The sequence below is a fragment of the Patiria miniata genome, unplaced genomic scaffold, assembly GCF_015706575.1.
Source record: "Patiria miniata isolate m_02_andy unplaced genomic scaffold, ASM1570657v1 HiC_scaffold_20, whole genome shotgun sequence".
Taxonomy (NCBI): domain Eukaryota; kingdom Metazoa; phylum Echinodermata; class Asteroidea; order Valvatida; family Asterinidae; genus Patiria; species Patiria miniata.
In genome coordinates, this window is record NW_024037059.1 from 27,457,750 (window position 1) to 27,563,335 (window position 105,586).

Sequence of the window (105,586 nt, forward strand, 5' to 3'; positions counted from 1 at the left end):
CGTCTCTTTTATAAAACAAAATATCAAATTCCACATACATATTCTGGAATTGTCTGTGTTTATCAGATACATGGGCGTGCCATGATGGCGCTAATGGTGTGGAGTACAGAAACTGGAGGGATGGTGAGCCCAACAATGCTCCGCGATATGGGAGTGAAGATTGCGCAACAGTCGAGGCATCAGGCCAATGGAATGATATACCGTGCAGTCTGCTTGCTTATTTTATCTGCAAACGACCGGCACCAGAGTTGCACCTTTAAAGCAGTCGGCATACTATGTTGCTAAATAAAACTTGTATCCTTTCCTTTACACGCTTTCCACTTGTAAGGCAGTAGAAATAGTGCAACGAGTAAAGTTATTGCTTTACGAATATTCAGTTTATTATTTCAAGTCAAATAACACTCTCTCATATTAAAATTACTTCGTCACTGCCGAACAGATATTCATGAAACATGCACGTTTGGCAAAGTTTGAAAAATGCAACTATGTACACCTGCAGCAAAATAACAATGTCAAATCAAAGTCTTGCATTGATTGATTTCCAACATCTGAGTTTGCCTAATTTCAAACAAATTTTGAACGGACCAAAACTGCCAGTTAAAAAACAGTTGGCATATCCCATCCAGAAAGGGACAAATTTATCTAAACATTTCTAAAAATATATAGTCTTTGCTCGATGGAAGAATACCGAAAAATGATATAAGATTGTGGTCTAGTAATAGAAGAAAGCATGACTAAAGATATATTACCGTTATTTCTTTATTTATTTCGTTTGATTTATTTCAAGCGTTTATGTCACCAAAATAGAAGTATAACGAAACAAAGAGTCAAAAGAACTTCCAGAAAAAAAGACTTACGGAATAGTTTTATGCAAATAGTGGGTGGCTCTGTTAATAGATTTCCTTTCTGGCAATCTGAGGAATCTTGCAAAGAATTCTTTAAAATTTATTGTCGACCGCCACCTGCAGCATTTACATGTACAACGGAAATTAAAGCAATGTTACATTACATTTACGCTAGACATAATTTTAGACGTTTGGTTGGATCATACATCGTTAGTTTCGAGATTAAATTACATATCAACTTGATTATTTTGATGTGATTTTCAATGGTAAAAAGAGTGTATTAGTTTTAAACATTTTTTTGAATACGTAGCCATTCGTAACGTAAAGTTCCGACTTCGTAACGTAAAATAATAACAAGATTATAAATTTGTATTGTTATTAAATTTAGTTATAAATATAGGGGTTTGAAATAATGTCAACTGCAGAATTCATTATATTAATAACAAAAGAAGAGTAATGTTCAAGTTCAGCATAATTGTGTCTTCTACAAAATATCACATCACCGACAAAGGTGTTAACTTTATGAAAAGGATTTATAACATATCATGGGCTGAAATACATTTAAAGGAGATTACAAAGAACCGGCTTTAGATGTACGTATGAACATGCAGCAATTTGGCCTTCAGGAAACACGTTAAAACTTAATTAAAAACTGGAATTTGTGTTGAGTTCAACATACTAAAGAAAAGACCGTAATAAATCAAACGTTATTTCAATACATCTTGTAAAAGAATATAGCCATCTAACAGTTTTACGGAACTGTTTTCAGTGTGCTACCTATAACCTAAGTCTGAGGTTGACAGACCGAATAATAATTAGCTGTTTCGGGCTTAAGTCAGATCTTAAGTCAGGTAGACCGCCAATTTCGCTTAACCAAACCGAGACGTCTGGGGATCGTCAGATCATGGGACCAGACTAAATTGCAACAACCAGCAAATGTGGGTGCCGTTGCGAACGAAGGTGCAAACAAAAGGCGATAGCAAGTTGACTAGCAAATTGACTATAGGTCTACACAATACCTATATTTTAAGTTGATATTTTGTTTGTAAACCAGTACTTTCATCTCGGGTTAACAATGCTATTACTATTTAAAAAAAAAACTGCAGTAGACAGAGCACAGCAAGACACAAAGCCACATTTTACGTTCACATTTTGTTCAACCGATAATGCTTTAGAGTTGATTATAAAGACCTTACTTTTGTTACATTTACGCCATTTTATATGGGCTGCCGCAAGCGCATAAATTGAAGCCATGGTTGACAACATAGTTTTCTTTTAAAAGTCCTCCAAACGCCCTCAATACATAGTAAAAAGGCATGTGTAGGAATTGTGTTGTAGCTTTGTTGACAATGTTATATTTCCAACAATCAAATAATATTTTGGTCATCTGTAATAACTCTTCTTCATTTTTGCAGTGTTGGACCTTCCATAGTTTTGCAACCCTTCGTTGACAAAAGTGCAGTTTGCTAAACAAGCGTGGTGCTTGAAAATGTCCTCACCCTATGGCTAAGGCCTAGACTCCTTTGCCTATCAGTTTTAATTAGTTGTAGCCACATCCTTAACCATTGATTGTGAGTCTGAAAGTTTGCTGCCACCAAGCAGTAAAAAAACTAATTAATATCCTATACACAAGCACCATTCGCTGATTCACTGTGTACATTTACATCAGTATTCTCTCGTATCGTCGTCGTGGCATCAATTCCTTTGTCCATGAGATATGACTTGATGTCGTCGGCCATTATTGTGTAATCGTCCTTGTCGTGAAACCAGATGTGGGCTGTGGCTAGGTAACTGGTACCCGTCTTCTGAGAGAAACCAATCAGCATAGAATTTTCATCATGTTTACATAACAAAGTTTCAAGTACTAGGGCCTAGGGGAAACATAAAATAAGCATACTAATTTATCCTTGGTTGTAATTTGTTTCAACACTTGTTATTTTTTAAGCGTTTATATTGATTCCTTTTTACTTTTTACTCATTTTTAGTGGTAAAACTTACATCTCTTTGAAGCTTTTCCGTGCTATCTTCTTCATTCATTTCTGATGGAAGCGATTGTAAGAGGAGTTTGCTTGACTGCCGGACTGAAACAGAACAATATAGCAAACTTATATGAACACAAGAAATTAGCATTGAATTTCGGTCGAAGGTACCGATCATGAGCTGAATACATGTACAGCAGATCCACGATTAAAAATTATCCTCCATACCAAAAGCGTGCATGCGAAATATTTTGTCCCCAAAAAGGCAAGTTTACCCTCGTTTATTAACGTCTTTTGCCTGACTTCATCTAGTGTACTCTTTACAACATTTTGAGAGGTGCTGGCCAGCGGACGTGATTCAACGACCGATATGAAATCGCACACAAACAGCCGTCGTAATAAGCTGTGATCATCCTCGTCCAAGATTCTCAAAGTATTAAAACTGTTGCGAAGCTACGTCGTGTTTCGAAATCATTAGCAGGTATATAGGGCTATAGCGTTTCACAGATCCGCAATAAATATTGTTGTGAAATTACACAGACTTTATTGCTCATCGATTATTGATTAATTACTTATTGGTTATTGGTAAAATATCCTCTGAATTACTTACGCAGCGATGACTTGTGCGTGCGCGCTTAGAGCGCAGAGCACCTGCACCGACGATGCATTCCTGCTGCGCGTAAATCAAAGACGCATGTAAGGGTGCACACCGGTAAATCGATCCGCCAAGCTCATGAATAAAAGTTATACCCTCAAAATATTCTATATTAGAGAGTTCTGAGCGCCGTAAAATTGGGGAATTGAAGAGATATGGTAATGAACCTCTGGCCCGGACTTGGGGCTTCCAATTCTGAGCATTTGCATGCTATTGGGCTCGAAAGTGGCGCTATTTTGCCATGTTGTGGAGGGATCGTTTTTCAAGATGGCTACTTTTCCACTTATGGGGAAATAGGGGTCGTCTTCTTTGGGTGAAAATATCTCGAAAAGTCAATGGTCAACCCACCAAAAATTGAAAAGAAAACGAAAGATGACATGTTGATTATCATTTTTCTGTGTAGCTTGAATACCTGTGAGAGTTTTGAGTATTTTTAAAAGAATTTTGAAGTATGGGCATTTAGCACTAGTGTCTATGGGAGTTTATTTGCAGGTATGCACCCTATAAAGAATAACAAAGATGGCCGTTTCGCGCATGCGCTGTGCCCCGGCAGTGGTCTTTTCAGTGGGCGGAACCTACGGGGAGGGGGAAAAAGTGTTTTAAAGGTATCAACAAGGGTTTTTTCCGTAACGGATTCTCCCAAATCGTAAGGGAGCAGTAGGCTATCACCCGATTACAACAATTGCTAGTTGAAAAGGGGGGGGGGGGCATTTTGAGCTGAAAAGTAGCTGAAACTCAATTTATTGTCGCTGGGGGCGCTCTACAGCTTAGCAGGGGCAAAAAACACCCACTATTTTCGGGCTTAATATCGACCTCGGATAATATTTTTCTTTCATTTTTTTCTTCAAAATATTGACTTTGGTGATATTCTGCTTGTCCTGAATGTGGTTTTGTGTTAAAATCTAAAAGTTGCCTGCTATTAAAGGGTGCACACCGGTAAATCGATCCGCCAAGCTCAAGAATAAAAGTTATACCCTCAAAATATTCTATATTAGAGAGTTCTGAGCGCCGTAAAATTGGGGAATTGAAGAGATATGGTAATGAACCTCTGGCCCGGACTTGGGGCTTCCAATTCTGAGCATTTTGGATGCTATTGGGCTCGAAAGTGGCGCTATTTTGCCATGTTGTGGAGGGATCGTTTTTCAAGATGGCAACTTTTCCGCTTATGGGAAAATAGGGGTCGTCTTCTTTGGGTGAAAATATCTCGAAAAGTCAATGGTCAACCCACCAAAAATTGAAAAGAAAACGAAAGATGACATGTTGATTATCATTTTTTTCTGTGCAGCTTGAATACCTGTGAGAGTTTTGAGTATTTTTAAAAGAATTTTGAAGTATGGGCATTTAGCACTAGTGTCTATGGGAGTTTATTTGCAGGTATGCACCCGTAAGCAGCGCGAACTTGTTTTGGTCGCGCTAGCGCCCTCTTTTGACGGAGTGCGTAAAGTTGTTTTGCCACGCTACACGCTACCTGAAGTATAGAATTATATCGTAAATATTATTATTAGAATGTTTGGTTCTTTATTCCATTGTAAACACTTTGTTGAATAAGTGCAGTTTACAAGACAGGAATTAGTTAGTTGTTGTTCTGATTTCGAACTGGTCGGACCTGTGTCCGAGCGACAGTGATTAAAATAGTTGAATCGTATATAATTCCGAGTGATTGTTTCTCTAATTGTCTCCGCGTTTCTCACGGAAGAACTCACCACAATATGTTACGCTTGCCGTAAAGTTACGAACTGTTTGGGCAATTGGTGGCTAAACACTTTACTCTTCAACTCACATAAGGGGACGGTTGTAACTGTGATAATAGCAACGATGATCAGACTCATAGCTGGATCGACGTAGTATCTCCACTCAAAGTCCGTCAACCAGATGAACAGTGCACTGATGATGACCACTACAGAACCTAACGCGTCCCCTAACACGTGTAGGAACACGCCTCTCATGTTCAAATGGGCGTGAGAGGGCGCTGCGCCTATAAGATCAAAGGAAACGAAAATCATTCTTTAATGCCAAGATCGGGAACTCATGAAATACAAATGTCTGAGGGCAATTCCTTTCTTACAAAATTGAAATTAGGAAGCCTCGATGACTATTAAAATAGCAAAACACCATACACTACAATAACTTTGTACCGTACCCACTGTTTTCGTTTCATCACTCAGTTCCTTCGTTCCTTTGACCGTGGAAGATGGTTCGTCAAGTGCCGTTTCTTCTTCTTCGGCAGATAAGGGTTCCAAGTCTAATTTCTGCCATTTGGAGTTTCGCTCATGGGCGTGGCTTTCCACGCCCCCATGGGAGTGACCATGCGGCATACCTAAGGAAGATTAAAGTGGGGCGTGTCAGGCAGCTAAAAAGGAGTGGTGTGGTACAACGCTTAATACATGACGTTAAAAAAGGGGGGAAACCGATAGTCCCAATAATGTATTAATATGTACTGAAATATGACCAGATTTTCGTTATTACCTCGAAGTGACCTAGCATTAATGATATCGAAGTAAGTGTCTGAGCCTCCTTTTGCCAAGAGGGGCCTGACTCGGTGCCTGAGCTGTGCAACAGGGGTGCAGACATGCTGTGTGTTTGGGTGCATAAAATGGCACACCCATATATAACGTGAATAAAATTGGACTTGTTTTGAAGTTGTCTTGACTTGTGTTCAGCTTGTGATTGACTCATGATGGACTTGAGTTTAACTTGTGATTGACCAGAGATTGACACTGAATTACTTTTGTGATCGATGGTCTTGAGATGTGTCTTGTTCTTTGATCGTCTTGCGATGTCTTGTGATTGACCACTCAATTAAGAACTCTCTCAATCAAAAACCCAAAGTCCAGTTACCATGTGAGCCGAAGAGGCACAGGCCAACTCCATTAATAACCAGCCCCACGCAGCCCACGATGAGAACCAGTACAGGGTTCTCTATGGCCTCCACTACAATCAGTCTCTGGACGGCATCCACGAAGATTGTGAAGCACAGCGCTATCAGGAGGACGGAGTTGATGAGAGCTCCCAACACCTCGGCACGCTTCCAGCTCCCCGTGGGAGAACTTCTCTTGGATATCTAGGCCGAGTTGAGAGACACAAATCACCACTAGACATTTTGAAATAGGTTCCCAGACCAACATTACAAAAGGAGTCATTCACAACAGTTTGGGAGTCAGGTTAGCGCTATCCAAATTATATTTTGTAAAATAAAACAATGGGGAGGTGAATTTCATTGATTTTTAAAAATTAGAATTTTATTTAATATCACTGCAAATGCGTGGTGGCCCTGAAAAGGACCGATTGGGTTTTCAGTTAGACAGTGCAATTGTCTATTCTCTTTTGTGAAAATGTGTGGCCCTGTGTGATTACCCGTCACACTATTCCCAAATTCTTCCCAACCATGCCAACCCAATCCTCGAAACCACTCCTAAAACGGCCCGCGTACGAGTTGGTTCGCGTACGAGTTGGTTCGCGTACGAGTTGGCTCGCGTACGAGTTGGCTCGCGTACGAGTTGGCACGCGTACGAGTTGGCTCGCGTACGAGTTGTCTCGCGTACGAGTTGACCAATCCGCGTACGAGTTGACTCGCGTACGAGTTGGTTCGCGTACGAGTTGACCTGTTTCCTTAGCGCTGTGGTTTATTTCCTTGCCTTTTACATCCATGGCCCAGGTTCGATTCCTGCCCTGGTCCACATGTGGCCATTTCCCAGTCCTGATTCAGTAGGTTTTCCTCCCACCTCCAAAAATTGAAATATTTTTTTTATTGCGCCATATGGTGCAACACGTAAAAGTAAATGCTGATTTGTGTGTGCGTCACATGTCGAGAGATTATGCGTGTTATTGAACAAAACATGGAAACTTGATACGCTTGAGTGGAAAAACAAACAAAGGGAACATCTGACCTGAGCTTCAGTAAGTACCGAAAATAGGCCAACATTTATTGTTGTACGTGTTCTCAATACAGGGTTGAATTCTTGACGTCTTTTCATACTCACCCGTAATGCTAGAAAGCCTATCACCAAAGCTATGATGTCTGACAGCATGTGGAAAGAGTCCGAGACGAGAGCCAGTGAGTTGGTAGCGTAGCCTGTCACTAGCTCCACCAGGAAGAACACGGTGGTCAGGGAAATCATGGCCAGAAACCGGCAACTCTTGCCCGTAAAACGTCCCATTATGGTAACTCCAGGCACCTCACTGAATCAGGCCGTGAATGCAGTTACACTACAGGTCAACTAAAATCACTGGGTCTGTACAGTTCGATGCGTTTTCCAAATAAAGCTGTACAAAGTTTTCAAAATAAGCTGGTTAGGTCGCTCATGCGCTATGCATGGACTATCGCGTGATGGACCGTGCTCTGCCAAACTAAGTGTGCACAACATCTTCCATCACACAGTCTGCAACGTAAAAAGCACACTGAATAAATATCCACTGTTGTCTTTTACAATTGCGAACACAGTAGGAAACTTAACCTAAGACCTACTCCACTTGCTCCACGGAAAAAGTACAGAGACGGACGGTGACTACACGCTGGTTCCTCACATGACAAGAATGATTTGGGTAAAGTTGCTGCAAGCGAATTTTGTGGTTTCTTCAGAGAAAGTCGGAGTATATCTCCACCGACGTGGTCAACTTCGTCCACCTGCTTCGTGTGTCCATGTCATTGCAGTTATACGTATAGTCAACAGAAAGACATGTACATGTATTCTACCCGCCACGTAACAATAGCGGCGTTATCTCCACTATCATCCAACTTCAGAATGCGATCGGTAGACACTGACCTGGATTTTATTACCTGGCCGAGACTATACTGTTCAAAATATTGCACAATCTAGCTGATGCAAAGGATAGGAGGCCTACGTGGGGCTAATTTGGCAAAGCCGGGTGATTTTTAGAGCACGACATGACGCCCGTAAGGCATAGGCCTATGCAGTGCTGTAGTCGAGGCCATGATGGTTCAGAAGTAGGCCTACATCACAAGTCTGACCGCAAGTAAACTAGCATGCCCAGCCAAAAGTAAGAACATTGAACAGGCTAGACAGCTTACTAAAGAGCTGGTGGTTGACTTACAATAGGCATGTTGATTCATGATCGTCACAATAGCTCAAATGCACTAACACTAGGACTATGCCACTTATAAATAAACAGTGAGGTCAATTACATTGTCAAAAGGACAATGTTCCCCTACAGACAAAAAAATCCACCTACAATTCGTTAGTGAATGAATTTACCTCAGCAACGTGTACTTTGAACACAAACACAGCTACCAACGGAGGCCGACCTGGCATTGTGATCGATAAGAATATCGATTGTTGTTCGTGAGCTATTATTGTCGCCACTGGGATGACGACAATCGGGAGATGACAAAGTGCTTATATTCCCATCTTATTTTCCATCAGAAAAAAGGCACATCAACGCAACCGCAGTATAATGGTTCAGTCTGATAAGAGCCGATACCATTTTATGCGTAATGCTATGCGACAGCTTTACCAACACTGAGCCTGCCAATAATTGGTACATGTATTGTGAAAGGAAATTAAAACCTTAAAACAAATTGCCAAAAGGTATGAAGCCCGGGAAGGGACAGGGTGGATTTTTTGGGGGGTAATTTGCTCATTCGTTCGCACGAATTGCTAACTCGTATAAAGCCCGGGAAGGGACAGGGTGGACATTTTTGGGGGGAATTTCCTAATTCGTTCGCACGAATTACTAATTCGTTCAAACGTATTACTAATTCGTGCGAACGAATTACTAATTCGTGCGAACGAATTAGCAAACTCCAAAAAAAGAAATTCCACCCTGTCCCTTCCCGGGCTTCATATCATGTGATGTTCTGATATCAGATCTTGGGTTTGTAAATAGATCGTACTTTGATCAGGACAATGGCTGCTCGGGTTGATATTATCTTTATACAACACCTGAATAAATCCCCGTCATCTGATTGGTGAATTGTAGATCACGTGACATATTATTATTCGGTATAATGCACGGTGCGACCATGCGTTATACCCATGCGTTATACCATTTCACTTTGCGCTAGTTCCATGACGCGGTATTTGCGTGCAAAATGCATACTGGTGTGCGCGTTCAGCGTAGCGCGTATTGTTCCAAAGATCCAGCGCTACAGCGTTGGGTTCAAACATTTTCGTGAAGGGGTAGTTCAACATCTTTAAAATTAAAATAAATTGTAGTTTATAATTTACCAATCAAATGACGAGAATTTATTCAGGTGTTGTATAAAACAAATAACGAATGTTTTACGTTCGTGCGATGGAAAGAATAATTTCATGAGGTGACAGATTGAATGTTCTATTCCACTCGGCTTCGCCTCGTGGAATAGAACATTCAATCTGTCACCTCATGAAATTATTCTTACCATCGCACTCACAAACATTCGTTATTTGTATACTAATCTCAAGGATAGTACATTGTACATTTCATGCTTGCGTATACAATTCCCGGAACGCCTGATAATGCCTAATAATGCCTTAAAAACTGGGATCTTTTGGAAGACATATTCAATACTGATGTTACTACGTCATGCCATTTCATTGGTTGTTTTTCGAGATCTAAATTGCACAATGCACATGATGTGATGGGTTATTATATACAGTCAAGTCTCGTTAATACAAACTTGTTCGGACCTAGCCAAATTGTTTGTTATATCAGAATTTTGTACTGAGAGGAACGTCAGTCCCATTCATTGTGCACATAAATGCACATTCGGGACTAAGGCTTTATGTTTGTTATAACCAGAATTTTGTATTAACAGAGTTTGTACTAACGAGACTCGACTGTACTATTCAAATTTTGAAAATCGGAATCTTTTGAAATCAGGAAGATTTCTTGCTTTAATTAAAAAAAAAAGGGAAAAAAGTGTAAAAAATCAGCTAGCTATTGGTTTGGTTCATTTCAAGATAGCTGCATACTTGATGCAGTCGAGTATCAACGTTACCCACGGAGTCCAGTCTCCTTTCTAACGTCTGATATATCTAAGCATGCGTGACGTCATTTCATACCGAAATCAGGACTAAGATTGTGATTGGTCAATTTCGATGCCGCGTTTTTGTAATACCTGTGTACAAAAATGCTACTCATCGTGGGCGTGATGTTTACGCACGTGGAGCTCGATTTACGCGCGTATAGAAGGCACCTGCATGCTGATTGGTCAGTTTCTTGAGGTCATACGCAATCTGGATCCATAATTAATCGAAATTGTTTACGTATAATAGACCATGGTCGGCTTGACCAGGGCCTGTATAGTATACACTACATAGACTATACTTGATGGCGCTCTAGTAGCAATCGTAGATGTCACTTTCTTGTGAGTTTGCTCTTCTTAGCTTCTAATAAATTCTATGTATTTACTAAAAGGCGGAATTAGCGAACAGTAGTATTTTATGCCTTAGATAGGTAGGAGTAAACAATTTGTGCATTTGTGGCAGGGCCCAGTTTTAGTTGTATGTTTTCATAATGTATAGTGTATTAAATAGGAGTACCTCCCCTTAGAAAACAAAGAAATCATTTTAGTTACTCAAGATTCCTCCCCTCCTTTTCAGTAGTGTGACCCCCGTTTGTTTACTTAAGCCCACATGTCCCCCCTATATAAGCTGCCACATGGTCAAGTCAGTTTAGTTCACCCAGCAGATCAGCAGATATAATTCACATGCATATATTTTCCTCCTAACTGGAGTGCCTGTCCTGCTTAGTTTTGTCTGCTTGTTGGAGTCATTGGTGAGTTTTGATATGTTTTTCTGTGTATTTTCTCATTAAGTGTATTATTAAGTTTTTAGAAGTTTTGAAAGGTCTTAGCATTGTTCAGAGTTTTGACAATTAAGTTTTATAAAGTTCATGAGCAGCCTGTTGTGATTGTAAGTTACCAGTTGAGTTTAGTGACATGGAGAATTTTTGCTTCTTTTTAATATGATGGATCCTGATAGTTGGAGTTTTGGGATTTTGTAGGAAAATTGTGTTGTCACAAGAAGGTTGAATTGTTGACTTGGTTTTCTGTGTTTTATTTCTCCATGGATTTCTTGACTTAGTTTACTTCAGTGGTTGATACATGTAGATGCACTGCATTGCCTTTTGATTATTAGGTTAATTGTTGATTTGATACTTTTTCTTTTGACATCTGATTTCAGTATTTTGGATGGTGTTTTCTTCATTACCTTTATTGTTTTATTGTACATGTAATAAGCCAAGAGGAGTGGTTTTCCCATAGACTTCTTACTGATTAGTTTGCCATGTTTATTCATTAGTTAGACTTGTCCAAGCTGTTCGTTTACTGTAGACCTGCATTTCCTTTATTTTGTATTTAGCCACCTGTTAATTACATTTAGTTATTTTTATCTGCTTTGGACCTTTGCAAGTTTACTGTTCAGGAATGTTGAATTACTCCCTTGGTGATTAGTCCCACCTGGCATTCAGAAGACAAGGACCACTGTTTATCTTGCTCATTAGGTATTCACAAGAAATTTTGGTGTTCTTGGCAAGACTGTATAGCAGGTCCACATGGCATTGTTTATATTACTTTAGACCTAGTGTAGCTTGAGTTGTTTGCATTGTTTACTTGTTTCTTATTACATGTATGTTCTTTACTCTCTTATCTTGTTAACAGATTTCTGCCAGAAGTGTCTTTAAGGTCCACTTTATACAACACTGTGTTGGTTAACTACTTTTGGTTTTTAACTCGGTTTAGGTCTTTGGTTTAAGTTGGTTTTTTAGGTTTAAGTTTTGGTTTTTAGTCTTTGCTCTTACTTGATTTTCGTGGTCTTGGTTTTATAATTATCTGGCCATTTTGAAAGTTCTTGTAAATAAATTCTTTTTCTTTTTTTTGTTCGAAATCTAGAATTGTGTCCCTTGTCCCTATTATAATTCAATCTCCTCGCGACTTTTCTCTTCAAAGATCCTGAGTTTAGTTTAGTTGTAGTAGTTTTAGTGCGAGTTCCCCATAGTGTGTCATTTTTCCAGGTTACATTTTTTTACTATTTTTGGTGGAGAATCCGGGTAGGGAATATGTTTTTTAGAACTTAGCCAGGAATTGATTTAATAGGGACTATAGGCATTTTTAAAAGGTTTTTTGGTCTGTCTTTGGTGGTCAGTATTTTAGAGTCAAAACCAACACAGTGTTGTTATTGGTGGGTCTGAGGAGTACACAATGACTGGAATCCTGACTCCACAGTTACACATCCTGGAGCTGCTGCAACACCAAGCTCAGATGCAGCAAGTCATTCTCCAGCAGTTTCGGCAAATCAACATGCTGACAGAGGTCATCTCACAAGTTATCAAAGATCCTGAGTTTAGTTTAGTTGTAATAGTTTTAGTGCGAGTTTCCCATAGTGTGTCATTTTTCCAGGTTACACATTCAAATCCTCTGAAGTGAAATACAAACATGTAAACAACAAAGAACTATATGTAACCGGTGAAATATTTGAAGCATATTTCAATCATATCTTTTTGGCACCTTTGCTTTTCCTATCTCTTTTGAAAGTTTTATTAATATTTTATATCCCAATAGTCGGTACGCGGGATTGCTTTTTCACAAGTTTTGGATTGTTTTCATGTTTTCAAAGTATTGAAATTATTATTATCTTCATTGTTTTATGTGCATGTTATATTTTTTGTTCACCACTGTGAGCATGAGTGAGAAAATCTGTCCTTTAGCCCTGGGTGGGTCAACCACACATTCCAGGTTTCTGGGAAAGTAATTAACTCCAGGCAGGAGGCTGACTACATGTACCTCATTATTATTCATTAGATAGACTCTGGTTTTTTTTACACTAGTTACTCTGTTTAATCACCCCCTTAATAGCTCTGTTTATTCATAATCCCTATGTGGTTTGCCCAGGAATGTGAGGCACTGGCCAACATCCTGTGGTTCAGATAACCAACGAGAGCACACCCATGTTATAAAAGTCGTTTAATTTAAAGAAGATTTTACAGCGCTGGCTGCGCTTTGCTGCCATGCGGCCACTGAGGAATAAAAACAGTAATATTTCCACATCTCAACTTGAAGATCCTGTGTTCCCCTGGTCACATATATATTGTCGGTGATACGCATGTTTGCTTTTACGATATGGGATGTCATGTTTACTTGCTTTATTGCTCTCTGTTTGCATGTATGTAAGTTTTGTCACTCATTGATGTGCTGACGTCACTGCGTGACCTTTTCTTGTACCTTGTTTTTTTTTCAATAACAAATGAATCAATACACAAAACGTAATTTTAAACAGACTTAATGAGAAAACAAACGCAGAGCTGCTGTGTATTCTACTCCATACATTTAATACTTTGGGATAATATATATTGTATTTACATTACAAATGGTATTTGATTATACATTATTTGCCATCATATCTTTTCTTCAACACAATCACTACAGCAGTTAGTTTTCTTCCTAAATATTCAAACTAATCCGTGAAAAAAAACACTTTCCTAACAGTTATCTAAACTTTAAATGCTAAAAATTATTCCACACTGTGGAACAGATATAAATCTAACTTTCAACAGAATTTAACAAGCGGATTTAAAAAAAAACAAAAACCTAATGGTTACCATTCATGTATATTATAACGATAAATTTCAGGTCAATATTGTTTTCTCTGAAAAATTCATTTTCACCGAAGGGAATTGTCTCTTTTTTTGTTGTTGTTTATACTAAATTCAAACTAACATTACAATACATATTAAACACAACATGGTATGTTTTTTTTTCAGTTTCTGAGTGCTCAAATATCATACACAGTAAAAGGTTGTGTGCGTTAGTGAAAAAAATAAATAAAAGCAAAAACATCCACGAACAAAAATGAAACAGTTTTTGAATTTGATAACAAACATTTCAAATTAAATCACAGGCTATTCCACCATCGAGTTCACACCAGATTACCTCCTCTTCTAACAATGCCCATATTTGCTTCGTCAATAAGAATCACAAATTAAAAAATTACATTTCTTTGGATAAGAATGTTCTACGAAAAGTATTATACATGTACACGTAAATTCAGTTCTAACTAAGAAATCACGACCATCCAATGACGCATTAATAAAAAAAATCACACAATTTTGATTTTAAGTTATCAATGATTTCAGACATTTTCATTGATCATAATCAAAATTTTCAAAACACACATTCAATGAATATATCGACAAATCCCCAGTAGCAATGCATTCACACAGGAATTTTCTGAAAGGCACTTGGTCATGGTAGATATTTTATCCCCACAAAAAAAATGCCAAACTCCCATTTCCTACAGAACATGTCTCTGTAAAGAATGGAGCATCAATCTTTTTGGATAAATGGTGCTTTTAAGTAATAATTTGCTTCAAAAATGTTCATTACATTTCGAGCTTGATTCCACTAAATGAAGCTTTAAAAAAAACTGTAGTTATTCACATACATGAAGGAATACATTCTGTACAGAGAGCAACAAGAATAAGCAGCGTTAAATTAGAGTTATTGTTATTGGGCATTTTGCGTGCCCTGTCACAATATTGCAACAAGTCCTTAATCAGCACTGACTGGACGGTATGGCCAAGCATTAAAATGAACTAATAAGCCATTTGCGAGTAACCTATACCCTTTGGGATTTACATTTGAAAAACATCTGGTACACTGACTTGCTCAGAATGCTTGGCACATTTTAACTTTGAATTCTCCAGACCTATATCACATGATTCGGGGCAAGCTCTTGCATAGTTACGTAAGGGATGCTCAGCACCAATACATCGTTCACAATGGGAGAGAATGGCACAAAGACACCAGACCATGCCGGAGCTGAGGGTTGCTAGCATAAGGCTTGCCCCGAATCACGTGATATAGTAACAGTCTCTTTGGTCGGGAGAATGCTAGGTTAGAACGTGCAAAGCATTGTATTAAGTCAGCGTTCCAGATTTTATTCAAATTTAACTCGCAAATGGCTTATTACTTGTCTCCACCCACTTCCTTTTTTTCTGCCGCATTTTTTGGTAATTCAAACATTTACAATAGATTTTACAATTATATAGTATATTGCCTAAGAATCAATTTTGTAACAGCAAAAGAGTTGAGAAAAAGGAAGAATCCATTGCCATCTTGGAAAAACCGCCACCTTTGGGAAGATAAAAAAGTGCCCGCCTCCTTTATTTAAAAAAAAACAGACAAGAAACTATTTTTTTACCGGGCCTTAACATTATGTCCTGAGCATTATGACCGAACACTGTGGTTTGTGAATGTGCACGTATTCATGTAAAATAAATGTAGAACACCAATATAAGTAGCATGATGAAATCCTTTGCATGTTTGGTATAATTGTCACGACCAAAGAAATGAAGGAATTCTATGCAACGTCAGTGTGGAATCGCAATATTTGGTTCAAAATTGAAAGACAATCTTCACTCAACCTTTGGTGTATACAACAAAAGGAAATTAAAAAACTAGTAATAGCCATATATTTTCAAGGAAAAAATATAATAATGGAGCCAAGTCATATATACAATTTCAAAAAAATGTTAAAATGAAAGTCGTGTAGCTCAGACTCCATTAAAAAATGACATTGTTCGGTACAGTAAAAAGTCCAGTTTTAGTTTAGCAATTAAAATTACAAGAACTTTGGCCTTCAAAGAACACATGCATGTCAATATACATTTATTTGATTTTTTCCTGTACTCGAATGTTTTCAGATTTTTCCACAAAGGTAAATAGCACTATTTCATGACCTAAAACCAACAATTAAAAACAGTAAAGACTTTTTGGCAAGAAACTAACAAAGTTTTCGAGACATTCTGTGATCAGGTATTTCATAAATTATTGAACCATCATCTCCACAAACAGTCTGTAAAATTTCTATTTGACAATAGAAAAAATACATTTGGTCGTGAATCTTATATGTAAATTAGACTACAGAATTGCAGTTTTATTTCTTAGATAAGTTGCTGGGCTCATAAATTCTTTGAACAAAAAATATCCTTTAAGATATTTTTAAAATAAGTATCATACACAAAAACAAGGCTGCACATGACACTGCACATGTGTAAGCTCGGTGGTATTATAGTGGGTTTGCCACTTATGCATAGGAAGAGTCGGGTTCAATTCCTACCAGAGTCATACAGAAATATGCATATAATGTAGCGTGTATAATTTTCTTAATTTCTAATACCAAGGATTTTGTCCACTCATAAAATGGCACCAATGTGTTGTACAAATTGACGATGTCGTGTTTTTAATGCTGAAATTTTGTCCATTATAGGAGAGGACACTGATATGATAGAAAAACCTGTCTTTGTTGTCAGTTGTCAAATGGCAGGTCAGTAGAGGTCAAAGGTTACAGACACTGAGGTCACACAAAGACATCCTGATCGATAGGGTCGGAACCAAAGTTGGCCGTGGTCTGTAAAAGAACGACAACAGAAATCAAGAATCAGTGAAAGAAGTACATGTATCAAGATCAACCTATACCAAAAAACTGTGCCTAATTTTTTTTTAAAAAGGTGAGATGTTCCCATTTTGGGAGCCAGGTTGGCACAGCGATGCTTTCCTCGCCTTCCACCGCTGTGACCTGGGTTCGAATCTTGCCTGGGCCATCATGTGGATTGGGTTTTCAGTCCCTTCCTGATTCCCTGGGTTTTCTCCAGAGTATTCAGTAGTTTTCCTCCCACCTCTAAAACTGTCATTTCTTCTCATTGTCTCCTCTCTACAGGTTTCTTCAGGCTTGCGAACTACAGTGCCTATCTTCGATTTCATTACCAGAAAGAAATAATTATAATGATATTAATTAGCAGATTCCATAAAAAAAAAACACAACATTTCTACATCAGATATTTTGCTGACTGCTGCCCAAGATGCTCTGTGGTTAAATGTCTTTGTTGCAATGTATTGTAAATTGTTCCTTTTGTATGAAATGTACCGTTTCTGGCGTGGTGCTTGCAGGAGTGTCCACAGACTTGCGTTTGGATGACTTCCTCTCACCGCAGCATTTCTGTGCATCGCATATCGTGTTGGGCTTACAGAGAATCTTGCATTCCTTGTCATCTAAGACACCATTATCTGGATAGTCCTAGAAGAAGAAGAAAAATCAGAGATTTAAGGAACACTGCATACAAAGATTATTTCTATAACAGTCTGGTTCTCAGAGTTGTACTCGATTTTAAATCATACATCAATCACAAGTTAACCACATGTCCATCACATGCCAATCACATGTCCATCACATGCCAATCACATGTTCATCACATGTCCATCACATGTCCATCACATGTCCATCACATGTCCATCACATGTCAATCACAAGTCATGTCACAAGTAACAAGGGAAAATCAATACCCTTGTTGCGACTTATTTGAATAACTAGTCGCTTGAATTCAGACTGTATGACTTGTGATGACTCGATCCGAACTCTAACAGTTCAATCGTGGGGATCGGGGTTAGGGGTGGGGTGGATAGGGGGTGAGGGTGGATGGGGGGGTGTTACAAGAAATTATTGCGTGGACTTACTCCAATGAATTCCGGCTGTATAGTCGTAGAATGGATGCCTTGATCATGTAGGTATGATTTGATCTGCTGGGCGAGATTGGTGTAGTCTTGCATGTTGTGAAACAGCACATGAGCTGTGGCGATGTACTTGTTACCAGACAGCTGCCAAACGTGTAGTTCATGCACGTTGGCTATGCCTTGAACCTGTAAAAATAAACAAGAGTATGCCATATTAAAATATGCACCAACTACACTATTCGTACCATATCCGATAATTTGATGTAAATACATTTCCATCGAAATACAATATGCATACTTCCACATATTTTTGTGGCTACTGCTTTATATGCACTATACACTCTTGCGCAAGACACATTACAGTCAAACTTACGTCTTGTACTAGTTCTCTTTCGATCTGTTCCAGATCGATATCCGTGGGTATGGATTGCAACAAGATCATGCTTGACTGCCGCACTGAAATGAAGAAAACAATCACCAAAAACAATTAACCCTATTGGACAAAAAGGAAAGACACACAAAACTAGACCTATATCAATTTGATAATTTGCACTTGTATTACATTGTATTACATTGTATTACATTGTATTACATTGTATTACAGTGTATTACATTGTATGACATTGTATTGTTCCAGAATGATTCAATAAAACCACACAGCTTGATCGGTTTGGGGCAGTAAATGGAGTAACAGGCAGGACTGTTCATGGCAGTACATGGGTTATGCATCACTCAGTCAATGCACAGAGAGGAACAGGAATATTTTCAGAACTCACGCAGTGGAAGGGTGGTTATGGTGATGATAGCTACGATGATCAGACTCATAGCTGGATCGACATAGTGTCTCCACTCGAAGTCGGTCAACCAGATGAACAGTGCACTGATGATGACCACTACAGAACCTAACGCATCCCCCAACACGTGTAGAAACACGCCTCTCATGTTCAGCTGAGCACCCGATGGGCCTGCAAGACAATTAGGAACAAAACAAGACGGTTAGGAGACCAAAGTGCCCTCTACCGATAACGCACAGAGCCGGTACTCTTGGCAAGTCCGTCTCAAAAGTACAAGGAGAACACCTACCACCTCCGGCTGCCTCTGTAGCTGTGCTGGGCAGAGCCTCCTCCCTTTCTGGCATTGCAACCGTCACATCAGTCAGCTGATTAGAGCATTCACTCTGCAGCCGTTGGTCTGAGTCCGATAGCCGCTCGTCAAGCTGCTGAAATTCTGGCTTGTCAGATTTCTTGGATTTGTGGCTGTGGCCATGCCCTTTGCCTCCACCATGACTGTGGCCATGGGACATACCTTTGGGGAGAAACAAAAATTCAGCAAGAAAAGTTTTTAACGGGGAAGCTTATCCTTCACCGGTACATAGGCTGCTTCTTAAAGCTACAGTCCATCATTTGTAATTTGTGCATTTTGTTCGTTTGAAGCAACAAAAGAGTTCAAAATCTAATGAAGGATACTGAGCAACTAACCTGATGAAGTTTCAGCTAAGCTTCAGCTGTACATTCCGAGAAAAACAGCATTCTAAGATCTCAATTTCAAATCAAAAGTTACTGAATCGTGCTTTGAATTGTTTTGAATTGCAGCTATATGCGACGTCGCGCACTGATCCAACGAATTATAACAACCGCGCGCGCGTGTGTGTCGTTCCAATACTTGTGCGCGCTGCGCTGAATAACAAAACGAACTACTAATTTAAATTTTCCTACGGTGCTTCTTAAGAATCACCGTTGGAAATGCCTTCTTTCGTTGATTACTTCAAAATGACAGCTTCCCAGAAAGAATAATTTCACAGGGAGTTTAGTTCCCTTACTCTCTTTCAACCAAGTTTGTTTTTCAACAATAATTACGCCAATTACTTTTCGGATAGCTGCAAATGATGGACTCTAGCTTTAAAGTGTACAGCACAGACATTTGTGAGAGCATTGTGACATCTTGGTACTTTTTGAACATTGATTCAGCAAGTTCATCAACTTGTGAGGACTTGCGAGAACTTGTAAGGACTAGTGACTACTTTTAATGGAGTTGGGGTTACTTGTGAGGGCTTGTTAGGAATTGCGAGGACTTGTAAAGGCTCATGAGGAATTCTAACAACTTGTGATGACTTGTGAGGACTTGTATGGATTTGTGAGGCCTTGTAAGGATTTGTGAGGACTTGTAAAGGCTTGTGAGCTGTGAGGATTTGTAAAGGCTTGTGTGGAGTTGTGTGGAGTTGTGAGGACTTGTAAAGCCTTGTGAGGACTTGTGAGGATTTGTGAGGACTTGTAAAGGCTTGTGAGGAATTCCAAGGACTTGTGAGGATTTGTGAGAACTTGTTAGGAGTTGTGAGGACTGTGAGGTCTGTGAGGATTTGTGAGGACTTGTTAGAACTTGTGAGGATTTGTAAAGGCTTGTGAGGACTTGTAAAGGCTTGTGAGGAATTCCAAGGACTTGTGAGGACTTGCCCTGGACTTGAAGACCATGACCTGCTCCTTACCATGCGTGCTGAACAGACACAGCCCGATTCCATTCACCACCAGCCCGATCACACCAACAATCAGCACCAGCATTGGATTCTTAATAGTCTCCTTAGAAATAAAGCGTTGGATGGCCTCCACAAAGATAGTAAAGCAGAGAGCCATGAGAAAGACTGCATTGACCAAGGCTCCCAGGACCTCTGAACGTTGCCAGCCATAGGTGTTCTTGGGCGTGGTCTTCTTGGACACCTGATGATTTGGAAAAACAATAAGGGCGTTTTAAAGTCCATTTCAGATTTTCCAGGTTGGTGAGTAAACTAAGGACAAATTTGTGGATACACATTTGACGTGTGGAGCACTGGTCCAATGGTGACGGTGTCTGACTTACATGTATGTGCAATGGTACATTAGTTTAAACCCCAACGGGGATCATGGTTGTTGTGTTCTTGGGCAAGACACTTTACTTCCATTGCCTCGCTACACTCAGGAGTATAAATGGGTACCTGTGAGGGTAGAGACCTGATTCCACTGATCTCAGGTTGCTACAGTAAACGGGTCTCGTGGCCTGATGAACAGGGATAATAGTTGTGAAGCGCTTTGAGACTTTCTTATCAAGTGCCTTATCAGCACTACATTATTAAGAGAATGCATAAAACAGAGGTGGCTTGAGAAGGATCAAATAAAGTCTCAAGATCTTCATGATTCTTTTGAGGGCTCTGATGGTTGGGTTTATACTCACTCTCATAGCAAAGAAGCCAATGATCAATGCTATAATGTCGGACATCATATGGAAGGAGTCAGAAACCAGTGCCAAGGAATTGGTGACGTAACCAGTGATGAGTTCCACTAGGAAGAAACCAGAAGTCAGCAAGATCATCACCGTAAAACGGCAACTTTTTCCCGTGTAGCGTCCCATGGTTGTACAGGCTAGTTTGATCCTTGAATATTTCAGTCAAGAACTAAAGCAAGAAAAAAAGAAGACAAAGTTTAAAAGTATTCAATTAATGTATTCATGCACGCCCACCAAATTTACAATGTAGCCATAAATTTCTGCACAATGTTCCACAAAAGCTTGTTGTAAAATTTTTTTTTTTCTTTAGAAAGGTTATTAACTCATATAAGTTACAACCTTTACAAAGGTACTTTGCCCGAGTGTACCAAGAGTCACCGGAATTTATCACACTAACAACGCTGGACCTAGATCAAACACAGTCTGAACTTTCATTTTGCTTAAGTGTTGCTACTTTATGCATTCAAAACTGTTGTAGTGAGTTTTATTATCTTATCTAGACATCAGTGGGAAATAGTCATATTTACTCAACAGATTACTACCCAGTTGAAATATATAAAAATAAGGGAAGTTTTGTACAAACATCTCTCTGTAGCATTTTTCAAAATTTATCCAATAAAAATGTTATGCCAAATCCATATGATTCATATTAATCCAGACAATACAGAGGCTGAAACTTAGTAAAAGAGAGAAAGTTCTTCGTAGTTGTTTGTACATGGCACCAACAATTTTAAACAGTGATGATTCTCACTTGGAACAATGGAACTAGGAGGTTCAGTGGTTTGAAGCTTTTTGACAATGTTACATAAAAAAATTACTCACACAATTGCGACGTTATTTTCAGTGGTTTCTGTCGAATTTCTTGGCGCAATGGGGTACAAAATAAGGTCCAAAATCCACACTTAACGAGTCCCACTTCCGTTGAAATGAAACAGAAGCCTTTTTCGGGCGGTTTTTGGGGTGATTTTGCAGACCGCACGGGACGTAAGCTGATGCCGGTTTACGATGTTTTCAGCACGGCACTTCGCTCTTTTGCGCACTGCCCGAAAATAATGCACACATCCCCGTCAAATAACTTGCTGAATCACGCTAGGTAATAACTTTTAATTCCATTTCCCTTTTAAGAAATAAACCTCATAAAGATGTATCACTCTTCTGATTTAACAGTTTTCCGTTCTTGAATACCGGTATGATTTGGAATGCGAGCAATAAAACAGAAATTATTTTACAAATGTTCTTGTCGATCTTTCCGGTGCAGCGATCGTGTGCACGTACGTAGATACGACGCGATTATTCAATCATTTTCAATGTCAATGAGTCAACAACCTAGTCGGTATACTGCTATCCATTAACCATAAAATTCATATATGAACACAGGGCATAAGACTTGTGGGATCATCTTTGAGACAGACGGCTGTTTGATGTCGTAACCTACTTTTAAGAATTAAGAAAATATAAAACAGCCGTAGAGAATTTTAACCCCTGCAATTTAGCTGACTGAGCTGGCCCAAATAACACTTAATATTAATGTCATTGCTAAGATGAAATAGAATTTAGATAGAAAAAGATAATAAACAATTTTCCCCTCAAATTTAAAGCTCAACCCACACCAAACATACACACAACTCTAAAAATGTTAAGTAGTTTCGATAGAGGGGGCACTTCATCATTAATGGTCACTTTCTGAGCTTTCTAAGCCTCGGAATTATTCATAGTTCGACTTGTTCTCTTGATTTGACTCCTTGGTCAGTTTTAGATGATTACAACCAAATTAATATGCCTTAAAGCTTTTAATTTGTTTTATACAAATCTTTATATTGAGGAATGTACATATTTCTAATGAATTTGGAGTAAGTTTCATCAAATCAGTCAGTGAAGACGATACTGAAACGAAGCCGAAATTTTGTCGCCTTCGTCGTCATCAGTCTGGTAACCATCTCCCAACGATATTTTTAATGAAGCTTTGATAGCGGGATCAGACTGTAATCAGGTAAATGATTGTATGCGAACGTCATGCATGCATTGTGCTATTTATTTACTTGAGCACGCAGCAGACCTGCAGCAGGACTGACTGTGTTCACAGCGAAAAAGCAGGAATCTTTCGTTCTGTAAAATGTAATCCTGGAAACTTTCTGTGTCGCTGCAGTGGATTCTCTGTAGATCCCTGTAGGCTAGCAACTGTTTGAAGAACACAATGAGAATCAACCCTGGGCCGTTGGGATAAGTTGCATGCATCGGCGATGCGCGGTGTTTATCGATGTTGTGATGTATTCTGATCTGAGCTGAGCATTGATCATGTTGATGTCTGATGATGATGCGGCAATGATCATAATGATGTGCAGCCAGACCTGATTTGAAGACGTCAATCTATAAGTTGAGCTACATTTTTAAATTAGGTGAGTATATCCATTCCTTCTTATTCCTCCATGTAATATTAAAATATTTCTTCGGCACGAATTAAATAGTATTCTCATGCCACTTCTTTTGGTCAAGATTCAAGGTCACAAGGAAGCTTTTTGTCATGACTTGTTTGTTGATGACCAGTCCTGCCATGCCAGTACTCCAGTAGTGTAGATGTTTCAAAATTAAAAACAAAAACCAGTTTATAAATATAAATATAAACGCAGTGGCTATCGTTACGGCAGCCGTAACACATTTCCCATTTTCTATCGTTAATCGTTATGGTACCTACTGCAACTTTTATAAAAACATGAGAAGAAAATATAAAATTAGAAGGAAAAAAGTGAATTTGAACGTTGTGAAATTCGGACTTTATTTCCCTTTTAAAAAAAATCCTCCAAAGCCTCGGGTTAGAAAAGGGAAAAAATTCGAGTGCAAAACTGAGATGCGAACCCGCAACCTCGTGGTGCAAAATCCTACCCTCTATCGACTGAGCTGTCGCACTGCTCGCTAAAACATGGGGAAACAAATAATTATATACCTGCATGCGTATCAAAAAAGTATCGTAGAGGGCGCTAAACAACGGCTGCCGTAACGATAGCCACTTCGAAATATAAAGGTTTATGGTAGCACCATGTGAAAAATCTCTTTATAAGTTTGTGAGGTTTTAAAAAAAAACCAGGGGAAAATCAACGTTTCAAACAGTATGCTCTGCCTGTTTTGGTGTTTGGACTGAGAAACATTTCCAAGTTTGTAGTAAATGTCTGAAAATATTCATAGCACTAGCCTTGTACCGGTACCAGTGTAACTTGTAAGCACTGAATATTGCCTAACATTTGTGTATTAGATGTGTGTCTATTTAAAACTGTCCGGACTGGGTGCATATTTTGCAAACTTTTGAAACGGGGGATAAATTTGGATTTCGTCAGAGTGCAAGTTGGTAATTTAAATATTACTGTATTGCTGTTCATTCATCTTTTCTCCAAACAAAATAAGGTATTAAACCTACATGTGCACGTATGGAATGTATGACAAAAACACACTGTGTACATTTTACATGTAGTGATACTTTATGTACCTTAAAATATTGAGATCTCATCAAAAACAAGGATGTATGCGTACATTAAGTGCTCAATGGATAGAGACTCTTTGCCTGTCCAAGTTGTCATAACAATTTTCGGACACATTTAATGCCCCATTGAGAGTTTTATAGACCCTATAAAACACATCTTTTGAAGCTGTGTGACAGGGTTGGCTTTCAGTTTAGTCCATGTTAGCTAGGATGATCCTAGCGTTATGTTTATGCATGACATCCATTAAGCACTTATTCACTGACGGCCAATAAACAAAGTTGTCTGACATTCTTAGTGCCTGTCTTTTTGACAACTGTCAAATGTACATAAATGTACTGGTAGGCTAAGTATGCTGAAAACCTAAAAAGAAAATATTTCAAATAAACATCATGTCTACAAAGGAGGTTATCATTTATTTCACCCTAAATGTGCTTTTGTTTAGCAATCCCTATTCCTCCTCAATCCAGCGTTTTTGGAGGATTTTGTAGGATTGAGGCTTAATGACAAAGGAATTGGTTGATTTTGGAGGATGCACTGTGTCAAGTTCATAGGCTGTACTCAGCATTGTTTATGTTCAGCCATGCATAAATGAGCCCTGAATTATGCTCGATATCATCCGCACTGCTTCTTAATGTCATCAGCACTGCTTCAACCCAGTAGTGATTGTTGGAGGATTTGAAGGATTGAAGCAATGGTCACCCCTCCACTGAACAAATTCAAGAAATAACAGATGATTTAGGAGGATTGAGGCTGAATCCAATTTTAAATGGTGGTAATTGGAGGATTTTGCAGGGCCAAGGACATTTCCTAGCCAAAAGGGCCTAGGGGATGGGGTTTTAAGATAAATCTACACCATTTGCTCCCCCCCCCCAAAAAAAAAAAAAATGAAAAAATTCAAGGAACAGTACAATAAATTTGATGCAGGCCATTCAAAAGCTAACCTGTCCAACTGTTCAGCTCAGTACATATTTGAAAAAATGTGAAAATGCATAAATCATTTTTCTTGTTGCAAAGCATCCATTGATAGCAAGATGGTTTGGCCCCAACCATCAGACTATCACAAAGAAAATGGCAGTACCGTAATTCCTCTTTTCTCGAAAATGACAGCATACCAGGTGCATCATTGCATCTGGCGCAATGAATTCAAAGGATGCATGATTCTATTATTTACTTACAATCAAATTAGAAATTTGCAAATGTGTCCATTACCTTAACCCTTGTAGGACCATTACAAAGAGTCTGGGTACCAGATGTGATTGTATTGTAAACACACTAATTAATTAGGACGGTGTCAGGTCATCTGGATGACACGATTAGTGACTGTCAGATAAACTGACCTGACATGTTGTTTATTTACATTGTCAGGTCACAGAAAAGTTCACCAAACGGGATTGAAGTTAGATGCTGTCTTGGGCCTTTCTCTTGTTGTTTTGTGATATTTTATTCTCATGCTGCCTCATTTTGGGGGTTTTTAGCCAAAAAAAAAGAATCGTACGTGACATAGTATTGCATTCACCCATGGACGTACTGTTTAAGGATGTGACATTTACACGTTTAAACATTTAAACGTTTAAACATTTAAACGTTTAAACAAAAAAAATCTAAATCAGTTTTCCAAAATGTTTAAACCAAAGCCGAATTATAAAAAAGGGCCCACGTTCACGCGATCTTCATTTGAGTTACATGTACATAGCACAAATAATTAATGATGTTTTCAAACCTAAAACCACAGAAGCACTTCAGTACTTGATTAAATTCGGGGCACACGCAGTTCAGTTTTTACTTTTTCAATGACTGACCTATCATTGTTGTTTTTTTCTGTCAATCACACCGGTCTACAGACATACCGGGGGGTACATGTAATGGCAGGCATCAGCTAAGTTGTGAAATTGTTAGAAACGTTTAAACGGTTCTTAAAATATTTGATAAATGTTTGAAAAATTAAATGCAAAGTCACATCCTTAAAGGGAATATACATCATTTGCTTTTGCTGTAATTTTCAGAAATGGATGGGATTGGGGGGTTGGAAATATATAGCAAATATAGTTACACTGACCTTTTGGAGGTTTTGGGTTCGAAAATGCTATAAAAACCAAGAAAAACGATCATTTTCCTGTAGTCTGGTTCCCTGACTCCATATAAGAAGAAACAGAGCAGTTTAGAGCAGTTTACATACATTGGGGAATTGTAAGGTCAGGGAACCAGTCTAGCTGGCTCGTACCCGTTCATAGGTTTGTAATCGATTGCAAACAAGTGCGATGGTCAATTGGGGCCAGTATTTGAAAAAAAGCCAGTTGTTTCCAACGCTGATCGGCCGATCAGCGTTGGAAATTGATACAAAAATACCACTTTTCTTGAAAATGACAGTATACCAGGTGCCATAATTTTACAGGATGCTTTAGACTGTCATTTACCAACATCCTATTAAGGTATTTCGCAAAAACTTGGTAGTTTTATTTTTCGATGTTTGCAAATGTTGTATATTCCCTTTAATATTATTACACATGTACTGAACATGTAGATGAACATTTACGCAGTAAAACTTGTTAACACGTAAACAAGTATGGACACGTATGTATAATCATGGAGGAAGGATGTAGGCCCTACTTGTTTGTTTATATTCCCAGGGAGGAGTTTGAATTTGTGTTTGGAGAGTTTTAGATTATTTTGGATGACAAAATCTTTTCTGAAACCGTGTGCACCATGCCATTTGACTACACTCTTTGTTCAGTATGCATTCAGTGCTACTACCTTTTGTGAATTTTGCATCAGTCGAATGAGCATTCCACATAGATGAAAAGAACTGATGAACCCAAGGCCTGGTAAGGACATGGAGAAATGGTCTGTAATCGGACACGCCACGGATGTGCTCTTTGTAGGGCCTGGGCATGGGACGCAAGCTGGCTGCATACTATGCCAACAGGCCTGCATTATGTGTACATGTAGTGTGAGGCACATAGATTTATGATATATTCATGTGGATTGTGTTATTGTGTGCTGCTGAAATGCCTCACATACAGCCAGCAGACCGTGTCATATTATACGCTTTAACTCCAAATATAGCTTTGTCACCTTGTGATAGTTTCTGGGCTGAACTTTCAGGAAAAATTAATATTGCTATTGCCAAGGTTTTTTTTCAGACTTTCATTTGTGTGCAGCTTTGTGTGGAAGTGATATTGTTGGTTTGTTTACATTCGTCATTTACATTTTTATTTCCAAAATTCTTATTTGACTTGCCTGGCGGGGAAAAAAGGAATTTTTTTGAGAATAAACCATTCAAATTATGTGCAAAGATATTTATGCCTCACTTTGTATTTTCAGTGTCTTTGTGCAGAAAAGTACAACTTTATAGGACAAATGAATCTGTGCAAAAAATACACAGTGCACTGCAGTAATCTAAGATCACACTTGTGCAAATATTTTTCAGCTCCCATGCTCAATGCTTCTAGTGTACATGTACATGTACTGTGTGTTGCGGTTTTGTTTTGTTTTTGTTTGGCATAAAATTTGGGAAAATTGGAAAGCATGAATACAAAATGTAATGTAAAAGTGCACTCGGTCATTCTGTGATGAACAGTTTTAAGCTTGTTAGAAACCAATCTCCCACGTTCATAAAAAATGCACATCTTATTGGATGTTCCATCTGGACTATTCCTTTGTTCAATCGCTGTTCACTACAACGTAATGAGCCTTAATAATCTCTAATTTGGATATTATGCCCCCCCCCCCCTGCTGAATGTGTAGACAGATGTTTCAATCACTCAAAATCTGCGTGTGAAATTATCAGGCATTCGGCCAAGCGAAATTAGTTAATTCTGATTCCTCATGGGAATTGTTAAAAGCTTTCCAGTTTTCTTGTTTCCTTTGATTCGCAGGTGGCCCTTTGTACTTTCCCGGCCGTGTTTTCTTTGTCCAAGTTAAAATCTTGTGCTTTTTGGTGTACAACCCAAAACTGTATAAAAAAAAGTACATGTACCGGTATCTTGAAGCTTGTTGTTCAATGCCTTTCTATTTTTGTGATATTACATAAAAAGGTTCACACAGAAATTAAATGACATCACTTTCAGAATTTGACCAATATTTGATTCACATTGTTTTCCCCCGTTTTATTTTTGTTTTTTTAGAAATCCCTTCTCGGCAATTTTGGGACAGATGGAAAATTTCCCAACCAACTTTTGGGTTGTTAATTGACATGGAACTAATGCTTGCCCTTGGCCCATTGCCTTTTTTTATTGGATATTAATATTGTCTTAAAATTTGAAACATCTGTGGAAATTTTTGCAGAAAGTTGTGACCTTTTGTTATTCATCTCTGACATTGAGTTGTACTTAGAGAATTCGTAGTTGCTTTTGTTTGCTACAAATATTCTTCTTTATGAGGCTACATGTAACATTTAACTATCTTTTCACTTTAAATTTTTGTCTTCAACTCTACTTTGGAATTTGCTTATTCAAAAATCTTCAAATAGTCTGTGATTGTTTTGAAAGTTTCCAATGTACGTTACTCTTGATTAAGCACAAACACCAAAATAGGCCTACCCCTCATTATATTATAAGAATTACCTGTTTCATAATTGTACAAATTACCATACATAGATTGCTTCTCATCATGGTACAGTAAATTCAAAATTAAATACATGAGAATAATTATATGGTCTGCTGCAATTTAAATTACATAAAAAGAACACCCAGATTGCAAGTAGTGCCATTGGCAAGCCATATTAGGCTATGAATGCCAACCGGGACCTCATTCTGGTCTGCCCGAGAAAGACGGAGAAAAAAAAATTGCCTCATCACTAGATTAGGGCTCCTAAGACCTGTCTCAAGGGGAAAGATGTCATCTGAAGATGAATTGTGTCTCGGGACATCTGTCTGGCTCAGAGTTTGCAGGGTACCAGGATCGGAGGACCAGGGAAGTTGTGTTTTGGTTGGTGAAACGTCTCCAGGATAAACGCTGATGATGTATGTGATATTGAGACGATACAACGTTGATAGGTGTAACATACAAGTGCTTTTGCAATTTTACGATGTACTTGCACAAGTCGGAATGTGTCCCCCTTCAGGTTCGTTGTCGTGTTTATTTTCGCCGAGTCATTTATCTTGGAGTGTAATAATATTTAATCTGATAAGAGAGTTGACGATGGACGAATATAAATATTTCTGGATATTAACATATTTGCATACAGTGTGTGTATGCTTGTTTAAAGGAAAAATGCTGTGATTAAAATTTTAAGGGAAACATTCTGAAATACAGGTCATTATTTACATGCGTTTTTTGTTAAAAATGTAGTACACGTATGAATGTTGTAAAAATGCACTGGTCACGATGTGATTTATCGCTTATTTACTTTGTGCACTTGATACTTCACTTCCTGGTACAACCAACAAAATGACATGGGTGTGACAAAAACAAGTGTGCAGGTGTGGCAACGGAACAAGCTCAACCCTCCCCCCCCCAAAAAAAATAATCAAACAAACAAACAACTGCAAAATCTATATGTCAAAAAACAAAAAAAAGAAACGGACAAATGCATGCAGACCCCACAAATGATTAACCAAATTCCATCTAAATTCTGCACTGGATGTTCCCACTGCATCAATCCTTCAAATCATCGTCAGACAGTCCTGCCTCTCAAAATGCATTCATCCTCAATCCTCCAAAATCCTCCTCTTCAAACACCATTCATCCTCAATCCTCCAAAATCCTCACGTTTCTCAAACACCACTCATCCTCAATCCTCCCAAATCATCCAAAACAACGAGGACAATTTTGGAGGATTGAGGTGGGTTAAAGTCAAATTTTTTGTGAAAAAAGGGTGGAAGTTTTAGAATTATTTCAGCTACAGTACTACCGCACTTGTAAAATAGGCCCTAATTGTTCACCAAAAAGGTGGGTTTTTTTGGAGAGGAATATATGAATTTATAATGTGATCAATGTTGAAATATATTTAATGTATTACATCTAAGGCACAGTTGAAACATGTACACAGGACATAGGCCTACCGGTACATGCATGAAGGAAAACAGGCAAATAAGGCGGCTCATAAATCATCAATCTTTGTGGGCGGAATCTGAAATGTGAGAATTCCTTTACAAATCAAAGGCCAAGTTGTTTTTCTGCATCACTGGTTCTTTTTTTATTGGGTTTGCGTCAGACTTTTGTCCATGCACAGTGTGTTTACATGCAGGCTGTTTTTACAGAAGTTCTTTTGTTCAGAATTCTCTGGTAAAATTGCAACATATACTTTGACAGGAATTGGAAAATTTCTGTTTCTGTCCTTTGTTGTTTGCTAGCCCAACCTAAAGATTTGCCCCCAAAAAGTTCAGTGACAGAAATGTTGAGTACTCTTATGTAGCAAGGAAATCCTGACAATTAATTTCTTTCCTTAATTAAAGAAATGTTTAGGCCTATAAGGATATTTTAAATGGTTTGTTTTTTAAAACGTCTTTCACTTTACATTGCATATTTACTTTACCGTGGCTGTTTAGTTGTTTCACTTTGCTAATTTGCTAAGTGTTTATTAATTAAAGGGCTTTAATGTCTTTCAGGAAACTCGCAAAGTTTCAGGAGCACTTTCTGTACGTCACATGACTGATGTTGAGTGAAGCTTTTTGTGGTCAGTTACTGGACTGTTGGTCAGTTAATCGGTCTGCTTGTCAGTTTGCTTGTCTGTTTGTTGACCATTTTTGTTTTGCTCATATTTTGGCTGTATGTCTTTTATTTGTGAATCACAAGTACTATTTTGTTTGGTTTCATACATAATCTTAATCACCCATGAAATGTCAAGAAACAACGCCTAGATTTTTTTTTCCTTTGTGCAAATGTTCTGTTCTGTGTGTACATTGCAGATAGTTCCCTGGAACTTAATTTGAGAACCAGAATGATTCAATTTCATTTGATGTCTCGGAATTTATTGCATTAGGCACGGGGCTATTTTGTGTTCTGCCATAATGACTAGCAGGGTAGGAATTCATTCATTCCAGGCGTGCTGGGACCTGGGGGGGGGGGGGGGAGTCAGGGACACAGGGCCTAATGGTTGAACGGTGGAGCTAGGACCCTACTCCATGGTCGAACTCAGACTCGGCAAGATGGATTTAAAGGGGTCATGACGGGAATTTTTCACAGGATCAAAGTTTCTTGTTATCATTTTGTAAGATGTTTACAAAGTGATGGCAAGAAAGTGTTTAGATTTGTGTTTACTCGCTTAACATTGTTGGCCAGGCAATTGTCCGCACAGAGACAGTTAGGCTCCCTTGTCCCAATGCCTAAAATTGAAAACTTTGTCCCATGGTCAATTTGTCCTCTCTTGGAAAATTACTCATAACTCTGTCAAAAATTATCAGATTTGGACGTTTACGTTTGATGCCTCATTTTAAAGTAGAAAGGTGTATCTTTCAAACCATTGTATCGGTACCTATAGTCCTATTACCGGTATCTACATGTATGTTGGTGACACATTCTCCCATACATGTACGGTACGTCTGGCATTCCGTTATTGCTTGCATTTTTTTAAGACACACTGTATACATGTAGTGCTCAAATTTTGCTAATAATCAGCCAATGAGAGATCACGATAGATACATTTTTGTAATACTTGTTTCTTGAAAAAAAAATATTTTTTTTTAAATATTTTGTAGCAGTGAGGCATCTTTCATGTATGAAAGTTTTGTTGAATTGTCTTTTGGCTATCTGGATCCTTAAATTATAAAGCCTGCAGATTTCAAAGGAATTTACTTAAAAAGTTATTTATTGGCTAAACTGAAAACTTTTTAAAGGTTAAAAACCTGCATTTACCCCAAGCGAGATCAAATCTGAAATTTTATTTCAACAAGTTCATGGACAGGAGTCTGCAAGAATGAAAAGCATATTATTCCATCATTTAATAGCCCCGGCCACTATCCAAGCCGACATGCCTAGGCCAGACATGTAGTATTCCTCCAAGCTTCAGTCTGGCCGGAGACAACTTCCCTCGCCATTCCGACGCCGGACGTCTCAACTGTCCATCCCGAAACTCATCTCCACGGAGAAAAACACCTCCGATAATAAAGTCATTGCCCCCTCCTTCAACAATCGACAATTCACTTAGTGCGTGGGTTATAGGAACAGCACGCATACACGTATACCCCATGGCCGGACTCCGGAGCCAGGACAAGATACTGTGATATCCACCGACGCCACAACGCAGTGGGGAGTGCGGGATTAGACACTCCAGGGGTCTACCCCGAGGGGTTATTTGAGCGTTACCGGACACAGTCGCGTCTTCTGTGTTTGCTACAACTCTATATCCTGGCTACATGCGAGGCGCCGAGGTATAAGGTGTTTGTGTTATTTTTGTGCACCCTGGAGAAACGTTGAAGCCAAGCGTGGTCAGCTAGCTGATTTGCCTTAACCAATCTGACACGTCCTTATCAAAGACAGAGAATATCAGCCTCATTTGGCCATAGGAATCCAACTTTTTTTTTGCAAACATCCAGTAGTATGTGACAATTTAGAAACTTAACTTTGATAAATTAAGGTACTTGCCCTGGTGTGGTGGACCACAAAAAAAACAAATGCACAATTTTTAATTTTGCACCAAACAATTTGGGGACACTGGAAAGCTTCCATTTATTCTGATTTCCGTCTGTCTGGAAATAAAAAAACTGAAACGCACAAAAAAGCTAAATTCCCTGAAACTGAAATTAAGTACATGAATATATATTTCTGCTCATTAAGCAGTAAAAAAAGGCCCCCCCCCCCCAACATGGATCATTCACACATAATTTGTTTTGATTTGTAATGCATGGTACTTAACAACTGATACACTGTGCCCTCTGGAGACATGCACACAACAGGGAACTCAAAATTACACGTCTCCACAGGGCAACTTCTATAGATGAATATGTCTCCACAAGGTTTTCACGAAATAGATATGGATTTTACTCAAAAACTAGGAATTTCCAAGGTACCGGTATGTTGATATGTCGCAAATGGTAGAGTTTTAGAAAAGGGATTTTAAGTCCGAATTTCAACCAAGGAAATCAATTCTGGTTAAAATAAGAGCATTTTGAAACTGTACTTTCAAACTCGAAAACTTTAGTACACGAGAACAAAGAAATGTCTCCACAAGGATACAAATTTCAGTATTGTAGTGTATACATGTACATCAAGTGCATTGTAGCCTATTTCACAATTTTTAAAATTATTGTTTTCAAATTTGTTGTCTAAAATTAATCCTTTTAATTTACACAATGTCTTGTTCCTGATGCTCTCAACGCAAGCTTCGCAGACAAAGAAACTCTGAGATCTTAGCATTGCCAAGTGCACTCATCGTGTGTCACACATGCCAGCTAATCTACTTTATGCGTGTATGCTAGCTGCACGTGTCATGCAGATCCTTTTGTGTTGCCAGCATGCACGTAATTGTTCAAAACAGCGTGAAATTGCAGCCTGTAGATTATACTCCATGTCTCTCTGTGTTGTCATTGCAGGATGATTTGTGGTCTCTGTATGAACAGTTTTTCTCATATATTGGATCATAGGCCTACAGCGTACACGATGTTTGTTCATAGTTTACATGGGTCAAACTCTATTAATTTGAGATCATTTTTTTCCTGTCCCTGTTATATCTGACATCTATGATTTTATAATTCTGATGCACTCCTTACCCTAACTACCTTAAATCCCCCAAATTCCTCTTTGCAAAATGGTTTTGGAGGATGCACTGTATCAAGGTCTTGGGCTGGACCTTGTGTTGTTTATGCTCAGTGCATAAATTTGGGCCACAATTGTAATTGAAATCCTCTGCACTGCTCCAGGATGTCACTGGCTCTGCCTCAACATGTTGATAGTGATTGCTGGAGGATTTTGCAGGATTGAGGCAGTGGTCACCCCTCCAAGGACCACATCCAAGAAATAACGGAGGATTTTGCCGGATTGAGGCTGTATGCCATTTTTACATGGAGGCAGTTTGAGGATTTTGCAGGATTGAGGTTGCTTCAAGCTAAAATGCCTAGCGAGTTAAAATTAATGTATTCTTCGTCCAAGAGTGATTGTGAAGCGAGCTTACCTAATATTATAAGCATTTGTTTGAAGTCATTTTTTAGGACAGGTGAATGGTAAATTACAAAGTACCAAGGTAACAGGGACAGAAAAAATGTCAAACTTTGGACCCTAACCAAATGCTAGCCTCTAGAGTTATCCAGTAACACAGTACAGACATTTATGCTGCCCTGGGAATTGTGTGGCATCTTAAATATTTTTTGTCTTGATTTTGTTTTTTTCTTAAATTTGTTTGTTTTTTTTCCTTGAAGAATATTTGTCAGCGTATACATTGTAGGTACCTTTACACAGATGGAACTTCACACATACCGTATGTAAACAACTCATTGTTGCTGTGCCCGTATTATTAGACAACCATGCACTCGTGACACAGACCATGTATGACATCATGATCTACATGTGGAAAATGACACAAGGGTCTGACCATGCCAGCAATCACAGTGACTCATCCTGACGGATGTAAACACGCAGTTGGAGCAGCAGCAGACATTAGCTCACAGATCTTAAGTTTTACCTGGCTGTGCTCCAGATCAATCATAATAATTAATGATCGTTCTATGCTTGTGTGCATGCGTTGCCTTTAGTAATTGTGAATGTATTATACTTGTCATACAAAATGCACCTGTTCACGGACATGTACCGTACATGTACATGTACATGTATGTATGGTTACTTCCAAGACTAATGGTGGATGTTATGTATGTTTTGTGCATCTAGGTTTTATACCTGCCTTCAATCAGCATAACAATTTGTTCAGTGCATAGAAGATAGTGTTACGGGCTAGCAGCGTTTTACGTTGTGAGTACGTACCTTTCATGTTTCAGCCTAACAAACTGAGGCTTGCATAAATGTAAACATTAATGTATGCTGCATGTACTAGAAATTGTATCCTTGGACTTTTACTATAGTCGTGCTGCTGGTGCTGGGGTTAATTTTATTCATAATTTATCCCAGAAACTTACAAATATCCAGAAATTTATCTTTCTTTCATTTACACTTCATGATGTGAATCTTGTCCTACATTCATCCCGCAATGTTATCCAGTCATTTGGTGCAATCATGCACAGTGTTCAGAGGGAATTCTGAAAGCGTGTGACCTTTTAATATTTCACATTGAATTTCTGATGTCAATAGCTCTGTACATGTAGCAGCTGAGGGCTAAAACAGGTGTAAACAAAACAATTACATACATGCACACAATTCTTTTCTGTAAAACTCATTTAGTGAACCATGTAATATGTACTTTAATGTCAAACTAAAATTAAAACGTGGCAAAGTTTTAAGTGCATTTTTACATGTACAGTTTTGCTTATGCATGACAAAAGAGGACCCTTAATAAGGCATTGGACAGACAGCAAGTTTGGCTGACTATGTCAACAGATGGACCAATGTACAAAGAACAAAACACAGATTAAAAACCCAACCATTCAAGCACCATCCTACAGCTCAGTTCAGTATCCTGGAGTGTTTATTCTAAATATTTTTAGATACATGTGTTTCAATCCTTTCATCAAAAGTGCTGTATCCTTGGGCCCAGCTCTTCCCTACTGTTTGTTTAATGACTACTCCCTGAGCACAAGTAGCGTCAAGTGTTTGTTATGAAAGCTCGTAAGTAAAACGCAATGACCTTGTAGGTACATGTAGTATGTGTGCATGTAAATGTACATCTACATGTACATGTTCTAGTATATTTGTACATGTACATGTATGCACAACTGACAGTTTTCTTGCATAAACAAATAGATAGGGCCTATGTACCGGTATAGCTATCATATTCACGTATGTGTTGCCGCAATGCATAATTTTATGTTTTGCACTGCGTGTGCAGTCTGCTGATCATGCAGTGGGACCGGGAGTGGCACACATTAAAGAATCATGCTGTGATTAGACTGGTAGACTGTCCTCACTGACATGAGGATGGTTTATTACAGAGCTGTATTTTCTTTACCTGTTGTCTGATTGGCCAATTAGCAAGACCATGTGACACACACAACCCATAGATGTGCAAGCGTGTCAAGGTCGTTGCATAAAAGAAACTGGTCAGGACAGGCTATATATAGCCTGTCCTGACCAGTTTTTTGTATATAACGGGGCTGGAGACAATTAACCTATGTGCATGGACCGTTTCAGGGATACCGCTAATTGTGACTGTGTTAATCTGTAGGGACAATTTGTTGAATTTATAGTGTAATTTGCCAAACAAAATTAGAAGCCATTTTGTGGTGGTGCGACGCCCACGTACTATTGGTCAAAGGAGCCCAGAGTGCGTACATTATCTGAGCGTGACTCTGGCTGTCACCAAACTAGTCGTAAAGATACATCCTATCATGCTGCGTATACCAAGGCATGGCGGGACGTGGTGTCAATGAAATGCTCCCAAAGATTACTACCTATGTGCTCACAAAGATCGTGGTATCTCTCAAACAGTACATGCCATACTTTTTGAATGAGAAATATTCATTTGTTCCATTTCCTTTATGTTGTATTACAGGTTCGTCTAGTGCTTAACCATGGGTTGCTGTCACAGTTGCCGTTGTCGCAAGTCCAAGTCGGCCAGCGAGCCAGAGCCGGCCAGTCACTATATCTACTCCAACAACCCCATACCGGAGAAGAATCACATCCCCTTCACCGATATGCAGATGCAGCTGACTGGTTCGCAAGACCTTCACATCATCCCTCCTGCTAACGGGAACATCAAGGACGGTCAGAGCACCATTGGTTCGACTAAACCACGGGGATCCAACGTCTCTCTGGCTAAGAGGAGCAGTGCCTTCTATCGCCTGAGCAAACTCGGGAGTGACTTCAGCATCGGGGAGAGCATCCGAACCGATGGGAGCACGTGGACAGTGGCATCCTCAATCAACGATCAGAAGGAGGTGGATGATCCCAATTATGCCGCGGATGTCCTCACCAAGCTCAATCGCTTCCGACACGCCAACAAATACACAGACTTCACAATCTATGTGGGCAACCTGACCTTCCGTTGCCACAAGGTTGTCCTCTCAGCCACCAGTCGCTTTTTTGCGCTCAATATCTGTGATGAGGTCACGGAAGAAGGGGAGGTGATCATCAAGCATGACATGACCCTGAACGATATCAGGCCTGACGTCGTGGGTCTGCTCCTGGACTACATTTATACAGCCAGGCTCATGATCAGTGGTGAGAACGTCGTGGACCTACTGACAGCAGCTCAGTGCTTCTACCTTCACTCTGCTGAACAGGCCTGCCAGGAATTCTTGGAGAGACAGGACAACAGAAGCCGCAACTCAATCACTGATTCATCCAAAATCATGGCTGAGTACACCTTCGAGCAACCGTACCATGTGAACGAAATTCTCCTGGGTCTGAATGATCAGCGATTTGACAATAGGTTTGTGGATGTCACGCTATGTGCTGGAGAGGAAGAGCTTCCCTGTCACAGAGTTGTCCTGGCAACAGTTGACTCTGCGATGGAAGAGAGACTACAAACAGCCGATGAAACTGGTCGTGTGAAGATAACAGATGTGAGTGCACCAGTTATGAGAATGATTGTGAACTATACTTACACCTCCAAGCTTGAGGTCTGTGAGGAGAATGCAAAGGAAGCCCTTGTGTTGGCCAGTACCCTCCGACATGAGTCCGCCGTTCGCAAATGCAGTGAGTTTTTGAAGACAATGCTAGATCCTGCTAACTGTCTTAGCATCCAGCGATCTGCCAGTGGCCCAAGCTGTGAGCTACTGCACAAGGTAGCGACAAAGTTTGCCCTGAAGAACTTTCGGGAGGTCATCAAGTATGAAGAGTTCCTCGATTTGTCACCGCAAGAACTTGTTGATTATCTGGGAGATGATAATTTGAATCTCTTTAGTGAAGAGGAGGCTTACAAAGCCCTCATCAGATGGATCAAGCATGACTTTGAGGCAAGAAAGGAACACCTGCCATTTGCCCTGAAGAGCATCCGTCTTCCTTATGCCTCACCGAAAGTCTTAGATGCAGTTGCAGAGGACCCATTAGTGAAGGAGTGCGAAGGATGCCAGGATCTAATCCTGGAATCACGAGCCATTCACATTTTGATCAGAGATGGCAAGCAGAAGAGCGACCCACGAATGAGACCTCGCAAATCCTTCGCTGATGTGACCTTTGTCATTGGTGGCCGAAATAAGAACCAGCAGTGGATACCAGATACCAGTTACTATGACAACATCCGCAGAAAGTGGTTCCCCCTGGAACCGTTTCCGGGGAGCAACACCGAGTACAAGGTTGTGGCATTGAGCAATGACGTGTACGTCATCAGTGGACGCTTCAGAGAGGGACAGTTGTGTGGGAATGTTTGGAGGTACAACTCCCTCTTTGATGAGTGGACTGAAGTTGCTTCAATTCACCTTCCACGTGTCTCCCACGGTGTCGGGGTCCTCCAGGACCTCATCTACGTGGTGGGAGGCCGGGTGGACAAATCTAACGAACCTCTCCAGGAGGTTGAGAGATACTGCCGCCAAACCAACCAGTGGAAGAAGAGTGAATCCATGACCTATGGGGTGCTTGACCCTGTTGTCACATCCCACAGCCGGCGTCTCTACGTCGTGGGAGGGCTCAGCGAGGAGGGTCAGGTTCTTGTCCAGTGCTTCCACCTTGACAAGAACGCCTGGACTGTCATCAAGGATGTCAGTCTGCCCTTCGAGCCACGATTCGGAGCAACCGTGAAGAGCAAGATCTATCTAGTGGGAGGCAAGACGGAGTACCAGGTTCAAGTGTATAACCCCAACAAGGGCGAGGACAAGATGATTGGTGAGATGCAGCATGCGGAGGGTCACGCGAGGGAGCTCTACTCAGCGACAGTCACCAACCGCAAGATTGACGTCACAGGCGGGCAGTGGACAGTCGGCACGATAGAAGATGCTCTGACCATCGCCACAAACAGCGTTGAGCAGTATGACCCACTGACCAATGAGTGGACGGTGCTTGGACCGATGCCGAGGGCGTTGACCTTCCACGGCTGTGTGACCATCAAGATGTACATCGGCTTACCTAAGGGAACAGACAGCTGGTCGAGCAACAAAAAGTCGTACCAGATAAGCCGCAAATAAAGGCAAAGAGAGTACTTGTTTCAACGTTATGAAGCTGACAGTTGATTGATTTCACTTCATTGAGGCTATGTTCTTTCAGTTATTCATTCATATTTCTCTATCAGGTTTTCTTTTTTGAATTGTGACACTATATTCACACTACCTTGACCTACCGTCAGAACTAGATTCAAGGATATAAATTTTACTTTAATTTCTACAAATCTGTGCTCAACTTTCACGCAATTTATTGTATTTATTTGAATGAGATTTCCTTTTCTTTTCTATTCAGAGTGCATTGAGAGTAATGATTAAGTTCTTTCATTGTTTTAACTCATCGGCAGCTTGAGTTAAAGTTAACTTATGGACCTCTCTAATGCCACGTTGTATGTTGGACGTTGCATGTCTGACATAGGTGCAAGCATGTCTGACATAGGTGCAAGCAGGTGCAAGCATGTCGGACAAAGGTGCAAGCATGTCTGACATAGGTGCAAGCATGTCCGACATAGGTGCATGCATGTCCGACATAGGTGCAAGCATGTCTGACATAGGTGCAAGCATGTCCGACATAGGTGCAAGCATGTCTGACATAGGTGCAAGCATGTCCGACATAGGTGCAAGCATGTCCGACATAGGTGCAAGCATGTCTGACATAGGTGCAAGCATGTCCGACATAGGTGCAAGCATGTCTGACATAGGTGCAAGCATGTCTGACATACCGGTAGGTGCAAGCATGTCTGACATAGGTGCACACATGTTGGACATAGGTGCACACATGTCGGACATTTGTGCATGCATGTCGGACAATAATCATAGCTGTAATTGATTGAAGTATCATGTAGCAGGGCTAATTATGTGGAGTGGCCAGTGTCATTTTTGTTGAATCAATTAGTAACTGCTGAATCCTACATACCCCAGCAGCTTCATGCACATACATTGTGTACTTGTACGAGACCAAAGAGTTTGCTGGATTTTGTAGGATTCAACAGGGTTGAGGTGTTAATTAATGTACATAATCGTGTAGTTTAGCATTGCACACTAACCTGGTGATCAAATGTACGTACACGTAATGGATACATGTGCCACTAAGTTTTCACATTCGATTTGAAATTGCAGCATTGTCCATGTGATGATGGACCAATCAGATGCCTTGTTTACTTGACTCTCTGTGTTGCTAAGGTCCTATGTAATCTGGCTCGCCAGTGGCTGATATATTACTGCTCTCATTTTTGCAGAGCTTCAACTATATGTACTGTTTTAATTGTTGTGATGTTCATGAAATCATGTTACTTGTAAGCACATGCAATTAAATTAATTAATCATAAGATGAGTTTGCGTCTGGGTGATGTAAATCAAAATTAGATTTTGCCCTTTACCGATGTATAAACACTGTATAGTGTGTTACCTCCCGAGTGATGATTGGAAAAAAAATCACTTGGTTGGACTCGAACCAACGAGCTTCTTCTTTCTAGTGCAGTCGTCTGACCACTTGACCACCGAGCTTTCGGGATCAGTTGGCTGTTCGAATCTGCTGCACATGTGGCATGCATTTAAAAGTAAATTAGTACTGCGATTGTGTTCCAAATTAAACTTCATAGGTAAGTGTACAGGTTAAATGAAGTACGGTACTTTATTAAGCCAAAAATTACTATGTGTAGTTTAAACCAAATTCCTCCGAACTAATTGTAACAGAAATTTCAGTACTTAAACCTAGATAACTTAAAGTTTTAGGAATTATGCTGTTTTGTAAAAGTCTTGAATATGCATGCATTAAATTAGTCTGGTGCTGTTTGTAAGTACATGTAGATACATTAATATGCATAACATAATTAACAGGTACCGGTACATGTTCATGACATTCAGCATTTTTTGTTGCAAAGTTAATATGATAAAAACTTTCAAACACCGGTATTTGCTTATTATAATACGAAATTCCCATTTCCCTGACCACCGTTTGCACAAAATCAGTTTATTTTGCAGTTGAAGGTGCAAAACGAGAAAAAGGTGTCAAAAAGTGGGAATTTACATACGTAAGAATTATATGCCAATTGAAAGGCAGCAAAACATTAAATCAAAGACCCTGTGTACAAAATTGGGAATTGTTTCCCCCAAATTCATCTTATTTTCACCTAAAAACGTTCTTCTCTGTGCCTTTGATTTTGTGTGATGGTACATGAACATGTACCGGTACATCTACCTAGTTTTGGGAAAAGTTACAAAAATACTTATTGAACAACTTAGGCAACAAAAATGTTGACATGTTTTTGTTAATCAGTTTAACAGTACTTTTGACATTTGTTGACATGCAGCTTGTTTTTGTGAAATACAGTAAATCCCTTTGCAGTACTTTCTTGCTTATGTATTCACTACACACGACAGTACTATTGTTTTGCTTGAAGCGTACTCTATTGATTTTGTCAGCAAATACATGTACGTGCAATGTTAACATCAACACTACATTCAGCTTTCTTTGCAACTAAATATTGATTTTATGCATTTTTCATAGTACAGTGACAGTGCAGCCGCCATCATGGCCATGTTGACCATGATTTAAGTTGCTTTCAATTTCAAACATAGACTGGCATCTAGTCCCACCAGTATCCTGTCTTTTATGTAACGGGGGGCAAGAATTGTGTAGTGTGACTAGTACAGATGTCACCCGATTTTTGTAAAAAATACTAAACTTGTAAGTAAACAAAATACTAAATTATTTGTACTAATCCTGGCTGTGGAATATTTGTATGTAAATATAATAGCATGTGTGTGTGAACTGTTTCCTAGAGTATTTGCGACAGCCTCATGTTGACTCGATCTTGTTTCCATCTATGAAAGATGTAAATTTTCTGCAGAATGGTCAGAGCCCTTGAACCATTGTGAAGCTTTTCCTTCAATCCTGTTAGGGAACCAGACAAATGCCTGTTTGCATACTCCAGAATTACAGCAAATTAAAGTATTCTGAGTATACATGTACATGTACACTCTCCTCTCCTTAGCACAAACACTGTTGATACAAATTCAGGTTGTAGCAAACATAGAGCCTTTGTCCCAACTGTGCTGCATTTATGTAAACAATGAATAGAACCAATATTCCTCCTACGTGGATTAAGTTTGTATGAAAAAGAGCATTCGTGTACAGCTATTGTACTTAAATGCTGGAAAGTTCATTAGTCTAGAACCAAATTTATTTGGGTCCACGGGAGTCACTCTAAGAACATTTGCCACTGTGTTTGAAGCATAAAGATGGCAGTTGATGCAGTCTTAGGTCTGTTGCCATGGTGATGTCATCCTTCAGTCTATCATGAAAGTGAATCATGTTGTTTTAAGAAAGATATCTATTTGTCTTCCTTTGCTTTAACTTAAGTGTCATGTAGAATATTTTGTTTAATGTTTTTCTTCCAAAGATCAAACAATTGTGAATTATGGATAATCAAACAACCGTGTTATTATATTTACTTGGGCCATTTTAGGACGGGGGATTCAGTTAACTATTTTGGTATTTAGGAGTGGTTTAAACGTCATGGCCTTCAATCATGATAAGGACTATTAACTTTATAAAAAAGTAAGATCAAGAATATTATGTGATTGAAATTTTGTGCTGGAATGAAGCAGGACCCTTAACGACTAAACAAAGCAGAATTTTATGGGAATTAACAACATTATGAAGCCATCAGAAGTAAATATTACAGGTAAGTTTGATCATTTAGTGTAAACATTTGTGTACCCTTGTTGCATCTAATGCTAATAATTGAACTTAAAATTCTTGCAAGAGGTACTGGCCTTTATTTATCATATGATTGATTTTAGCAAATAACATTTATGTATTGATGCGTTATTATTTTACTTTGTTTGTTTGTTCTGAATTGCCTTCATAAGGGATTCAGTTTTTGTTGAGAAATTGTTTGAAGTTTTCTAATTTATTTTTTGATAATACGTGTTTGCTTGATGAAACCGCTTTGCGTTGCATGTTTGTAAGAAATCAAAGATTTGTTTTACCAAAGATGTATTGTTTCGGTTTGTAATCTGTTTGAGATTGAATTTCAATCATTGTTTTAGTTGCTAATTAAGCCTAACAAATGGAGTAAAATGTTTGTAAATTGTTTATATTGGATGTGTGTAACAAAAAACAAGTATGTTTGTTTCGACAGTTGTCAAGTATTTATTTACTGTAGTTTCTAACGATTGTTTTTGGAATTTTGTTCTAATTATGTGTTGTGTGATTAACAATGTTTTCATTTTCGTAATTCAAAAATACTATTTATTAATTTTTATGGCTGATAATGTTTAAGACTTCGGTGTGTATTTGCAGTAACAATGCCTTAATTAATATCTTTGCTTCATTTCTTGAAAAGATTGTGTGATTCTTCAAAACAAAAATCTGGCCCCTTCTCAGGAAATAAATTCCCAAGAGAAGTGCCTTTTAAGGTGAAGGGAACTTAATTGAACAGCCTTCTATTGTTTCACGACATTTTTCATCTTTGATTGAAAATATCAAAGTTTGCAGTAGTTGGCCGTCATTATTTGTATTCAATTTACGCAGCTTTTGAGATCAGATTTTCTGGAAAACATTACTGTATCGTAGGTGGTGTCTCAAACCAATTATTATCCGAATTAATAAGAAGTCAACTTGGAAAATACTGACAGTTTCATGAGAATCATTGTTTCCAAAAAAAAAAAACAATTAAGTGTTGCTTTGTACAACAGCACAATTTCAGCATTGTATAAAATGTGTGGCATAATTTAAGAAATAAAAAAAAGGTTATGTGAGAATTATTATGTTCCTTTCCTTTTCATTTTAAAGTTGATCATCGGGTGCATGTTAATGCCTGCTTTTTAGAAGAGCTTCCCTGCCGATTTCTGGACATATTTATTTACAAATGAAATCTTTTTACATAAAGGCCATGCAATATTTCAAGCACTGCGTAACACATACCAATACCCCAATAATTGGTACATACAAGCAAATACTAAGTGTGGAAATTACATTGTGCAGGTCGAAAAATACATAGCCTTACCAAATCAATGATATCTCTGGTTTGCATACTTGGATTTTCTTGATTTTTTTCACCAATTATAAACAAGACCATAGGCTTGAAGATGCTATCAAATCTGATTAGCTAGTCTGACCAACTTTTGAGAAAATCAGCGATTTCTTCATGCACAGTGTTTATTGGGACACGTTGTATTTGCACATTCTAAGCAATATTGTCTTGGGAATATCATTCAAAACTATAATTTGTCTGAAAATTCTCCCCTTTTTTGGCCAAATATGGACAAGATTGGTTTTATGAGTATTGAATTATGTTTTTCTTGCATCAGAAGGCATTTCTGAGTCGTTAAGAAAAAATTGGCAAAATTTGATGAAAATTTTAATTTTTTTCAATATAGTAAAAAAAAATGAAATTATTTGAATCTTGCTAGGGACACGTTTAAGGGGTCCTAATTCCCATCCGATCTTGGGACATAGTAAATAATCGTCACTAGATGGCGCTGTTGAAAAGCATAAGGAAGTCCGGGGAGGATCCAGGATTTGTTTTGCAGGGGTGCGAAGTTCTTTTCCCAGGTGGGTTGCTCCAAACTAAGTCATGAATAATTCAATGGTTTCGATCGGGCCGTGTGTTTATTCATGAAACAGAACAATGATATCAAGAGATTTTGTTGTGATTTACATGGGCGTCACCAGGATTTTTTCTAGGGGGAGGCAAAGCACATTTTTTCCCTCGAAATCCCTGCACTTTCCCAGCGTATACGTATTCGCGATCTTTCATTTTTTCGGGGGGGGGGGGGACAGGGAAATTTCACACACGCATTAAATTAACAGCAATACTCCACGCCTCTTTTTCTTATTTTTTCTTCTTCTTTTTCCCCCCCCCCCTCTTTTTTCTCCTTTTTTGGGGCTTTTTCAGAGGGGGCAAGCGTCCCCCTTGCCCCCGCCCTCCTCCCCTGCGACGCCCATGGTTATTTAGTCAACCAATCATTTTAAAGTACGGATTTTGTCGAGCTACCACAGTAGCCTAGTGGATAGCGTGATAACCTATGGATACACAGATACCTACTCCACGTCGTCGCTGCTCATTTTCAACGACTACTTTTCGACTGGGTTGTTCGTTTATTTCATTTGGTTAACAATTTCTCTTGACTTTCAACAGATTTGTGTGAGAATAATGTCAAATCACCAGAGGTTACTACAAAAAGTGTTTGAGTAAAATGCCCTTGTAAAAAAAGTGGTCAAAGGCACTTTTTTTAAAATTTCTTGGATTATCAACCACCGAGCATACGGAATTGGTTGGCTGGTTCGAATCTAATGTACATAGCAACGGGAACCGTGAATTATGCCTAGAGTATGTTGTTTTTGTGCCGTGAAAGTTTTCGTTCAGACTATTTTTATTTTTCGCACTTTACACACTGGGTTGTTCGGGCTATATTATTTCAATTGTTTGACAATTTCTCTTGGCATTCAACACATTTGTGCTTTTATTTCACGACAAATCACTAGACGTTATTTCAGTTCGATACATGAAGTATTTCTAGAGTTATTGTTTGGAAAACGAGTACCCTGTATGTTGTTTTTGTTACTTGAAAGTTGACTTTCGTTCAGACTAGCGTATTTTGCGCACTGAACACGCTGGGTTGTTCGGGCTATATTATTTCAATTATTTCACAATTTCTCTTGACATTCAACAGATTTGTGTTAATATATCATGCCAAATCACCAGATGTTATTTCAGTTCCATACGTTGGGTATTTTGAGACATATCATGTGGAAAACGAGTACGTTGTTTTTTTACATGAAAGTTGACTTTCGTTTCGAATATTGTATTTTTCGCACTGAACACACTGGGTTGTTCGGGCTACATTATTTCATTTGATTGACAATTTCTCATGCCATTCAACAGATTTGTGTTATTATATCATGTCAAATCACCAGATGTTGTTTCAGTTCGATACATTGGGTATTTTTTTAGTTATCGTCTGGAAATGGAAGTACATGTAGGCAGCGGCGTAGCTGGGGGGGGGGGGGCATAGTTCGCCCCCCCCCCACTGGAAATTTGGCATCCGTGAGGCAAAATTTCTTTTTAGAGGCAGGTCTGTCATCAAAACGCCCTAGAATGTCTTCTATGGTCCATTTAACATCTTCCCTACAAGTTTTACGGAAATTCATTTTTGGCAAAAATTGAAAAAAAATTCAAGGGGTTAGCCTTACATTTTTATTAAAATTTGGCCAAAATTTGACTTTTCTCCAAACAACGCAGAAAATCCTTCAGAGGCAAGAGGAACATCATTCACTATTCAATTACCCAAATTTTGAAGATTTGGCCCAATTCGTTGATATTTTTAAGGAAAATAGTTCAAATTTTCGACCTATTTTTCCCCAAATTTTAGGCGAAATTTTCTTTTCAGAAAAGCGTCTGGCATCAAATCGAATTGGAATGTCGATAGAAACGCGCGTACCGCTGGGGGCGACCTTTATTAACGCTCGTACCGCTGGGGCGACCTTTATTGTCGCCCCGAGCGATATAACGCTCGTACCGCTGGGGGCGACCATTATTAACGCTCGTACCGCTGGGGGCGACCATTATTGTCGCCCCTAGCGGTATATATTTAAGGGTTCGAATTAATGCCGCTTTGGCTTTCCATAGTATTTGAGCGTGACAAGACCGTAAGACATCAAACAAACCTGTTATAAAAACTGTGCCCGATTGAAAAAGCATATTGCGACAATAAAGCGAAAATGTACATAGAGCTGGGGTGGCGGCCCCGCCCCTCCGCCCTTTTCGCACCGCTCTTTAGTCCGACCTAAATCAATCTTAAGTTATATTTTCATGTTTCACAAGTGCCAAAGCATCGATAAAAACTGGTTTCATTATCTCCTTTACCGTTAATAGTTGCGTTATATATCAGCGAAGTGGAAAAGGAGGGGTTGATGCCCACGCCCCCTCCGCGATTTTTTCGCTGCTCTTTAGTCTGATCTAAAATCACTCTTAAGTTAAATTTCTATTAATATCTAAAAGTGCCTAGCTATCAAACAAAACAGCTTTCATTCTTGTTCTGAACATTATGAAACATTTTGTGGCGTGTTTTGTACCAATGTTTATAATGCTTTCATCGGCCCAAATGTGTCCACATTTTTTGAATCTGAATCTTTAAGAGAAAACTGGCGGGGGGGGGGGGGGGGGGCAAGTAACTTTGGGGGAAATGCTCGGCCATGCCCCTCCCCACCGTAGCGCCGCCACTGGTTTGTTCACTCGGAAATCAGCACTTGATGTGCTTCTTGGATGTCGCGGATTCGGTGTCGGTTTTTGAAGTTATTGCGAATGATCTATCTAGTTTCCCGGAAAACTCAAACTGGGCTATGTTGCCGGGTTTAGTAAGTTCTATTGCCTCTAGCTTGTTCCTTAGATCCTTTAAGACAGTGTCATCTTGGGACTTCGAAATGTCCCTGAATTTCAAATCGAAATAACCTTTAAATTTCTCGAGCAGAGATGCGGGATCAAACTTGGTTTAATCTGATTTCGACTTAGGCACGTAAAGGTGGATATTGACAAGGCAAATAATGGACAATCGTCAGTGACACTGAGCGTGCGCAGCGACCTGAAGTGGCGGTAGACACGTGATGGCATGGGACTTCACACCTGAGTGATTAGGAATATCATCGGAGCATCTTTGGATTGTCACGAGAGTTGAGGGGTACTATGTTACACCTGAATGATTAGTACTAATGATGTCATCTGAGAATCTTAGGAATGTCAGGAGAGGTGTGAAGTACCGTGTCGAACAAGGGGCTATTGTATGCCAAGGGGGGCGCTCTAGCCAGAGAGGTTTAAAGGAGCAAACTAGTCCCGCAGCCAACAAAACTGCAACACAAACATGCATCCTTTCAATAGAGGTACTAAAGACAACAAGATACATCCCTCTAAGGGCAACCATAGGATATGAAAGCCCAATTCATAAGCTTTCTTTTAGTGCAAGAATCATTCAAATTACCCATGTACTTTTCAAGTTACAGAATTTCAAACACAACCACCGTTTTAAAGTTCCGTCCACTGATCACAAAAAGTAAGTGTTCTTTCAGCAAAATTAAAACAAATCACACAGTTATATGTATGTGAATTGTTTTCGTTTTGCTGAAAGAACGAACACCTTTTTTTGATCCGTGAAAAGAACTTTAAAACAGTGGTTACGTTTAAAATTCTGTAACTTGAAAAGTACACGAGTGATTTGAATGATTCCTGTACTAATTGAAAGATTATGAATTGGGCTTTCATATCCTAGATTTTTGAAAGTGCAGAACTTCACTAAAACAATAGTCCCGACATTTGGGTTTCGTGTTTTTTTGACTCACCCTGTATAGGATCAAAAAGAAAGAAAGTGACGGAATCATAGACAAACATTTTTTTTTCCGGAGCTTCTACGTCGGCCCCCGAAAAAAATGACAAAAAACGTACCCCTAAAATGTCCCATTAAAAAAAGGAACTACCACATTTTAACCGTCCAAAAATAGCAAACAAAAGATATTAAATACTTGACAAAAAAACTTTGTAACTGTTTCCAAAAATGTTTATAACAAAAATTTTGAATGGAGGCAAAATAATGCGGAGATGTTATAGTGACGTGGTATGCACGCGCTATAAACTTGAGGGACTAGTGGGTTTCTTTGTTGGTTCAGTAACAGATCTTGAAAAGCTGAGCAGGGAGGTATGGGGAAGGGGGATTGACAAAAAGAATGGTTCAAAAAGCAGGAGGTCGAGGGTTCGAGTCCCACCTGAGTGATTTTTTCCCATCTTTCACTCGGGAGCAAACACACTGAGTATACAGTGTTTAAATGTCGGTGAAGGGCAAAACCTAATTTGATTTATATCACCCCGACGCAAAATTCCATCTTATAATAAGTATGGTGTTCCATATATGCCATTGACGTTACACAATCTCATTTTGTGCGAAATATGAAAGTACTCTTTCTTAATTTCAGAGAGTTGTAGACGCTTAGCATTGTAATACAGTTGATTCTTTCGCTTAAATATAAGAGACCAATAGTGAGCATTCGTTTTGAGAAAAAAATATATAGATTGTTTTGACGATCGATCACGGAGCCGGGCTTGCACTTAGTCTCCATCTCAAAACATGGTATTGGTATATGAACTAAGACAAAATCCTGCCTTTGCTTTGTTTGCTAACCACCCAGTGTGATTATTCATTGGTTCATAGGGAAATCGCCAAGCCCTGAGGTGCCCGGCGAAAATCGTCATAAAGGAGGTGATTCGTTTTGTCGAATATCAGGTGAGTTTTATCACATTGCATAATACACTTTCAACCTCGTCCTCATGGCTTACTTTTTTCAACCTCGTTTCCAATGCATAACTATAGCAACCCCTGGTGGGAAACTTTCCTGACTCGGCACAGAAATAGCGAATATGCATTTACATCGTGTACTTGGTGATTTTATTTCGAACGTGAATTTGGTGCTTATATTTCCAGCGTGTACAAGGCCAGCGCCGCGAACGATGGCCGTAAAAAGGGCTTCAGAAAGTTCGCAATTTTCATGCCAATCACAACTGATCCACACAAACGAAGTTGTTTGAGGTAGTTAAATACTTACTTAACACATCCGTCAGGTATTTTGTTCTTCTTCTTCAAAACAACGGACAAATGGACTAAAAATTACGTGATGAAATTTCCATCTTAATTCGACAACGACGAAAGTCCCCGGATGTTGAGGTTATCAAAGGAAAGAATGAACCTTCATCTACAAAAAAATCTCTTCAACGTGCTGTCGTTAATATCTTAAGAATTCGACGTAAACCTAATGTTTCCAACAACTTCCATTTTTCACAACGCGAAAAGATCGTCGCCATTGCAAAAGCATAGAGCGAGGAATCCAGGCAAGACATTACCTTGTGACCCCATATGCCCACTGATTGGTCGAGCTCGAGATGGCCTGCTTAATATGCATAAGTCATTCATTGCACGTTCGCGGGTGCTATTTACAATTTTCAGGCCTATACGTTTACACACGTACACTTGTGATTGCAAATAATAAAATCTAGCAAAAGTCTTCATTTTTCAACCGGCGATTTGGACCAAAATAAATAAAAGTCTCCTGCACGTGTTTCACATGAAAATGAAGCGTAAATTATCATTTATGTAATGAATCTTGCCATTTCTTTTGGCATTTTTTAAAAATCGATTGTACACCTAAAAACTATCGGCCCTCACTTTTGTTGCTATTAAGTATGTTTTGGTTTGACTTGTCGTAACAACACTTTATTTTTGTCAAAAGCAGTTATATTTGGTATCAAAATAAAGCACACGATTTCAACCTTTTACTATCAACCTAGCCATCTTGGCCAAACAGTGCATGTATCCAGGTACTTTTCGTGTTTTTCTGTAGTCTCGGATACAGTCTCGTAAAATCTCGCGTAGGTTTTTGGGCCATGCGTGCGTGATGACCTCGGGACAAGAAATTAAGGTAAAACGGGGCCGGCTGTGTGCGTGACGCGGCCACTGATGACTGGTTTGGCGCAGCGTGATTTTCGCCTCACGGTGGGACGGCGTGCGGCAGCCGGCCCGGGCTTGTATGCACAATCTCCGGTCAACGTGACTTTCATGCAAGACGACCAGAGCTTATTGTGCACTCGCACTTGTTTTTATCTGTCTCATTATGGTAAAAGGTTGACCCCAGAGCCCGAAGACGGGAATACAGCCAACGCCACGTCAGCCTGGACGTAAGGTCAACCATGGGAAAGGGGGTGCTCCCCAGATGGGATCGACGCTATTGCAACGAGGAGCACAACCATGGCAACTGAGTACAGGTACTCTTGATTAAACTGTCCTGAACATGTCATTTAAAGTTAGCGTAGTCTTGGCCCAAGACGCTAGAGATCGACAGTGAATCATACACATAACGGCATGATTAGACTAGCACGCCTGTGAGCACTAACGTCTTGGGAATTCTGAATGCTTTTGAAAATGTTATTCAGGCAAAGGTAATGTCAGTAGTTTCCCAAAAATATACTTTTCAAAATATATGTATATATAAATATACCCAAATATAGGCAAAACATAATCCGGCAGGTGTTTACGATTTATGCAAATTAAGCACCGTTCCAAATTGAATTTCATGGTCATCCCTTAAATATCTTCTCTAGGACCATAAGAATCTTTCTGCCATTGCTTTGGACCAGTCTTGTAAAAAAGAATTGGATCTATAAGCAACCTGACTAATCTAATGTTGTCAGACCGGACGTCACAATTTTGAGGATGACCACAATGACAATATCGATTGGATAGTCTGGTTTGGGTTGTTTACATTCTCTTACTAATAGGGCCCGTGAACTTGGGTATGAAAAACACAAAATGTCAAAACGGCAAAGTTTACTACAAAAAACTTTAGCTTTTTTGCTGAATTACACAATTTATGAATGGGAATCAATACGTGGTTGGCCGGTTTTAAACAAGTAGGCTACGTTTGAAACCGGCTGGGGGCTGATAATGGCCCAAGCCGAAGGCATGATAGACATTAAAAACATTCTAAGCAGAAAAAGTAAATTTTGTTAATTAATTTTTGTTCTTTCTAAAACCACAGGTGACTGATGAAAGGCGAGCTTCATTGCCAGATTTAATTTGTTAGCTACATCTTACCTCAGAGAAAGGACACAGGAGTAGGATCCGTGCCTATATGCTGCATATTAAGTCATGTCACGTTGTTTCCTTCCTTTTTTTTTTTACCTATTTACGGCAAGATAGGTTTAAACATATGCGCAGTTGTTAGATGTGAGTTATAAATTCACATAATCGATGTGCAGTTGTTGGTCCTTGAAAGCGCTATAATGTTCTTGTTATTGGAAGATAAATTGATTTTTTCCCCTGATAGGTTATCATGTCTTTTCGAAAATTTTAATTAGCAAACCAGCAATTATGAAATATGATATTGTGGGAAATTTCCTAAGTTTTCTCGCTGTAGGTAAAGAGCATTTTATTCGTCATAAAAATTCGATTATGTTGACCACATTAGCCAACTCCAAACAAACACTTTCAAAATCATTCATTTTTGGTGATGTATGACAACTGTGCATGCTTATTACCATGGTGCTATCCATAAATCAATGCAAGCTTTTTCTTCTGGTGAGCGCAGATATCTATTTTAGAAATTAGCTGAGGGAGCAACTGAGTAAGATGGCCGCGCGGCCGCCAGATGCTTCTATTGTTGCTTTCGAGCGCGGCGATGATCCTACTACACTTTGAAGTACTAGAGTTGACTCCTGTGTCCTTTCTCTATGGTTAGACAATCCCAAATTCAGTTAAAGGGAACATTTCATAGGATTTTTATGACTTAAATACATTTAAAACAGCTTTCCTGACATGTAACTATGAATTTCCAACTCCTTTGTAGCTGTAAAAGGGAGAAATTTCAACATGTTAATTTTTATGCCAACGAGAATTTCCACATTAATGAGCCAATGTTTGATGTCATTCAAGGCAGAACAGTAGTATCTTCCATAGCTTTGTGTATAAATATAAAAATTGTCTTCATTTTCTTGGAGTAAGTTCCAATTTTTACTTGTTTATCATATTAAACAATTTGTTTGGTATAGGCCAATATTTCTTCAAAACTTTTTTTGTTGGTAATTTTGAGTGACGAATCTTTGTAGTGTTCATATGCACTTTTGACAAGGAGTACCTCGTGACAAAAGCAAAATAGCGCCCTCTATTGTGTTGATGAAAGCTAGGATTTACTAATAATTGGAAAAAAATACCAATTTCTTGTCACTTCCAATGAAAACGAGTATTAAGATCTTGAATGTATATTGTTGCAACACATAGTAATGTGCATGAAAACAAGATGAGCTGAATTTCCACTGCATGTTTCCTTTCAAAGAAAAATTCAAACAATTCCATAAGACTTAAAATGCTCAAGCACACACCAGCTAATTGTCTTCACATAGGCCGAGGTTTTCTAAGGTGCATGACTCGTATCAGATTTTTTTTTTATATCTGAATGTTGCCATTCAGCAACAGCTTAAAGGGAATATACAACATTTGTAAACATAAAAAAAAACCAAAATACCAAATTATTATGAAATACCTTATTGGACTGTTAGTGAAAGAAAATCATTCTGTAACATCATGACATCTGCTGTGCTGACATTTTTAGGGAAAGTGCTATTTTTGTATCAATTTACGCAATTGGAAAAAAAAGCGTTGGAAGAAAACTGCCCCGAATTTACCCTATTTAGTTAGTTCGCATTTTGTTTGCAATCGACACATCTATGAACAGGTACAAGCAATCTAGACTGGTTCCCTGACCTTGTAATTCCCCGATGCAACATGTTTTAAAATACCCCGGGAAAATCTAGAAACATCTTCATTTGTAAAATTCATTTTAAGCGTTCCTATCGCTGTTAATTAAAATCTTTCTCCGCTGTCGATCTTTGATTTTAACATTTTGTAATGACCTACAATGTGCGTTGATGTGACCGAATTAAAAGGAAAATAATACGCTGCTCGCTCTATTTCATAAAATGGCACAGGGATAAAGTACATGTTATTAACTAGTAACTGTGAAAATTTTGCGTAATTTATTCTATTCTCAAGTTATGTCTATTTACTTCTGTATTGTAAATATTGTAATATATTTCTGATTATATGTATTCGTAAATACCATAAATTATTTAATTCTATAAATATTTCTGTACACAAATGATGTAGTTCCTATGTCAACACAGCGTTGGCTGTTATTAAAATGTCAGAATGTTTTGACGTTTTGTGTGGTTCAACTTAATTGCGTACCCCCCCCCCCCCACCCTTTGTAAATAGCGTGCACTATAAAACCTGGTTGATATTCCCCCTTCCGTACCTTAATAAGCTTGATGTTGATATCAATCTGAAAATCACCCAATTTGAATTATCATTAATATGAATACATTTAAAGTCATTATTTGGTCGAAACTCTTCAGTCTTGTATGATTCCATAGAATTGTTTTTCAGATAAAAAAAATCACACGAAAAGAACATGAATGTTAAAGAAAACCGATCCAAACCTGAATTAAAACAAAAATAACAAAATATATCATCATGCATCGGCCGGGAATCGAACCAGGGTCCCGCGTGGCAGGCGAGGCGAGAATTCTACCACCACCGAAGCTTCATATAAAGAACTAATAATATTCTAAGATATACATGATGTCGTAAAAACTTAGGTACAGATGACGATTCCAACACGCATACCTCTAGGGGTGACCATTAATAGTCGCCCCTTGACTATACTGATGACAATTCATTATGTGTACCTGTAGGGGCGACTATTATAGTCTAGGGGCGACCATTAACAGTCGTCCGTAGAGGTACTGATGGGGATTCCAGCCTTAGGGGCGATCATTAATAGTCGCCTATAGCAGTACAGAAAACATATAGGGGCGACCATTAATTTTCTCTGCTGATAACCCATTTGAGCCGGTGACATCGGCTGAGTCACTACAAGAGAACCCGACCCAAAATCTTTACTCGGAGAGTTTTTATTGGGAGTTCAGTTAACTGGAGTTTATGATGGGAAAAAGTAAAACTTGAGTTGTCATATCATGTGAGAGCCTTTGGACTTTCACCGGCATTCCTTGTTTTTAGTAACTGATCCAAAACCTTTATTTGATTGAGCATTGAACAACCTGCACCGTGTTGTATTGTTTACTAAACCATAGCGTTTCATGTTGTGATGTGTTCCCCTCAACTGGTCTTATTAATTTGGCCACATGGTGGCGCTATGTTCCCTCGACTGTTCTTAGTAGGCCACATGGTGGCGCTATTTTCAGGATGGCCGCGAGTTCTGAACAACGTCGTTGATCATGCATGATTGTCGTTTTTCATTATTGTAAACCATAGAAAAGTGTAAAATTGTGTCGTAATGGTTGTAAACAAAACAACAGTTTTGAATACAAATCTATAGATTACGTATAATTGAGCTAAACCAAGGTAAGTACATCGTGCTTAAAATTGGCTAAATTTGTCGAATAATTATTTAGCTGCTGCCTAGGCCTACAGCTAGTATATATGGTGGTGTACCCTAACGTGGCGCACTTCGAAGCATACCCAAATTTCCTCGTGTAGTGTTGCCAAACCTCTTTGTTGACAAACCTCAAATTCATGCAGTGAAATACTGGTACTTTTACCTTATTAATGCTTGCTGTTTAACCTCTGTGAACAATTTCGGTTTCATAAAATTTAAGCCGAAATTAAAAAACGGTGGCGTCCGGAAATTGGGCACAATTTGGCGGAGTGTTCCCTAACGTGGCGCACTTAAATAAATCTCGGGAAATTCCAAATTAACATTTAAGAATTTCTGAAAACTTGATAAATTCTGATAAATCATTATTATCTCTACTTACATACCCAGCCAGATGTTTGTCACAAAATTATTTTCTTATTTTTCGGGGCATTTTCAAAAGGTTCACTTTGCACTTGAAAATAAAATCGGAAAATCACGCCAAAATAAGTTTTTCTTTTAACTTTGTAGCGGGTAAATAAATTCGCGATTTATGAACGGGAGTGTTTATAACTTGATGAAATTTCACTTTCTGTGAAATTTCAGTTAAAACTTTTGCTCTAGCTAGGCGCTACAGGCGAAAAATCAAAGTGCGCCACGTTAGGGGGCGCGCCACGTTAGGGTACATCAACAATATAGTCGGACTCCCTATTATCGCGGCATCCCTATTATCGCGGCATCCCTATTATCGCGGCATGGGAAATTTTTCTTTTTACAGTGTCAAAACTCCTTCAAGTGGCGATTTTTATCCAGTTCACCAGTCATCAAGGATTTTCTACCGAGTTGTATAAACAGGACGATTAAAAAATGTTGTGTCTTTCGGGACTTTTAACGATTTTAATAAATATTAACGGTTTCCAAAACTTGCAAAATTTTCCCTCACCGTGTCTGCTAAAAGGTACCGTTTATATTTTAACATAAATCTTTAATTGTGCTCTGTCCATGAGAGTGCCATTGTCTGGTTCCCATTCTTCAGCTGCAAATGTAAAATGAAGTCGAACGACGATATTTGCAGCGCTAAATCGTAACAACTTTTACGGGATCAAAATAAGCACCGCGCGTTAGTGAAAATAAAACGACACACCGTGTAAAGTGAATGGCGCCCTCAATCGCTGATCAGTAGACTTGCCTCAGGGATTTGTGTTCTCCTTTCGGGGGAAGGGCAGGGTCTTAAGAAATCATCCTGCAGACATCTTGTCTTTAATCAACTTGAACGTTACAGGGAAAATATCAGACTTTATTCAGGGGGTGTTTTGGTCAAACATAAACTATGAACAAAAAAGTTGGGATCATTATAAAAACCACTTCCCGCATACCGCGATAACAGGGAGTCCACCTCCGTTCGCACACGCCGCGCACGTCTATTTTCACAGGCATCGGACACGGAATAAACCACACCACCCGTCAGATTTTTTTATATTAATTTAAAAAGGAAGAGTTATACTACACATAAGACAGGACAATTCTGGAAGGTTAGTGGGCAATCTCTATTCCGAACGAGAAACGTGATAAGTACCGCGATAATACGGCGTTCCATCCTACTCCTAGAACTATGAGGCTCCGCGTGTAGAAGCCCGCAAAATTGTCTGCAGCACAAAACACTAATAAAGTACAAAAACGTCCATCAAAATGCAGACATTTCACACAGAACCGCTGCACAGTTTGCCCCTATACTCCGTACTTTACCTCTTGATATACTCACATATCTTGGGCACAACTAACATAGGTGGATTCTGTCGGTTTTTAGGCCAAAATGATGAAAAATATGCCCTTTCCTCACTGAGCCAACCGAACACTTGAAACGTGCACGCATATGATTGAGCGATGATTTTCGGTTCGCTCGGAGCGCGCCGCGGGGGGTACGGTACATGCACTTGTACGCATGCACATACTATCATTTCGCCTTGTACCGTCCCCCCCGCGGCGCGCTCCGAGCGAACCGAAAATCATCGCTCGATCATATGCGTGCACGTTTCAAGTGTTCGGTTGGCTCAGTGCGGAAAGGGCATATTTTTCATCATTTTGGCCTAAAAACCGACAGAATCCACCTATGTTAGTTGTGCCCAAGATACGTGAGTATGTCAAGAGGTAAAGTACGGAGTATAGGGGCAAACTGTGCAGCGGTTCTGTGTGAAATGTCTGCATTTTGATGGACGTTTTTGTACTTTATTAGTGTTTTGTGCTGCAGACAATTTTGCGGGCTTCTACATCTATGAGGCTCCGCTCACGCGGAGCCTCATAGTTCTAGGAGTAGCTAGTATAGTCTTAGCCCGACTGCGTCTGGCCGTACAGTACTATCGCAAGCTCTGTAGTACGGCCAGACGCTGAATGCTTCCAAAAAGACTGAATTTTTTTGGTCGCTGATGTAGCGATTTTGCTACATCTTTCGATTGAGATTATCTTTTCATCCAGGACACAAATTTCCAAAGTTAAGGTTCTTAGTCGTAGAGCAACTCATACCTTTTCGAAAAAACGTTCTTTGGTCTCAATATTTTCATCCATCTGGCCACAAGACGAATTTCAGTCATCAGATTCCACAAATATCGTCCCCCATGCGATCCCCCATGCGATATCAAAATGGCGGCCACGCTGTAATGTATGCAATATGCAGGCGCGCCCGCGCAAACTCATGAATATGCATTAACAGTCTGTGACGTATGACCTTGTGTTTTTGGACCAACTGCCAAACAGGTAAAACTCTCAACCAATCAGGATAGTACGTACTTTTAGCTCCACCAATCAGAAATTTTAAACCTTTATCTCAACCAATCACCATCTTCCGCATACAAGCAAAATATCAACCAATCAAAGTCCCCACATTTTTACTTTGAACCCTTACCTTCTTGGTACACGTTTTGACCACCCAGCTGGCCATGTACAACATCTTTTGTCTAAAGTTATTTGTCATGTCCCAAATCTCTTGTCAAAATTAAGCTCTTGTCTAAAGCTATTGGCCATATCCAAAATCTCTTGTCTAAAGCCAAATTGGCCATGTCCAAAATCTCTTGTCTAACGCTAAATTGGCCATGTCCAAAATGTCTTGTCTAAAAGTACTAGCCATATCCAAAATCTGTCTTTTACTCTATTGCCTAGGTCTTTGACAATTGGGAACAAGCTGATAATAGAGCCGGTCCAACCAATTATACTTGTTTCTATTGGCCAGTTTAGTAGATATCTAACCCTTTTCTTGCAACATTCTCCAATCAGCATGATTCCTTTTTCTCGGGCAGCCAATCAGCACCCCTGATATATTTCCCTTGTCCAATGAAATAGTCTGTTATTAAACCAGAAGTTGTTTCTTTTCCCTGCAGTTTCAGACCCGTGTTTCAGCAACCCTTGCCTGAATCAAGCTGAATGCCTCAACTTGGGCAGTGCCTATCACTGTAGCTGCCTGCAAGGATTCTCCGGTGACAACTGCCAATTTGGTAAGCTTCAACGATATTTCCTTAGCAAAAAGCGTTATGAAGCCCTAGTCACACATTCACGGTTTGGAGCTACGGATATCCACGGTTTCATGGTAAAATTCATGATAAACCGTGGGAGTACTTTATTCATCCTTAATACCTCCGTGGTTATCTGTCATCTTTCTTGGGTATTTGTGGAGAGGCCACAGAAGTTTAAAACTGTTCCAAACTTCCGTGGTGAATCGTCATGAAAATCAATCCGTAGTGCAACCGTGGGACATCTGTAGGACAACTGTACTAATTTGTAGTGTTATTCCTGGCTCTTCGTGGCTAATCGTACATTTTCTTGGAGATTCGTAGTTCATTTATGGCAGAAATCTCTACAAATTTGCTACGAATGTTCTACGAATATGTCCAGGTATGCTTCTGCTTAGGTTGTACTACGAATATGTATGCTTTATTCGTAGGAGGACCTTGGTAGTCCGTGGCTCAATTGCAGACAACCGTGGCTTTAAAGTCATTATTCTTAGTAATACCGTCGATATTCTTCACCAATCTGTCCATATTCTTGACAAACTGTGGTGTATTGGTAGAGAAACCTTAGGACAGTCGTAGCTATCCGTCCTGAAACCGTAGTGCATTCTTAGAAAGTCGACTTCTCCACATATCTCGACGGTTCATCATGGTTGATTGATTCTTTGTAAATGGATATTCGTAGATCCAACTGTGAATATGTGACTGTGGTTTGACTGACTAAAACCCATCAGGATGGTTTTATGACATTGACAGGTACCCATCAGATTTTTGCTTATCACATAACCTTGCTAAGCAACATTCTGTGGTTAGAAGCTCAGTAGCTGATTTGTTTTTTGTTTATAAAATTTTGTTGTTGTTTACTTTGCAGTTTCTATTCCAGCTGACCCGTGTCTCAGCCAGCCGTGCTACAACAATGGTTTTTGTCAGGTGTACGATCTGAACAGGGAGTACTGATGCTTCTGCAGTCAGAATTACGCTGGAACGCACTGTGAAATAAGTAAGTGAAACAACTTCAAACACTTTGCCTATCAAACCCTGAAAGGGCCAAGGGGCGAGGGAGGGGGCGTGGAATCCGCCCCCTCCCCTTATATTTTTCCGCAATACCCTTGCAAAAAAAATTCCAAAATTCCCCACCCGAGCTTTCCTGACTTGTTAGCCTCGAGTCTTGCACATCTTTCGATACCAAAAACATAAAATTCCAACCATTTGTTGCTGCGCTTCGAAACTTTTTGTAGTGTACACAAAGCAGAAGTACCATTGGTGCATATGAATAAATAATTAGTCATAATTCCAAAACCTTTAAACCTATAGTCATAAAATTTCTTGAGTATGGCTATATTAAGTTGTTCTATGCATGTACCAAGTTTCATAATTTTTCATCGTTTGATGGCTGAGATCTGAATGGGGGGGGGGGGGGGCAGCTGTGAGATGGTCAAAATAACCCGGCCCCTTTAGGGTTAAATCAGCACACTATCTTTGATACCTCCAGAGATGTAAAATTAAAAAAATACCAGTCCCTTGTTTTGCAAGAATTGTTCGTAAAAACACTTTTATTACCTCTTTCAATCGTTAGGTCTTGTCCCTCAAAATCCCTGCGACAGTTCCCCATGCCAGAATAGGGGAGTCTGTTTCCGTAGCAGCGTTCAAGAGAGCTATGTTTGTTCCTGTGTGAATGACTTCACTGGAGTTCATTGTGAAAACGGTAAATAAATAATACTTGTTTTAGGTTTTTGTGTTTTCAAAATTGTTTGGTTAATTCTATATTTTAAACTGAATGGAGGAACTTATTATTTATGATAATCTTGATCTGTTGTTTCCAACAGCACCTACCCCTCCAGATCCATGTGAACCCTCCCCCTGCCAGAATGGAGGAGTCTGTTACCCACAAGGCAGTGCTGGCCATCTCTGCGATTGTCCAGACAACTACGTTGGTACCAACTGTGAAACTTGTAAGAGACTTTTAATCATTTGAGAATTAACTCTTAGATAATTGAACTTGTAATCCAAATTCTTAAAATTTGTGACTTTCTACTCCTTTTTTGTTTAAAGATGTACTATCTGAGCTCTTGAATAAGTTCAAATTTGTTCATCTTTATTATGAATTTTCAAAATTTTGGGAGGACTGAATTCTTCTCAGGCCATAAATGATTTGAAATTTGTTACGTAGTTATTTCATAATAACTTGGACCATTTTTTTGTTCTATGTCTCATTCAAAAGTGGGTAACTATTGTTTTGCTAGAAAATAACAATTTTAAAAATTGATTTGATTTTTGAGGTTAAACCCAAAATTGTGTGTACAGTGAATGTTTAAGGATCATTTAAATATTCAAAATATCTGTTTCATTCTCTTCTTACGAAACCTCATTTTCTGGTTTTTATTTATTTATATTTTTCTGGTACAGATGTCGCGCCAGTTATTCCATGTCAGAGCGACCCTTGTCATAATGGAGGCGTATGCTTCCCCCAAGGGCCTGGCTACACGTGTGTTTGCGCTAATAGTTACTGGAGGGCGTTAATAGTTGATCATGCCACACAAACTGACAAGATGAGAAACCCAAACTCCGCATCGGTATTCACTCAGGTAAGATCATTGTCTTTGCTTGTGGTCGAGATACTTAAGATTGATAAATCACAAATACATCACAAGTCCAGTCACAAGTACATCACAAGTCCAGTCACAAGTACATCACAAGTCTAGTCACAAGTGCATCATAAGTCCAGTCACAAGTACATTATTATTATTATTATTATTAGCAACCAAAGCATCTAAAATGGTTGGATTAAAAACATTTTGAAAGATATTTAAATTACATTTGAGTTTGAAATATTAAACCTTTTAAATAGCAATGCACATTATAAACATTAAAAGCTCCTAAAAGTAACCAAGTTACTGGAAACATACTTTCACAAACCTAGAACATGACTAACAGAGCTCCACCGGTCATGACAAGTATTTAAATTTAAAAACAAAACATTTCAGTTATAATACATATTTAAATCATTTAGACACACATGCATTCACAGGTAACTTCACACGATATAAAAACACTTCAACCTAAAATAGTCATTAATATCAACATCAGCATCAACTTAACATTGCTAAAAAGTGACTAACAATTAGGACTGTAAATTATAAAGACACCAGGGAATGCAACTATTTTTAGTCTGTTCGTTTTACAGAAAGGCAGGCTGAACTGTCTTTGGTTCCTTAATGCATACGATACAGGCTGGTGTTTTTCGAGCAAATGATTCAGCTTATGGTTAGGATTTGACATGTCAGCGAATAACTGCTCACACAGTGACTTCCTGCGGGCATATACACTATGAATATCTACCTGCTCCATTGCCTTTGCATAAGACTTACCAGGGATAATAATTCTCAAAGCTCTTCGTTGAATGGATTCCAACAAATGGGACTGTTCCTTAGTTAAGCTGCTATGGTAAACCTGGCATGCATAATCAAGTATGGATCTAATACAAGCAAAATAGTATTTGCAGAGGTCCAGCTGGTTAAGACCTGCCCTACGAAGTTGCACTAACAAATAAAGTCTCTGAGCAGCTTTCGTATACACAGCATTAACATGAGTTTCCCATCGTAAATCATCACTGATGTTCAACCCTAACAGTTTCATTTGTTTCACACGATCAATGTTATGATCATCAATGTTTATGCTGGGAATTAACGGCACATGTTTACGGAAACTGATAACCATTTCTTTAGTTTTATTTGGATTAATCCGCATGTCATTATGTGAGGACCAATCAATCACCTCCTGCACCGACTCCTGCATTTTGGATTCATCTGGCGATGTTACTATTTCATACAGTGTTGTATCATCAACATATTTGACTGTGGGCAGGGAGGGTTGAAGATCTCCAATCATCATGATGAAAAGCAATGGCCCAAGTTTTGTTCCCTGTGGGACTCCACCATTGATGACAGTCCACTGTGATTTACAGGTGCCGATCTTAACACGCTGCATTCTGTGTCGCAGAAACTCTGTAACCCAGTTGACGATGACTTGATCAACATGAAGAGATTTCAGTTTATCGATGAGAATCACATGGTTGATCCTATGAAATGCCTTGCTGTAGTCGAAGAAAAGGACACGCACCATGTTCTTGGCTTGATCTGTGGCAGAGTACCAGTTGTGCAACAGGTCAATGAGAGCGCAAGTAGTTGATGAGCCCGGGACGTTACCAAATTGGACTGGATCTAACTGCGGCTGGTACTGCTCCCATAGCCATTTAAACACGAATCCCTCAAGAATCTTCACTAGCACGGCGGTTAGGGAGATTGGACGCAAGTCATTCTCTACTGAGGCAGGTGGAGTCGTTTTCGGGATGGCGATAACTTCAGCAGCCTTCCAGATGCTTGGTAGAGTTGCTTGGGCCACCAAAGCATTAAAGATGGAGCAGACGGGTCTTGCCAACATGGATGCGTGATCTTTCAAGATCCAATTGGGAATCTGATCAGGACCAGGTGCCTTGTGTGTTCTCACTGACTTCAGTGCTTTCTAAACCGCCGCACTTATGAGGACGTACTTGGTGGGAATTAAATCTTCACTGTGAGACTCTGGTGCTTCTAGCGGAGGTAGGTCGGATGAGATGGATGCAAAGAAAGAATTCACCAATTCAGCAAATTCTTCCTGATCACCATGCGCAACATTGTCGACAAGGTATTTCAACGGGTCATAGTCGTGTTTCTCACCTGTGAGTGACTTTACTTCGTTCCACCAATTTAGAAGGTCCAGAAGATCAACTTTTGCCTGAAAGTACTGTTTCCGAATCGACTTCCTCAACCTGTTCACTTTGTTTCTGTAGTACCTATACTGGGGCTGGTGTCCTCCGTGCCAAGCACGCTGTCTCTTTTTTATCAAATCCCTAAAACAATCTGTGACCCAAGGTTTTTCACTTTCTACTCTGGTGACTTGCTTCCACTGGAAGTGCCGGTCTACAAGGGATACGATGGTTGTTTCAAACTGGTCATACTTATCTGAGCAAGGGATACACTGGTACAATGGAGTCCAGTCCACCTCCTGCAACTCATCTTTGAATGCTGCTTTTGCACGTGGGAGAAAGCGTCTAATAACCCGTGAATGTTTTTTGGCAGGTTGCATTGCAAACGACGGCTTGGATTGACAAACCGCACCACTTGATGATCAGACAGACCATGCGCTGGTTCAATTGTTGGTTCATAAGTTATACACATCACTCATGTTAGTGTATATCAGGTCCAGGCGCGCATTGTTTCGTGTTGCCCCTCTAACGATTTGCTTCAATTTGTAGTTGCGTTTGAGGATAGCATCTGGCATTCGGTTAAAGTCACCTGTTAAAATAATTCCCGCAGATGGGTGCAAGCTCATAACACTGTCTAGCGAGGTGTATATGTGCTCCAGCATATATGATTATGCTTGTCTTTGACGTTATGGGGCTGATAAATAGCTCCAAACACAATGGCATTAAACTGCCGCGGAAGACGTTGGGGCTGCAATTTAAGCCAGACAGACTCGACGTTCTCCTCAGCTAAATTCCTGAGCACCGAAAATGGAATGTTGGCATGTACATAGCACACAATCTCTCCACCTGATGTATGGTCTCTGTTATGTCTTATTGGGGGGTGATAGTGATCTACCGTAACAACAAGACGCTATCAGGAACACTGGTAGGACACCATGATTCTGTTATGCAACACACATCGACTTTATGTTCAGTTAGTGTTACACTTAACTTATCAAGTTTTGGAATCAAAGATCTGGCTTTCGTATTCATCAGGGTAGGTATATTAAGTTTATTGGTTTTAATTGCCACCAAGTTACTCACGCAGACAGCCGCCTGTTGCTTTCGAGGCCGCATATTTCTACAGTTAACCAAGACTCTGATGGGCGTTGGCGAGTAATTCCAACCCTGGTACCCCGCTTGATATATTTATTGCATAGACCATGCAACTTCAGCGTAGACCACACTTTCGCTGGTAATCTGCCTACTGCTCCAGTCTGTTTCATCATATGGTTCCAATGCTGAGTAACTGTTGTGCGGTGTAGCGTAACATGGTGGTGCAACGTGACTTGCTCAAATGTCGACACAGTCACATCCAAAACTTCCAACAGTTTGCTGTATTGCAATGTCTTAAAAACTCACTAATTATCTCACAACATATGACAAAGGCACAATACGACAAAACGAGACGTAACACGCAAAAAAATGGAATTTTCGCGGAGCAAAACGAGAGAGTGCTGCCACAAGTACATCACAAGTCACATCACAAGTCCAGTCAAAGGTACTTCACAAGTACATTACAAGTCCAGTCACAAGTACATCATTAGTCTAGTCACAAGCACATTACAATTTCAGTCACAAGTACATTACAAGTCCAGTCACATGTCCAGTCACAAGTCCAGTCACAAATCCAGTCACAAGTCCAGTCACAAGTATAACACAAGTCTAGTCACAAGTACATCACAAGTCCATTCACAAGTACATGTCAAGTATAGTCACACATGCATCATAAGCCCAGTCACAAGTACATCACAAGTCTAGTCACAAGTACGTCACAAGTTTAGTCACAAGTACATCACAAGTCCAGTCACAGGTACATCACAAGTCCAGTCACAAGAACATCACAAGTCCAGTCACAAGAACATCATAAGTCTAGTCACAAGTACGTCACAAGTGTAGTCACAGGTACATCACAAGTCCAGCCACAAGTATATTACAAGTCTATAGTCACAAGTACATCACAAGTCCAGTCACAGGTACATCACAAGTCCAGTCACAAGAACATCACAAGTTTAGTCACAAGTGCATCATAAGCCCAGTCACAAGAACATCACTAGTCTGTTCACAAGTACATCGCAAGTCTGGTGGCAAATACATCACAAGTCCAGTCACAAGTACATCACAAGTCCAGTCACAAGTACATCACAAGTCTGGTGGCAAGTACATCACAAGTCCAGTCACAAGTACATCACAAGTCTGGTCACAAGTGAATCACAAGTCCAGTCACAAGTATATCACAAGTCCAGTCACAAGTTCATCACAAGTCTGGTGGCAAGTAAATCACAAGTCCAGTCACAAGTACATCACAAGTCCAGTCACAAGTGAATCACAAGTCTGGTGGCAAGTACATCACAAGTCCAGTCACAAGTACATCACAAGTCCAGTCACAAGTGAATCACAAGTCCAGTCACAAGTATTTCACAAGTCTAGTCACAAGTACATTACAAGTACATCACAAGTACATCACAAGTATTGTACTTTAATATAGCTCTATGAGAACATCAGAGTCCAGCCGCAAAGGATCGATACCCAAGTACGAAAATTACAATAAAAATAAAAAACAACCCAAGTCTGGTGGCAAATACATCACAAGTCCAGTCACAAGTACATCACAAGTCCAGTCACAAGTACATCACAAGTCTGGTGGCAAGTACATCACAAGTCCAGTCACAAGTACATCACAAGTCTGGTCACAAGTGAATCACAAGTCCAGTCACAAGTATATCACAAGTCCAGTCACAAGTTCATCACAAGTCTGGTGGCAAGTAAATCACAAGTCCAGTCACAAGTATATCACAAGTCCAGTCACAAGTTCATCACAAGTCTGGTGGCAAGTACATCACAAGTCCAGTCACAAGTACATCACAAGTCCAGTCACAAGTGAATCACAAGTCCAGTCACAAGTATATCACAAGTCCAGTCACAAGTAAATCACAAGTCTAGTCACAAGTACATCACAAGTCCAGTCACAAGTATTTCACAAGTCTAGTCACAAGTACATTACAAGTACATCACAAGTACATCACAAGTATTGTACTTTAATATAGCTCTATGAGAACATCAGAGTCCAGCCGCAAAGGATCGATACCCAAGTACGAAAATTACAATAAAAATAAAAAACAACCCTTAGTACAGCTAGTCGGACTGCCTGTGAAATTATTCTCTCTGGCATTACATGCTGTCATTGTGAATAACACAATAAAAGAAGGCCATTTCTAAATAGTGATTAGTAGTTGGTTTGTGATCGGACTAATCTGTGAATGGGTGTGCACAAGCGTTGACATGACTCATTCAGCGGTTTAGTGTGCAACATTGCAAAGCTTCAATCAGCTGAATGAGAACAAACGTGTCTCAGCAACTTTTGAATAGAAATTGAGATCCTAGAATATTGTTTCCTCTGAAAACACAGCATTCACATATCTTTAACTTCATTTGGGGTAGTTGTTAAGCACCCATCTTTAGATTTTGAGCACTTTTGTTGCTTCAAATGGGAAAAAAATCACAAATGACAAATGATCTACCCTTCCTTCAATTTTCACTGCTGCAAATTCTCAAGTCCATCATATTTCAAAGGAAACATGAGATAACTGTTTTAACCAATCTCTTATCTTTTTCCTTTCTTTTATTTCAGGGCCAAGGTGAAAGCCTGACGTACTGGCTCGAGGGACATGATCCAAGCTACAAGATCGACCAAATCAAGCCACCCAAACAAAACTTGTTAACAACCAGAATATTATCCCAACATTATCTGCAACACATTTGGATCAGCAACTTTTTGTAAAGAGGTAAAAAGCATATCAGCTATTATACTACAGCGTTTGTAGGTTTTGAAAAACCTAACAACAAATTCAAATTAACACACAATTGTGTGTTCACCAACAGATTTGTTGTTCGCGATTACAGCTTTCGTTTAGCAACTATAAGAAAAAGATTCAGGAAAAAAAAGGTTTAGGCCTCATCACACTTGTACAATAACTAACTTTGATCAAGTCACCTATTTTTTTTTTTTTTAACAAAGACTAAAGTATTTTACAGTCGCCTTTTAATCTACTACCATGTGGAAGTTGTAACAAAAATTCCATCATCAAACAAACAGACTGTGAGTTCATAACTATACTGTTGAGAGTCACTAATTTGGTATTAAATTGTATTCAAACTAGTGATGCGTTTAAGAAAATATTCTTTGTCTGTACCATCCAAGCTTGGGAAAAAATAGCAAAGTGGTACTGCTTTGTTTGTTTGAGTTCTCATATGGTGTTACATCATTTGACTTGGTGCCCTATCATTTGCCTTGGTGCCCTTGTGCTCCTTAGTGCTAAATATTTGAGGTGGTGCAGCACTAAAGGGCACTGTTGTAGCTACAGAAAGTTTTAAAGAAAAAAAGAAATTGACTCAACAGATCAAAATTGACGCACAACGATTTTTTATGACTGAATGGACAATAATGCAAGTGGGGGATTTTTGTTTTCTTTGTATTTTCAGATTGAGTGATATTAATAACCTTTGATAGTCACTAATTATGTTTTAAGGAAATTGTATAAAAAATATGGAGTAAGGTCTAAGGCATGTTTAAAGTAAAACCAATTGGCTTGTTTCATTGTTTTTGTCATGTAAGTCTGCGGCCGGGTGAGGTGGGGTAGAGGGCGCTATTCAGGACTTTCTTCTGTCACCTTGCAAGATGTAATGATGCCAAGTCACTATAAATTTATATTTCCCGGATTCGTTTGTATCAAAGATATATAACTAGGCATCCTATCCTATCTACAAGGATGGGACTAATAAGGGAGCAAAGACACTTCTTCTTCAGTCATGTCAGTGAAACAATAATTTATTCTTAAAAACTCCAAGAGTTCTCTGAACCAATTTGACATCTGTATTTATAGGACTCAGCTATCATTGCTTGTTCATCTGTCATCCGCTACGAATACCGCAAAATCTTTGTATACACGTTATCCGATGCAAACTGGTTAACCTATTTTTTTTTTAACCTTGTTCCACTCGAATTTCCAGGATAGCTAATAATGAATACAAGTAAATCTCTCAATCAGTATCAAACATTTTTTCCAAATTGACAATATTTAAATTTCTTGACCAGGTGATGGCAGATCTACCAGCTCACTTCACATCAGAGAGCTCTCTTGAGAAGCACTGTAGAAGCACTATAAGGCCCAGGAGAAGGACTGCTTCTCATGGCTAGAACAGACTCAGACCAGAGCTCTCTTGAGAAGCACTGTACGGCCCAAGAGAAGGACCGCACCAAGTACACATCACTACCTTGCTGATGCTTCACAGGGATGGAACAGACTCAGACCAGAGCTCCCTTGTACATCAATCACTACCTTGCTGGTGCTTCACAGGGATGGAACAGACTCAGACCAGAGCTCTCTTGAGAAGCACTAAACGGCCCAGGAGAAGGACCGCACCAAGTACATCACTACCTTGCTGGTGCTTCACAGGGATGGTACAGACTCGGACCAGAGCTCTCTTGAGAAGCACTATACGGCCCAGGAGAAGGACCGCACCAAGTACATCACTACCTTGCTGGTGCTTCACAGGGATGGTACAGACTCAGACCAGAGCTCCCTTGAGAAGCACAATGTGGCCCAAGAGAAGGACCGCACCAAGTACATCACCACCTTGCTGGTGCTTCACAGGGATGGAACAGATTCAGAACAGAGCTCCCTTGTACATCGATCACTACCTTGCTGGTGCTTCACAGGGATGGAACAGACTCAGACCAGAGCTCCCTTGAGAAGCACTATACAGCCCAGGAGAAGGACTGCATCAAGTACATCGATCACTACCTTGCTGGTGCTTCACAGGGATGAAACAGACTCAGACCAGAGCTCCCTTGTACATCAATCACTACCTTGCTGGTGCTTCACAGGGGTGGAACAGACTCGAAGTACTGCAAAGTAAGACTTTTTTATATTTGAAGAGAAAATCATACTTTACTTTAAAACGGTTGAGGGATTAACAGCAAAAGATCTTTCTTGCCCAATTTTTATGCTGAGCACAATAAAACTAAAACAGAAAAAGGTGGAAAATCTGTCAAAAGCAGGAATTCATCACATTGAAATTTTTTGGGGACTTTTTGATCGGGTATGACCCGATCACCTTTTTAAAATGGTAAGAATTATTCTTTGGGTTTTTTTTTTTTCTGGGCAATATTTCTCCGTGGGTTTTCTCCTAAACGTTCGTAAACTCGCTTGGCCTTTACTTCCGGGTCTACTGGAAGGTCAAAGTTGGGTGAATTAAAATTACAGACAGAAGCCTCAAAATCAAAACGAACCACATATTTTCCAAACTGTTCACGTGATGACGATAAAACCAAGATGGAATTTGAACCCTGGTCCGAAGATGTAAAAGAAATTGTGATGTCATCATGACATCACCTCAGGTATCAAATTACAAGGGGGTTAACATGAACATTTGAGAGCTTACTTTTAATTAGGCTATAACTTTATAACGGAACAGAGTAGTATTCTCATTTTTTGTTGTTTCAGACATTGCCACTGGCAATATATTTTGTTCCAGGGCGCATACCATTTGACCTTTAAATAATGAAAGGTTTGCGGAAACACCATGTGCGAATAATTTCTCAACTAAGAGAATGGTTCTGAAAAGAACCAGAGGTATAAACTCGACGTTCCGGTCAGTATGCTCTGACCGTCTTCAGGAGAGTGCCTAAACTCTAAGAAAGTGAATACTTTCCATTTGACCTTTACTTCCAGTGTAACCGGAAGTGCAATGATAATAAATTTAACTTGAAGACGGAAGCATTTTGCTACAGTTATATAAATTATGCAAATATTTAGTGAGGAATGTCCAACACAAACATTGGCATGATGGCATAATTACACGAAAGGGCGCGTACCAGTACATTCACGCAATGCGTCTCTCCAACTAGGGCTCTCAAAAGTTGTAAAAAAGGGACAATCTACTGTTTGTGCACGTAATCTTTATAATCAGCCTAGATATACATGCACCTAGGGCATGTAGGGCCTAGTACTTTTCAATCATATTCTCAAAGGTGGCTTAAGTTCAAAACGTAAAATGCACTCAAATTTGATCAAATTGTCTACTCAGATTATTTATTTATTTATTTCAACCGGATCCAACAGCGACCAAATTGCCAATTACAGTAGCACCAAAAATAATTGCAAACCAATAGTGTCACCAGAGTTACCCTTTTATCTTGCGCTTAACTTTCCAGGTTGTGGGTCTCTGGTCAGACCAAAGTTCTGGACTTGATGTAGTGATGCATTTAAAAAAATATTCAATTTTCAACCAGTTACTTGTGAACTGACTGCAAACAACATCACCAGTCACTCGGGATACATGGCCTACATGTACAGTATATAAGTGTTGTACATGTAGCTGAATCCAACACTATCACACATAAACGTGAATAAAACTGAATACAAGTATTCGCAGTCACACATACTGTTACATGTATGGGAAGTCAAAATAAACCGTTTTTGTTAAATTTAAAAATTAATGTGGCCTGACGTTGCGAACTTAGCAAGTTCTTCTTCAGAGGCTAAAACAGAAATGACAGAGGTACATACATTTACATGGGGGTGCACACAAACATGCAGGGCTGAAAGAAGAAACACAAAAGGACAATTAGGTGGGAAAGGTGTAGAAAGATGCAGGGGAGGGTGGATGAGAGAACAAAGAAACAAAGGGAGATGGCAAACCACAAGGGGTATGGTATGAACAGGGGAGGGACCAGAAGGGGGAAGGATCAAAGGTCACAGGGAGTGGGAACGGACAAAAGAGTGCAAGAGTGATGATGATGGGGGGGGGGGGGAACAGTATGGAGGTGGAAAGGGATGAAAGATGGGGGAAGATGGGTAAACACAAACAGGGAAGACCAGGTGGATTATCTGTAACAGAAGACAATGGAGAAAGAAAAGGATTAGTCATTCCCAAGTTGGATGTTGAGACCATGTGGTTGAATAGTTCGAAGACGATTCATCCACACTTTCTCTCTGCTGAGGCGAACTGAGTCCTTGCGATGGCCAAGAGATTCAATGCCCTGCAAAATCATATCAGAAATGGAGTGGTTAGGCAGGTTAAAGTGATGACCAACAGGGGTGTCTAGTTTCTTGGTGTTGACCGTTGACCGGTGGGCATAGAAACGCTTCTTGAGCGTATTCTTAGTCTCACCTACATACTGCACTCCACAGACCCTGCAAGAAATGAGATATATGACATTAGAGGTGTTACAAGTGATGTTACCAATGGTTCTGTGGGTAGTGACAGAAGAGTGGCCAGAAAAGGAGTCAGACTCCTGGATATGAATCTGGCAGACAACACATCTGGAACTGCACTTGAAAGTACCATGCTGGGTGGGAGGGGATGCATCTAAGGAAGGGACTTCAGCTCGAACAATCAAGTCCCGTAGATTTCGAGGACGCCTGTAAGCCAATGTGGGGCCATTGGGGATGGCGCGCGCAAGGCGATCTGAAGTATGGAGGATATGATGATTGTCATTAGTGATTTTGCGAAGGGGAGGGAGATTGGGGTGAAACGTGGTAACCAAGGGAATCATGGGTTTGGCCATGGCATCAGGGGCCTTTCCCGTGAGAGCTAGATTTCTGGGGATAGCTTTAGCTCTGGCAATGGCACGATGAACTTGGCGAGAGCTGTGACCCCTGGCCACCAAGTTGTTCCTCAGTATCTGTGTATGGCGGGAGAAATCGGAATCATTAGAACAAATTCTTCTGAGTCTGAGTGCCTGGCTAAACGCTATGCCAGTTTTGCAGTGCCTGGGGTGACAGCTGGAGGAGTGGAGGTACTGGTGGGTGTCTGTGGGTTTGGAATACAGGTCAGTGGTTAGTGAGTTGCCTTGCTTGCGGACGGTGACATCCAGAAAGTGGGTTTGGTGAGCCGAGAACTCCGACGTGAATTTGATGGTTTTGTGGAAGGAATTGATGTGGTTAGTGAAGGTCAAGAGACTGTCCTCATCACTGGTCCAGATGAAAAAAACATCAATATATCTCCACCAGATCCAAGGGCGACATGGGGCCGAGGCAAGCATGCGTTCTTCGAGGTCACCCATGAAGAGGCAAACCATGTTGGATTTGAAAAGGCGTCTCTACAAATCCCAGGATTGGGGAAAAATTATATAAAATAAAAAGTAAGAACTAGTAAGAAGTTTTCGGCTACCTAAAAAAGGGGGGGTGGAATCTGTAGGCCAAGAATACATACATTTTGATCCGTATTTGTGTCTTGACATATTCTTGTAAGTTGTTAGTCTTTATGTTACAGTGCAGGCTCGAAAATTGGCATTAAAAAGTCGGTATATCAAGCAGAAATCTCAATGTGGCAGTGACCTACCGGTATCTCTTTTACAAATTTGTTCCCCTCGACTGGCTTTAGTAAGTCACATTGTGGCGCTGTTTTCAAGATGGCTGCGGAATGTGAAACTTACTTTCTAAGCATGTCAAGTGGACAACGTGTCTTTGGATTCTAAAATGGCACATTCCAGATGAAAGTGCACAATCATTAAAACAATACGTGCAGTAAGACCTGCACCTCAGAAAAAGTTTACCCATATTTGTTATAACCTATGAAATCGTATTGGTACTACTGAAAGTTTAATTCAATAAGTCAATGCAAGTCAAGGATTTAAGGGTATTTTGCGGATTGAGTATTTTGAACTAAATGATTTTCTTGACACTAATAATTTGCAGATCAGATTGTACAGTTTGAAACATGCACATGTGCAACCTTTAACGACTGTAAGTCAAAAGTATTTGAACGAATTTTTCTATCCACACAAACTGCACACGATGAATGTTTATTTTGTAAGATGTGTGTACATTTTCTGCTGAAATAAGTTCGAATAAAAAGGCTTTATAGGCCTAGTTGTTTGCAAAACAAAATACATATTGCTTTCATTTATATTATTATTTGATTTTAATAATCGAAAGATATTTTGTGTACATGTAGATTGTCTGAGCAAAGGAACATACCTTGGCTAGATATGGATATTTAAACAAAAACCGTGTCTAACTAAAGTCATAACATAGTAGAAGACTAGAAGTGTTCCTTTAATATTAAACATTTGATGTTTAATCCAATAAATTTTAATCCAATTAAAACACTGCCAATTAATTAACTGTGTGAAGTATAAATCGTCTGGTTATGTGTTTTCGTTCCGACTTTTCTTTGATTGGACCTGAGGGGCGTACTTTAGGGTCAGAAGCGCAAGTTGGTGTTGTAAGGGTTCGTTCTCACTGGATTCCTCGATTAAAGCTTCGTCTGCTTTGGCCCACCTGATGTACCGACAGTGTTTCATTCTCTTCAAACAGTTCTCCGTCCTCCAAGTCCTGAAGGTTGGCGACATCGTCCATCTGCAGAGACTCCCGCCGGAACTTGCGGTAGCTTTGCATTTTCTGCCCTCATCTTGTAGCGTGTCGAAGGTGGTGGCATGCATGATCTGCATGCTGACCCTGCGCATTTGACGTCTCGGTGTTGAGCGTGATGTGGACGAGGCGGTCTGTTGCATGAGGGTGGACTGCCTTTCTATCTTGGCACCAGGATTGTTGCTGATCCCACGTGACTCGGGTGAAAAGGCTGGCGAGTTAAACTTACTGTGGGCCAGCGAAGGGGCCTTGGTGGGAGTGGACGCCCGCGAGAGGACGCTCATGTCAAGACCCGACTTGGGTCGCTCATCACGGTGGCCGTGGTGTGGTGACATGTCATCAATGCGCATAGACGGCGCTGGCATTTCACCTTTTGAAGTCATGCGACGGACGTGGTTCTTCAGCTGTGCTTTGTACATGTCCAGGTAGTTGGTTCGCAGCACCTTGCTATTGGAGTCCAGTTGTTGCTCGGCAATGGTGGCGCAGGTACCGACACTCGTCTGAGAGCGTCTTTTCTTTGGCCGCGGTCTTCGGGAGTAAGACATCGGGCTGGATTGAGGACATATGCCGAGCTTCTTCATGACCATTCTCACTGATTCCTCAGCCGCTGCCGTACTCTCATTGTCTGTCAGGGCTCTGCTTGCCTCGCTGATAATGCTCTTTGTCCTAGTCACGGTGTTGCCCACTTCCCATCAGTCCTGTCTCCCTGCGTCGGTGTCTCCATCTTCTCTCCGGTGCCACCCACAGCAGTCGCATGCTCTTCTGTCCCATCACCTTCTGGAAAGACCTCCACTGCCTCCTCGAAGTCCTCCATCACCTTCCGATAGTGATATATCTGGACCTGATCTGATCTCATCGAGGACAGTCTTCTCTTGGACATCTTGGTGTATTCTCTGGGAGGCGGTTTGCTGGTGGCCACCGATTCAGCGTGAGATGCATAGCGCTGTTGTCCCCTGACTCTTTTCTTAGGAAGCAGGGTGGCTAGTTCAGCCGGGGTGGGGAGAGTCGTGGCGCGGGGACGGGCCAGGTACGATGGCATCCCCTCGGGCTTGGCCAGCCGCGGCATGGGGCACTCCTTAGACGACACTCGCCAGATCCCCTCATGAGACTTGCGGTTTCAGAGGTCCCAATCTTTCTCCAGGACGTTGACCACTTTCTTCAGTCTCTGCTCCTGCGTGCGGTTCTGCATCTGGGTCTTGACAAAGATGCGGCTGGAGCGGGCTTTGAGCTAGTCCAGCAGCCGACGGTAGTGGCGCTCGGTGCTGCCCGGTCCGCCAGTCATGGTGACGACCTTCCGTTTAACAAGTCAAAGGAAAACAGCTTGTATAGAAGAATGCAACTTTTGTACAAGTATCCTTGGTTGATCTGACTCACTGCTTATCCGTTAAGTGAAGTTTTGTATCTCATTGATAATGCTGCACCATAATCTGATGATGTCAGTGTCCTGCAATCAAAACAAATGTTTAATGTTATTATTATTTAAGACTTTAATTCAACGCAAGGACGATAACACTATCGCATCGGTAGCAGACCTGCCAATCACTGACAGCGGCCATGCATGGTGAGTGACATTTAGCTGTCCACGGGCGACTAGAACCCGGCCAAATTACAGACTTGACTTCAAGTCGTAAGGTTTCGCCTGCGAATGGACACAATGTAATTGTTATCGACAAATCCACTTAGCTACAGGGATCCGCGTTTTCAAAGGCAGCAGCCAACCCAGAAATTGAAACACAAACACATTAATTGTGCCATTTAATATTAATTTGTTGCCTAATAAACACGAGAAACCTTCCTTCGCTTTCGTAATACACAATAAGATTTTTCCGGGTGGGCGGTTTCTAAAATAAAAGTTACACTGTTCCTCACTTTGATGGCCCTTTTTCAATGTGAAGAACCAGTCACTCGTTGGCATTACGGATACACCTTACCACGAGTATCCTTGAGCAAAAAAAATAATTGCAAAGACATGAAGCAGAACGCGGCAACGGGCCTGGAGTACAACTTCCATTGAAGAAAACCCTGTGTCACAATGGGCTTATGCGCTTGCGAGCAACGAACCCGTCGATTAGCTGACTTATTGATGTCCGTCCACCAACCTCCCGCCAAGAACCCATGGAAATACACCAAACACGGGGAGAATAGCTGAACCACGTGCCTATTATTATTAATGTCCTTACAACTGATTGAGCAGCAACACCCAACAGTGAACTCCGTAGCCAGGAAAAACAACATACAGAACACCAACAAAAGAAATGTTTTCACTCCATGTCTCATACACATGTCGTTTCCCGAAATTTGATCTTTTTTTGCGACGTATCTCCCGAAAGTAAGCACATGCTCAGAAAAAGCCACAGAAATCTCAATTGATATTATACCCAATTTAACGGATAAAACTCTGTATACAGATACTTCACAAATTAGGACTTGCGCGCTAAGGCCAAAAAAAAAAGTCCCCGGTTTCTGGTATGCGCGCGCGTCGCAGTAGCCATGCGCGTCGGCAAATGAAAAAGTTTATTTTTCAATGAAAGATGATGTCTCAAAACCACCAAACTCCCTGATTTGACTGGAATCCTGCTGCTGCACAATTTTAACGTATTTTTAGATGGGGTTATGATCGAGAATAAGCTTTATGTGGCCTCTGTGGTCTCCCATAATATTTGCACTAAGTTTAGTCGGGCACCATTTGCAGTCATCAGCCGACATTTGAAGCAAAAAAAAAAACAGGTAAAAAAAAAAAAAAAAATGCGTTGCCGCACCACTTTTTGGGCAAGCTCCATACCAGAAACCGGAGACTTTTTTGGGGGCCTTAACTTATTAATTTTTTTACACATACATTTTTTACACGTATTTCAAGATATGATGCAAATAGTACACATTTCCCGGCGCATTATACCTTGCGGCACAGGATACATCATTATAGAATACAGTTCTCGATAATTCATGGTTATACCTTTGCCCTATTGGGACCTCTGACTCACATTATCAGAGGGAACCGAGGAAATATCAACCCCACGATACTCATTCATCAGTTTGGGTGTTTATTTACAACACCGGTCGTTTCTTTTAGTTCCTTGTCAGGTGGGAAATTTCGGGGAATTCTTTTTAAAGGGGCCTTCGGTCTACGGTAGCGTTTGATTTTACAACATCAACGACTGACTGAGAGGGTTCAGACCAAATATTGCCCCAAAAAAGGAAAGGGATAACTATACAGTTCGGCGAAGTTTTCGGGGAACAAACTTAAATCATTATAATATTTCAGAAAAAAGGGATAATGTTACTTGACATAACAGAATCTTTCGTAACTCGTAAAATTTGTATCTTATCTTACCTCAAAAGTACTTTTCACATCCATGTGAGAGCAATTGTTCATGGCGGCGTTTTACAGCTACCGTACTAGCAACCTTGTAGATATCCAACTATTATCATTCGTAACTACCAGCATCAACTAAAACCTCGTTGATTGTGGGCGGGCGTAAGATGGGTGGCGAAAACAAAGAACAGCGATTAGTGTGCAGTGTTTAATTAACAACGGACTTATCTCTCAGTTAGTTCAATTCACCGCCAGTTCAAGTGACCTGTACAAGTACATGTACATGTAGCAATGTGGGCCGGCAGAAGTCGAAGGGCGTGGCCGGCAAGCGCTGCACCAGTGCGGACCACATAATCTTAACACAATGATTCACTTAACTTTGTCAAACTGTTACGTATTGAACACACATATCGCACACCTATGTTTCCTTTGTCAATTCTCTGTCAATTGAGTACCAAATATGTTTCATTCTCTACCTGCTAGAATAGTTAAGTGACTTGAATCACACCCCCTTACATGCCTATTATTAGGGTTGTCTGATTTAAATCGCGTTGATTTAATTCACCGATTTAAATCCCAATTTTTTTATTCTTGTCGCAACATTGTTGTGTTATAGTGTGACATGTACCGGTATACTCACATGGTGATTTTATCAATGTTCCTTCTTTTTGTACTCACTCTAAAATGGATCTCCTTATTTTTATTTTTATTCATTTTAAAGCAAAGCACTCAGAGTGTGCAAACCTACATGTACCAACATGACCAAGGATAAACAATTCCCCGCCTTATTGTCAGTTCACCCGAAAGAAATACTCGCATTTATGGTGAAGAATATCCTTTAAAAAAATCCTACATGCAGACCCAAAACAAATCCTTTAACTCAAACATTTTGTGTATGTATGCCTGTGTCAGTCTACCTTTCCACTCCCCCATTGTATAAAATGGTCTAGTCCATTGACCTGTGTGGTTAGATTAGGAGGGTGATAAGGGATACAGGGTCACCGGGTCAGTGCCACGCACAAGAAGAGGGTCACGCAGGGTGATCTGTTGAAAGTTTTCCATATGATGGGTGAAAAAAATCTGTAAAAAAAATCCTGCATCCAGATGAACATGTAGACTATCTGGATCACTTCCAAAATCCAATCGATTTGTACTTTACCAAAGACCACTCCCGCAAAAACTGTCATGAAAATCTGTCCATAACCAACAAACCAACCAACAAACCAACCAACCAACCAAATCACAAACCAATTAACGCTGGTGCAAACATAGCCTCCTTGGCAGAGCTACGTAATAAGTTTTTGGATAAACGTTATGAAATTGAAAATGTTGCTCAAGAAAATGAAATTGACACTTTTAATTGAATAGATGTTAATTTTTCTTTTTAGGTTTCAAAGCCTGTTCCCTGGCCGCAGCCTGGGCCTGCATGAGGAGTTCAGCCTGGTGGAGGTGCTGAAGGCCGTCATGATGCAGCATGGACTTGGGCCGTAAGATGAGCGAGTTGGAGAAAAAGCTGAAGTGCCTGCAGATGCAGCGCAAACTTGTACAAGTAGAGCAAGGTGGCAAAAACGAAGACGGAAATCCACAAACTGAACACCATCAAATCATCGGTAAGACTGTTATGCCCAAAATATGGCAGTGGTCCCAACTGTAGTCCAAAATATGGCAGAGGTTCCAACTATAGCCCAAAATATGGCAGTGGTCCCAACTGTAGCCCAAAATATGGCAGTGGTCCCAACTATATATGTAGCCCAAAATATGGCAGTGGTCCCAACTATAGCCCAAATTATGGCAGTGGTCCGAACTATAGCCCAAAATATGGCAGTGGTCCCAACTATAGCCCAAAATATGGCATTGGTCCCAATTGTAGCCCAAAATATGGCAGTGGTCCCGACTGTAGCCCAGATTATGGTAGTGGTCCCAATTGTAGCCCAAAATATGGCAGTGGTCCCAACTATAGCCCAAATTATGGCAGTGGTCCCAACTATAGCCCAAAATATGGCAGTGGTCCCAACTATAGCCCAAAATATGGCAGTGGTCCCAATTGTAGCCCAAAATATGGCAGTGGTCCCAACTGTAGCCCAGATTATGGTAGTGGTCCCAACTGTAGCCCAAATTATGGCAGTGGTCCCAACTATAGCCCAAAATATGGCAATGGTCCCAACTGTAGCCCAAAATATGGCAGTGGTCCCAACTGTAGCCCAGATTATGGTAGTGGTCCCAACTGTAGCCCAAATTATGGTAGTGGTCCCAACTGTAGCCCAAATTATGGCAGTGGTCCCAACTATAGCCCAAAATATGGCAGTGGTCCCAACTGTAGCCCAAAATATGGCAGTGGTCCCAACTATAGCCCAAAATATGGCAGTGGTCCCAACTGTAGCCCAAAATATGGCAGTGGTCCCAACTGTAGCCCAGATTATGGTAGTGGTCCCAACTGTAGCCCAGATTATGGCAGTGATCCCAACTATAGCCCAAAATATGGCAGTGGTCCAAAGTATAGCCCAAAATATGGCAGTGGTCCCAACTGTAGCCCAAAATATGGCAGTGGTCCCAACTGTAGCCCAGATTATGGTAGTGGTCCCAACTGTAGCCCAAATTATGGTAGTGGTCCCAATTGTAGCCCAAAATATGGCAGTGGTCCCAACTGTAGCCCAGATTATGGTAGTGGTCCCAATTGTAGCCCAAAATATGGCAGTGGTCCCAACTATAGCCCAAATTATGGCAGTGGTCCCAACTATAGCCCAAAATATGGCAGTGGTCCCAACTATAGCCCAAAATATGGCAGTGGTCCCAATTGTAGCCCAAAATATGGCAGTGGTCCCAACTGTAGCCCAGATTATGGTAGTGGTCCCAACTGTAGCCCAAATTATGGCAGTGGTCCCAACTATAGCCCAAAATATGGTAGTGGTCCCAACTGTAGCCCAAATTATGGCAGTGGTCCCAACTATAGCCCAAAATATGGCAGTGGTCCCAACTGTAGCCCAAAATATGGCAGTGGTCCCAACTGTAGCCCAGATTATGGTAGTGGTCCCAACTGTAGCCCAAATTATGGCAGTGGTCCCAACTATAGCCCAAAATATGGCAGTGGTCCCAACTGTAGCCCAAAATATGGCAGTGGTCCCAACTGTAGCCCAGATTATAGCAGTGGTCCCAACTGTAGTCCAAATTATGGCAGTGATCCCAACTATAGCCCAAAATATGGCAGTTGTCCCAACTGTAGCCCAAAATATGGCAGTGGTCCCAACTATAGCCCAAAATATGGCAGTGGTCCCAACTGTAGCCCAAAATATAGCAGTGGTCCCAACTGTAGCCCAGATTATGGTAGTGGTCCCAACTGTAGCCCAGATTATGGCAGTGATCCCAACTATAGCCCAAAATATAGCAGTGGTCCAAAGTATAGCCCAAAATATGGCAGTCGTCCCAACTGTAGCCCAAAATATGGCAGTGGTCCCAACTATACAATGTAGTTGGGGTGATGTCATACTTGGGGCATTTCACCTCTAAACCCTTCAATAAGAGCATATTTCATGTTGCTGTGAAGCACACAACTTTGCTGAACAATGAATCAGAGTTGTAATGACTCAAGTCAATGATTTACAATGTAATTGACTCGACTCAGGTCCCAATGGGTAATTGACTCGACTGGACTCGAGTCTCTCATCAGTAGACTCAACTCGACTTGAGTCGAAGGTTAATAAAACTTGAGTCCTAACACTGTGCGAACATTACAAAGTTTTATATTCACATTACCGTCGAGTTGTTGCCGTTAATCGCGTACAAATACATGTATACGCCTCAGGCCAAAAAAAAAAAGTTCTGCTTTCAACCGGAAGCAGAATTTTTTTTTTGTAGGGAAACCCCCTATCTACCCTATTCTGACAGCCCCTACCCTAATCTTGTTATGGGAAAAATGACAAAAAAAACACCAAAAACCATCAATTTCTGCCTTTAACCCATGACTACACGCAGACTCCTCCATATGATCGTACCAAAAAATATTGGCAAAAAGAAGTCCCTACCTACATGTACATGTACCTACCCTATTTTCGAATGACATGTAATTGGAAGCAGAATTATTTTTTTTCTTTTGGCCTTGTCACGGATTCCCAACTCGTGTACTATAATGTAGCGCACAAATTACTATCCCGGAACCAGAGTTTTCCCAATTCTTGGTTTCATCTTCGGCTTCGGGCGATTTCCTAAGCCCTTGATGAAACTCCAACTAAATTTATGTTTTCAAATTTTATTTGATATTTTCTATATAATCAGAAACAGTTTCAAATGTTGCAATTTGTCAGCGTAAAAAATATTTCAGACCTGAATCCAAACCAGAGATGAAACCGGAGTTCACTTCATGTTAATTGGTACGCAGATCTTTGGTAGAAACGTCCAGCAGAAACTGTCTATTGGGTACCATGCAGCGTTTTTTAAGTCTTTGGATTTTCATTACAAACTGGTGCCTTGTGTTCTTTCTTCCATTCTGTAATTTATTAGATGTTGTTCAAATATCACTGACTTAAGCCGGCCTCAGGTCGACCCGCGATTTGCTTGCGCCATGACGGAACCGTCGGCATCAAGCAGAAAAATAATACTCAGATCACAAAACTGAGAAATCGTGTGATTCTCTTGAACAAGCGGCATCCCGATTAAATAATCGCAATTATATAACTGACATATATCCTAGTCATTTGATTGGTGGAACTCACATCACGTGACATTCGTTATTGCTCCCATTCACGCCGCGGCTCAAAAAGTACTATCCGCCCATGGGGAATGGGAAATACTATTCAACAGTTAGGATCATGAGGCGGTATTTGTGTGGAAATGCATGCTGGTGTGCGCGTTCAGCGTTGCGCGTAGCGCGTATTGTTCCAAAGAGCCAGCGCTACAGCGTTGGGTTCAATCATTTTCGTGAAGGGGTATTTGGAAGAGAGAAATACATTTTCCCTCAGTTTTCTATTGCAAAAAAAGTTCAAATATATCAAATGACAAGGATCTTTATGTCAGTTATATAAAACAAATATTGAGTGGCTTTAAATTGTAAAATGGGAGGAATATTATCGCTCGGTAAAATCTGGACTTTTCCAGTTCACTCGGCTTCGCCTCGTGAAATGGAAAAGTCCAGATTTTACCTTGCGATAATATTCCTCCCATTCCACGCTGAGCCACTCAATATTTGTATACCATGCTCAAAATTGCTCATGTCACCGTGGTGCGTACTGCGTGATGTTGCGCAGAACGTGCGGAGTGCCAGAGTAGTGTGCTAATTGGCTAAACAATTGGAAAGGATGATCTTGATGCGCACACGATTGCAACGTCGTCATAGAAGTTGAAATTTTTCTACTCTTGCTACTGTTGATTTTTTTTTAGACCCGACTAATTCTGATCGTCTTAATATCGTCACAGTTACACTCAGGTCGCAAAAAATCGGCGACTGAAATCTTCCCGCCGGTGGTAGCTCAGGCACAGCTTGATCCTGAAAAGTCGGTCGTCGACTGATCTTTGTCAGTCGCAAGGTCGACCTGAGGCCGGCTTTAAATTGACTAGAGCACAGATTCTACTTGACTCGATTCAACCACACACTGTTACTCCACCCGACTGGATTTGACTCAAGTCACTTCCTTAAAATGACTCGACTCAACTCAAGTCACAACATTCAGTGTCTCGTTACAACGCTACAAAGAATAGAATTTGTTCATTGTTTAGCAGATGCCGGTTACCAGCTTCATTCCCATGTGATTTATCTTGCTTGGAACTAGTTCTCTTGCACAATTGTTGTCTTGGTAATTTTTCCCATAGATGATGATTTTTCTGCCAATGTTCACAGGAATTGTGAGGATCTGACCAGCCCCGAGGTGGACCGTGTCATCGTCCAGCGACTGAGGTTGATGAAGTCATTGACGTCCCTTACGGCAAGCTGATGACCTGTTGATCATCAAGGGAATGCGAGACAGTAAGTGATTCCATTTGTGTAGCAGTTCAAGAACGCATAACCAAAACATTTAACAAGCTGTATCTCTTTTAAATTTACAAACTTCAAATGGGCATAATATCACCTACATTGTAGGAAAGTCCGTTTAGAAAATAAAAAGGTCATTGTAACAAAAGGGAAGATCTTTATTTTAAAAGGCATATAGGATCATTTGATATTCATGACTTTTGTTCGTTTTCAAATAATAAGACCATTCAAAATCAAAAGAAGAATGTTGAATGCCTAACCTATTGAAGTTTCAGCTCAGTGATACCATTTCCCCCCTAGAAAACAGTAAAAAAAACACTTTTGATCATGAAACATAATTTGTGTGTTTGTAACTCTTTCTTCAAAAATGAGTCGATTGACTGATCGTTGGAAATCCCCTACATTACTCGGTTTTCTAAATGACAGCAAGACAGACGGAATCATTTTGGGGGTGTAAAAGTTAATACCGCGGTATGCAACATTTGCAAACATCAAAAAACAAAATTACTAAATTATTATGAAATTTCAGTGAATAATAGTCTCAAGTGTCCTGTGAAATCATGGCACCTGGTGTGCTGTCATTTTCCAGAAAAGTGGATTTTTTGTATCAATTTCCAATGATTGTCGGCCGACCATCGTTGGAAAAACCTGACTGTTTTCAATACTGCCCCCAATTTGCCAATTATAGTTAGTACACATTTTGTTTGCAATCGGTTACACATCCGTGAGTGCGAGCAAGCCAGCTAGTCTGGTTCCCTGACCCTATCGGTACAATTCCCTGACGCCTATAAATTGCTCTGTTTTGTCTGAAGTAGGGTGAGGAACCATACTTCAAGACAAGAACAGCATTTTTTTCTTGGTTTTCCCAGCATCTATGAACACAAAACTTTAAATAGGTCAGTGTTAAAATACTTGCTATTAAATACTTACCCCCCAAATCCTTCTATATCTGAAAATTACAGAAAAAGAAAATTTTGTACGGTATATACATGTTTGTATGTATACGTTTAAAAACCAGTCTGATCTGATTAAATGCAAATGATCCTATACGCCTTTAACATTATTTTTAAAAACCTGTTAAAATAGCTTTTCAGAAGAGTCGTATTTGATTCAGTAAAAGACGATTTGATTGTACTCAATTTCATTATAGGTTATTGGCTTGTTGTGCCCATGTTTAGGTAATGTTTTGCTCCAGATCGATTCACTTGAAATCATTCATGTCTTTATGAATGGGTTAAACTGCTTTATTAGAAACCCAAATGCAGAGTTACTGCTAGCATAAATTCCAAGCCACCTGACACCGAGTGTTCCTTCTTGGTTCTCCCCAGCTTTTCTCTCATGAGTCCGTCGCAAGCCTCTCCCCAGCAGGGCGCACTAAATCCTCCAACGTCTCCTGAGTCGTTTCGTCCAAGACACCCAACTAGGCACCAAAACGGCCCCGCTGATAGCGATCCATGATGTCCAATGCATCAATGATGACTCCAGTGCTTACTTACGCTTCTTCGGCGGCTACTCTTTGTTGTAGGCATGGGAGGGCTCGGAAAGGGGGCGGAGTTTGAGGCTCTGGAAGGGAGGGAGATCTTGAACAGTCTGCTGTGCATCGACGTCAAGCTTGATGGGCTTGAATCTAGCAACATGGAACCATTGCTGTGCCAGTTGCTGGAAAGGGCAAACATGCCCAGAGAACTCAACAAGTAAGTTTACTCACATCTTGTGTTTATTTGGCAATTTATATCCACATGGTTCCGACTGGCGATCAAGAGTCAAGCCATCCCAAAAATCAGTAAGCCCAACTAGATTTTCATTTCACAAAGGTGAAATTACCATTGAACAGATAATTACCAATCACTGACCAAGTTTGTCCAAACAAATTTTACACTAAAAGTGTAGATGGCGGCTCAAAACTAAGTTTTTGTCCAAACCTGCTGTAGATTTGCACCAGTTTGCATTAGGTTCAGCTCATGAGTAGTCTGAGTATCACCCGTTCTAGCCCTAACTCCATTCAAACGTCTAGGAATGCAAATGTGTGCTGTGCCATGAGCTACGGTAGCCAATCAGAGTCAACGTTAAATCAGGACGTAATTTCATTCCGAAATCTTGACAACAGGTACAAGTGTGATTGGTTGATTCCGATGCAGTGTTTTATACTAAAACAACGGCCGGGCCTAGATCTATAGAATCTAGACAAGCTTGGGGTGTATTGCGTAACATAACACAGAGTGCCTGACCACAGCCTTTGTGTGCTCAATTCACAGCGTATCCCATGTTGTGTCTGGAGGTTTTTTTTTAATGATGTATATGATGCGACAATGGGTGAATGACCGAAGGCCTGATATAGAAAGGGCCCTCTGATTGGTCAAAATCTAGAGGTCTTGCATAATTGATCAGCGAATCTGCTCAAATATTATATACTAGCTCATGAGTGGATTTACGTCTAAAATCAAGATGTGCCATGGTCCTTTCAAATGCCACTTAGAAGTTGAGTCGCTGTTCCAAATTGTTTAAAAGTGTAGCCAGGTTTTTGTACCATGCCAAAACAAAACGAGCACAAATGGCCATTTGATTTATGTTTTAAAGTATTGAAGGTCAATGTCAAAAGAGAGCAAATCATTCTAACTTGAAATTTCGGACGGGACACATGGTTGAGTCAAAGTCAAAATTGCCTGGTGCAGAAATAACTTCTGTAATTAGGCCACAGTTGGGAACACATTGGGAACACACAGTGCTCCAAAAAGAAGCTTATGGAATTGGAACATTTCAACTTTTAAGATGTGCCCTAACTTGAACCAAAGATAACTATTCAATACTACAGGAGCAGAAAAATAAAGAACTAAGCTTTCAGTGCCAAGCATTTGAAGTATCACATGGAAACAAATTTGTGGCAAGTTTTGTAAAATCACAGTTACCAGAGATACAGAGAATATGTTGTTTTAAATGAAACTTTTGTTTCTTTTTTTCCATTCAGATTGATGAGAATGAGGTTGATCACAGTGTCAACAAGGAGTGTGAAAAACTGGACAAGAGACTTGGAGAGGGGGCCAAGGTGAGCTTGCCGACACCCAAGATTTGCAGAGGGCAGAACTGGACTTGGCTGTTTTGGGCAGAGATGTAACCAGATCAGTCACGTTGAATAGATTTGAGACTGAATGACTCTTGGCTGACTTGTGATGACTTGTGACTGATTTTGTAAACAGTTCGGCTTAAGGCTCGACTATAGGTAGTCTTGTATTTTCCAGTTAAACATTTATTTGCGGTAATTTTTCTTGGTCATATGCGAGACCTGTCGATGCAAACTTGCAATTTACACATTCATTTTGAAACAATACACCCAAGAAGTCTGACATCATGCAAGTCGTCTAAGTGGTAAGTCTAAACAATGTCTTGTTCGCCACTTTTACCTTCGGATTTGCACAGGCATAAGTTGAACATGTTTTGATAAAAAGTAAATGCTAACCCCTTACCGTATTGAAATTTTGATAAAAATTTATGTTCGTGCTATTTTTTGATAAAAACTACCATAAAAACTAAGTTTGTTTTTGCCCCTTCTTGATAAAAATGTAAGGCTAGCCCCTTACCGTTTTGATGATGAAAATTTGTTTTTGCCCCTTTTTGATAAAAATGCGAGGCTAATCCTTTACAGTTTTGAATTTCTGATGAAAAGTTAAACTTTTGACCAGTTATGATAAAAATTCAAGTCTAACCACGAACCGGTTTGAATATGTGATAAATAATTCTTTTTGTCCCTTTTTGATAAAAATGAAAGGCTAATCCGCTACCCGCTTTGAATTTGTGATAAAAAAAATTTTGCCCTGTTTTGAAAAAAAATGCAAGGCTAACCCCTTACCGTTTTGATTTTGTGATACAAACGTAGCTTTCCCCCATTTTGATAAAAATGCAAGGCTAACCCCTTGCCGTTTTGAATTTGTGATAAAAACTTAACTTTCTCCCACTTTGATAAAAATGCAAGGCTAACCCCTTACCATTTTGAATTTGTGATAAAAACTTAATTTTCCCCCATTTTGATAAAAATGCAAGGCTAACCCCTTCATTAGCCCTTACCGTTTTGAATTTGTGATAAAAACTTAGCTTTCCCCCATTTTGATAAAAATGCAAGGCTGACGCCTTACCGTTTGTAATTTTGGATAAAAAGGTTTTTTTGCCCTGTTTTTGATAAAAATGCAAGGCTAACTTGCACTAACTAACCCATTTCCGTTTTGATTTTGTGATCAAAAGTTAACGCTTACCCCGTTTTGAAAAAAAATGCAATGCTAACCCCTTACCGTTATAATTTGTGTTAAAAGGTACATTTCCCTCCATTTTTATAAAAATGCAAAGCTAACACCTAACCATTTTGATTTTGTGATAAAAATGTGCTTTTGACCAGTTTTTATAAAAATGCATGGCTAACCCCTTACTGTTTTGAATTTGTGATAAAAACTTAACTTTTGACCCGTTTTGATAAAAAAATTTAGACCACACACAAAAGCACACATTGAAGCGATGATTTGACTTTTGGCATAGTGTTTTGAGCCACTTCTTTAGTTCTACATGTAACCCTTTGTTTAAATTTTGGATAAAAATTAGGTTTTTTTTCCATCCCTTATTGATAGAAATGAAAGGCTAATCTGTTAACGCTTTGATTTCCTGATCAAAGTTATCTTTTGTCACGTTTTGATAAAACATTCTTAGCCCCCACACAAAAGCACACATTGAAGCGATGATTTGGCTTTTGGCATAGTGTTTTGAGCCACTACTTTACAATGTATTTCTTTTCTTTGATGTTCTGTTGATGGAGTTCGGTTTAACAAAGAAAAAACAAGGTCTTACCATTCAATTTTTTTATAATGAACTAAATTTTTGTCCAATTTTAATCAGAATGCAAGACTATTAACGCATTACCATTTTGAATTTGTGATAAAAACTAAACTTTTCTCCCATTTTGATAAAATGCAAGGCTAACCCTAACCAATTTGAATTTGTGATAAAAATGTAACTTCCCCCATTTCGATAAAAATGCAAGGCACCTTACTGTTTTGAATTTGTGACAAAAAGGTTTACTCTTGCCCGTTTTGAATTTGGATAAAAAAGTTGGTTTTCATCCCTTTCTTGATACAAATGCAAGGCTAACCCCTTACCATTACAACTTTGTGATAAAATCTTAACTTCCCCCCATTTGATCAAAATGCAAAGCTAACCCCTTATTCATGTTTTTGATAAAAATGTAAGGCTATCCCCTTCCCGTTGTAAATTATGGATACAAATGTGTTTTTGCCTCTTTTTGATAAAAATGCAAGGCTAACCCCTTACCGTTTCAAATTTGGATAAAAATGTGTTTTTGCCCCTTTCTGATAAAAATGCAAGGCTAACCCCTTACCGTTGTAAATTTTGGATAAAAATGTGTTTTTGCCTCTTTTTGATAAAAATACAAGGCTAACCCCTTACCGTTTTAAATTTTTGATAAAAATGTGTTTTTGCCCCTTTTAGATAAAAATGCAAGGCTAACCCCTTAACGTTTAAAATTTGGATAAAAATGTGTTTTTGCCCCTTTTTGATAAAAATGCAAGGCTAACCCCTTACCGTTGTAAATTTTGGATAATAACGTGTTTTTGCCCCTTTTTAATAAAAATGCAAGGCTAACCCCTTACCGTTTTAAATTTTGGATAATAACATGTTTTTACCCCTTTTTGATAAAAATGCAAGGCTCTACCCTTACCGTTGTAAATTTTGGATAATAACGTGTTTTTGCCCCTTTTTAATAAAAATGCAAGGTTAACCCCTTATCGTTTCAAATTTTGGATAAAAACGTGTTTTTGCCTCTTTTTGATAAAAATACAAGGCTAACCTCTTATCGTTTTAAATTTTGGATAATAACGTGTTTTTGCCCCTTTTTAATAAAAATGCAAGGCTAACCCCTTACCGTTGTAAATTTTGGATAATAATGTGTTTCTGCCTCTTTTTGATAAAAATGCAAGGCTAACCCCTTACCGTTGTAAATTTTGGATAATAACGTGTTTTTGCCCCTTTTTAATAAAAATGCAAGGTTAACCCCTTATTGTTTTAAATTTTGGATGAAAACATGTTTTTGCCTCTTTTTGATTAAAATACAAGGCTAACCCCTTACCGTTTTAAATTTTTGATAAAAATGTGTTTTTGCCCCTCTTAGATAAAAATGCAAGGCTAACCCCTTACCGTTTAAAATTTGGATAAAAATGTGTTTTTGCCCCTTTTGGATAAAAATGCAAGGCTAACCCCTTACCGTTTTAAATTTTTGATAAAAATGTGTTTTTGCCCCTATTAGATAAAAATGCAAGGCTAACCCCTTACCGTTTAAAATTTGGATAAAAATGTGTTTTTGCCCCTTTTTGATAAAAATGCAAGGCTAGCCCCTTACCGTTGTAAATTTTGGATAAAAATGTGTTTTTGCCTCTTTTTGATTAAAATACAAGGCTAACCCCTGACCGTTTTAAATTTTGGATAAAAATGTGTTTTTGCCCCTTTTGGATAAAAATGCAAGGCTAACCCCTTAACGTTTAAAATTTGGATAAAAATGTGTTTTTGCCCCTTTTTGATAAAAATGCAAGGCTAACCCCTTACCGTTGTAAATTTTGGATAATAACGTGTTTTTGCCCCTTTTTAATAAAAATGCAAGGCTAACCCCTTACCGTTTTAAATTTTGGATAATAACATGTTTTTACCCCTTTTTGATAAAAATGCAAGGCTCACCCCTTACCGTTGTAAATTTTGGATAATAACGTGTTTTTGCCCCTTTTTAATAAAAATGCAAGGTTAACCCCTTATCGTTTCAAATTTTGGATAAAAACGTGTTTTTGCCTCTTTTTGATAAAAATACAAGGCTAACCTCTTATCGTTTTAAATTTTGGATAAAAACGTGTTTTTGCCCCTTTTTAATAAAAATGCAAGACTAACCCCTTACCGTTTTAAATTTTGGATAATAACGTGTTTTTGCCTCTTTTTGATAAAAATACAAGGCTAACCTCTTATCGTTTTAAATTTTGGATAATAACGTGTTTTTGCCCCTTTTTAATAAAAATGCAAGGCTAACCCCTTACCGTTGTAAATTTTGGATAATAATGTGTTTCTGCCTCTTTTTGATAAAAATGCAAGGCTAACCCCTTACCGTTGTAAATTTTGGATAATAACGTGTTTTTGCCCCTTTTTAATAAAAATGCAAGGTTAACCCCTTATTGTTTTAAATTTTGGATGAAAACATGTTTTTGCCTCTTTTTGATTAAAATACAAGGCTAACCCCTTACCGTTTTAAATTTTTGATAAAAATGTGTTTTTGCCCCTCTTAGATAAAAATGCAAGGCTAACCCCTTACCGTTTTAAATTTTTGATAAAAATGTGTTTTTGCCCCTTTTTAATAAAAATGCAAGGCTAACCCCTTACCGTTGTAAATTTTGGATAATAATGTGTTTCTGCCTCTTTTTGATAAAAATGCAAGGCTAACCCCTTACCGTTGTAAATTTTGGATAATAACGTGTTTTTGCCCCTTTTTAATAAAAATGCAAGGTTAACCCCTTATTGTTTTAAATTTTGGATGAAAACATGTTTTTGCCTCTTTTTGATTAAAATACAAGGCTAACCCCTTACCGTTTTAAATTTTTGATAAAAATGTGTTTTTGCCCCTCTTAGATAAAAATGCAAGGCTAACCCCTTACCGTTTAAAATTTGGATAAAAATGTGTTTTTGCCCCTTTTGGATAAAAATGCAAGGCTAACCCCTTACCGTTTTAAATTTTTGATAAAAATGTGTTTTTGCCCCTATTAGATAAAAATGCAAGGCTAACCCCTTACCGTTTAAAATTTGGATAAAAATGTGTTTTTGCCCCTTTTTGATAAAAATGCAAGGCTAGCCCCTTACCGTTGTAAATTTTGGATAAAAATGTGTTTTTGCCTCTTTTTGATTAAAATACAAGGCTAACCCCTGACCGTTTTAAATTTTGGATAAAAATGTGTTTTTGCCCCTTTTGGATAAAAATGCAAGGCTAACCCCTTAACGTTTAAAATTTGGATAAAAATGTGTTTTTGCCCCTTTTGATAAAAATGCAAGGCTAACCCCTTACCGTTGTAAATTTTGGATAATAACGTGTTTTTGCCCCTTTTTAATAAAAATGCAAGGCTAACCCCTTACCGTTTTAAATTTTGGATAATAACATGTTTTTACCCCTTTTTGATAAAAATGCAAGGCTCACCCCTTACCGTTGTAAATTTTGGATAATAACGTGTTTTTGCCCCTTTTTAATAAAAATGCAAGGTTAACCCCTTATCGTTTCAAATTTTGGATAAAAACGTGTTTTTGCCTCTTTTTGATAAAAATACAAGGCTAACCTCTTATCGTTTTAAATTTTGGATAAAAACGTGTTTTTGCCCCTTTTTAATAAAAATGCAAGACTAACCCCTTACCGTTTTAAATTTTGGATAATAACGTGTTTTTGCCTCTTTTTGATAAAAATACAAGGCTAACCTCTTATCGTTTTAAATTTTGGATAATAACGTGTTTTTGCCCCTTTTTAATAAAAATGCAAGGCTAACCCCTTACCGTTGTAAATTTTGGATAATAATGTGTTTCTGCCTCTTTTTGATAAAAATGCAAGGCTAACCCCTTACCGTTGTAAATTTTGGATAATAACGTGTTTTTGCCCCTTTTTAATAAAAATGCAAGGTTAACCCCTTATTGTTTTAAATTTTGGATGAAAACATGTTTTTGCCTCTTTTTGATTAAAATACAAGGCTAACCCCTTACCGTTTTAAATTTTTGATAAAAATGTGTTTTTGCCCCTCTTAGATAAAAATGCAAGGCTAACCCCTTACCGTTTTAAATTTTTGATAAAAATGTGTTTTTGCCCCTTTTTAATAAAAATGCAAGGCTAACCCCTTACCGTTGTAAATTTTGGATAATAATGTGTTTCTGCCTCTTTTTGATAAAAATGCAAGGCTAACCCCTTACCGTTGTAAATTTTGGATAATAACGTGTTTTTGCCCCTTTTTAATAAAAATGCAAGGTTAACCCCTTATTGTTTTAAATTTTGGATGAAAACATGTTTTTGCCTCTTTTTGATTAAAATACAAGGCTAACCCCTTACCGTTTTAAATTTTTGATAAAAATGTGTTTTTGCCCCTCTTAGATAAAAATGCAAGGCTAACCCCTTACCGTTTAAAATTTGGATAAAAATGTGTTTTTGCCCCTTTTGGATAAAAATGCAAGGCTAACCCCTTACCGTTTTAAATTTTTGATAAAAATGTGTTTTTGCCCCTATTAGATAAAAATGCAAGGCTAACCCCTTACCGTTTAAAATTTGGATAAAAATGTGTTTTTGCCCCTTTTTGATAAAAATGCAAGGCTAGCCCCTTACCGTTGTAAATTTTGGATAAAAATGTGTTTTTGCCTCTTTTTGATTAAAATACAAGGCTAACCCCTGACCGTTTTAAATTTTGGATAAAAATGTGTTTTTGCCCCTTTTGGATAAAAATGCAAGGCTAACCCCTTAACGTTTAAAATTTGGATAAAAATGTGTTTTTGCCCCTTTTTGATAAAAATGCAAGGCTAACCCCTTACCGTTGTAAATTTTGGATAATAACGTGTTTTTGCCCCTTTTTAATAAAAATGCAAGGCTAACCCCTTACCGTTTTAAATTTTGGATAATAACATGTTTTTACCCCTTTTTGATAAAAATGCAAGGCTCACCCCTTACCGTTGTAAATTTTGGATAATAACGTGTTTTTGCCCCTTTTTAATAAAAATGCAAGGTTAACCCCTTATCATTTCAAATTTTGGATAAAAACGTGTTTTTGCCTCTTTTTGATAAAAATACAAGGCTAACCTCTTATCGTTTTAAATTTTGGATAAAAACGTGTTTTTGCCCCTTTTTAATAAAAATGCAAGGCTAACCCCTTACCGTTTTAAATTTTGGATAATAACGTGTTTTTGCCCCTTTTTAATAAAAATGCAAGGCTAACCCCTTACCGTTGTAAATTTTGGATAATAATGTGTTTCTGCCTCTTTTTGATAAAAATGCAAGGCTAACCCCTTACCGTTGTAAATTTTGGATAATAACGTGTTTTTGCCCCTTTTTAATAAAAATGCAAGGTTAACCCCTTATCGTTTTAAATTTTGGATGAAAACATGTTTTTGCCTCTTTTTGATTAAAATACAAGGCTAACCCCTTACCGTTTTAAATTTTTGATAAAAATGTGTTTTTGCCCCTTTTAGATAAAAATGCAAGGCTAACCCCTTACCGTTTAAAATTTGGATAAAAATGTGTTTTTGCCCCTTTTGGATAAAAATGCAAGGCTAACCCCTTACCGTTGTAAATTTTGGATAAACATGTGTTTTTGCCCCTTTTTGATAAAAATGCAAGGCTAACCCCTTACCGTTTTAAATTTTTGATAAAAATGTGTTTTTGCCCCTATTAGATAAAAATGCAAGGCTAACCCCTTACCGTTTAAAATTTGGATAAAAATGTGTTTTTGCCCCTTTTTGATAAAAATGCAAGGCTAACCCCTTACCGTTGTAAATTTTGGATAAAAATGTGTTTTTGCCTCTTTTTGATTAAAATACAAGGCTAACCCCTGACCGTTTTAAATTTTGGATAAAAATGTGTTTTTGCCCCTTTTGGATAAAAATGCAAGGCTAACCCCTTACCGTTGTAAATTTTGGATAAAAATGTGTTTTTGCCCCTTTTTAATAAAAATGCAAGGTTAACCTCTTATCGTTTTAAATTTTGGATAAAAAAATGTTTTTGCCTCTTTTTGATAAAAATGCAAGGCTAACCCCTTACCGTTTTAAATTTTGGATAATAACGTGTTTTTGCCCCTTTTTAATAAAAATGCAAGGCTAACCCCTTACCGTTTTAAATTTTGGATAAAAATGTGTTTTTGCCCCTTTTTAATAAAAATGCAAGGTTAACCTCTTATCGTTTTCAATTTTGGATAAAAACGTGTTTTTGCCTCTTTTTGATAAAAATGCAAGGCTAACCCCTTACCGTTTTAAATTTTGGATAATAACGTGTTTTTGCCCCTTTTTAATAAAAATACAAGGCTAACCCCTTACCGTTTTAAATTTTGGATAAAAATGTGTTTTTGCCCCTTCTGGATAAAAATGCAAGGCTAACCCCTTACCGTTGTAAATTTTGGATAATAATGTGTTTCTGCCTCTTTTTGATAAAAATGCAAGGCTAACCCCTTACCGTTGTAAATTTTGGATAATAACGTGTTTTTGCCCCTTTTTAATAAAAATGCAAGGTTAACCCCTTATCGTTTTAAATTTTGGATGAAAACATGTTTTTGCCTCTTTTTGATTAAAATACAAGGCTAACCCCTTACCGTTTTAAATTTTTGATAAAAATGTGTTTTTGCCCCTTTTAGATAAAAATGCAAGGCTAACCCCTTACCGTTTAAAATTTGGATAAAAATGTGTTTTTGCCCCTTTTGGATAAAAATGCAAGGCTAACCCCTTACCGTTGTAAATTTTGGATAAACATGTGTTTTTGCCCCTTTTTGATAAAAATGCAAGGCTAACCCCTTACCGTTTTAAATTTTTGATAAAAATGTGTTTTTGCCCCTTTTAGATAAAAATGCAAGGCTAACCCCTTACCGTTTAAAATTTGGATAAAAATGTGTTTTTGCCCCTTTTTGATAAAAATGCAAGGCTAACCCCTTACCGTTTTAAATTTTGGATTAAAATGTGTTTTTGCCTCTTTTTGATTAAAATACAAGGCTAACCCCTGACCGTTTAAAATTTTGGATAAAAATGTGTTTTTGCCCCTTTTGGATAAAAATGCAAGGCTAACCCCTTACCATGCTTACCGTTGTAAATTTTGGATAAAAATGTGTTTTTGCCCCTTTTTGATAAAAATGAAAGGCTAACCCCTTACCGTTTTAAATTTTGGATAATAACGTGTTTTTGCCCCATTTTAATAAAAATGCAAGGTTTACCCCTTATCGTTTTATGTGTTTTTGCCTCTTTTTGATTAAAATACAAGGCTAACCCCTGACCGTTTTAAATTTTGGATAAAAATGTGTTTTTGCCCCTTTTGGATAAAAATGCAAGGCTAACCCCTTACCGTTGTAAATTTTGGATAAAAATGTTTTTTGCCCCTTTTTGATAAAAATGCAAGGCTAACCCCTTACCGTTTTAAATTTTGGATAATAACGTGTTTTGGCCCCTTTTTAATAAAAAATGCAAGGTTAACCCCTTATCGTTTTAAATTTCGGATAAAAACGTGTTTTTGCCCCTTTTTGATAAAAATACAAGGCAACTCCTTACCGTTTTAAATTTTGGATAAAAATGTGTTTTTGCCCCTTTTTGATAAAAATGCAAGGCTAACCCCTTACCGTTTTAAATTTTGGATAATAACGTGTTTTTGCCCCTATTTCATAAAAATGCAAGGTTAACCCCTTACCGTTTTAAATTTTGGATAAAAATTTGTTTTTGCCCCTTTTTCATAAAAATGCAAGGTTAACCCCTTTCCGTTTTAAATTTTGGATAAAAATGTGTTTTTGCCTCTTTTTGATTAAAATACGAGGCTAACCCCTGACCGTTTAAATTTTGGATAAAAATGTGTTTTTGTCCCTTTTGGATAAAAATGCAAGGCTAACCCCTTACCGTTGAAAATTTTGGATAAAAATGTGTTTTTGCCCCTTTTTCATAAAAATGCAAGGCTAACCCCTTACCGTTTTAAATTTTGGATAATAACGTGTTCTTGCCCCTTTTTAATAAAAATGCAAGGTTAACCCCTTATCGTTTTAAATTTCGGATAAAAATGTGTTTTTGCCCCTTTTTGATAAAAATACAAATTTTGGATAAAAATGTGTTTTTGCCCCTTTTTGATAAAAATGCCAGGCTAACCCCTTACCGTTTTAAATTTTGGATAAAAATGTGTTTTTGCCCCTTTTGATAAAAATGCAAGGGTAACCCCTTACCGTTGTAAATTTTGGATAAAAATGTGTTTTTGCCTGTTTTTGATAAAAATACAAGGCTAAACCCTTACTGTTGTAAATTTTGGATAAAAAAAGGTGTTTTTGCCCCTTTTAGATAAAAATGCAAGGCTAACCCCTTACCGTTTTAAATTTTGGATAAAAATGCGTGTTTGCCCCTTTGGATAAAAATGCAAGGCTAACCCCTTACCGTTGTAAATTTTGGATAAAAATGTGTTTTTGCTCCTTTTTGATAAAAATGCAAGGCTAACCCCTTACCGTTTAAAATTTGGATAATAACGTGTTTTTGCCCCTTTTTAATAAAAATGCAAGGTTAACCCCTTATAGTTTTAAATTTTGGATAAAAACGTGTTAGTTTGCCTCTTTTGGATAAAAATGCAAGGCTAACCCCTTACCGTTGTAAATTTTGGATAAAAATGTGTTTTTACCTTGTGCTTTGGTGCTTAAAATTCAAGAACTTGTCAGAGTCATGATGTGATTATTGAAGAAATAAAGAGAAACAAAATGGAAATAAAAGCTTTTATACCTTGTGTGTTCACTTTATTTAGCATTTGTCCATAGCAATTGTTTAATAGCTTAAAATAAGGAAAAAGAATGATTTAATGAATATTCATCAGGAAATCAATGAATATTCATAAGGCGAAATATATAATGAGTATGAACAAATGATGATATAGCTGAAAAGTGGTTTCACCACTGAATATTCATCAGGAAATCAATGAATATTCATAAGGCGAAATATATAATGAGTATGAACAAATGATGGTATAGCTGAAAAGTGGTTCACCACTGAATATTCATCAGGAAATCAATGAATATTCATAAGGCGAAATATATAATGAGTATGAACAAATGATGGTATAGCTGAAAAGTGGTTTCACCACTGAATATTCATCAGGAAATCAATGAATATTCATAAGGCGAAATATATAATGAGTATGAACAAATGATGGTATAGCTGAAAAGTGGTTTCACCACTGAATATTCATAAGGCGAAATATATAATGAGTATGAACAAATGATGGTATAGCTGAAAAGTGGTTTCACCACTGAATATTCATAAGGCGAAATATATAATGAGTATGAACAAATGATGGTATAGCTGAATATTCATAAGGCGAAATATATAATGAGTATGAACAAATGATGGTATAGCTGAAAAGTGGTTTCACCACTGAATATTCATAAGGCGAAATATATAATGAGTATGAACAAATGATGGTATAGCTGAATATTCATAAGGCGAAATATATAATGAGTATGAACAAATGATGGTATAGCTGAAAAGTGGTTTCACCACTGAATATTCATAAGGCGAAATATATAATGAGTATGAACAAATGATGGTATAGCTGAATATTCATAAGGCGAAATATATAATGAGTATGAACAAATGATGGTATAGCTGAAAAGTGGTTTCACCACTGAATATTCATAAGGCGAAATATATAATGAGTATGAACAAATGATGGTATAGCTGAAAAGTGGTTTCACCACTGAATATTCATCAGGAAATCAATGAATATTCATAAGGCGAAATATATAATGAGTATGAAAAAAATGATGATATAGTTGAAAAGTGGTTTCGGACCCAAAATTCGGACCCAAAATTCGGACCCAAAATTCGGACCCAAAATTCGGACCCAAAATTCGGACCCAAAATTCGGACCCAAAATTCGGACCCAAAATTCGGACCCAAAATTCGGACCCAAAATTCGGACCCAAAATTCGGACCCAAAATTCGGACCCAAAATTCGGACCCAAAATTCGGACCCAAAATTCGGACCCAAAATTCGGACCCAAAATTCGGACCCAAAATTCGGACCCAAAATTCGGACCCAAAATTCGGACCCAAAATTCGGACCCAAAATTCGGACCCAAAATTCGGACCCAAAATTCGGACCCAAAATTCGGACCCAAAATTCGGACCCAAAATTCGGACCCAAAATTCGGACCCAAAATTCGGACCCAAAATTCGGACCCAAAATTCGGACCCAAAATTCGGACCCAAAATTCGGACCCAAAATTCGGACCCAAAATTCGGACCCAAAATTCGGACCCAAAATTCGGACCCAAAATTCGGACCCAAAATTCGGACCCAAAATTCGGACCCAAAATTCGGACCCAAAATTCGGACCCAAAATTCGGACCCAAAATTCGGACCCAAAATTCGGACCCAAAATTCGGACCCAAAATTCGGACCCAAAATTCGGACCCAAAATTCGGACCCAAAATTCGGACCCAAAATTCGGACCCAAAATTCGGACCCAAAATTCGGACCCAAAATTCGGACCCAACTCTTGATGCGTGCAGGACCTGAACCCACAACGCCTGGGTTTCCAGTCACAACTACTAACCGGTGCACGACTTGGGTCCCCCCAGTACATTTCCCTATTTTATAAACTTAACTCTTAGGTTCCCTAAATAAATTTCAATTAAAAAGGTTCTGCATGGGATTGAACCCACAACCATCCAATTGTGAGACACAGTGCTTCCACACACAACTCTGAAACTCTCTTACAAATTCTAATATTTCAACTTCCTGTCCATTTATTTTTTTGACAAACAAAAAAAGGCAAACAATTGTGTTTTTTTGGAGCTACAAATCAAATTGTTTGATCCAATCATAATTATTCTAATAGTGCATTGGAACTTAACAGATCATGTTTTTCAGCTGGCTACAGTTCAATTCCACACATCTCGAGAGAAGACGCATTAACAAAAACAAGTTACACTCAAAGAGTTTTATTTTCAAAATGCGATATTTAAATCCATTCTTTTTTAAAGGGAGAAGTTTTGCATGGTTATGAAATTTGTAAAAACAAACTTCTAAACTTCATTTTTGGCTTTACTTAAAATTGTGTTTAGCTACATAACACCCACTGAAATTGACCTGGAGCAGCCAGGAGGATTTTAGCTGGCATTTATCCCTTTTTGGAAATCTCTTCAATTGTTATTGAAATTACTGATGACTGATTTGATTTATTGAAATAATTATGACTGACAGAACAATTCATACACAAGAGAAAAGTAAATAATAACAGGAATAATTTGTATAGAAAACCACTGCCTTGCGATGCCATGGATAGTTAGAAAGGCAGTTTCAATAATGTTACATACATGTAGTACAGACTTCATACATTGTTAATATGTACTCTGAAATTATTCTACAGTACCATTTACAGTTTTTATACAAATGTGCATAAACACAGCATTGGTAGTTAATTTTAACGGATAATTTCAATAAAATCATCTGAAATACTTCCATGTGTAGCTATGGTTGGTCATTTTTGGGTCCATAAAATATTAATCCTCCAAAACAGTGTAAGATTTAAACTGAAAACTGTCCCATTCATTATTGCTAATTTCCTGTTAACGTTTAAAGGCACATTTTGCTTGTTTCGCTGAACCAAAACAATATAATGTAAATTATTGTGGATTCCTCTGACAAATGCACTTAGTTTCTAACATTAGGTGTTTTTCAACTAACCTCAAAACTTTGACGTCATTTTTTCATAAAAAAATCAAACATAATATCAGTGTTATCCCAATTATAGTTTTCTTCTCTACACATTTCCCTTTGCATCTCGGAAATAAATTTATCTTTTTTTCGTTCAAACCATGAAACCACAGATACTTTATAGTTACTTATAAAACTAGAGACTTATGAAATAAATAATTTTGGAATCTGTTGAAGTCTGTGGTGTTGCATAACCATCAGAATGCACATCTATCAGCCTCATTTCAACAATATGGATGACTGTATGTTACACAATGAGTGCGTTTGATTATTTTCCCCAGCTTACTCGCGCTTGGCTCGCGTGATGACAGACATGCGCAGTGGAGCTAAATAAACGAACGGTTCCGGGTTAAGTTTTGTGCAAGGAGCTGGAAAGTTGAACTTTGACATGACACTGAGGCTGCATCTGAATCAAGTGTCTAGAGCTAGGTCTAGCTCTGCGTCCACTGAAAATAGCGGCGGGTACGCACTGACAATAGACATAGCCGTGGCTCTGGAAGCCTGTTTCAGACACGGCCTGAGGCGCCCGCCGAATGTCACGTTGGCAGCCGTGTTCATTGTATGGCCTTATGGGATACTTACCCAAGTAACTGGCTCGGTGAGTCGGTTACTTGGGCCAAGCTTGAGTAAGCACGAGAAGTCACGTGAGAGGTAAATCGAACGCTGTCGTGCTTGCACGAGTAAGCGTGGGGGAAGTAATCGAACGCACTCAAATTAAGCAAAGCTTACCTGAATAACCCTTAAGCACTGAAGAAAGATCTTTTGCTGTTAATCCCTCAACCGTTTTAAAGTACAGTATGATTTTCTCTTCAAATATAAAAAGTCTTACTTTGCAGTACTTCGAGTCTGTACCATCCCTGTGAAGCACCAGCAAGGTAGTGATGTGTACTTGGTGCGGTCCTTCTCTTGGGCCGCATAGTGCTTCTCAAGGGAGCTCTGTTCTGAGTCTGTACCATCCCTGTGAAGCACCAGCAAGGTAGTGATGTGTACTTGGTGCGGTCCTTCTCTTGGGCCGCATAGTGCTTCTCAAGGGAGCTCTGGTCTGAGTCTGTTCCATCCCTGTGAAGCACCAGCAAGGTAGTGATCGATGTACTTGGTGCAGTCCTTCTCCTGGGCCGCATAGTGCTTCTCAAGGGAGCTCTGTTCTGAGTCTCTTCCATCCCTGCGAAGCACCAGCAAGGTAGTGATGTGTACTTGGTGCAGTCTTTCTCCTGGGCCGCATAGTGCTTCTCAAGGGAGCTCTGTTCTGAGTCTCTTCCATCCCTGTGATGAAGCACCAGCAAGGTAGTGATGTGTACTTGGTGCGGTCCTTCTCTTGGGCCGTATAGTGCTTCTCAAGGGAGCTCTGTTCTGAGTCTCTTCCATCCCTGTGAAGCACCAGCAAGGTAGTGATGTGTACTTGGTGCGGTCCTTCTCCTGGGCCGCATAGTGCTTCTCAAGGAGCTCTGTTCTGAGTCTCTTCCATCCCTGTGATGAAGCACCAGCAAGGTAGTGATGTGTACTTGGTGCAGTCCTTCTCCTGGGCCGCATAGTGCTTCTCAAGGGAGCTCTGTTCTGAGTCTCTTCCATCCCTGCGAAGCACCAGCAAGGTAGTGATGTGTACTTGGTGCGGTCCTTCTCCTGGGCCGCATAGGGCTTCTCAAGGGAGCTCTGTTCTGGGTCTCTTCCATCCCTGTGATGAAGCATCAGCAAGGTAGTGATGTACTTGGTGCGGTCCTTCTCCTGGGCCGTGTAGTGCTTCTCAAGAGAGCTCTGGTCCGAGTCTGTTCTAGCCGTGAGAAGCAGTCCTTCTCCTGGGCCTTATAGTGCTTCTATAGTGCTTCTCAAGAGAGCTCTCTGATGTGAAGTGAGCTGGTAGATCTGCCATCACCTGGTCAAGAAATTTCAATATTATCAATTTGGGAAAAGTGTTTGATATTGCTATCTGGTGCCAGACGACGGCTGAGTTACGTTAGTAATTCTGCATTGTCATTGGTCAATTCACAACGGGTAATGCATAATGCATGTCTACCAAATCGGTAGACAAAATGTAAGGAAAAACATAAGCATTCTTCAGCGTCAGCATCTGGGGTGCCTCACGTGTCCGGGTAAGCGCGTGGGACTTGACTAAAGGCTAAGCGCTGCGTGACTGACAGCTAACTAAGCAGAGTTGATATATCGATATATCGATTTTATCGATATTGGTTTGATATCGATATCGCCGATAAAGATTTATCATGCTTGCCTGTTACCATTGCCATGGCATGTTGGAATTTAGTTACATTCAAACGTGTACAAACCAGCCTCCAAACTTTGCTCAGGAAATTGTATGAAAAGTGGACGTCTGAATAAGGGTTATTTTGCTATTTGCTTGTAACAAAGCGAGTGTGCATCCAAAGCATAATTAAACTAGCAACAAAGTCTGTATGTGAAAATAGAAAAACAAATCCAAGAATTGTCTGTATAACTCAGCTCTGTGTATTATAATTGATCCGTCAGTCTTTAGTGATCTGTCAATAATAAGTAAAGCCTCTGTGATCCACTCTCATTTTTTTAACGATAATTTTAAATAGTTTTACACTCAGTTTTAATCAGCAATGTCTTATCTTAGCAATCTTTAGAAGTCTGTTAATGATAATGAATAATTTCTCCCGTTTTGATTGGTACCTTTTAATTTACAATTTAAAGATGTATTGATTGTATTCTAATTAGTTTTTAAGTAAAATACACATTGTAAATTTGAATGTTTTCAGCCTATGGCCTGCTTTTAATTCAAATAAATAAATAAACCATAATAATAATACATGAAATAATAATAACAATAATAATAACTCAATTAAGTCCAGTTAAGAAATGGGGGAGTTTATGTACAGCCTGGGCAGACAAGTTTTGTATTTTCCAGTTTTCAAGCTTAATTTGATGATAGCTGAGTCCTATAAATACTGATTGGCAAATTGGCATGGTTCAGAGAACTCTTGGAGTTTTTAAGAATGAATTATTGTTTCACTGAAGCAAAAGCGTCTAAAAAAGTTGCTCCCTTAGGCCTATTAGTCGCATCCTTGTAGATAGGATAGGAGGCCTGGTTGTATATGGGTGTTTACATAAATGTGGAGGCCAGTGGTATAATGCACATGTATGTTCTCTCCTTTCAAGGGCCATTTCCATGTTAAAATAACCAGCTTGCTAATATTTGTGTTTTACTTTATTGCCCATATCACTATGTACCCACTGAAATAAAAAAAATAAATCACCACAATGCATTTGTATAATTTTGATCAAAAATTTGCCAGAATTATGACATTTTTAGGTAAAATTGCGTGACATTTTTAGAGCTTGTCCAATGGTGCACAGTTTTCATTCTTTCAATTGATAAATTTGGTCCTTTTTAATTCTAAATGATTGATGATAACCCAAAACTTAATATTTAAACACAATGTTCGTGCATCGGCAACTTTGTATCATTTTGACATGCCCGCTAAAAACACCATCACTCTGTAACATTTGGTGTCAGCAAATCCTGTTACAGAGTGAACTTTACCACTGATTAGGGCCTATAATATTTGTAGAAACTGTCAACTATTCTAAATTTTAAGTGATTATTGAAGTCTTTTATTAAATAAAGAGACTAAAGAAGACCAAAAGTGAAATTCAAAGAAGTACAAGAAATATACCAATTTTAAATATTGGCAGATCAATTTGGTGTTATCAAAAAACGTTACAGTGTGATACTTTGCAGCTGCACTCTGAATTTGTCAAACTGTATTTGTCAACAAGTTTAACTAAACATATATCCCGGAGATTGGCTTGGAATATACATGTAGATGTCATTACATTTTGAATCCTTCTCTTAGAATTTGAAATAAGAGGCAATAAAGGTTTGGTGTCAACACTGACTCCGTTACAGGTGAAATACCTCTTTTCAGCTGAAACAATGAAGCAAAAGCACCTGTTTGATTGATGATTGAGTTTGTAGCTAAAATAATGACTAAGTTTTTTAATACAATGAAAACTTTGGCATAGGACAGGTTAAAGTAGAACTACAGTGAAGAAAAGTGATAAAAGTGTTCTTGGTGTTGGTGTCAGCGTTACAGGTGAAATGATTATTATAACAAACTAAACTTCCAGTCTCAGAAACAAGTATCTGATGTAGAAACCATCAAGCTTATCACTAAATAGAAAGGTTTAAATGGTTTGATACCATTTATTACTATTATTATCAGTTAGTTGTAGGATTGTCACTCTGTAACAGTGACTATTTGGTGTCAGCGTTACAGGTGAAATGTTGGTTAACACCAGGCTTTACTTACAATAACATGCTTTCTAGTGGTGTTTGTAAATCTTCATTGCTCTTCATAGTTGCAGTTTTGGGTGTCAAACTTGCTTTTAGAGAACAAGTGAGTGTTTGTCTTAAAATAATATAATTTTATGTCAAGTGAGAGCTACATTTTTTTAATCATCAAAATATGTCAAATTTCCTAAAACTTGATATTTGATTTTCAACAAATGTTGAACAAGGATAGTGTTAAAGTTTTTTTTAACTTATACATGTATGTGTTGCAAAAAGCAACATGTCTTTACCATACCTGAACAATAACCTGGTGCGAGCTCTAAAAGAAATTAACAATTTGGTGTCACTGTTACAGGTGAAATTTGTGTCCCATATGCTAGTTTATCATGTTGCTACTCTAAAAAGGGTCATGTTACAGAAAAATGGTTTTGTTTTTGACAAAATATAGACCCTAGACTGCAAAACCATGTGAAGCTGAATTTAATTTGGTTATTTTGAAAATTTGACCCTAATGTCACACACTGGCCTCCACATTTATGTAAACACCATATACAAACAATCCAGGAAATATAAATTTATTGTGACCTGGCATCATTACATCTTGCAAGGTGACAGAAGAAAGTCCTGAATAGTGCCCTCTACCCCGCCTCACCCGGCCGCAGCATTACATGACAAAAAACAATGAAACAAGCCCATTGGTTTTACTTTAAACATGCCTTAGACCTTACTCCATATTTTTTTATACAATTTCCTTAAAACATAAGTAGTGACTATCAAAGGTTATTAATATCACTCAATCTGAAAATAAAAAGAAAACAAAAATCCCCACTTGCATTATTCTCAATTAGGCCCTCAAAAAAAAGTCATGCGTCAATTTTGATCTATTGCATCATTTCTTAAAAATTTTCCAAAGTAGCTACAACAGCGCCTTTTATTGCCGCACCGCCTCAATTTTTTAGCACCAACACAAGGGCACCAAGGCAAATGATGAAACACCATATGAGAACTCAAACAAGCAAAACAGGACCACTTTGTCTGCACAATCCAAGCTTGGGAAAAAAATTGCAAAGAATATTTTTTGAAACGCATCACTACATCAATTACAGAACTCTGGTCTGACCAGATAGAGACCCACTATTTTTTTTGGCTGTGCGCAATTCTGTCTCATGTTGGATGAATGCCCCATACATGTATATTATATTGAGAGTCACA

General features: G+C 39.0%; 4 protein-coding genes, 2 long non-coding RNA genes and 1 pseudogene across 6 annotated transcripts; 4 read left to right on the forward strand and 3 right to left on the reverse strand.

The window, feature by feature from the left end:
• Positions 1-358: 358 nt before the first annotated feature.
• LOC119728420 (zinc/cadmium resistance protein-like) lies at positions 359-8,949 on the reverse strand. The gene is made up of 6 exons (XM_038200651.1): positions 7,460-8,949; positions 6,318-6,540; positions 5,620-5,796; positions 5,260-5,454; positions 2,844-2,926; positions 359-2,650 (listed from the first exon to the last, which is right to left on the reverse strand). Exons 1-6 carry the CDS (start codon positions 7,634-7,636, stop codon positions 2,468-2,470), a joined length of 1,038 nt encoding a protein of 345 aa, XP_038056579.1. The 5' UTR covers positions 7,637-8,949; the 3' UTR covers positions 359-2,467.
• A 3,230-nt stretch (positions 8,950-12,179) lies between these two features.
• LOC119728421 lies at positions 12,180-14,003 on the forward strand. Its single transcript, XR_005271054.1, has 2 exons — positions 12,180-12,431; positions 12,817-14,003. It is a non-coding gene; the product is annotated as an uncharacterized LOC119728421 (long non-coding RNA).
• Positions 14,004-15,418: 1,415 nt separating this feature from the next.
• LOC119728419 (zinc transporter 1-like) lies at positions 15,419-22,471 on the reverse strand. Its single transcript, XM_038200650.1, has 9 exons — positions 22,000-22,471; positions 21,127-21,346; positions 20,408-20,636; positions 19,009-19,230; positions 18,702-18,890; positions 18,299-18,381; positions 17,929-18,111; positions 17,342-17,491; positions 15,419-16,825 (listed from the first exon to the last, which is right to left on the reverse strand). The coding sequence occupies exons 2-9, from the start codon at positions 21,301-21,303 to the stop codon at positions 16,775-16,777; spliced, it is 1,284 nt and encodes a 427-aa protein (XP_038056578.1). The 5' UTR covers positions 21,304-21,346; positions 22,000-22,471; the 3' UTR covers positions 15,419-16,774.
• Positions 22,472-23,180: 709 nt separating this feature from the next.
• Positions 23,181-40,801, forward strand: LOC119728422 (kelch-like protein 24). Its single transcript, XM_038200652.1, has 2 exons — positions 23,181-23,573; positions 37,183-40,801. Exon 2 carries the CDS (start codon positions 37,202-37,204, stop codon positions 39,749-39,751), a length of 2,550 nt encoding a protein of 849 aa, XP_038056580.1. The 5' UTR covers positions 23,181-23,573; positions 37,183-37,201; the 3' UTR covers positions 39,752-40,801.
• LOC119727956 (fibropellin-3-like) lies at positions 40,182-62,156 on the forward strand. Its single transcript, XM_038200038.1, has 7 exons — positions 40,182-40,473; positions 59,069-59,182; positions 60,066-60,119; positions 60,771-60,899; positions 61,021-61,146; positions 61,601-61,779; positions 62,115-62,156. The coding sequence occupies exons 1-7, from the start codon at positions 40,182-40,184 to the stop codon at positions 62,154-62,156; spliced, it is 936 nt and encodes a 311-aa protein (XP_038055966.1).
• A 10,876-nt stretch (positions 62,157-73,032) lies between these two features.
• On the reverse strand, positions 73,033-75,769 carry LOC119729114 (annotated as a pseudogene).
• Positions 75,770-83,552: 7,783 nt separating this feature from the next.
• LOC119727081 lies at positions 83,553-87,455 on the forward strand. The gene is made up of 3 exons (XR_005270889.1): positions 83,553-83,622; positions 84,957-85,322; positions 86,594-87,455. It is a non-coding gene; the product is annotated as an uncharacterized LOC119727081 (long non-coding RNA).
• The last annotated feature ends 18,131 nt before the right edge of the window (positions 87,456-105,586 follow it).

Bases quoted from the DNA above. Each gene is read 5' to 3' on its own strand.
- LOC119728422 (XM_038200652.1), top strand. From the start codon at position 37,202: ATGGGTTGCTGTCACAGTTGCCGTTGTCGCAAGTCCAAGTCGGCCAGC.
- LOC119727956 (XM_038200038.1), top strand. From the start codon at position 40,182: ATGTCGGACAAAGGTGCAAGCATGTCTGACATAGGTGCAAGCATGTCC. The intron at 60,900-61,020 runs GTAAATAAATAA...TGTTTCCAACAG, and splicing joins TGGAGTTCATTGTGAAAACG to CACCTACCCCTCCAGATCCA. The intron at 61,780-62,114 runs GTAAGATCATTG...TCACAAACCTAG, and splicing joins CCGCATCGGTATTCACTCAG to AACATGACTAACAGAGCTCC.
- LOC119728419 (XM_038200650.1), bottom strand. From the start codon at position 21,303: ATGGGACGCTACACGGGAAAAAGTTGCCGTTTTACGGTGATGATCTTG. The intron at 20,637-21,126 runs GTGAGTATAAAC...CCAAATCATCAG, and splicing joins TTGGCTTCTTTGCTATGAGA to GTGTCCAAGAAGACCACGCC. The intron at 19,231-20,407 runs GTAAGGAGCAGG...TTCTCCCCAAAG, and splicing joins GTGTCTGTTCAGCACGCATG to GTATGTCCCATGGCCACAGT.
- LOC119728420 (XM_038200651.1), bottom strand. From the start codon at position 7,636: ATGGGACGTTTTACGGGCAAGAGTTGCCGGTTTCTGGCCATGATTTCC. The intron at 6,541-7,459 runs GTGAGTATGAAA...AACTCGGCCTAG, and splicing joins TAGGCTTTCTAGCATTACGG to ATATCCAAGAGAAGTTCTCC. The intron at 2,651-2,843 runs GTAAGTTTTACC...GGTTTCTCTCAG, and splicing joins CGGAAAAGCTTCAAAGAGAT to AAGACGGGTACCAGTTACCT.